Here is a 133503-nt window from a genome sequence, read left to right as displayed (position 1 = left end):
AGTGGTCAGCATGACTAGATAAGTACAGTCCAATAAACATTACAAACATAATGAACAACATAACCCCACCTTTACCCATCGAATCCCCCAGACCAAAAAACCCACACATGACATACAGTGCCAGTCAAAAGTTTGGACACACTTTCTTATTAAATCTAATGGGAAAGTGTATCCATACGTTTGACTGGTAGTGTATACACACGGACAAGCATAATCACATGCATGGACATAAAATGATGTCTCTAAAAGCGCTGTCCTAAACCTCACCAACCACACTGGGGACACTGAGACTCTATAAGATGTTGAACTAAAATAAAAAGAATAAAAACAGAACACTATGAAATAAAAGATACAGTAAATAAAATAAAATAAAACACTCATTATAGCCAAGAAAGATGTTCAACTAAAAGCTTTACTAAAAAGATAAGTCTTAAGCTTCCTTTTAAAAATATCAACCCAGCTGCCCTCAGGGCATCTGGAAGACTGCTCAACATGCAAGGACCATGAAAACTAAAGCAGGCTTCTCTAAATGTTTTAGTCTTTACCTTAGGAATAAATACGACACCAGCTTCAGATGACCTGAGGGGTCTAGGATGGTCATAAACTAAAAGCAAGTCTGATAAATACTTAATACTAAAACCTTTTAGAGCTTTAAAAAGTAATAAAAGTATTTTAAAATCAATGTGGAAGCACACAGAAAGCCAATGCAGAGATTTTAAAACTGGAGTAATATGAGCTCACTTTTCGGTCTACATCAGCAGACAAGCAGCTGTGTTTTGTAAAAACTGTATTGAATTTAAAATCTTTTTAGGAAGACCAGAAAGAAGAGCATTATAACACTAATCTATCCTACAGGTGATAAAAGCATGGATCAGTGTCTCTGAATTTAGCCTGAGAGTGGAACAGTCACACTCTAGAAATATTCCTGAGATGAAAGGACCCCATCTTTGTTATATTTTCAATGTGAGATATAAAATTTAAACTTGAATTAAAAATAACTCCAAGTAAAGAAAGTGATTTTAGTTTTAAAAACAGTTCTTCTCTGTGTGCTTTAGTACCAATGAATCCATGTCTTAATATACAACACAGATGCAGTTAAAAAGGTCATCCATAGGGCATACAGACTGGAGATAGCGTGAACACGGACTTTATATCCTTCTTTGTTCCAAAGTCAGCTCGCTCTCTGATTGGCTACATTTCGTTCCATGTCAAAATCCATGAAGTCACAACTCAGGATTTGTCTGCTTTCTTCACACACAAAGATTTTTGGTCGTAAATTTTGAACATGTTTAATACTTGCAATTGTCGACCACGACCATTTCGGAGCCTGTTGTTGTGACAAAATTGCTCTTGACACACCTCAGACCACATGATAATCCTATAGGATAATCTTAGAAGATTTAAGATAATCTGGCGTTTGCCGTCCTTGGTTGGGAAGAGTGAAAAGCGGGACAAAAACAACCCAATAATCTTTATGTGTGTGCCTAAATTAAGATAAGACCTGAACTAGTTCAAAACAGCACCAGAGGTCAGCTCTGTTCTGAAATCTGATTAAAAGCCCCCAAAGCCACACAAGCTTGTATTCGATGGTTCACAAGCACTGGGCAGCATCAATTTGCTAACACTCTGCTCTTGCTCTGCTCTCCTTCAGTTTTTTTCCTGGAAGTAGCCCTCTCCAAAACACTTTTTTCCCAAAACTCAGTATAGGCACCTTTTCTGCCATAATCTCACTTACGTTTAAATGTGTACCGAATTTTGATGTGGTAAGCTAGCTAAGCTCTGGCTGTCGCTTCTTTGCCTCTAGAAGTACTCCAAGCCTTTGAGTGCAGACATATAACCAACCAATCTTTTAGAACGGGCTGGTTGAAATGATTGGATGGTGTTGTTTCAGTCCTGTCCATTCCACAGGTGCCTTTTTTCTTTCTTTCTTATTTATTTTTTATTTATTTATTTTAAAGAGCTGTGTTTCTCAGTCCTGGTCCTCAGGGTCCACTGCCCTGCATGTTTTAAAGGTAACTCTACTTTAACACACCTAAATGAAATTAATGGCTCGTTAACAGGCTACAAAGAACTTGAGTAGGAAGTTCATTAAGCTGAATCAGGCGTGTTGGAGTAGGATCACATCTAAGACATGCAGGGTAGTGGGTCTTCAGGACCTAGATTGAGAAACACTGTTTTAGAGCATTACATGAATTGGCTGCAATTGGGGTGTGAAGGGGATTTTAAGCAATGTAGTAACAATGCTCCTGTATAACATCTGTGGCCTACCTTTAATGTTGATATTGTCCTCTTGTAACCACTTACTGGTTAACTTGGTAAGTTACCATGAACACACTGTAAAAAACAGTGATATTTTGTATCACTGGTTGATCAGAACATCAAATGTTGCAGACATAAGGTTCATCTTTGTGACTGACAACCAATGACAACTCAACTTTACCAGGACAGATTAATGAAAGCTTGTTTAGTCTTTGCAAAAAACCTTCAAGAACAAGAAGTTAAAGTTTTGTTAATTAATGTTGTGTTCAGATGAGACACAAACTAAGTTTCATTTGGAAAAAAAAAAAACAAAATCCTCATGGTCAAGCATGGTGATGTGATGCTGTGGGATTTTTTTTTATTTTTTTTATTAACCATTATCCCCTTCTATTAGGCCAGCAGCCTTAGTCAGTAGCAAGAAAAACAGAACAGGTGGAACATAGTAATTTTTTAGAATATATCATGAATAAAATTATGCCAATCATTTTGGGATTGTTAGCATTATATTAATATTCATATACAATATATAGATGTATTTGATATAATAGTTTGGTTACAAGTGCAGGGTGTATTAATAACTACGCCAAATGGACCGCTGCCACATGAGCTTCAGACATCCTTTTTTTTAAACTGCAAAAGACATTTTAAAGTGAACAAGTATAAAGTGCACATAAAAATAAGTCACAAGCGCAATGAAAGTATGAAAAATAATTTGTATGAATAACTTGATAGTATTAAAACGACGTGTAAATGTCCAATGCACACTTCTGCCTGATTCAATCTTTGCTGCCATTATTTGTTTTGCCTCAGCGTGGCGCACGTTGACGGGCGTATGCAGGATGAGGTAAATAGGGAGGAGGTCTCACTCCACACCACATTCCTAGTACCAGAAATGAATTCGAGATGACCAAACAAAAAAGTCTTTAATAAAAGAGCTTATATGGTCATATTAAGACCAGTAATAAAAGCTTATCTTGTGCAGCAATTTCAGTGATATTTACATTTTAATACACAGTCAGTTGAATGAAAGGGGCGTGGCGGAAAGCACGAGAAGGCACGCACACTGGCTCAACTCTCGGCTGGCCGCTGATGCTGCGGTGTTATAACAGTCAAGTTTGTGTGACTCGGTCTTACCGCTGTAGCAGCATTACTGTCTCTCTGACTGTGTTTGACAGGTGAAGCAGTAACTCTAAAAACACATCACTGACACCGCACACAGCGGGCGGTTTGTACAGATAACTGTCTGGTGTGCTCTCAACCTGCGGAAACCGGAGTTTAAGATGCGAATGTAGCCGCTAGCGAGCGAGCCAGGCCGCTCAGAGCTGGCTGGCCGTATCCTTCACCAGAACAGGGGCATAAATGTTGACCACAGACCTCTCAGTCCACTTGGTTGACGACGTTGGAAAAGATGCGCAAGGACGTGAGGATATTACTGGTGGGAGAACGTAAGTAAAGCTTTATGTGTTTAAGCTGAAATGTGCTGCTTATCTGTGCGGTCAGCCTTTGGTGTTCACTTTGAATTGCACAGATGCTACCAGCTGGGCACGTGATGCTGAGCAAGTGTCCTCATGATGATAGTGTCTGCGTTTCTTTCAGGGCTCTCTGACGTTGTTGGACTTCTGAAACAGTTTTTGTTCATTTTATTTCGTTTTAAATGGTTTTTAACTGTTAGCATAATCGGCGGATTGTTATTCAGCTAATCTCAGTTGGTTTTATGTATGCTAGGTTGGTAGTTTTGTCTTTGGTTTTAAGAATTATGTTTACAATACTTTCTCAGACATGGTATGGCCATTTCTAATGCTCCTAAAGTGAACTGTGTGTCCCAATGACATGGCCTGAGTATATTTTCTTGTTGTCATGTCAAATCAATAACATATGTCCTTGATCCACAGTTAATGCACCCACATGAATTGTAAAGCTAATATTAATCAGGTTACGCTGAACTTTAAGACAACATTTTCCACTAAACTGCATCTTCCTCCCTCCACAGCCAAGGTGGGGAAGACGTCTCTTATCATGTCCCTGGTCAGCGAGGAGTTCCCAGATGTGGTATGAACCCATTTTAATTTTGAGTCTTTCACACCATCATTTTGAGGCCTTGCAGCAAATGGTATAAACACACCTTGTGTCTGTCCTAGGTTCCCTATCGAGCTGAGGAGATCACAATACCTGCGGATGTCACGCCAGAGAGAGTCCCCACACACATTGTGGACTATTCAGGTACATTAAAAACACGACTGATAGTTATCTTAATAAGCTTCCTTGTTTTTACTTCCCTACACTTGTGTTCCCTCCACAGAGGCAGAGCAGACAGATGAGCAGTTGTTTCAGGAGATTTCTAAGGTCAGTGAGTTATGCTTTACTCAGCATTTTGAGCTCAGGTAAGAACTTAATGGCTCTCTGTGTTCATTTCTCACACAGGCAAATGTGATTTGCATCGTCTACTCTGTCAACAACAGAAAGTCCATAGAGAAAGTGAGTTAGCGTTGTCAGCATTCCCATCATTTCTTTGCATATCAGTTACAGGCTGTAACATTATGACTTCATGGTGCTCAGAAATGTGGAGTTGTCTCTCATAATGGTGAAAATCCTGAAAATATCTGCCTTCACAGGTGACCAGTCACTGGATCCCACTCATTACAGAGAACACAGACAAAGACAGCCGGTGTGTACATATACACAAACAATATTTTGTCAGCTCAGCATTTTACTACTTCACTGTTGAAGAGTGGTGGCCTGTAGCCACTTCCTTATAAAAGACAAAATATAAGAATACACAGAAAGAGGAGCACTTATATTTTGTATGTTTATGTGGTGTGGTTGGTGTGTGCAGGGTTCCTCTGATCTTGGTGGGGAATAAGTCTGACCTGGTGGAACACAGCAGCATGGAGACCATATTGCCCATTATGAACCAGTACAGTGAGATAGAGACGTGTGTTGAGGTGAGAGGTTCTTCTCATGAAAGCTAAAAAGTTATCATTTAAACTGATTTGATAAATGCTTGTAATTTGAGTTTAATGAAATTGTTATAATAGGGATTCAGAGAGCGTACAAACACACATGTGATGCCCAGGAAACATGAGATCAAAAGGGCGTAAACTCAAATCGAAATCAATATCTTCTATCTTTTTATTACCTTAATAGATGGTAAAGAGACAAACACACACAACAGTAGTGCAAAAATATGTTTTTGAGGAATCCATCTTTGCTAGATGACCACTACTCAATGATCCCTAAACGAAAACAAGGGACCTAATTTCATCAAAATATTGGTGCAGGACCAAAGAGAAGAATCTGTATAAAACCTTTAACATGATGTTTCCTACACACACTGCTTTGCTTCTGTTTGTGCTAAATTCACTGTGTTGAAGTCTTTGTGTAGCACTTTTTAGCTATTAACTGTCTCCTAGCAGAGCATCACCTGTGTGTGTGTGTGTGTGTGTGTGTGTGTGTGTGTGTGTGTGTGTGTGTGTGTGTGTGTGTGTGTGTGTGTGTGAGTGTGTGTGTGTGTGAGATCTAGTCTGAGCAAGTGTTGCTCAGACAGATCCTGTGTCTTAAATCTCTGTCTGGCAGCTACTTAAAACAGCTCTCAAGCAGCTCTAGCTTGTCACACTGTCACAAATGGACTCAGCTTTTGAATGTGAAATGTTACAGAACTGTGTGGTAATATTAGCAGAAACTTTTAAACGTAAGTTTATGTTTTCCTTTTTATTTAAAGTGTTCAGCAAAGAATCTGAAGAACATCTCAGAGTTGTTTTACTACGCCCAAAAGGCAGTCCTCCACCCCACAGGTCCCCTCTACTGTCCAGAGAAAAAAGACGTAAGAGCAAAAGTAAAACGTTCTGTTTCATCCAGTTTCTCCAGCTTGTTTTGCATCCTGTATTGAAACAGCTTTTGAGTTCACTGTAAAGCACAACATTTGAGCAGTATGGGATTTTTCAGATGAAGCCGCTTTGTGTGAAAGCTCTGACTCGGATCTTCAAAGTTTCGGACCTGGATAACGATGGAATCCTCAATGATAATGAGCTCAATTTCTTCCAGGTAAAACAGTCTTTGCTTGTCGTCGATAATCAGAGATAAGCTGAATTTTTTGGTGCTAATCCATTTCCTTATTAGTTCAGACTACAGTAATGGTTTCTTGTGGCTGCTCACAGCGGACGTGCTTTAACACCCCTCTAGAGCCTCAGGCTTTAGAGGACGTGAAAAATGTGGTGAGGAAGAATATGATGGATGGGGTGTGTGATAATGGCCTCACTCTGAAAGGTAGGAGGAGCACCCTGACTTCTTTTCATGTATGGGCTGATCTTTGTCGAGTTATTCCTGACTTTATTTGTTTTGGTAACTCTGTCCAGGCTTCCTGTTTCTCCACACATTGTTCATTCAGCGGGGTCGGCATGAAACCACCTGGACAGTGCTGAGGAGGTTTGGATATGATGACGACCTGGAGTTAAACCAGGACTATCTCTTCCCTCCGTGGGTTTCACTCAGACATCTCATCAACCACCAACTTCTTCCTAAATATATTTTCAATTAGACGTGATGCCATGTGAGCCTTTCCCTCTCACTTTTCTACATTCTTTAGGTTGAAAATGCCTCCGGACTGCACTACTGAGCTCAATCACAATGCCTACCTCTTCCTCCAGAGCGTCTTTGACAAACATGATAAGGTACGGCCCCGCGTCTGCTTCTATGTTTATTTTAGCCTCTGCCCTGACGAGACACCTACAGGAAGCTGCTCAGCGACCAGAATAGAAACAAAATACACTTCCACTGCCAACGCTGCCCCCCTACTGAGGTGCGATTTAACCTGTTGGCACTGAGGTGAGACTTACAGGAAAATAAGCCGCTGGATTAGAAGGAAAGTCAAAGAGTGAAAGTGACAGCTCGCATCGAGATCTGTCTGTTATAGTGATTAGGCTCCAACTGTGTGTGTGTGTGTGTGTACTTCTGTTTGTTATGCTTGCTTTCATTGGCAGAAATGGTGATAACTGAAACCTTTTTTTCTAAAATGAAACATTGACTTATTCGGCTAACAGGACCGTGACTGTGCCTTGTCGCCTGAGGAGCTGAGGGACTTGTTTGATGTTTTTCCCTACATGCCCTGGGGCCCAGACGTCAATAGTACAGTTTCCACCAATGACCAGGGCTGGATCACCTACCAGGGGTATCTCTCACAGTGGACGTAAGTAGACATAACAATAAAGCTGATATGTGTAGAACTAAATGATCTCTGGCCTCTGGAGCCCTTTGGTACCATCACAGAAGATGCTGTGTGCGATGGCACTGAATTAGTGTGTATTGTCGCTGTTGAGCAGAAACCTTGTATGTTCCAGAAACAACATTAAGGGAAATGTGTAGAAAACGTGCTTTTTAAAGCAGATGACCACAACATTGTCAAAGTTAACATTTTATCTCTGTATTAGGTAGTTGAATGTATGATATTTGTAACATGCTGCTCAAAAAATGAAGTTGTAGAGTTTTGGACTTAACCATGTTCAACATTGGTTGGTCTTTACCAGTGCATATACGGCAGTCAGTGGATAGCATCACTTTATCATTTAGTTACCATGTTTGCAGACTCACACAGATTTTATTTATTTATATGTATATATATAATTTTTTTTTTTTTTTTAGAGAGAGAAAAATATTGTTTATTTGTGTAAGAAGGTTTTGCAGCTCTTGCAGGGTAAGTTGTTTAATGGTGCTGCTGGATTCTTTTTTGACAGCTAAATGAAGTAGCTGTCTTTGACAGACTTTGGCTCTGTACTGCTTCTTTCTGGTGGGGGCAAAAAGAAATGCAAATAAATTAAACACTATTAAAGAAATGCTAGTTAAGTTCATTAAGTAGTTCCAGGATGGAGGCTTGGTGGAAATATAAATTTTTTCAGATATCCAGTGGAGTAATCGGATTTTTTAACAATCTGTTTTTATTTATTTTTTTTATTGACCTGTTACCTTCAGAGCCAGAGACAGATGCAAACAGTGTAAACAGGGATCAACAGAAGTAATTTATGCAAATGGATAGATGGATTAAATTAAATAAACATAATGAAATGATAAAAGGCCCCAAATACAGCATTGTTATGGTTCAGTACGAATTCAGTGCAATCCAAAATATGTCACACAAAATATGAAATATTTAAAGATTTTTTTAATTCATTTTCTTGTATTTTTGCTTTTGTTAATTTCATTAAGTGCAAACTAGAAATTTAAACAAGAAAAATAACTTCCATTAACTTCTTATTGACTAGAGTCCCCTGTACAAGGAGCAGCAAGAGATACTGTACATGCAGTACAGAAGATCTTTGCACATGCTAGGAAGTCCCAATCCTAACATGCAGCATACCAGAATGACTGACTGGGAGACCTTTATCTAAAAGACTCTACCAATTATTACCACACAAATGAAACACAATTCAAACCCAAACAATTATAAGAGAATGTAACAAAAACATAAGAACTGTCCACTTTTGAGCTTCTGCTAATTTCTCCACATCAAGCAAATCACACAAACAAGGTGTCGTATGAAAGCAGATGTCTGTCCCATCACTTGGCGAGAAAAACCCGCCAAAGAGTAGCAAAAAATAAAAGCTGCATCATAAATCATGTCTTACTTTTGCTGTTTTGTGGTGAAAATTTTTATTCCAGCTCTAAAAAACTGCTAATGTGTTCTCCTATGACTCTGAAATGAATCACAAAGGTCCTGGTAGTTTCCATGGAGATGAAGGAGGTTTTATAGTGAAGTATTCAGTCTTCCCATGATACACTATCTTGGGGTTTACTTCCTTTTGCACCCTTATGGTGCTTCTAAGGTGAATTTGGGGGCTATACCTCGATTCTCCTGACTCTGATGATAGATTGAGGTGTTGGTCATCGAAATAAGCCGGTGGGTTCCTGAGATATTTACCTGCGTAATTCCTCAATTAAAACACATGCTAACCTGCTTAGGTTCACTTTTTTAGCTTCACTGGGCTGCTGTCCTCTGGTTTTCACTGAAAGTAATGTGGTTTTCTTTTAGGAGGAGATAACCATTTACATTTTCTGCTGTGTTCCATGTAAACTTGATTCAGACTGTTCTGTAGTAACCTCACATGTCCCAGAGACCAAGATTATACATACAGCCCTTCTAGTTATGAAGATAAGCTGTTTTATTTTGGGTTTCTCATTTTGAACAGGAAAAAACAGGCCTCATAAACGAGAGGTTAATTAATCCCTCTCAGCCACAGAAGTTAGAGAGAGGCAGTGATGCAGTAGTTTTAGGCTGCAGCATTTTGAACAGAAGGTGTGTTTTCAACCAATAACAGCTTGTGGTTGTGGGGGGGAAACAACAGTGTTCACTTGAAATGACTACACACATGCAAACATGCTTCACCTGTTTAAAGTGGATTTATCATAAAATCAGCTGATGAAGTAGATGTGTGTGGATGTGGGCACCTCTATGTTTTTAGAAAGCAACCGCTGTAAAACAATCACATCATGTCAGCTCGACATAGATGGGGAGGAAATGGTGAGCTGGATGGCGGGTGAAGACTGGGGGCTCTGTGTGCACTGTATATACCTTCTAGGTTGGGAGCACCTTTGGGTCTCCTGGGGGGGGGAGAAAATAAATAGATGAATGGAACGGATGGATGTTAAACAAGCGATAGATTGTATTTATTTATTTGATGTCAAGATCTGTCTCACTACCACTTTTTAAGTTGCCAGATGTCACATTCAGGGACAACACGGAAATGTGAGTTTTCTCAGATTTTCCTCAGTCAGCTTACACAATGTTTATCTCAGAAAAGGGACGTCAGTGTGACTTTACATTTTCAAGGTACATTGAATTTAGTTGGCTCGTATGGTTTATTGCTTATTTTATTGTTATTTTGACTTCTTTTTGTTTTATCAGGTTAACAACTTATCTGGATGTTCAGCGATGTTTGGAGTATTTGGGCTACCTTGGTTACTCCATAATTGCTGAGCAGGAGTCCCAAGCAGCAGGAATAACAGGCACGTTTATCAATTTGTTGGATCAAGATATAAATCTTTGTAGCCTTTGATTGTAATCACAATAATGCGACTTGTTATGTGTTTGGGGATAGTTTTTTGTACAGGTTTTATTTGACTTCCATGCAGTCGGTTAAAAGAGTCGTAGCAAAGCCAGTTCAGCCTGAATGTTGGTGGTCACTGACTGCAGGCATGTTTATGTACAGCGACAGTCTAAGCTAATCCTCTGATACCTGTGTGTGTGTGCGCCCCCTGCAGTGACCAGAGATAAGAAGATTGACCTGCAGAAGAAGCAGACCCAGCGTAGCGTCTTCCGTTGTAACGTCTTTGGTGAAATTGGCAGTGGAAAGAGCGGCTTCCTCCAAGCATTCCTGGGTAGGAACCTCATGGTAAGCAGTAAGAATTAAAAGCATGAGCATCAACTTATATCGAAAAAGGTGTTAAACAAATGCTAAAAAAGGAAAACAGTGATCAGCCACAACATTAAAACCACTGACAGCTAAAGCGATTAACTCTCCTAATCTCATTACAATGGCACCGGTCAAGACGTGTGCTATGTTAAGCGACAGTCAATTGATAAACTGGAGTTGTAAGCTGGAAAAGCTGGCAAGTGAACGGATCTGGGATCTACGGTCTTTGACAAGGGCCAAATTGTGATGGCTGGATGACTGGGTCAGAGTGACAGGGTCATGGGCTTGATAGTGTTTTCATGTGCATTAAAGGCTGATTTTTTTTTTTTTTATGTCTTAACCAGACAAAGAGCTACTATAGCAACACAAATAGCTGGAAACTTTCAAACTGGCTAAAGGTACTTTTGAACCACCAGGAGTTTTTCATTTGTCTCATTAATAGCGATTTCTTGATCTGATCTCAAGTATTGGTTTGAGGCCCTGATAGAGCTTTTTTTATTTTTATATTTATTATTATCAGGGTCTCTTAACTACAGATTAAATTTGTTGTTTTGAATTTGTTCTTTCCTAAAGACTTGTGGCAGCACCTGCTTACATGTCTGCTACATGGAAATATTTAAAAGTGGAAATCAGTTCAAGCAGTCTAACAGCCACTTGTAATTTCTTTAATTCAAGCACTTTGTGCAGCAGAAGTGTCAGCGCTTTATTAAAGGGACGTTGTGTAATATTTTCTGTTGTTTACTGGCTGAAATCGATGTCTGCATGTGTATATGTGTAGTCATTGGTGTATTATGACCTCCCCTAATGATCTGACACATTCTCGTAAACGAACAATTTTAGATTTGTTTATACATATGACGGGTTAGCCAGTAGGGCAGCGCCATGACAGTCTGCCATCTTGAAACTACAGCCATCGGCAAGGGACAAATAGCACCAACACTGAATCTCTGCGAGCCAGCACACCATGATTAAGACACGGGAGGAGAAGATAAATGAGAGAGGCTTACTACCCCGGCAAGTTGGAAAATCTGTTAAATTGTTATTCACAAAAATGCAGGACCATGCATATGCAGCAGCAGCATGGGAGCCATTTTTACCATCGCCAAAGAGTAAAAAAGGGACACTTAAAAGGCAGCATGACCAGACGATACAAAAATGGAGGATCAACATCGGGCTAGCCTACCCCAGGTGGAAGGAGGTCAAGAAGGAGAAAGTTTTTAAAAGGGATGCTGAAGTTGCCAGCTTTCTCCTCATAAGTCAACGGTGCTGCCTAAATGAGAGAAAAAGCTATTTTCTTTCATTCAGTTTTGTTAGACAGTGTTGCTCGTTACCATGTGCAGCATAACAGTAGATTTTGATAAAATACACCTGCCTCGATGGTACAGAAGTGTATGTTTACGTGGTTTCAGTCGCTTCCAGTAAAGCTGGACTAAAAGCCGGTGAGAAAGCTTTATAAGCTGCCTTTCACTGTGACAAAAATAAAATGGTGTCGTGTCGAAGCCAGTTTCCTCGTCGAGATCCGTTCCCCTGTGAGAACCACTCATCCTTCTAAACACAGCGGAATGATATTTTACAGTTTCATGGGATACAGTTTGAAATATTTATGAAATCACAAACATCTTCACATGAGTGAACAGTCCGTGAACGATCAGATGACATGCTTTCCTCGGTGTTGTCGAGGCTTTTTGACACACTGCAGCTACCGCCGTTGCAATACGTGTTTGAGAAAGTGAGGCGCTTGAATGCACTATACGTCAGAATGTGAGTCACGATTCCAATGTTAGACGAAAGTAATTCTTACACAATGTCCCTTTAAATGAGCAGTTTAGTTAAACACACAAAGTTTAAATATTTGGCTGAGTACAACCATTTGTTCAGCTAATTCGAGCTATAAGGGTCTGTTGCAGTAGAAAGTTAAAGTTTTAGAGGGCTGTGTGAGGCCTTGATGCCTCAGTGATTGTAAAACATTAGATTTACAAATTTCCAAGATCTTGCAATGATTTTCTGAGAGAAATCATGACTGACATACCTCTACATTTGCATCTTAGAAGATATGAAATGCTGTGATGATGCACGTGTTCCCCTTCAAGCTGATACAGTGGCAAAGAAATATATTTAGGGGAGAGTCTGAGTTTTTTTTTTGTTCCCCATAATGGCTCATAAGAGAGTGCAGATCATCACAAAAAGCCTCAGATTAGTTGCATGTCAATAAAATACATGAAATAGAAGAAGCATAAGATGCTGCCAGATTTTACATAAACTCCTGTTCTTTATCCTCAGCGGCAACAGATGATTAAGGAGGAACACCGATCCTACTACGCCATCAGTACAACCTATGTTTACGGCCAGGAGAAATACCTACTTGTAAGTACCTTAATGAAACTTATAATAATTAGTTGTTTATCAAGTGTATGATATAATCATGTATTCTGAGGATTATGATTAAAAAGCTTTCCTGCACAATTAATGCAGCATTTAAATCTCACACATCTTTCTGAAATCTAATACTTATTAAAATGAATGAGCTGAAGTGCAGAGCCTGAAGAGTAAAAACATACCTTTCTAAAACTAGTAGTGTGTACTGTGTCAGCTGTGAAGTGAGGACCAGCCCACCTTGACATGCTTAACTTGGCCAGTTATATAAGCTTCTTATCACGTTCACTTAAAGCTTTTGTCAAGCAAGCCCTTCCTGTTTGGAAAAAGTATTAGCATTGTACTGCTTACTTTTAAAAGTAGGCTGTGGGTGTGAAAGGGCTGACCATTTTGAGTTTTGTCATGACGAATATTTACATTCAGCAGTGTAGTATTTCATTGTTGATCTTGAGTTTAATAATGTTTAACTGAAGAGGTCAGCTGTTTCTGTGGTGGCACTGTTTAAATCTAAAAATGTCAGGTAGTGACAGGATGGTTGCACACTTCTCAACATTAAATCTTTTTGTTCTTTCCTGAAAGGTCTCAACATCTTCACAATTTATATCTCTGTTATAAACTGTGCAACACCTCATAATGTGTCGTATTTAGTCAAAGAAATCTAAATAGGAATGCTCCCAGAGGAGGAGAAAAACGACCCAACCATTCTCTTCCTGCAGTCCATCTTTTAAAACACAGTATATCAGCTGATGACTGAAGAGAACAAAGCTCTTCCAGAGAGCTAAAGAAAGCAGTAAGAACTATTGTAAACATCAAGGATATACCACACCCATAAACAATACAGGGAATTAGTTATGACATTCTGCTTTCTCCCCATCTTAGTACATTCATTTTTGGTCCTTTAAAGTTCACACTAAGAAAAAAGCAATACTTATAAAAATGGTTGAGATAAAAGTTAATATAGTATAAACTGCAAAACTTGAAACAGTAATGGGTTAACAAACACTTACTTTTGGTATTACATACCCAAACCAAGTGGTAGGGATGGCTCAGGCAGGTTTATCTCCACAAATAATTTGAAAAAATTCATTATAGTCACTAAAATTTTTGCTCTACCAAACACTAGAGCTGGCATTTAAAGGGTTAAATGAAGTGTTGTCTATTTGTGACTAATAAGACCTTCTTTTTTTTCTCCAGCTCCATGAAGTATTCCCCGACTTTGACTACCTATCTGATGCGGATCTGGCCTGCGACATTGTCTGCCTGGTCTATGATGTCAGCAACCCTTACTCCTTTGAATACTGCGCCAAAGTCTTTAAGGTAGAACTCTGTTCATTGCTGACATGGCATCGAAAGACTAATATTAGCAAACTTTAAAAAATGATTTAATTAGCCTTTCTTCCTTAGCAATATTTCATGGACAGCAAGACTCCGTGTATGATGATCGCAGCGAAGTCAGACCTGCCAGAGGTCAAACAGATGTACGGCTGCAGTCCTCTGGAGTTCTGCAGGAGGCACAAGATGCCTCCTCCTCAGTCCTTCACCTGCAACACAGCAGCAGAACCAGACAGAGAAATTTACACCAAACTTACCACTATGGCCATGTACCCGTATGTATACATAAACAACCTTTATCTAAAAGTGTTGCGACTGTACTTTGCATATTTTATTGATGTGGTTGTTTTGGTTTCCTAATAGAAGCCAGATACTTGTTTCATCTCTGAAATTTATAATGTAAGGATGTGACTGGTATAAACTGTCCTACAAGAGGAAAATCATTTATCTGGGACTACATTTCTTCTCTTGAGTCCATTGGAAATTGAACAGGCTGAGAAGTCCCTGAAGGAACTGCTGCTGAAATTATTTTATTCCAAGTGTCTCTATTTGACAGCGTGCACTTCACATGCAATAATGCACTGACCTTTGAACATGTTGCTTTTACTCAGACGCCACAGTGTTTTGCGCTGTGGGTAGACGGGATCCCTGCTGAGTTGTAATGTTAATCTCTCCCAGCGGCTCACACTCACACTGAGGCTGCACTTCAGATGTAACCTCCCACCACCTTCCATGCACATCCCTCAGTCTCTACAGAGACACTATCTAGAACCAGAGGAAAATAAATCTGTATGTTTTAAAGGTTTTTTGTCATGTGTTGCAAAGTTGAAATGAGGTTTATTCTCTTTCTGTATGCAGCTCACAGAGGAAACACCTCAGCTCTTCTTAGACTTTGTGGTAGCCTCCTTCAACCCTAATCTTTTTCTTTTGTGTGTGTGTGTGTGTGTCCTGTTAAACCCTGCGTGTCTGTCAATGCCACTGTGTGGTGGTGTGTTTGTGTCCTCCCTGTATCTCTCCTCAGCCACGCCCGGCTGCGCTGCATGTGCACTTGTAACCGGTGCACTTTCTGCTTGTGTCAGAACTTCCTCAACTCTGAGCTACTGCAGACCGTCAGGGCCAAAGTCTACGCTGTCGTGCTCCGAAGGTCTCTTTAAAAACTTCTTTTTACCCCCTTTGTAATGTGTCGCTGTCAACAATGCATGCTGCTTTTGCTCATTTCATCTTTTTCACTCTGTGTTGTTTTAATCTGTTCTCTGGCATTGCTTGTTGTAATAACACATCACAGCAGACAGAATTCAACACATGGAAATTATTCTAAATCGCCTCGTGTGACAATTTCACTACTTTCATTGGACAAGTATAGCACAAGTTTTCAGTTTTACCGTAGAGAAAAAAGTCCAAATATACAGTCCTGTGCAAATGTATTAAGCCACTCTTCATCTTTATATATTGACAGATGTAGCAGTCTTATGAATAATGTGCTATTATAAATGGAAATCCAGTAAATGAGGCAAAAATAGAGTTTTTACTATTCTAATTAACTTGGAAAGTAATATTTGGTATCAGCACTTTTACTCTTCAACACAGTCTGAACCCTCTTAGACAAACTTTCTCATCATTTCTTTAAAAGATCTTCAGAAAAAAATCCCAAGGTTTCTTGAGGGACATTAGAAAGCTGCTCTTTGGATATGGTCTTCTTCTTGCTCCATTGTTTAAGTTGACCTAACACTGCTTCAGTAATGTTGATGTGAGGGCACTGAAGAGGATTCAACACTTAGTAAGACCTGTTGCCACTGATTTTCAGCCCAGTTCTTGTGCCATTTTGCAAACCTCAGCCTTTTCTCCCAGTATCCCTTCCTTAAGAATGACTTGTTGAAAGCCCCCCTTAAGTAGAGACCATTTCTGAAGATGCTTCAATGAACAGTAGATGGAGCAACTGAAGGACCAGATGCACCTCTCGGGTCTTGTATCACGTTTTTGCTGTTTTTTTTGTTTTGTTTTGGTTTTTTTTCCCTTAAGGACATTATTTTCAGATGCTGTTCATCTGCTGTAGGTAGACTTTTAAGCCTGCCGCTTGTTTTGTCCTCTAGTTATCCAATTAATTATTTTTATTAAAGGGGCAAAAAGCGAAATTGTTCCCCTTGTGATGGGCCGAGCAGTGAAGGACACAAAGTTAGGCACAGTTTTAAAGTTCAAAAGAGGGTTTTTATTATAACCCTCCCCCCTCAAAAAAATTCCAAAGAATTTACAAAATAAATGAGTAACCCCATAAAAGAGATCAACATAACAGAACTCTACTTCAAAAACTAGTGTAACTAGTATAACTCAAACAAACCATGCAAACAAATGGAACAAACTGACCTAACAAATGAGACACATGGATAAACTTAAATAGTGGCTGATCAGACCAAACAAAATCACACAACGGGGTGACACTTAAAAAGCCCAACTAAGCTAACAGCTGATTCAACTCAAAAGAAAAGAAAAAAATCATAACACCACAATATAAACCAAAATGTGCACCAGTTTTAAAATACATGTGATGTTATCGATTAAATTAAACTAATGTTGGTCTCTAAATTAAATCCTATATGAAAACAAAACAATATAAAGTAAGTGTATGTGTGTAGTACTGTTTATTGCAGGTTGCCACTTACATGTGGCTGTAAACGCAGCGGATGTGCACTTTTTTTTTTGAGGTCATGTCGGATCCTGGTCGTCTGCAGGTGAATGTTTCTATCCTTTCTCCACCATTTCACTTCGAAAATATGAGCTGCCATTGCTCACTTTGTAGCCTTTCATAGGGAGGGAGGGCTCGGAGAGGAGGAAGGAGGCGGCGATTCACATCAATGTACATGAACACACAGCCGGACCGGCTTGTGAACACGAGCTGGAGATCAACACAGAGGCTGTGTGACGTCACGCTTTACTCCAGATTAAATTACACCTGTAGTTCTTCTCATAGCCATTTTTAATTCCTTCAATCTAGCAATGACGAATTTCCGCTTATTGCCCCTTTAAGGCCTCAATGTACACCATTACAAAATATATATAAATTTAGCTAACAGCGCTTTGGCAGTTCTCAGGCATCAAGCGCCCAAAGATACAAGTAGAAATTGGTTAATATTTTTATGCTTGAATTTGTCATAGGTCAGTGGACTGGACAGGAAACTGGACTAAAAGTGAGCAAACAAACAAAAAAAAAAAAAAAGCAGGAAGAACTTTTGTTCAAGACCATTTTAAAAGATGGGATAAAAAAAAACTAAAGGACAGTTAAGAGACCAGTATCTTTTTAAAATCTTTTTTCCCATTAAGGAGCACTGTAGTGAAGTGTCTCTTTGTATTCTTTTTTTTCCTGATGTCCATTATTTGTCAGATTAATTTGACTTGCATACTTATTTCCTCTACAAGAAAAGATACTTCAATTATCCTACAGGAGACTTAGACACCTGCTCAATTTCCCTCCAAATGTTAAAGTTACAATAGATTAAAGTGTAAGGAAAGACTACACAGTGTCATTTTGAGCATTATTATTTAATCTGGTCTCTTTTTTTCTGACTTTTTTCATCTTAAAAATCTCTTAAGTTTCATGTAGGTGTTTTTTTTTAGCTCCACTGTATTTCACTTGGTATCAGCTTTCCTGCTGCGTCATCTTTTCCTATGTAGCTAAGCTGGTCTAATCTAACATAGATCTCATCATTCTTTTCTAGTTTTGCCAACTCATGTCATAACTAATCCCTCATATCACCCATCATTTTGACTGGCGTCAAAGCTTCCCTCTTGTTGTGTCATCTGCTTTCATTTTCTCATGTTCTTTCCTGCAAGTAATGTCCCTGCTGAGACCTCCATTTGTCACTTTGATTTAAAGCTTTGACAGACAGATAGGTAAAATGAAAAACTTAATCTTTTTATCAGATTTTGCACGATCTGTCAATTATTGTAAGTAATCTTTAAAGCAGGAAATCTTTCTCCTTTTCTCTGTCATTTCCGGCCATGTCGTCCTTCCACCCGCTTTTTTCCCTCAGTATTTATATCTCTTGGATGTGCTTCTCTGTTTAACAGACACATAAGCCAAGCAGACCTGAAGAGCTCGACCTTCTGGCTGAGAGCCAGCGTCGGGGCCACCGTGTTTGCCGTGCTGGGCTTTGCCATGTACAGAGTGCTGCTGAAAACACGGTAATCTTCGAGCACTCGGAGCCAACCCTCATTACCACGGTACATATTGGAGCCATTTTTGACCAATCTAAACATTAACTTTCCCTATTTGCATTTAGTATATGAACATTTTTTTGGGGGGGAAAGAAATCTGTTATGAATCTGTAGTATAGTTGGGCCCCATTTAAAAAGTGCATTTTGTTTTTTGGGGAAAAAATAATGTGCTCACTCATATGCAAACCATCTGTTTTGGCTGTTTTATTCCACTGTTTTCTTGAGAATAAAAGACAAATGTTTAATTTTTTACTAAATTACTTATTTGATTAATCTGTTATCTGCAAGTAAGTGAAGATAATATATTTATATTTATATGAAAGTATGGGTAAGCTGCTGCTGAGCTGTAGTGAGCTACATAAAGCTATTTTTGGTTGCTTGCTGGTTGATGTGAAGAACAACTTGATGTAATGCACAGTATAACAGGCTATATGCATTATGTAAATACTGTATATAACAGACTCTACTTTTGGTTGTTCTTATATTGCAATGGTTTTAGTTTAAAAGTCTGCTCATGTACTTCAATAAACATTAGTTTTGTTTTTCCACATGGACATAAAAGTAGCCAAATTCCTGGACACTTTATTTTTTTTAATGCCCACTCATTTAAAATGGTCATCAGTGAGTGTGAATGAAGAACAAAGACTTTGCTGCTCTCGTGTGTTCCCCACATTGGTCACTTTTCATGTTTCATATGTTTATGTGCTAAGCTATAAGACATGCATTTTGTGTGAGCACGCTGCCATATTTGACCACATTCCAGTGTTTAAAATTTAATGCAAATAAATCACAGGTACAGCTTCTCTCTCTTGCTTGCTAGGCCCATTTTAGCAAAGATTCAAGTCTAATGTCTTTTATTTTAGTGCTGAACAGAGGCTTGTTGGATCTTTCAGTCGTTGCTGTGACAGCTCTCTTTGTCATCAAAGATGCAATAATGTGACCACAAATGTTACATTTGATGCAATGAGAACATCTTGGCACTAAATTTAGTTCATGTATTCCCTCAGTCCTGCCTTTCCAAAAGTTTACAATAAATTCATGTCTATAACAAGTGGTCTAATAGAATCTGTTATTTTATATCTCTTAAGAAATGTTATCGCCTAATATCTTGTGACAATTGAAGCAGGGTTCTGTCTATTTATTGTACCTTTATGTTTGATATGCTGCCACATGTTCAACGTTCTGTCTGTTTTGGACACAAGGGGGCAGTATTGCTTTAAAGAAGACTGATGTACATATTTTTCATTCAAAGTGAGACACATACCCTGTTTGTTTAGATTAAAACAGCAGCCTCCATAATGAGCTGGTCTTAGTGGAGGGTCAAGATGAGAGCATGTTGAGTTGATCAGCATAAGGTCAGGCTGTTTAGCATGTAGGAATTAGCTAGCTTTAACTCTTCTCTGTCCAGATGAAAACCTTACATTAGGTCAATTTCATTTTACTTCACAAACTGTACTCATCTAGCTGATTTGTATCTGAATCTTTGGGTCATCACAGTTGGTTATTGTGTCATTTGGGGTTATTTCAAAACAATCCACTGAATCTGGTTAGGTTTAGGTCAAACATGAATAAAGCATTCTTGTAAACAAATAGTTAAAATAGTGATGTTTCCTTATATGTGAGCATGGAGGTGGTGACTGCATTTGCACATGTGAGACCAAGTTGTCTGCTGGATCTGCTTCGTCAGGACATCAGTAATGAATCCTGACGACGCAATACCTAAAACCCAGAATCAAGTGCTGCTTTCCTGTTTGCTGAGACTGATGGATTTGGTGCAGGTGTCCAACATCTGTGCAAAAAAAAAATAAAATAAATAAAAAGCTCCAGACTGTAATGCTGAAAAGCCATTTTTATAGTATTGAACGTTGGTGTTCTGAGGGCGCCTTAACATTTTAGATAATTTAATCAAGAAGCTAGCTCAGTTTTTTTCCTTTTTAGCTTTGAAATGCAGTGACTAATGGTCAATCTTGCCATTATGTTCTGGTCCTTGATAGCCACTGTCCTGCAGGTTTTAGACCATGGATCACTAACGCCTGACCTCTTGGGCTACTATCATGCTGGTTTTTAGATGTTTCCCTGCTGCAGCACACCTGACTCAAATTAATGGCTCATTAAGAGGTTTGTGCAGAACGTAACAAGCTCTTAGAGAACCATTTCATTTGAATTGGGTGTGTTGCAAAATGAAAACATCTAAAACCTGCAGGTCAATGCCCCCCCCAATGGCAGGAATTGAACATAGCTTCCTTAGATATTTGTCCACCATGAAAATCCAAAATACACCAGAAATTGACAAAATGATTGAGGGAAAAAACAAAACTAACAATAGTTACTGTGTTCATTATTATCAGTGAGTGAAACATTCAGTTTAAACTCAGTACAAATTGCTGCATTTGGAATTGGGAGGGTGTTAATTAAAAGTTCATCAGTGAATAGCTCCTGCAAACAGCTTGCAGCTACACTTCTCTGACAAGACAGCAGCACTCCTTAGCTGTTAATTTATACATGAGCTAATTTCTCCCACATAGCAGGTGTTTTTCTCGTTGTTCTCCCTTTGGTTCACAGCCTCTTCCCTACCACCTCTGCCTCTCCTGTTACAGCTCAAGGGTTGATGTTAGCTCATGACCTGTGAAAGCTTAGTTTTGTCCAATTAGCTGAAATGCTTGTGGTTTTACCTCACTTCTTGCTGACATGAAAGATGAAGTGTAATCTGGTCTGGCAAACTGTGATTGGTTTTAATAATTGGTTCATTTTCTTCTTTCCACAAATCTATAAACAGTTTTGCATACTGTTTACACTGTAAATCATTTTTGTTGTAGTTGTTTCCTCCTATCATAAAGAGTCCAGCTTTATTACTGCCATGCCGGAGTCAAGAAAACACCTTCAGGGGCAGAAACATATGACATAGTAGCCATATGGTGTCCATGGCAATGCAATTACAAAAGCCTGGAGGAGTTTCACTGGAAAGATACTGATCAACCTACACGTAGACCACACATGATGTCTCCCAATACATGACTTCCAACCATGTATTAAGTGTGTTTGATGTCTCTCAGGGTAATTGGTAGGTGTTTATCTTAAAAGGGACCCCACCATTTGGGTGATTGCAGTAGCAGACATTTAGAGGACAGTTTAAATCCCCTGAAATTATTAGGAGCTAATCCCACATCTTTGGGTACTCTCTGTTTTCTGATTTTAAGCAAAGCATTTATTTATTTTTTATGATGTCCTACGGAACTGAATCAGTTGTCGTTTATAACACGAGATCAGAGAACAAGCTGTAGTGCAGCAGCAAATATTAAATAATATGGTTTTTGACACCCAATGACACCCAGAGTTCCTCGAAACCCTCAGCAAGAATAGCTGGTGATCTCCCTTCACCGTCGGCCAAAAAAACCTGCTTCTCTCGCTCTCTCCCTCTCTGCCTCCCTCATTTCTCCTCCCCCACCCTCCCTCTCTCCATCTCCCTGCATGCCTCGGAGGACTGTAGGCGCACGGAGCGGAGTCGTTCCGTCTTCTAAAGCCGGACCAACCAGCAGACTCAGTCGGTGCCCCCCTACACACACCTTTCAGTAATTCCACTGAGGCTTTTGCCTATCCGTGTACGCCGCGGACAAACCAGACGAACGAGCTCGCTTTGCACCACCGGCAGGCAGAAAACAGCGCGTGCCAAGTGTCATGACGCACCAAAAAAATTGGCACATGCCCGAACTTCTCTCATCGAGTTTGCCATGTGCGCACGCTGTTTGAGACGACTTTCACCGGCTGCGGTGCAAGGAAAAGCCACATGAGACCAAGGTGCGTCAGCCGGAGCGGTTTGTCACCTCTGTCCTGTTGTCACGCTGAATGATGATGTAATTGTTTCTTTCGGATGGGTCTTCGCTCAGCTCCTCCTGCGTCGTGTCTTTCTAGGTTTTTTTTTTTTTTTTTAAAAAGAGTAATTCCAGCCTCCCAAACTTGGAACATTGCCCCATTTCGTGGCTCCGCGCCAGCTTCACAAACATCTGTCTCTCCTGTGCTGTTGTAAAGTCCGGATGACGCCATTTGGAGAGATACTAAATTATTACTCAGTTCCTGAAGTTCGTCAACTTTTTTTTCTGTGGATGAAGATTTCTTTGCTCTTGGAATTCCTGGAATACGCACACGTGTAACGATTTATTGCCCAAGCGAGATGGGAGTAAACTATACAGCATGTAGAGTTAGTCATAAAAGGATCTAGTCGCTGCTCTCCGTGGATGTATGGAGAAGAGCAGCCCGAGGATGACTGGCGGAACCCGGGAGGCACCGGTCAACATCTCTCCGGCGGTGGCGGCTAACGCGGAGGGCGAGGAGATCGAGGTTTTGGAAAGTACCGACGTCCTTCCAATTGCTCCAGAGGATGTAGTAAGTCAACACAGTTACGTATGGCGGTGTTTAATTTCATGACATATTATTTACAAGTAATTAGAAGAAATTAATCCAAAACAAGAGTCCTGGGTGCACGAATTAAATTTTAAACTCTTCTGTAACTTATTTATTCTCATATCAGAACTTTTTTTTTAATACTAAACACGCGCACACACACACGTGCCAATCATTATGCCAGGACCTACCTAACATAATGATCCACCCTAAATGATTGCATATAATTACAAGGTTGCATTTAAGACAGGAAATGGCCCTTTAGTGAAACAGGTCCCCTCTCTGGCACCTGTTTCTCAATTTATTTTTCTCCAACTCACTTCTTCACATGCTCTTTTCTTCTCTTTCCTTGTCTCAGCAATGGAAGTCACTATTTGACAAGGTATGTATGCCAAGCTTAAGTGGCTTTAATCTCTGTATTTGCATGCTTCACTCTTTAGCCCTTCTGTGTGTAAACTATGAATGGCCTTTGACTTAATGAGTTCAGACCAACACAGATATTATCAGCACAGAGGTCAGGAAGCAGGAAGAATATTTGTGGATTACAGTATTATTGTTAGAGAGAAATAATGTGATGTTTGGTGAATTTAATCTTGTAATTATAGCATTGTGCCAATGTCTCAAGGCGCTCCTAATTTTTTCAGAATTTGCTTCCGTGCAGCCAGACTTCCATAGAATCTTTAAAGTTGTCTGGAGCAATTGGTCTCCAGGGTTTTAAAGTTTTTTCCTCAGACGTTGGCTGCTTTTTCAGTCATTTTGAGTCCAGTCATGAGACTTTCATCTAGAAGTTGATCCATCCACTGTTCACTGAAGCCTCATCAGAAAAGGTCTCTGTCACAAAGCCATTCTTAAGGAAGAGAACAGAGAAAAAAGGCTGAAGTTTGCCAAATGACACAAGAACTGGACTGAAAATCAGTGGCAACAGATCTTCTTTTCTACAAGGAAGCCTGTTAAAGCTTGTGTTAAAGAATAGAAGTAGTCATAGTAAATATTGACTTGCATTCATGTTAGAGTGAAACAAATTATTTTTTTCCCTTCAGATCTCATATTTCCATTTATTATTTGATGAAGTTTCAATAAATTGCTTCATTTCTCATTTTTCTGCACTATGTAAAGAAGTTAGGGGTGACTGAAGACTATTGCTCTGTATTTTAAAAGGGACTTAGACCTGTACAAAGAAATACAGCACCCTAATTGACAGCTGAAGAAAGTACCTTAAAACAATGCTGAATAACTTTCTGAACTTAAAGCTTTGTGCTTCTGACTCATAGTACACTGACATTTATTATGCATATTCTCCAAGGCGGAGAGAGTGCGCTTCACAACTTTTTTCCAGCCTGAGGCATCATGTGACAGCTGTGTTTTCACTTTATGGCATTGCACCACACGACAGTAACTGGATATCAACACACTTGCCATTTTGAAAGTGTACTATAGCTGATTCAGCAAATAAATGCAAAGGACATTATTAGAAAAGAGAGAAAAACAAAGAGAGAAAATGGCAGAGCCAGAGATAAGAAAAGATTGGACTGACTTTTACTGGCTGGAGAGCACTCAGAGAACAGATAGGATGCAAGATGGATGCCTAATTAGCATTAGCTAGTTCAGTAGTAGTGCTTAAAACTGCACTATTGAACTTTGGCAAATTTTTTCAGTGACATGCTCCTTAAAGACGGCCAATTTGGAATCCATCTTGCATCTTACCTCTAAGTTTTTTTCTTTTTTTTGTGTCTTCCTCCATTATTGTCACTTTGCATTTCTTTGATGAATCCAGCATGGTGCACCTTGAAATAATGGCCAGTATGTTGATATCCAGTTGCTCACATGTGACGTGGTGCTGTAAAGCAAAATGCTGCTGTAAAGTGATGCAGCTTGTTTAAAAAAGTTGTAAAGTGCAGTTTCTTAGCCTTAGGACACTGCTGGGCAACAACTGTTCCAGGAATGTACATAATGTCACCATCAAAATGAATCAAAAACACATACTTTTAAAGTCAGAAAGTTAAATATAGTAAATTAAAGGTACTAAAATTTAACTCCTGAAATCTTGAGTTTATTCACTTTTTCCATGTTTGCCATTTCTGCTGATCTGTGCTGCTTAAAGCATCCTGGCTTGCACAATGCCCTTTATTGTTTGCATATCCTCATTAAAATGAATTGTTTTGTAGAAAGTCATTAGCTTAATTTGCTGAATTAACTGACTCAACTGTCCCATTCAACATTGTAAAAATAAAAAGCCCCAGATTGTCATTTTGCAGCTTTAAACCCTCACATGCTAAGTAACACTCATGACTTAATAACTAGTCCAGCATTTCTGTCAAAACAAACTCTTTTAGAGTCGAAAGCATCTGACTAGGAGGACGCTGGAGGCTGTGGGTGGGTCGCTCACTGATGGCAACCCAATAATGACATTAGAATGATATGTAATACTGGATGCATTGATCTATGAGTCAGACACACATATCAGTGTGCAGTCACACACATACACAAACAGCCAAGAAACCCCAGGAGAAGAGAAACAGAGACTGGCTAATCATGCAAGCAGTAGGCTGTACTGACAGACGGCAAACGAACCCCCTAACATCACATGCACATGCACTTATGCATGCGCAGCTATCGTTGTGTGGTACTGCTGCAGCACCTGCTTGGCCCAGGCCCCCCCTACTTTCTAATGTGGGTAATTGTATGCAGTTATGTGTGTGAATGTGTGTGTGTAGAGGTTAGCTGGGGTTTTATGGGTTAAGTCTGAGGCTCGTGTCAGGCTCACTCTTTCAGGGGGGAGACGGAGGTCCCACGGGATTATGTTGTGACTGTGAATGTGTATTTGTGATGGAGTATTTTCTATGGACAGGCATTAAGTGGGGCCTCTCAGGCTGCTGTTATTATGCGTGCTGCACAGCTTTGAGCTTCCTCAAGTGGGACTTGGTCAAAAAAAAAAGTGCATTTGTCCAAATAGGGAGGTTGCTGTCTGCTCAAGCAGCAACAAATATCCTTTCTTTTCTTTTACTCTCCGTTCCTCCTTCGCACTCTCAATGAGTTGCCCCATTTGTCAAGGGGCTGACCTTGAAGACCCCAAGCTTCTGTGAAGCGACAAGAGGACTGATTGGCCAGGAAAAGAAGGGTTTTAATCTATTCTGGCAACCTGTGTTAGTGAATGAGGGACAAAAGATAAATTCTGCCGGAAAAAAAAGAGCAAGATCTGGACTCTGATTTGTCCAAACATGCACACTGCAAAGTTTATCTTAGCTTTTAAGTCCAATGTCAGGTATACATCCTTGTTTATTTGAAGGCAGTCACAAAGTAACTAATATTTAAATAGCAATATTGCCATATATGACAATTGTTTGATTTGTTTCTATTTTCTTTTAATTTGATTGATGAAGGTCCAGACGGAGATATCAAACATGGGCTAACCCCCAATTTCCACTGGGTGCGTGCACACCACATTACGGCTGTGCCGCGGTTTTGTTCCGAACTCCGTGGCACATCAATCCACACTGGGTGCCTGTCAGGTGCGGAGTGCCCGCGGGTGCAGTCCACCTAGCTGGATCCACAAGATCACGAAATCACAGAGTTGGAGAATCTTGTGATTTTCCACTTCCAGGATAAACATCTCACTATCCATGATGGAAAAAAAAAAGAAAAAAAAAGAAAAAGAAAAAACACTGAGAAACCCTGGCAGATTTAAGGCTTAATGTTTACATAGTTTAGTGAGAACAAATCTGCACGGGGCTTTTATTTTGAAAATTACCAGAAGCGTTTACACTGCTCCCATGTCTGATTTCCTGTCTGACCCTATCTGAACTGTTGAGTTTGAGGCGTTCTGGGCGCGTGTTCTGTCAAAAATAAACTTGGCGTGTATTTAGTGGAGAGCGGCAACAAGGTGCTTCTCGGACGGTTCTGACACACCGCGGCGCGCCCAGTATGAGCCAAACCATTGACTAATATGGCTGCGAAAAGCTGTGGAAGCTGCATCGCAGCAGTAGCATGGCACACATGCACCTGGTGGAAATTGGGGGAACATGAGGAAATTTTTTTCTTTCAATTTGATGCCAAAAGTTTGATACTTTTTCATCCATACTGATAGTAGGTGCGTTTCCATTACCCCTAGAGTTGCGTAAAAGCTAAATATTGCAATAAAAAATGGTAATGGAAACACCTACATTTTGAAAATATCGCTAAAAAGTTTTTATGCTCTCATGACATGGTTTTTTCAGATGTGTCGATATAGAAGTATATCGCAAAAGTGTAATGGAAACACTTTTCACATATTTACACTTCACCGGACGTGACGTAGCGGGTCACGTGACCAGTTCATTTCAACTAGAGATGGCGCAGGAGGAGATGGAAATCTTTTGACAAATAATTAAAGAAAAAAATATATATAATCTTCATCCTTGTTGGCAAACAACGGCGAAATGCAAGAGTTTTACAAAGATTTAGAAATATCTATCTTCCTCAAAGCGGAGTCTCGCATGACGAAATTTTACGAGAATAATGGCTAGTGCGCTAAACACCATTCAATGGAAACACCTGCAAATCGCAATTGCCATCCATCCATCCATCCATTTTCTTCCGCTTATCTGGAGTCGGGTTGCGGGGGCAGCTGCCTAAGCAGGGAAACCCAGACTTCCCTCTCCCCGGCCACATTCACCAGCTCATCCGAAGGGATCCCGAGGTGTTCCCAGGTCAGCCGAGAGATGTAGTCTGTCCAACGTGTCCTGGGTCTGCCCCGGGGCCTCCTTCCGGTGGGACGTGCCTGGAACACCTCACCAGGGAGGCATCCAGGAGGCATCCTAACCAGATGCCCGAGCCACCTCATCTGGCTCCTCTCGATGTGGAGGAGCTTCGGCTCTACTCTGAGCCCCTCCCGGATCACCGAGCTTCTCACCCTATCTCTAAGGTAGAGCCCGGCCACCCTGCGGAGGAAACTCATTTCGGCCGCTTGTATTCGAGATCTCGATCTTTCGGTCATTACCCACAGCTCATGACCATAGGTGAGGGTAGGAACGTAGATCGACCGGTAAATCGAGAGCTTTGCCTTTTGGCTCAGCTCTCTCTTTACCACGACAGACCAATGCAGAGCCCGCATCACTGCGGACGCCACACCGATCCGCCTGTCGATCTCCCGCTCCATCCTTCCCTCACTCGTGAACAAGACCCCGAGATATGTAAACTCCTCCACTTGGGGCAGGACCCCATCGCAGACCCGGAGAGAGCACTCCACCCTTTTCCAGCTGAGGACCATGGTCTCGGACTTGGAGGTGCTGATTCTCATCCCAGCCGCTTCACACTTGGCTGCAAATCGCTCCAGTGAGAGCTGAAGATCACGTCCCGATGAAGCCAACAGAACCACGTCATCCGCAAAGAGCAGAGACCCAATCCTGAGGCCACCGAACCGAATCCCCTCCACAACTCGGCTGCGCCTAGAAATTCTGTCCATAAAAGTTATGAACAGAATTGGTGACAGAGAACAGCCTTGGTGGAGTCCAACCCGCACTGGAAACAATTCTGATTTACTGCCGGCAATGCGGACCAAGCTCTGACACCGGTCGTACAGGGACCGGACAGTTCTTACAAGCGAGTCCGGCACTCCATACTCCCAGAGTACCCCCCACAGGAGTCCCCGGGGAACACGGTCAAATGCTTTCTCCAAATCCACAAAACACATGTAGATTGGTTGGGCAAACTCCCATGCCCCCTCAAAGACCCCAAAGAGGTTGTAGAGCTGGTCCACTGTTCCATGACCGGGACGAAAACCACACTGCTCCTCCTCAATCCGAGGTTCGACTATCCGACGGACCCTCCTCTGCAGCACCCCTGAATAGACCTTACCGGGGAGGCTGAGGAGTGTGATCCCCCTGTAGTTGGATCACACCCTCCGGTCCCCTTTTTGAAGAGGGGGACCACCACCCCAGTCTGCCAGTCCAGGGGGACTGTCCCCGATGTCCACGCAATGCTGCAGAGGCGTGTCAACCAAGACAGCCCTACAGCATCCAGAGCCTTAAGGAACTCGGGGCGGACCTCATCCACCCCCGGGGCCTTGCCACCAAGGAGATTTTTAACCACCTCAGCGACCTCAGCCCCAGAGATAGGCGAGCCAGCACCAGCTACCCCAGACTCTGCTTCCTCATCAGAAGACGTGTTGGTGGGATTGAGGAGGTCTTCGAAGTATTCCCTCCACCGCCTCACAACGTCTCGAGTCGAGGTCAGCAGCCCCCCATCCCCACTGTACACAGCGTTGACGGAGCACTGCTTTCCCCTCCTGAGCCGCCGGATGGTGGACCAGAATCTCCTTGAAGCCGTCCGGAAGTCATTCTCCATGGCCTCTCCAAACTCCTCCCACGCCCGAGCTTTTGCCTTAGCGACTGCCGAAGCATCACGCCGCTTAGCCCGCCGATACCCATGAGCTGCCTCTGGAATCCCACAGGCCAAAAAGGCCCGATAGGACTCCTTCTTCAGCTTGACGGCATCCCTTACTGCCGGTGTCCACCAACGAGTTCGGGGGTTACCGCCACGACAGGCACCGACGACCATACGGCCACAGCTGCGGCTGGCCGCCTCGACAATAGAGGCACGGAACACATTCAGACTCAATGTCCCCCGCCTCACCCGGGACATGGTTGAAGCTCTGCCGGAGATGGGAGTTGAAACTCGTTCTGACATGGGACTCTGCCTGACGTTCCCAGCAGACCCTTACAACACGTTTGGGCCTGCCAGGCCTGACCGGCATCCTCCCCCACCATCTGAGCCAACTCGCCACCAGGTGGTGATCAGTTGACAGCTCCGCCCCTCTCTTCACCTGAGTGTCCAGGACATGCGGCCGCAAGTCCGGTGACACGACTACAAAGTCGATCATCGAACTGCGGCCTAGAGTGTCCTGGTGCCAAGTGCACATGTGGACACTCTTATGTCTGAACAAGGTGTTCGTTATGGACAATCCATGACAAGCACAGAAGTCCAACAACAAAACACCACTCGGATTCAGATCAGGGGGGCCGTTCCTCCCAATCATGCCACTCCAGGTCTCGCTGTCATTGCCCACGTGAGCATTGAAGTCCCCCAGCAGAACGAGGGAGTCCCCAGAAGGAGTGCTCTCCAACACCACCCCCAAGGACTCCAAAAAGGGTGGGTACTCTGAACTGCTATTTGGTGCATAGGCACAAACAACAGTCAGGACCCGTCCCCCCACCCGAAGGCGGAGGGAGGCTACCCTTTCGTCCACCGGGGTAAACCACAACGTACAGGCGCCGAGTTGGGGGGCAATGAGCAGGCCTACACCTGCTCGGCGCCTCTCACCGGGAGCAACTTCAGAATGGAAGAGGGTCCAGCCCCTCTCGAGGGCAGTTGTTCCAGAGCCCAAGCCATGAGTGGAGGGGAGTCCAACTATATCTAGCCGGAACCGCTCAACCTCGCGCACCAGCTCAGGCTCCTTTCCCGCCAGAGAGGTGACATTCCACATCCCTAGAGCTAGCTTTCGCAGCCGAGGATCAGACCGCCAGGGTCCCCGCCTCTGGCAGCCGCCCAGCTCACAATGCACCCGACCCCCATGGCCCCTCCCGTAGGTGGTGAGCCCACGGGAGGAGAGGCCCATGTCTCCCTTTCGGGCTGAGCCCGACCGGGCCCCATGGGCAAAGGCCCGGCCACCAGGCGCTCGCCTCCGTGCCCCACCTCCAGGCCTGGCTCCAGAGGGGGGCCCCGGTGACCCACGTCCGGACAAGGGAAACCTTGGTCCTTGTTTTTTTATCATCATAAGGGTTGTGTGAGCCGCGCTTCGTCTGGTCCCTCCCCTAGACACCTGTTTGCCATGGGTGACCCTACCAGGGGCATGCGCCCCCGACAACATAGCTGCTAGGATCATCAGGACACACAAACTCCTCCACCACGATAAGGTGGCGGCTCATGGAGGAGCAAATCCAAATCATAACTGATTTAATGAGCCTTTCGCAGTTTCACTGTACCGGCCATGTGTACTTAGACTTGCATGGCTTAATCTTTGAGACAAGCATAAGCAAATCACAATTGCACTTTATGAAAATGTTAGAAATATCACTTTTATTTAGCGAAATACTGTAATGGAAACACAGCTACTGATACCAATAACAGTACCAGTACAAATACCAATACCAGTACTCTTTGCCCTTTAAGTGAAAAGCGCAGAATTAGACATTGTGCATTAATATCATTATTGCAAGGGCAATATATAACATGAATAAAACTCATGAACATAAATAGTTCACACTGCAAAGTTCAGCTTAGCATGTAGAATTATTTCCCTTTAATTTGATTATTAAAAGTCTTGACAGAAATAAGATATATAGATACATCTAAAACAATTTGAATATCATGAAAAAGGTCAATATTTTTTGTCAGTCATTTCAGAAAGTGAAACATATATATTATATAGATTCATGAGTGGAATATTTCAAGCGTTTATTTCTTGGAATTGTAATGATAATGGCTCACAGAACATTAAAATCCAAATCCCAAAAAATCAGTGTCTCAGAAAATTTAAACATTACATAAGATTAATAAAAATGAACATTTTAATCGTAAATGTCAGGCTTCTAAAAATGTTTATTCATATGCACTCAGTACTTTGCCTCTTTTTGCTTGAGTTACTGCATCGATGCAGCGTGGCATGGAAGCAATCAGCCTGTGGCACTGCTCAGGTGGAATGGAAGCCCAGGTTGCTTTGATAAAACCCTTCAGGTCATTTGCATTGTTGGGTCTGGTGTCTCTCCTCTTCTTCTTGACAATACCCCATAGATATTCTCTACAGGGTTCAGGTCAGGTAAGTGTGCTGCCAATCAAGCACAGTAACACCATGGTCATTGAACCAGCTTCTGGTATTTTTGGCAGTGTGGGCAGGTGCCAAATCCTGCTGGAAAATTAAATCAGCAATAAAGGCAGAACTCACTCGTACAGTTATTGGAAGATTATTCCACTTCATGAAACCCCTAACAGAAATAGTGTTTTGTCCTGTAGCCGTTTGTCTAAATGGCACCTCACAGTCCCCTGTAGAAGCAGATCTGGTCCTAAGGTTACTGTCCTTAAATTTGTCCAGGGAGAAGGGGCCAGTCCATGAAGAGATTTATAGATGAGGCAAGCATATTTAAAAATTTTAAATTGTCAAAACTTAAAAGATGGTATTTCTGTAAAATTTCACAGTGGTGGGTTGAATTAGGCTTTTTTTGTCTGATGATCCTCTCAAGGCTGCGGTCATCCCTATTGTTGGTGCACCTTTTTCTGCCTCACTTTTTCCTTCCACTCAACTTTCTATGAATATGCTTGGATACAGCACTCTGTGAACAATCAATTTCTTTAGCAATGAACTTTTATGGCTTACCCTCCTTGTGGAGTGTGTCAGTAACTGTTTTCTGGACATCTGTGAACTCAGGAGTCTTTCTTCTTTCTTTGATTGTTTAACCTACTGACTGAGACTGAGAGACCATTTAAAGGCTCAGGAAACCTCTGCAGGTGTAGGTTGTGACCCCATAACTTTCCAGTATTGAACTTTTTCACAATATTATAATTTTTTGAGACGCCGAATTTTGAGTTTTCATGATCTGTTCATCACAGTTTCAGAAAATAAAGTCCTGAAATATTTCACTCTGTGTCATGAATCTATATAAGATATAGGTTTCACTTTTTGAAATAAGTGACAAAAAGTATTTTTCATGATATCATAATTTTTGAGATGTACCTATAGGCTTTCAGTGTGAAACCACTGGTATGTGGTACCATTCTAGACAGAAACCAATGCCAATATTGACACCGCTGTTGATACTTTTTGCCCCTTAAAAGAAAATTACACAATTGGATAAAAATCTTGTGCATTAGGATCTTAATTGCAAGGACAATAATACAATCAATAAAATCAATAAAACTCAGATTCTTGAAAGAAATGTTCACACTATAAAGTTATTTGAAGTTATAATAAAATATATGAGTAAATTAAATAAAAAGATGAAAATAAATATTTTAAAAATGATAATAATTAGACTACAAATTCATATAAAATTAGGTACATTTCTAAAATTTAAATAAGAGTGCTCAAAAACCTGGTTTCAAACTAGTAAAATATAATAACACAACATCATTGTCACAAACACTGTCATCATCATCATCATGACATATGATTGGCCACAATAATCATGTGACACGGTTTACATCAGGCTACGTTTTGACATGTAAAACTCAGAAGTGAAAACCAATGGCCTATTTTCTATCAACACTGGTATTTTGATTTTTTAAAAAATATTGAATCCAATATTTTGACAGGGAAATATCAAAGTATTGATTCCAGAGTATGGATACGCTCATAGGGACAACTAACATTATACATCTCCTTACACCTCAGTCCTCTCTATGAAGATGGGCTCCAGCTACATAAAGCATTCTGATCATCTGTCAGAATGCTATTTGTGGCCTGAGACAGAGGTATCCTAGACTTATTCTTTCAAGCGTACCTCTATTTACCTTCCCACACATCCCATAAGCAACAATCAGACCTTAAAGTGAATATAATATAATAATTAGTACTAAATAACCTAGCTGAATAAAGTATAAACCAAGATGTGTACAGATGAAGAGAGCACTTCATATTTTGTGTTATACAGACATCTCCATCTGGTCAAATGCAGAGCACATTCTGTTCTGTCCATCACATCAAAGATGTTAACACAACTGAGTAAGGAGAGGATAATCCCCTCCTCACTCATGCTTTGGCTTAAAGTTCTGTATGCATATCATTTTTACCAGCTCCCATGTGACTCTGCACAATTGTATCGGAGTTTCAGATCATCAGGGGCTGGAATCAAAGTGCTGTGTCGCTCTGTTCACATTCCCCTTCTCTCTTCTCTCCTGTCCCTGGAGAGGATTTTGTTGCTGTATAAGTACTGCCCTCCTCTGTGTACAGGAAGTTAGAGAGCAAACCTCAGAATGCTTTGATTCATGTTCTCCATCATCTGAAACAAACAAGTAGATGGAGCACAGACACTGGTTTGCAGCTGAACTGATGCTCTTTTTCCACTTAATGCATCCCAGCCTCTGTTTGTCATTTACACACACGCATGCATGTGTACACACAAATCTGGAAAGGCTGCTGTCATTGTAGCCTGATCCCACAAATTTTCTGCATCATCCCAGAAAAGAAGCCGTGTCTTTTTTTAGACTGTTTTTCTGAGCTGACTGAAAAGCACACTTGCAAAAGTGCCCCTTCATGTTGTGTTTTTTCAGGATTTCTGGGGATTTGAGGATGGACCACAGTTTATGTGTCGGATTTATCTGATAACACAGATTAAGGATGTTTACATCACACCCTAAAATGTGCAAACACATTTGTTTTGTGCTCCTCGTGAAGACACATCTGATGAATTTTCTTGCATGACTGCGGCCAAGAGTGTGAAAAACGTTTACGGTATTTTTACGTATCTAAGCTGAGTAAAAACAAATCCTGGCTCTTTTGGCTCCCACCTGTTATCTTTTCTTTCCACCAAAGCATATTCAGAGCTGGTTTGGAACCAGAGTCTCTGAACCAGTTTTTATCTGTTTTATTTGGCAAAGCCCCCCCAAAAAACTGGTACTACACTAGTACCAACTCTTCACTACACCAGAGCAAAGAAATGCTTACATTAGGCTTACATTTTAGGGACTGGGGGTGGGATAATGGAGACCAACCAGAACAAATGACCACCATATTTAATACTCCAGAGCCAGTATGGCATTTAATCTGCTTAAAGGTACAGTGTGTAAGACTTACTGACATCTATTGGTAAAGATGGGCACAGAAATTACTTAAAATGCCAAGCCCACTTATGAATGGATGGTGGCTGTCAGTGGTCAAAATTCTTCCTGACATAAACATGTTTTCATCTGCCAGCTGATCCAGTTTCTGCACTACAGGTACTTCAACTCTGTACAAGTGTACCGTCTTCTTCTATGAGCCTTTTAAGGTGTTAGGGCTGGGATATAGTTACTGCTAGCAATGTGTCCATGCATGTATCATGGCTGCCACACGTTCCTGCCGTTCATTTAGCACGAAGTCTGCTTTCTTGATGCGAAGTAACGTGGTGTGTGTGCAAGTTGCATATTGACTTGAATGCTAAAGATGCTCACGCGAACAAGAGCATGAACACGACAGTTCCGAGGTAAACACAATGGTGGATAGTTTTGAAGACCATCTACTACTGCCACCTCTATGATTTTTCCTACCTGTACAGTGATATACACTTGTGGCTTAACAGTTGGCAACACATTGCCCCTGACTGCAACCTCCACTATTAAACGTTTTTGCTGTGTCATGCTTCCATCGTTTGCAGCAAGTACATACACAAACGTAGTGAAACGTTGATGTGTACGCTTGTGTTCACAGCAAGTATATCCCAGCTCTTACTCATCCCAAATGGTGCTCTAACACCTTTCAAAAACAGCCTGTACTTGAGTTTTAAAGCTCACTTCACACACAGAAATGTTTGTCTGTTCAGAGACACCGTAGAAAAATGGTGACACAAATATGGTAGCTGCCATGTAGGTATAAATGGCTCATTCTAAGAAAATAAAAACATTAGTTATGTAAAGTGATTATATTCCAATAGAAATGCAGCTTTTTGAGGATATATTACATTTTGACATTTGATTTTGTTACATGCTGCACCTTTTAATTTGAAAAACAATAACTCTATTTGAATAAGGATGCAAAGTTGAAACAAGGGAGGAAGGACAGTGTTTCTCTTACTTTACTCCTGTTTAAGGCTGTGATGTATAGTAGATATTTGTGTTAATGAATGCTGGGTAATAACTTGCATAAAACAGTATCCCCAGTCACCATTTACAAGTGAGTCCTTGCATAAAAATAAAACCCTCAAAGGTGCTGCTTTTGTTGTATTAGTGAGTACTGATTTTTACAATTTAAGCCTTATAAAGACAAGTTTTGAACCTCTGTGGCGATCTTGTACCCTAATGTAATAATAGTGAATTTATAAGGTGCTCTAATATGAAGAGTGCAAAACCTTCCTATAACAGTTAGGGATCACTCCTGAGAGCACAATGACAAGAATCAGGAGTTTTCAATCCTAGATGAACCATAACACACGCCCGCATTCAGCCAGGTTAGTTTCTGGCTATAAGTGCTGATTTAGTGAGAACAGATAGTGATGTTTTCCCTGCACTTTGGGTCCCAACAGAAACTCAGAATACATGTTTGAACTTCATAGTGACATGATGACGTAGCTCTGCATAACTTAATAACTGGGAAATCAAAGTACTTCTCAGCTTATGTTCTTTGATGAAATTATAACTTGTTTTAGCACCATCACTAAATCAGCACTGGTCAAAAAGTTATTCAAAGGTTAATTTGTGCCTTTTTTGTTTTGTTAATGAAGAGCTGCAGCAACAGTAAAGACACGTTATTTGACGGGGAAAGAAATTTCCCAGTGTTATCAAAGTCTTGGATTGGAGGTCCTGAGCTGTACAGATAGGAAACCTGGCTCAAATCAAAGTAGACAAAGAACTTATATAGAAATAAGTATATACAAACTACTGAATGTCTTAGAAATAAACTTTTTCCTTTAAACTATCAGTGACCATGTCTTTGGTTGTGGGCTGAATTCCCATCTGTGTGTCTGTGCATGTGTGTGTTCCCATCTTCCTCTGTGTTAACAGCCTGCTCCCACTGTCAAGTTGAAATCCCACAGGCATGCACCTACAAGAGCTTAGTGATTAAACACTTTCACATAACTGCATATTTTCCATGCAAGTGTTTCCCTTTTCATTTCTTGGTTGTTGGCACACGAAAGACGTAGTTGGTAACACTATCCCACAGCAACCCTCTGCAAACAGCACAGCTAGATGTGTTGTAAGTGTTCTAGGAATGTTGTACAATTGTGAGGAAAACAAACTGCGATAGATCAAGACACCGTCCATGATCACAATTACATTTTTCTGTACTTTAATAGAATTAGGGAGTGTTTTTTTTCTCTCTCAGGCAGCATCTTCTCACACAGCTGCCACAATGTCACTTTTTTGGTCCGCCACCCAGGTTACTTAATGGGTAAGCCAACTGGGAAACCTCAGCTGTGTTTACTGGTGCGTGCAGGGTTAGGATGTCTTCCCACGCCCTGTCAGTTCTACCCACTTAACAAGGGGGAATGGAAAGTGAGATCATAGAGACTGCAGCTGATGGTACTTTGATGGTGTTTTTGGTAGGGTTATCTCTTTACTGAGGTTAGAAAGTCTCATGTGCATTGTTTTGAAAGAATCACACATGCCATAATGGATAGAATTTCAGGAGGTGTTTTGGAAAATGACAGGAAACGATGGTTACGGAAGCGTGGTGCCCAAAAAAAAAAAAAAAAACTGGGACATTATGTTTCATGTTTTTACAATAAAACTATCACGTTATATTGTAATAAGGTCCCTTTTTTTATTTGGGTAACAGATCCACGCTTCCGTAGATGGTTGTATCTTTCATTTATAATATAAGAATTCAATATGCATCTAAATACACGGGGGTAAGATACACTTCAGGGATGATATTTAACCCAAAAATTAGATATTTGATTGCTCTTGTTTCACTATATTCATTACTTTGATTATAAAAGTGTGGCATACACATTTACTTTTTCAGGTCCACCTGTTCAACTGGTTGTTTACACAAATGGCTAATCAGCCAATCACATGGCAGCAATTCCATACATTTAGTCATGTAGACATGGTGAAGACAACTTGCTGAAGTTCAAACTGAGCACCAGAATGAGGAAGAAAGGAGATTTAAGTGAGTTTGAACGTGGCGTGGTTGTTAGTGCCAGACATGCTAAATATTTCAGAAACTGCTGATCTTCGGAGATTTTCACGCACAACTATTTCAAGGGTTTGCAGAGAATGGTCTGAAAAAGAGCAAATATCCAGTGAGCAGCAATTGTTTACCTTGTTGATGTCAGAGGTCAGAGGGGAATGGAAATGAGAAAGAGGGAATGGGAACTCCAGTAACCACTTGTTCCACCCGAGGTATGCAGAATACCATCTCTAAAAGTACAGCACATCCAACCTTGAAGCAGATGACTGATGGACTTTTTACGGAGACCTGTAAGGACAGCGTTACAGCAGTCTAGCCTCCTAAAGATAAATGCATGGACACATTTTCTTAAATCCTTTAGTCCTTTAATTGATATGGTTTTTAAGTAATAAAAAGCTGACCTCACAACTGCCTTAATGTAACTGCTAAAAGTCCAGACCTGATGTAACATGTAAAGGTGTTGCTGTCATCTCCTCTTTAAGATCACAAATCTTTAGTAATAAATGAGCCAACAGACGATGTAATTATTTTGACCTTGCTGAGCTAATCTCTATCCATGTTTTCATCTTGTGTTGCTGTTGCTTGTTCCTACTGTATTAGCATCCAGGGATTTACCTTTGTTTGAAGCTGTCATGCCAATACTGTAGTTAATCAGTGCTCTATACAGTTATGTCCCATGTTTTTTTTTCTTTCTTCTAAATTTCAAATAAGTTTTAGTAATTAGACTTGATGGAGCTTTGAAAACCACATCACTGTTGGTGGTCAGACATGTTTTACACCTTCCCTCCCAGCAATGATTGTGTATATGCTGCCTTCAGATCTGAGCAGGGCTTCCAGCGTTGATTCTTGTTACTAACTTTGGCATTGCTTTGATTCTGTGAAGGAAATACAACAAAATCACATGGATTTTCATGATGGAATTGGGCCATCAATGAGATTATGACGCATTTTATTTGATCCACTGATATGCATAGAGATTTTTCGCTCTTGTGCATATTGGTTAACATTTACAGCCTTGAATTCAACCCACTTTAGCACTCATGACTGAATTATTTCCTGTTTTTATACTTATTTGTACATTTTAAATCCACAAATTAAGGTATATTTATGCATTAGATGGCCTTTGGTTGCTTGGATTTTGTTTATGTGTGGACTCCACACACTCTCTTTTATCCACGATATTTATAGTTTACCGATGTGCTTCTCAGCTTAATTACCACTGACGCATGCACAGATGGTGGGGTCACAGTTTGCTGACCTGCTCATCCAACACTGCACCAGTGATTGACACCAGCTGAGTCTTGGGGATGACTCAACAACAAACACTGTGTGGGGATACTGAGCTGGTGTTGTCTTAATTTAGGATGATAAAAGTAGTTAAGAGCCTCAAATTACACTCATGCTGTTAAAAAATGCCTGGGCGGTGTGGTGATAAAATAACAGACAGTCTCAAACATTTTCATTGAAAGATTTAATCAGTACTCATCTTTCCCTGCCCCTCTGCCTCTCCCCTGCTCAGCTCTAAATAGATTTTCTTAATGAAAGGCGCAGTTCCAGTTGGCGGAGTGTGAAAACAGTCTCTGCTTTTATGCAGAGGTAAAAATAGCTGCTGTATCTGTCGATCTGTTAATGGCAAAAGGAAGATGCACCAGTTTATCTGTAATTGCTTGTAGTGTGCAAAGCTCATACAGCAGCTTTACCATGAAATCAAAGTGTCTTTTTTCATGGTTGAACAGCTCAGTAATGGGGCAGCAGCTATATGCTGTGTGTGTGTATAGATGTAGTATGTTTGTATAAGTGCCAGAGCTGAACTTGTAAATCCATAAGGAAAGTGGGGGCTGTGGTGGAAGCTGGATATGCCTGCTTCCTTTTAGATCAGTGTCTCTTTGAGGTTTTTCCTCTGTCACATATGAAGGCCTTTTCCCCATCAGAGTTAAGTAAATGACGTAAAACTTAAAACTGTGCTGATAACAAGTTGGATGGTCCTACTCCTCCTTACATTCTGTCCATAGTTCCCAAACAGTGCTCCAGAGCCCATACAAGGATTTCCAGTAGAGAATCATGTTTTTAATGCAGTGCTGCCTGAGGGCCCAAAGATCAGTTGTCCCCAGGGCACAGAGATTCCACTTAATTTTCTGACTTTTTTGTTTATAGTATAAACTGTATATGGTGGGATCTTCAAAGTCTTTGCAATGTTACAATGAGGAATGTTTTTCTGAAATTGCTTCACAATTTTTAGGTGAAGTTTGTTGCAGATTGGTGAAGCTCTGTTCAAATTAATATCTGAAAGTCTCTGCCTCTCTGAAACTTTTTATATCCAATCATGTTACTGAACTGTTGCCAATTAGCCTGATTAATTGTGAAATGCTTCTTTTTTTTTTACTTTTCCATTCTGTTATAGCCCCTGATTAATTTTTTAGATGTGTTGCTTCTATCAAATTCAAAATGAGCTAATATTTTCCAAGAAATGGTAAAACTAAATTTCAGCATCTAATGTGTTGTTTATGTTCTATTGGGAATGAAATATGGGTTTATGAGGTTAGTAAATCATTGGATTCTGTTTTTATTTACATTTTTACAGCATCCTAGCTGCTTTTGGAATTGGGGTTATACATCACTGCTGATTATAACCTACTTTGTCAGATGGATTATATCTCAGTCACTTTAAACAGGCAGATGCCTGATTTCTCTTAAGCTATGTCCACACTATACCAGCTCAACCTGTATCCACTGTTTATATACAAACACATTTATGTGGAAAGCAACAAAGTAGTGCCTGCTATTGTGAAGAGGCCAAACACAGCTGCATGTGTGTAAGCTGTCTAAATTTTCCTCTTGTTCAGTCCTCTACAGTCACAGTTGTGATTTTCTCAAGATGCTTTTTTTCTGCTCAAATACTGAATAGTGATTTTTACCAGCTGATCTATGACACATTAATTCCTGCCTCCATATAGTCTGAGTTCTGTTATGTTCGGCCAGGTCATTGAGAAGTGGCCATTCATATGTGATAGACATGTGATTTGTGACATCAGAATGTAAAAATCTGAGATTTGATGGCAATGTCAAAAGTTCATTAGCCCTTAAGGTAATAGCAGTAATGAAGCAACATGTAATTGCAGTTATTTTGTAGCTGAACTCGATCTTCCCCATTTCTTTGTCTTGTTTAGTTGTACTAGTGAACTGGAAAACAACATTAATACCACACATATTTCCATCCAATTGTCAAGCAGATGAAAAGCTAATTTTGAGTTGTCCCATGGGCTATGATAACTGGAAACAAAACCTTAAAAAAGAAAAGCAAAACTAATCACCTTGGACCTGTTTGAGGATGCTTTTTATTCATTATTCATTCATTTATTCATATTATTGTGACTTTTGTATAATGTCAGTGAGTATTTTCTCCAGTCTTAATCTGATGTGTTTACAAAAGATATCTACCTATGGTATCTATGGAATGGTTATTAATATTTAGCTGTGTCCTATTATTATTATTATTATTATTATTATTATTATTATTATTATTATTATTATTATTATTATTATTATACTATTAACAAAGATTCTAAGAATTTCCAAAGCTGTAGCAGTCAGCAACATTAAAATGACATTCATTGGAGGCTGTGTGCATATGTATGTTTATTAGTAAGTTACAGACTTGAAAGCCTGTACTGTTTTGTTTTTATTAATGGTTTGGTGGTTTAAGGGACTAGTGTGGGACATGAAATAGACAAAATCTCCCTTTTGTCCCATAGATATCATTTGAATGTTCATAGGTCCCAGGACACATTCCTTTTGGTCATAGGTCATACAGGTCTGGAGTGAAGCCTCACAGGTGCAGCGTTGACACAGTTACAATAACCCTGTGTTAGCTGTGTACACCTGCATATGTGTGTGTGTGTGTCTGTTGATTTCTGCTTCTTCACTCAGCCTCTTCCTATTAAGGACTTTCCACACTAATATGCTCATCACTGTGTCACTGTAGAGAAAAAACATGCTGCATGCATTTAATGGCCACCTATCGGGTATACCTTATTAATGTTAGCAGTTTTAAATGGTATGGCATCCAGTAATTTATCTAACCTGCTCCATTTTTATAGTCTCAAAAGATAGCTGAGATCATCCAACCGTAGTTCAACCATGGTCACATTTAAAATAAGAGAGGGGATTGGGCTTTTGGGTGGCAGTCCCTAGACCAGGGATGGGCAGTCTTGTTTTGGATGTGTCCTGTCCACAACTGAATCAAATTGATGGTTCAAAAAACAAATAAAAAAATAAAAGTTCAGCTCAGTTCAGTTTATTTGCCATTTGCAGAAAAGAAACCACATTGGAAAACAGTTGCAAGGAACTCAAAGTGCACTGTCAACATTTAACAGACAAAACATACAAAACACAAGCCTAAAAATACAACACATGGACACAACCTAAAATACATAACATTGAAACATTAATTATAAATAAATCACAGTAAAAGAAGTAACTAAAACAGTAAAGTGCATGTCAGAGGTATTTCAAAGTGCGTTGTTCATAGTCATGACAGCTTGTGGAAAAAAAACTTTTAGTATGAAGAGATGTAGTGCATTTATTAGCGCGATATTGTTTCTCTGAGGGCAGGACATTGAATAACTCTGTAGCAGGGTGGCCAGAGGGATCATTAAAAGAAGAAAAGATTAATGGGTGAAAATGCTCGGGATAAACTTGACAACAAGCTGTTGTGGAGAGCCATGTTGGAGCAGGGAGACATCTAAAACCTGCAGGACTGCAATCCTCGAGAACCGAAGTTGTCTTAGACTCTGGAATAATCTGCCGCTCACTGTTTGCACTGCAGAGTCTTTACAGACATTCAAATCTTGTCTGAAAACTCTTTTTTTTTTACCTTGGCTTTAGGGCCAATAGGTTATGTTGTTATAGTGTCTCTTGTTTTGTTTTGTTTCTGTAGTTTGATTGTATTTGTTTGCTTTTGTTTAAATTTATTGGGCCTTGTCTTTTTACATGAACTTGTAAATTACTTTGGTCAACTTTATTTTGTTTAATTGTGCTATTGAAATACATTTGAGATTGACATACCGGGTTGGGCTCCTTTTGCCTTCAGAGCTGTCTTAATTGTTCATGGCATGGATTCAACAAGTTGTTGAAAGCATTCCTCAGAGGTTTTGCTCCAGACTGACATGACAGCATCACACAGTTGCTGCAGGTTTGTTAGTTGCACATCCATGATGGGAATCTCCTGTTCCACCACATCCCAAAGATGCTCTATTGGATCGAGATCTGGAGACTGGAGGCCATTGCAGTCCAGTGAACTCATTGTCATGTTCAAGAAAGCAGTTGGAGATGATTTGAGCTTTGTGACATGGTTCATTATCCTGCTAGAAGTAGCTAATAGAGGACTGATGACTGCACTGTGGTCATAAAGGGATGGGAGGGATTGTTAGCAGCAATCCTCAGATTGGTTGCGGTATTTAAACCATGCTCAGTTGGTACTAGGGGTTTAAAGTGTGAAAAGAAAATATTCCCTACACCATTACATCACCACCAGCAGCCTGAACCATTGAGGCAGGATGGATCCATGCTTTTGTGTAGTTTCCACCAAATTCTGACCCTATTATCTGAATGTTGCAGCTGAAATGGAGACTCATCAGACCAGACAACATTTCTCCATCTTCTATTGTCCAGTGTTGGTGAGTCTGTGTAAACTGTAGCCTCGGTTTCCTGTTCTTAGCTGACAGGAGGCACCCGGTGTTGTCTTCTGGTGCTGTAGCCAATCTGCTTCAAGGTTGGAAGTGTTCCTTGTATTTAAAGGTGGTTAACTGGGTAGCTATTTGTGTTAACCAGCAATTGAACAGGTGTAACTAATAAAGTAAAAAAAAAAAAAAATTCCAATATAAATGTGGACACTATCATTTTTTTCCCTAATAGACAGTGTAGGTTTTATTAAGACAGGTGGTGCTTTGACAGCGACCACACAGATGTATATACCCTATAAGCTGGATATATAATGGCAGCTACTTTTTCTTGGTTTTTACTTTAAATTACTTGCTGGGTTTCAGATCACTTTGTCTTGCTGTGTGCTCAGCTGTCTGTGAACCACTGATATAACAAATTGCTTCACCAGCATCTTCTTGTTTATTCTTCTTTCTCCTGTCTCCCTGGAGAATTTGTAGTTATGGCAGACTGTTGTCTAATCAAGAGACTGCAACACATGCATAATTCAAAAGTTACACGTTTTTTTTTTTTTTTTGCTACCAACGGGCCCTCGCTGAACCTGGACTGTAGGTGTTGCGGTCAGAAAGAAGTTGTAGATATTCAGTAACTCTCATATGTCCTGACTAGCACTCTTTGTTGTCATGGTAACCTTTCCCATCCCAGCCTGGCCGGCTCAGCAGATGTCCAAGGTGAGTGGCAGTGCTTAGCTTTCACACAGATCCGCGTTCCTGTCCTGTCCCCTCTGTGTCGTCTTACAGGGACACGGCAGCCAAGGCCTGCCTGCCGGGCCAAAGTGCTGAAGCGGCTAACTGTGACAAGGTCAAAACCACATCACACTACACCACAACTAAACCAGACAGAATTAATTCCATTTTGGATCCTTCACTTCCAACTGTGATGTTTAGCATCTTTTGTCTTGCAGCTGTGTTCTTGCTGAGCCCTGGTGTGTTTTTGTGAAGGCATAAATTCAGTATGCTTCAGACCACATGCTGTGTATTTTAAACTAAGCCAGATGTCATGCATATGAGTCTTTGACAAAGTAGAGGTACAAAATTAGATCTTAGATTGAGATGGTCTCTTGATCATGTAACTTGGCTGTTTTGAAAATGGGGTTAATGTTGCAAAAGATTCCCCCCTTTTTATGGTCTAATGTGTAAGTGTTTTACACTAATAAGGAAAGATCAACCTATACAGACGGGAAATCCAAATCATTTAAACTGGAAATATTATTGAAACGTATTTTTATATTTTCAAAGATATGTCAGACAGTGCTGAGATTAGTTAATTGATGAGGTAATAAATCACCATATAGAACGCCTTAATAGGTTTTACCCATAGACTGTATATGAAAGATGGACCGAGCCTCCGTGACGTCACCCATAGATTTCAGAAGAGCAAAACTGAAGCTCGTTGGGTGGTTCCTACCATCGCCATCTTGGCAGCGTCACGCCTGCCATCGCTCCCAGAAAATACAAAAATGGGCAAAGTGGCGGAGCTGAGAGGGGGGCTGTGAGCGTGGGGGTGGATGATTGACATCCATCAAACTGAATGCTGAATTTCAAGATGAAATAACATTCAAATGGATGAGTTATAAAAAATTTACCCTATGTCACCCTATGACATTTTCACCATTTGTATTTAATGTGAAACTGAGACCAGGGATGAATGCTGCATTAGATATTGAGAAATTATGAGTGGATTAACTATTATCTGGATCAGCATTTATAAAATGAAAATTTTCAGTTGATTTTTAAAAAAGTTTTTTATTTTCTTTGTGTCTTCACAGCTCAACTAGGGAAGTATTTGGGCAGCTTCTTGGAAAACATGTTTTGTGGTGGCATTGCTTATTACCATACAGTCAGAGGCTGAGATAACAAGAAGCATTTCAAGATCACTGAACTATTACAAAATGTTCATTGTTATCGGTTCAGCTGAACTTATCCATTAAATAAACACTACGTGTAGATATCTTCTTATTTCTTATGCTGAAGCATTTCAAAATGATAAAACGGAGATCTTTAAAGATTGAGTTTGCAAATGTGATGCATATTTTCTCTGCTTTGATATTAAGTTAATTAAAATAAACTTTATTTGGATCTTTTTCATTAATCTTGAGAAAAGAGTTCTTAAATATTCCTGTCAGTGTTGAATAACTCTGTATAGCTCCTTGGAGATATACTTTTCTTATTTTGTACTGTAGGACCCGTAAAATCCTTATTTATTGCACCAATTTGGGGGTTTCTGAACAAACAGTAGGATGACTTGTAGGGCAGGGCAAGTAGTGCTACAGTAAAAGATGTTATGATAAAGAGGATTCCTTTTACAGGCTTGAATAGAAAATTCTCAGTCTGTAAATCTATCCTAAATCCTTTTCTAGCCTAGCAGGAAATTTATGTTTTCATTTTCTCTTGGCATGTCCATATTAAGGATTGGAGGTTGAATTTGAAGCCTGTTATTTACAAGATTTATAGCCATGTTTGCATAGATCCCAAAAAGAAAAAAAAAAACAAAACAAAACAAAACAGCAAACTTTTGAGCACCACATCCAGTGTACCTTTAGGTATATTAGATAACATGCTAACTGAGGCCTGTGGAATCTGAGATGTAGAGTACCAGTCAAACGTTTGGACACACTTTCTCATTAAATCGAAACGGAAAGTTTGTCCTACCTTTTGTCTGGTAGTTAGGGCACACTTTCTCATTGAATCTAATGGGAAAGTGTGTCTTATTTTTTTTTCTGGTAGTTAGCTCTTAAAGTTTTTTTAAATTTCTCTAATCTGTCTGGACAGTCTGGATTTGGGGTAAACATGCTAAGAAGATTGGCAACTGATTTCAGCAATGTCTATTCATAATTATTTTTCTCGCTGTAGGATTATCAACTTTTAAAGTCTTTGCTGATGTCTTTCCTCCTTGGCATTGTGTTAATACATACTTGATTGCTCCAGAGCAGCAAACTGCAAACTTTCGTAGAGATTATGATCATTTCATTATGGTAGCAATTGATTAGCAGCACCTATGCTACTTACTCCTTTTATTCTTCTGAAAGCAGTAGTTTTTAACACTCTTTGTGTTTTGGATTAGTTTTTGTTAACCAAATAATGTGTCATGTGCTGTTGTTTATCTGAGATTGTTTACTCAATTTTAGAACTGGACATCTGGTTTTCAATGACCTTCTGGTACATGATAACTTTACATATTAATATATCTGTTGCTTTTTGTCTTTTGTTCTGCTGTAATGCAGTATGAAAGAACTCCCTTCTTCCCTCACTATTAAAGGAAAGGGGAACTGGTCATGGAGAGCGAGGATTGTTTCTTGCTTTCTGCCCTCTGAGGATTATGGGAATAGGATTATGAAGTAAAGGGCGCCTTAGTTGGATGTTTCTCTGCTGCCAAGGCTCAGGAAACAGCTGACTGGCTGACCGCCTGATCGTAGCTAATTAATAAAATCTCCTGATTTGCTAAGTTGCCCCAAAAGAGCACAGGAAGTGAAATATCAGTAGTCTATAGTGTGAACCTCTTTCGTAGGCGAGGGCTTATGGAAGATGGCTTGAAAGGTCCCACCCGGCCCAGATGGCAACCTTGAAAATGTTTCTGAGAGGCTGATAAGCCCCCACCTCACCCCTAGCCTTTTGCAGCTCCCCCTTTCTTTCCCTTTTCTTTTAGAGATTTGAAGTCTGGAGCCTCCCCCTAAGGCAGCCCAACCACTGGTCCATTTGCCAGCTATTAGTGATCATAAATCTCAACGGTGAATGGAACTGCTGCCATCAGTGGTGCAGGGATTTGATGGTGTTGTCGGGGGAGTTGACCTGAGGGCAGGCCTCAGGCAGGAGAAGAGACTGAATGGGAGGGAAAAATACAGCCAGGGGATGGCTCATTAAACAAATGTTTCTCTCTGCTTTTTGTTCCCTGTCTTTCTCCATGAAGAGCGGCTGAATGTGCAGAGCAGTGAAGGGGTGTTTGATGGAGGGTTTGGCCCATTGTTAATGAGGGGTTTCTCACCTCGATGTAAAGGGGTGGTTTGGGAGAAAAGGTCACAGTCTCCATCTTTGTCTCTGATCTGACATGCTGATGCCCTGCCATGAGTTTTCTAAGCATCATAAGTGAGACAAGGATTTTGACTTCTGTACATCCTTTGGAAAATGAGCATGGGGTTGTGTGTTTGTGATCATTATAACTGCTGTGGCATGAGCTTTCCTGACCCTGCTGTTATATTGTGTTTCAGATCTGAGTCTTGCTTGTGGTTTGTTGTGTGTTTATGTTTGTGTGCTTGATTGTATTTCCATACATCCAGTGTGAATGCTTTCACCAGCTTCGACAGGGGGTAAAGTGTTTATTTGAACACATGCTAGAGAGCCTGCTGAGGGGCATTCAAGTGACTGTTGCAAACCCTTCTGCTCTTTGAGACACCCTGGGGACAGTACAGCTCCCGGTTTCTTATTAACTCTGTCTCCTGCCCCCTCACAAACAATCAACTAGTGTGTCCTTCTCCAGATTACGCTCTGTCCGACACAATCAAATTAACACAGATGAGCTCTTTCTTATATTCATTCTAAAATATTGAGATCAGAGTTCATTAAATCTTTCTAAAATCAGCCATGATGCTTCAGGAAAAGTCCCTTTGGTAATTCTAATGACATATTTAAATTACATTCAACTTTAAATACATGATGAAAAAAATTATGTATTTGCAGCACCTATATCCTACCTCTTGGTGAAGATACTCACATCGCTCTAGGTCCTATAGGAGTTACACCTAATATATACTCACAAGGAGCGGTGTTGGTTAGAACAGTTAGCACTTTAATGCTCTTCACAGTAACAAAAAAATATATGTTTTCTTTACAGCTCTGTTAAACTTTGAAATAAACAAAATAAGGCGCCACAGGTGAAAGAAAAATAATTAAATCAGTCCCTTGAATTTGAGCTCAATTTGCTGATAGTTTCAGTTCTGTGTGTATACCTGTGTACACGACCTTTACCAATGTCCACTATAGTTGCTACCCGGGTAGATAAATAGTGTATGCTTCTTTTCTGGACTCAATTGAATGTTGAGACGATCCAAGATCTTCTGGGCAGGTCACACGGCTGGCCACACCGCATCTCCGACTGCCCTCAGAATCGCTGGGCTGGGCTCGCCATCCATATCATCTAATCACTCTGACAGTTCAGACCATCCGAAGCAAATAAAAAAAACAACCTACACAGGAATTGCAGGACTAAGATTATCTGGTTCTGTCACAAATTCTACACGAGATCTCATTAACTTCTCTCTTAGTCTCAGCATGAAATGTATAACCAAATATGGTAATACATACAATGAAATTAATCATTATTTATCATAACAATTTTTAAGGGTCCCATATTATGCAAAATTCACTTTTTAATGGTTTTGGAACAGTCATACTGGTCCCCCCGCATGTGTAGGAGACCCGTAAGTGTGAAACTCTTTCAGGCGCTCTCTCTCCCCCCTGCTCCACCTCTAGGGAAGTAAGCGCTGAAATGAGCTTGTTTGAAAGCGTGTACGTTATGACGTCATAAGGGACAATAACCACTCCCCACAGAGCGATGGACCCGTCTACCGGCTCTCAAAGCCCGCCCTCTAAAAATCACCTAGCGCCCAGTGTTTTTCCCTCTTCGGCAACCCTCGTTAGCGGACATGGCTAAGCGACAGAAGCACTGTTCTGTTTGTGGCTGCATAAATGAACACGAAAACGTTTTTTTACTTCCATCCACTGAACCCACGAGGACTGAGTGGATTAATTTTATTTTTGGAGGAAATGTACCCGGAAAACTTCCAAAGGTTTTGCATGTCTGTGGCCAGCATTTCAAAGAGGACTGTTTCCACAACATGGGGGCATGGAAAGCAGGCTTCGCCAACCGTTTGAAGCTGAAGCCAGGTTCAATACCAACTGTCCGTGACACAGCTGGAGAGGTAAGAGCTGGCAGTTATTTTATTGTTTCGGCCTTATTAGTCTGATAGCTTGAAAATATATTAACCTGTCAATCACCTCATGACGGGCGATGCGATGGGCGGAGCCAACAGCTGAGCTGCTCCACCAGGGTTCCGCCCACCATAAACGGCACATTTCTGAAGCTGCTAAAAAGAGGGAGGTGAAGAGAAGCCGCTGCACTCAAACTGAGGGTCGATTTGTCCATACCATGGCGGAAATATTTCATTTAGATATTAATGAATGGTCTCAGATTGGGAATAAAGTGTATAATATGGGACCTTTAACTCACTGGAGTTTCCAACGACAACATAACAAGGGGAATAATTCTCAGCTCACGGCCTGACGTTATCCACCCTGTCTCTTGTCCACCACGATTAGTCTTTTGTCTGTCTGTAATCTGCCACTGTCCTTTCTCTGTTTTGCCACAGCCAAATTATGTCTGTGACTCCAACCTCGTGTCCGTCTCAATTAGTCTTGTCTTGCAGTTTTCCGATCTTTTCATGACAGGAAGTGATGTCACTCAGGCACGGACCTCTATCAAACTACATAAATGGGTCTAGTAGCCTGTTTTTCTATGCAGGTTACATATTAAACAAAACGGAGGTCATATCATGTTGGCTTACTAACATCAAACTGGGATCACTGATTCAGCCAAGAGACAGTGGAGCTCTTGCCAATTCTGATGTATATCAGTGGCCAATCAACAGTGCCACCCCTCATAATTTTGGCCATGTAGTTCAACACATGCAACAAAATCTGAAAAAAGTGCATCAGTCTTTTCTTGAACTAATGTTGTGAAAAGGGCTCTGTATGATTTTTAGAATAATTTACTTTTTTGTTTTATTTCTATTCTGTTTATCTAGTATGTGTTTATTTTAAGCTGATATTTATGAGGTGCCATATAGGAAGGAATTAATTATTAACTTTCACACACATCTATGAAATAATGCATATACTACTATAATAATTTAATCATACTCATATAATAAACTCTCATATAATGGCAAATTGTGTCCAAACATTTGACTGGTAGTGTACATACGACTAAAACCCCACATGCATAAAAGACACCCTATACCTATCAGTGATTACAGTACTATACGTGAGGGGTTATATATGTGTATGTGTGAGCTGATCATATTGTAAATGAGATGCTGACACTAGTTTGAATGAGAACTTGTAGTATGTGTGTAAGAAATAATTTTGTCATGGAGGAGGCGGTGCTACAAACTAGAGCGCAGAGAGCTCATGCGTGTATTCTAAATCAGGCTTAATAATAAAATGTGTAACGTAATGCAATTAGTCACAATGACTGAGTAAAGACTGCATCTGGTAATGTTAAAATATTATTTAAATATTATTGACTACTGCCACTTGACTGAATATTACTTTATTTACATTGTTAGCCATTTCCTTTCTTTTTTAGTTGTCTTATTGTTCTTGGCAAACCACTGGATTACTTCCATGTACTGGATTTTCCGTTACACATTTTACTATCGAGCCTGATTTAAATTGTTAGTATAGTAGTATTTTGAAGTAGAAGAAACTGAGATGTATGTATGTAATATTTAATAGACTGCCACTGTCTACTGCGCTGCCTCATTTTATGTCTCTTGCTGAGAATGTACATCATCATGATCTCATTCACGTGGGGTTCAGTGCCTGCCCAAGGACACTTCAGCGTAGGGTCAGGGGAAACCTGGAATTGATCCATCAACTTTACAGTTGGTGGATGTCTGCTCTTCCTCCTGAGCTACAGCTGCTTCAGTGGATGTATGGCCAACAACCATGTCAGTGTAAAGGATGTGTGGCAATGTCTGACATCCAAATCAAATCAAATCAAATCAAATCAAATCAAATCAAATCAAACTTTAATTATAAAGCGCTTTTCATGCTGAAGGCAACACAAACTGCTTTACATGATAAAAAGCAATTCATGCATATTAAAATAAAACAAGCCTATACACACATCAAAGTAGATTACATAATAATTAATTAAAAAAACACTCATTAAAGTCTTTTACACAGTCACACACACACACATGTATACGCACACATACAAAGCAGTTTTACACAGCAACGTAAAGCTGTGTATCATCAGCATAGCTGTAAAAATCAATGCCATGTCTCCTGATGACATCTCCATGTACAAATTAAAAAATATTGGGCCTATAATCAATCCTTGGGAAACCCCACATTTGACTTCATGGATTCTTGAGGAGCACGTTTCCATACTTACAAAAAATTGTCGATCTGTGAGATAGGAATAAAACCATTTAAGAACAGTACCTGAGAGGCCCACCAGACTTCTGAGTCTGTCTAATAAAATCTAGTGATGAACTGTATCAAAGGCGGCACTAAGATCCAGGAGAACCAGGACAGAAAGTTTCTGTAAATCTAAGTTGAGTCTAAGGTCATTAACAATCTTGAAAAGGGCTGTCTCGATACCGTGGTTTGTCCTAAAGCCAGACTGATATTTTTCTAAAATCTTGTGTTTATTCAAAAACTCATGCAATTTAATAAAAACAGTTTTTTCTGTCATTTTACTTAAAAACAGTAGGTTGGATACAGGTCTGTAATTATCAAGAATGTTTGGATCTAAATTACTCTTCTTCAGAAGAGGCCTTACCACTGCCATTTTAAAGGTGGCAAGGAAAAACGCCCGTCTCAAGAGAGTAATTTACTATGTTTAAAAGCTCAGACTCAAAGAAACCATAAGATGGTTTTAAACGTGATGTGGGAAATTGGTCTAAAGGCAGGTTGTCAGCAGCAAGCATTTGACAAGCATTTGACAACATTCGACACGGATGTCCCTACTTACTTACATAAAGGGAAGATGAATGAGGCTTAAGCATCCAGGCTAGTTATTGACCCAAGAGATGGGCCACTGAATATCATAACTGTTCATATTGTACCAGTCCACTTTATTTATGTAGAACATTATAAAACAACATGTGTTTACCAATGTGCTGTAAATCCATTCATCTATCCATTTTCTTCTGCTTATCCGGGGTCGGGTCGTGGGGCACCTGCCTAAGAAGGGAAGCCCAGACTTTCCTCTCCCCGGCTACATTCACCAGCTTGTCCAGGGGGTTCCTGAGGCATTCCCAGGCCAGCCAAGAGATGTAGTCCATCCAGTGTGTCCGGGATCTTCCCCGGGGTCTCCTCCTAGTGAAGCATGCCTGGAACACCTCACTAGGGAGGCGTTCATGAGGCATCCTAACCAGCTGGCAGAGCCACCTCATCTGGCTCCTCTCAATGCGAAAGAGCAGCAACCAAGGTTCTCACCCTGTCTCTAAGGGAGAGCCCAGCCACCCTGCAGAGAAAACTCATTTCAGCTGCTTGTATTCGCAGTCTCGTTCTTTTGGTCACTACCCACAGCTTATGACCATAGGTCAGGGTAGTAATGTAGTTTGATTTAAATTGAGAGCGTTGCCTTTTGGCTCAGCTCCTGCACATCACACATGAGCACCCCATGCGCAAAGGCCTATTCACCAGGCACTTGCCTCCATGCCCCACCTCCAGGCCTGGCTCCAGAGGGGGGCCCCGGTGAACCACTTCCGGGCAAGGGAAACTAGGATCCATTGTTTTCATTCATCAAAGGGGCCTGTTGAGCCATGCTTTGTCTGGTCCCTCCCCTAGAAACCTGTTTGCCATGGGTGACCCTACCAGGGGCATAAAGCCCACGACAACATGGCTCCTAAGATCTTCAGGATGTGCAAACTCCTCCTCGGTATGGTAGCAGCTCAGGGAGGAGGTGCTCCACATATATGACGTAAATGGTCTACGTATAGATACACAAAGACACACACACACAGCCAGAAATTCTGCACTCCAAAAGACTTGGAAAAACAAAAATATATTAAAAAGACTAAAATATATCTAAAAGACACTCAAATAATTAAAAGACTAAGATAAAATAAGATAAATTATAAAGGTAAAATACAGTAAAAGACAAATGTAGACCACACAATTCTCAAGCTGTGGTAAAAGCCAAGAAGTAAAAATGTGTTTTAAGGCTTGATTTAAAAGTTTCCAGAGTGAGGGGACTGTTCAAAATGAGTTCGGGTGCCAGTGCTTAGACTTAAATTCACAGTTCTCTGCATTACAGGAATGGATTTATTCATTGATTCTTAAAGGTCCAGTATACAATACAGTACAGTATACTGTGCCATTTAATGATAGAAATGGCAAATGCAACCAAACAAATTAACTAACTTCCCCCATTCTTCCAAGATTGTAGGGAAAAACTACAAAAGAAGCCCATCTTTTTAGGCTTTTAAATGAAAAATTGCACATGGTAGATTTGGATAAATGGCACAATTATCTCATGTAAACACAATTAAACAATCATAAAATATTTGCAAAAGGTCGGTCTCATTTATCTGGGGATATAGGATGACAGAATGTGACATGAGATTGTGCTTTTATGTATCACTGTTTTGGTCTTTGTTATGTTACATAACCGCTAAAGTAACTGTCAAAAGTTTAGAAGTGTTCTGCTTTGCTCAGCATTTTGTCTAAAAGATGAGCCAAGTCAGAACTGCTTGGAGAGCATGTGTTGATGCATTTACAAGTTAACTGTAGCAGTAAATTTTAGCAGACAACTAACCCTTCAGGACTTTGGAGGTAATAATGTCTGGGTCCTGGACCGTATGTCATCCTATGCTTGATACTGCAGTGCCTGCCAAAGCAAAACCCTCATGACGTCTGCGTCTCATCTCCTGGAGAACTAAGTCTCTGCGTCTCACATAGCATTAAACCTAGAAGGGAATGTAGTTTTAAACTTACAGACAAAGCTTTTGGAGAAGAAATTGAGGTGTGTATGAGTGTGTGCCGAATGTATCAGACACACAGAGTGGGTGTGCTATCCTCTTGTGTGGTGTTGGGTAATAGATCTCAGCTGTCTGCAAGGCGAGCTGCTGTGATGTGGTGGGAATTAGTAAAGATGTCGATGGGAGAGAGACAGAACATGCTGCCACCTTATCAATTGATACTGCATTGCCTACATATCTTTAATTTGGATTAAGCCGACTCTAGGCACTTTGTGGTTGTATGGAGGTGAGTTTTCTAATTAAGATTATTTGCCAAGGCAGAGTGCCGATGAATATCAATCTGTTGGCGAGACCAGCATGACAAAGAGGATAGCAGTATTATTTACAGTAGTGGGTAGTATGGTTGCACAGAAAACCATTGGTTCTGCATTTTTACTTTCTCAGTAGAAACTACATTTACATCAGATTTGCTAAAACCAGATTTGCACAGGTTACTGAGCATATCAGCTGTAGATCCAAGTTTCCAGCACATACAGTCAAATAACTACTGAGATTATTGTCATTATTAGGCTGCACACATGCACAGACATTATTTAGACTGACAGCCAATTTTCTTATATTTGAAGTAAATTTATTCATCTTTGAAGGATATGCTTCCTTAGATAAACATGGTCACTTAAGATTTCTTCTTCAGTTTAAAATCCATGAAGAAGCAGTAAGGAATCAGACGTGTAGGGATTTTAAGTAATAACTCAGAATCTGACACTTGTCCACAAATCTGACCCCACCTGCATGTCCATGTGTGTATATGTGCATGTAGCCACTGAACACATGTTCACACCGACAACCGTTGCCTGGTTACAGGCCAGTTGGCAAGGAAACAGAGGTGGTCTGTGCTAATTTGTGTGTTGTGTGTTTCTGGGGGGCCTCACAACTGTGGGTGTGTGTGTGTATAAGATGAATGAAGACTTCAAATCTGTCAAGTAACACAGGTGACCTGGGGCTGCTGATGAGCTGCAGGCACCATGAAACACACACACAGTTCAGGACTGTATCAAATTCATGCTGGATATATGAGCTGAATGAACTGACATAGATTTATTTATTTATTCTAAATATTGATCATTGTTCCTGATTAGGTTGACATGTTGTGTGTAACTCTTGATTCGCATCGGTTCATGTATATTTGCTGCGTGTTGTCAGATTTCTTTGTCTGGCATAGTCTCCAGGATCACGCCTGAAAATCAATATTGAATGCCATTTATCATCAGGTCCTCAGGTGGCACTGCAAATAAAAACATGGATGAATCTGTCGTGGAAATTGCAGCATGTGCCCTGGAAACTCCCAAAAATAAAAGTCTGTGAAAACAGTTAATTGTGCCATTAACACATGAAATGGCACAGCAAAGTGGTTAAAACAGGTTAAAGGTGGATTTTGTAACCACAAGAGGTCAGAATTTTACCAAATTAAAGTGTATGGTTACATTTCTATTTCAGATTAATTTATTAATATACAAGTTCTCTCTCTCTTTTTTTTTAATCCAACCTACCAGGTAACAACATTTGGTTCTTGCACTATGCACACAAAAGACAATCTTTTTAACCCTGTCTCTCTCTGGTCCTTAACTCATACAAAACAAAGGTGGCACCACACTGCAATATGTAATACCACTCCAACTCCAATTTTCTGTTGGCTCTAACAATTATGATGAAAATGACCAGCTTTAAAGGTCTATCATATCTATCATATAGAAGAAGCCATATGTGAACATGCCCAGAAATGCTGACTGATTAGTGGTCAGAGAAATGGAAATTTGAAAAACCTTTTCCAAATCACAGATACTTCATCCTTTAAAGAGAAATCTGTCCATTCAACTTGTTATCAACAAGTTTACCATTTACCAACAAGTTCAAAATACCATTTCAGATAGTTATGGGGATGTTTAAGTGTCTGTTTAACTGGCAAATTGCACTTCTGGAAGGCACCATCAATGGTGAAAGATATTTTCAGGTTTTAGAGCAGTTTTATATTCCTCTCCCAAAGGTCTGTAAACTGATGTTCATGGTTCCCAGATTTTTACAGACTCTTCTTAAATGAACAAGATCTGTTTTCCAACTATTTTGAGACATGTTGCTACCATTAAATTAGAAAAAGAGCTGAAATTTAACATTATTCAATAGTAAAAGGAATTACTTTTAACATTTGATATGTTTTCTTTGTTGTACTGAGAATAAAATTGTGGTTTAAATTATTTTTAGTTTCATTTATGTGACTTTTTCTGTTTTGTTGCAAGACTGCATTGAGGATAAATTGGTTGGCTTGAGGAAGGGAGCAGAGAATACATAGATGTGAGAAGAAGCAATTACCTGTGGAATAAAATGAGCATGTCCCATCACAGACAACAGGTGAGAACAGTGTTGAGGATGAGAGGAGAAAAGGGGACATAAAAGAATGAAAAGCAAAAATGGAAAAAGGCTAAAAGAGGAAATGAGGCGAGAGAAGATACTCTGACCAACAGAGACTGCTGAGCAAACTGCACCTGAAATTTCCAGTTTTTGAGGCTGATAATGAGACTTTGTATCACCAGCAGGAGGGTTTGGTGTTTCCAGGTAGGAACAGCAGATCTGCTGAGAACTTCAGCTCCAGTGCAGGATGGAGGTGATCTCATTTCACAGATTCTTTTCTGTAACCTAACACACTCATGCAACTTTCTTTAGTTCTTGCAACATATTTTACATATTACAAAATATACATTTTTAAGAATAATTATTTTATGTGTTATAGTTTGAATCAGTCCATAGACTATTAATCAGCCCAAGGAGACATTGGAGACAACAAGGACACTTCAACATGTCGTCTGGGATTGAGCCTCCAACCTTCTGATTATCAGACAACTGCTCCTTCTCCTTCTGAGCTATCCCACCAATAAAGATAGCCAACTACCTTAAAAGGGCAATAATCAGAAATTCATCATTTCTAGATTGAATGAATTAAAAAATTGCTTTGTGAGGAACTACAGGTGTAATTTCATCTGGAGTATAGCATGATGTCTGTCACCATCTCTCTGTGTTGACATACAGCCTCGTGTTTACCAGCCGGTCCGGCCTCACTTTCATGTATGCTCATGTATATTCATGTAAATCGCTGCCTCCTTTCTCCTCTCGGAACCCTCAGCCCTCCCTTCGTACAAAAGACAATAGCAAGCGAACAATGGCAGCACATATTTTCGAAGCAAAATGGTGGAGAACGGAACGTTCATCTACAGACGACCAGGATCCGACATTACATCCTAAAAAAACTACGGTCATCGGCGAAGAAGTTGTCGGATAAAGAAAGTGACATAACCCAGATTATGCTTGTATTTCCAAAGTGGAGAGCACTGTGAGAGCCTTAGGCGCTACAATTTGACTTTGAGCTAGCTCTTCTCCTGGATGTAACAACCTAAACATTATAAATTACTTCAACATGTTCCATAAAATGGTGATATTGTTTTGTTTAATGTGTTTGCACTTTGCATATTTGTTAGCAGACAAGCCGAGTTGGGGGTTGTGGGAAGAAGTAGAGGAAAGCGTGGCTCATGACAAACTTTGTTTTGGTCGACAGGCAGTACACAACAGCAAACATTGCTGTGAAATGATTTAGGTTTTTGCTATTTTACAAAATTGCTTCATTTACTTCATTTATTAAGCTTTGTGGGCATTGGTTATGCACAGCTCTCCTGAAGTTCTGCAACAGCATTTCAGCCAAGTTGATGTCTGGACTTTGACTGAACCATTGCAACACCTTGATTCTTGTCTTTTTCAGCCATTCTGTTGTAGATCTGCTGCTGTTCATGGGATCATTGACCTGCATGACACATGTTGGGCAGATGGTCTCAAATTTGACTCTTAAATATTTCTTGTATATGTTGGAATTCAGGGTCAATTCCCTGACAACAAGGTGTCCAAGTTCTGTCAGAAAAATAAGCCCAAATCATCAGCTTCCACCACTGTGCATAACAGTTATGAGGTGTTTGTGTTGATATGCTGTGCTTAGTTTTCACAAAGCATGTTGCTGTGTATTATGACATTAGTGTTGGGTTTAAAAAATAAATTGAATCCATTCAAATTGAATTAATCTGACATCAGTTTGCAAAACTTGGAGATAATTATTTTTTTTATTATTTATTTTAAATATCCTCTTTACTCTTGCGTGACTTAACAAGCCTTGGTGAGATTTTAGCATATACAGTACCAAAAAGTCAAAAGTTTGGACACACTTTCTCATTAAATCTAATGGGAAAGTGTGTCCAAGCTTTTGACTGGTAGTGTATACACAACTTGTTGTTGCTTCCATCAAAAACCTTCTCTTATCAAAATAATGCCAAATTCAGGTTTTTAATTCACCAGTGTGGATTACATTCACCTTGAAAGTATTTAGCAGGTGATTTCTGTCAGTGGACAGAGAGCATGTGTCAGAAAACAGGTCAACCAGCTGAAAATCAGACAAAGAAATGAGTTTTTTTATTATTCATTTTTTATTCTCTCAGGGATGTGTAGATGGTAGTATTCTTGCTCCAGTGAGGAGCAGCTGGAGTATTTCTCCTGCTCCGGTGTTACGCTGATAGCACCATGGCCATCACAGCATGCACAACTGAACAAGATGAATCTACCATGATTGTAGTAATTTCTGAGTCCTATTATGCTTTAAAATGGATCCAATATTGTTTCCAAGTTCTATTAACATCAACACAATATCTGAGATCTGAACTTTAAGAATATTTATATCGACTGAAAGAAACGCTCTGCAAAGTTGAACTTTGTCTCCTCGGTGGTTTTTTTCATCACAGCATTTCTGACTGTGAATCGGGAGAAAAACGGTTTGCATTATTGTGAAATTTCAGAAATGCATGTAGAGGTGTCAGATCAGATTATTACACTTATCAGAATACTCCCACATAACTGATTTTGAGAGTCATGTAAATGAGCTCAGTCGTTTATAAAAAATTTGTCATCTCAGAATGTCTTTAATAATCAAGAAAAATAGGTGTTGTCACACAATAAGCTGTAAATGAATTGATATCGAATCAGATTTAAATAAAATCTCATCGAAATATGCTGATGTGAATCAAATCAATTCAGGAAATTAATGATTGTAACCCAGCCCTATCTCCACTTTGGCCTCATCTATCGAAAGGACATTCTTCCAGAAGTCATGTGGTTCTTTAAGTTTAAGTTCTTTATAGAAATCAGAGTATTTCTTGCAGACAAACTTCAAAACAAACCATATTTGTTCAGTCCTTTTCTTATTGTACTTTCATGATTTTTAACATTTCTAACTGACGAATACTGAACTGTTTGAAAATTGCCTTATAACCCTTCAGACAGATAAGTACTTTATTAATCCCATGAGGGATTTTTTTCTGTTACAGCCATCAGATTAAAATAAAGAACAGATATATAAGAAAAAATGTAAACATATAGAAAATAAGTTCAAATATATACGAGAAGCCCATAAAACACAAATAAATAAAATGGCTATACACACAGACTATATACAAATATGATTATGGATTGTTGGTTATGTATGGGTAAAATGCAGAGATGATGATCACCTCTCACACATGGAGGAGTTATTATGAAAGGAAGAAAAGATTTCCTGAACCTCTCTTAATGACAGCGAGCTGCAGCAGTCTGTTTGAGTTAGAGCTCCGCTGTCCCTCAAATAAACTCCCTGGAATCCCTGGAGCTGATGCTTCTCCTCCAGCCCACCACATCATCCATACATTAGTAATGATACCCATACATGAACTTCACAAATTAACGATCCCATATTATGCTAAATTCACTTTCTAAAGGTTTTCTAACAGTCGTATGTGTCGTCATAGCCTGTGTATGAGGCCCTAAAATGAGAACATTCTGTCACCTTTCTCACATGCTTGCTTCACTTATTAGTGAATGCGTGCTCAAATGCACAAGTCTGAGATCTTTCCCTTTGTGACCTCACAATGGGAAATAATCACTCCTCCCAGCAATAAATACTGCCACTGACCTAGTCCCCCCCAGCTAGCTGAGCCCTCTAAAATCACTGAGCAGGCGCCAGCAAAAACCGGACCCTCTCCCAGAAAGGGGTGTGGAGTAGGCATGGACAGCCCGTTCCCAATAGAGCTCACTAGAGCTGCCTTTGGAATGGCTAAAATTAAGGACCAAGGTTGAATTTGGGGTAATACATTTTAAAAACAATGTTTTTGGACCTCTGAAACCCACATGAAATTGTTGAAATTTTTTTAATATGGGGCCTTTAATGCTCAGCCATAGTTGCTTCTCTAATGATGTCTTTCCTCCTCGGCATTGTGTCAACATCCCAGAATTCCTGAAACCAGCAAACAGCCAGAATTTCTGTTTTCATGGAGTTGCTCAAATATGCTGAAGATAATTTAATCAAGTATATGATTAGCAGCGCATGACTTAAAAAAAAAAAACTATAGAGATTTAATTTTCATACATTGTTTCTGCATTTTAGCTCAGATCTTCTTAAACAAATATTGACAGTGTCATATGCTGTAAGTTGTTGGTCATTTCAGGTTGTATTGACCTACTTTTAAAATTTCCTCCTACATCAACCTACTGTACTTCACATGAAAGTACATGTGCTGTAGTAGTCAGATACATAAAACTACCTTAAAAACTCTTTTATGAGGTGAATAATGCTGTTTTTTTGTGAGAATGTGTCAGTGTTAGCTTTTATAATTTGTTTTCTTATGACTACTGCCTACAACATAATCAAATATTCACAAGTCCTAAAAGCAGTGGAAGAAAACCTGATTAAACACATAACACAAAACATCAGGCTAATGTATTTATTGAAGGAAACATCGCTGTGTAAGAAATGAGCGTGTGTGAAGCTCTATCTGATTTTGCTCCCCATGAGCCAATAACCCACACTTCCTTGTGTTAAGTCTCCATCTCTTTTTTTTTATTTCTGTGTATTTTACTTTCAGAGAAAAGGTAGCTTGGGTGTCCTCTCCTATAGTGTCCTATAGTAACCCTTGGTTTCGCACACACAAAACCAAAAAGCAGGAAAATAAAGAATTAACTTATTTTTTGTCTGGGTGGCATTTGTGCAGCATTTGGCCACTCGGTCTTTCACCAGTTTCCCAGGAAATAAAAAAGCTTGTACTCAAACATGATTAACAAGGGAAGAAAGCAGAGAGGTGGTGATGTTTAATGAAAATGGGTCACAATAGAGAGCAGTCCTCTTTTAGCTTGTTGATCTGGCCATCTCATACTATTACTTCAATGACTTTATGCCCAGTCAATGGCTTCACCAAAAGTTTTTTTTTAACCCTGATGCTTGTGCTGTTTGTTTCATAACAAGTAAATTGTGGATATTTTTTTTAGAATTCAGTAACATTGTTCTTTACAATGCCATACACAGGTATAATGTTGTCTGGTGTAATCCCACTCTTTCACCCTGTCTTTTTTAAAAAATTTGCTTCTTATTATTGATGTTTTTAATTAATTAATGTGCTTGTGTTTTGATTTACACCGACATCTTTTGGACTTTACATTTGCACAAAAATTCCAGGTGTGAAAAATCTCTATAACCACGATTTGAACCAAACAGCTGAAAAGACATTGTCTCATTCTGGGTCAAAGTGATCCATAGTTTGGTTCATTTCTGGCATGAAACATTTTAGGATGGTTTTGACTTTGGGACCATTCACTGGATTGTTTTATCTTCTGAAACAGACTGCTAGTCACCTCAGCAGTCATTTCCTGAAATGTTTCTGAGGCCTGTAGGAGTGCTGGCGGTCTTCATCTCCTTGTTTGTTGGTAATAGGACAGGTTTCACATGATGATGAGGACAAACAAAAACTAGCCATGAAACCAAATCAAGCTGGATCAAACAAAATATGAATCTTGAGGTGGACTTTCAGGTGTGAAAACAGCCCAAGTTTCCTCTCTTGCTTTCTTCTCTTTGTTTTTAACTCCATCTCTCTTCATACTGGATCTTCTCCCTAGTCCCCCTCCCTTAGTCTTTGGTTCTAGGTGTTGTTTATAGCTGCATTAATGGACACTGCTGTGACATTTTGGGGGCTATTAGAAGTATTGTCGAGGCATTAGTCATGTCTCTGAAGTGTGACGACGTGGGCAGAACACTGGCTGGGCCGGCGGGGGCAGTGACATGCATGGTGAGCTAGTCTTTATGCGAGCCAGACGTCTGACCTTTTCTAGTGGAATCCTCCATGACAGCCAGGTAGTGTCTGAGTAATTAATGGTCTGAATCCATGATGGTTCACCACATAAATTCCTACCTGCGACCTGCCTCACTCTGCTGTTGTCACTCAGCTGTCAAGTGACACCAGATCTCACCGGGATGGGACAGAGAATGATTGGATGAGCCTATCTGTGTTTATCTGTGGTGGGAATGTTTTTCCGGTTGAATGCTTTGGTGATAAGGAAATGGAGAAGAAGAAGAACGTCTCAGTTACCGCAAAACTGAAGAAAATCACTCTGCCTCAGTGTCATCACAGCTGATGTAAATTGATTGTTTTTCATCAGTGCAGACAAAAGGGTTGTATGCTAAGGTGCATACACAAGCAGAGCATCATCAGGTCACATTTCCCCTGAATTAGTACTTTATGTTTCTGTCGCGTTCCTTTCATCTTCTCCATCTTTTGCACTTAATAGTTCTCTGAAAAACTTAAGTCCACTATATTACCAAAAATATATTGTGATGTCTGCCTTACACACACACATTAACTTTAATTACATCCCATTTTTTATCCATAGTATTGATCTTTAGTTGGCCCACGCTTTGCAGCTATAACAGCTTTACCTGTTCTACAAAGGCATTAACTAAGTGTTAGGAGTATGTTTGTGAAATATTTTACCATTTTTCCAGAAGAAAATGGGAGGCACTGATGTTGAATAACAAGTCCTGGAGCTGTAAGTCACCCCAAAGGGTTGAGGTCAGGACTCTGTACAGGCCAGTCAAGTTTCTTCAAAGCAAACTCACTCTTCCAGGTCTTCATGGACTGTGATTAGAGCACCTGAATTCAGTGAGTTGGAGGGTTGTCTCAATACTTTTAGCAATATAATATATTTGTTTCTCTGGGATAAATGAAACAACCAACCGACTGGTCCCATTTGAGCTGGAAGCTGTCAGCTCAGCTCCTGGTTGTGGTAGAAATTGAACCTGTTCACCTCAGACTGACTGTGAACTAGGCATTTCTTTTCTTACAGTGTGGTCTTATGTGTGCTTTTGACTGTCAACGAGGCTTTATATGCTTTACATACCACATGTTAATTCTCTTAATAAATAATATGTTGATAGATGTTCATTAAAGGGTGAAAAGGATAACATATAAAGGCTAATTAAATGAGATGCATGTAGCCACTTTAATATCACCCACTAGTTTATGAAGCAGTCATGTAAAGATCTTTAGGTTTTTCTCACCACCACCCAGTGGTTGCTGTTTAATAAAGCTGGTGCAGATCATTCACATCCACAGTGGCATTTTGAAGTGGATTTCTTTCTTAGAATCTTAGCAGGTGAGCTGTACAGTGATGTGATGGTTAATCTCACAGCAAGTACGTTCCTGGTTCAAGGGATTCCATCTTTCTTTCACAGTCAAAAATCATTCATGATTGGTTAATCACAAATTCCAAATTCACCCTAGGGCTGAGTGTGCTTGATTGTTCTCCAGCTGTGGTGGAATAGCAATCTGTCCAGGCTCAGAGGCTCTACCTCTTGCCTGATAGCAGCTGGGGCAGGCTCCAGACCCTGAGACCCTGAATTGGATTAAACATATCTAAAAAAACAGATTGATGGGTTGATCTTAGCTGGTTAAAGCTTCCCTGAATGTTAATTTATGTTTTAATTTATCAGAATTTACAATGGTGAAGCTGGCTAGTTTTTTGGTGAAGCTGAACCACCACTACCACCACTGTCTTCTCGAAGCTCTTTTTCAAGGAAAATAGTTTGATTGCCTTTTTCAGAATTCTACCAGCATTTCCTTTGAAAACTTTTCCCACTCTGTCAAACTAACTTGCTTTTTCTTTATGAACTGAGAAAACATCTTTAAACTTTTTACTATCTTTGTTTAGCCCTCTCCTGCCTTGAGGGACTGAGTCGTTTTAATGAGTGCTCAGCAGCTGCTTAGAGGAGCAGACAGCTGCTGATTGTTGGGAGGAGGTTTGAGGAGTATTTGCAGTTTTGCATCTCCTGTTTTCCCTTTCAAGTGATTGACAACAGTCCGTAGCTCTAAAAGCTAATTAAGATCTGTGTGTTTATTTAGCTTGAGTGGTACAAACTGAAAATAATTCACTAACTAGAAGCACTCAGAAAGCGCAGACCTCTGCCAAGCCATTTTATTTTTTTATTATTATTATTTTTAACAAGGATTGTGTGCATTAGTTTTTGAGTTAGAGACTCTGATGGCCAATCATCCCTATCGGGCAGGTGCAAACCTATGTCACAAGCTGGTGGTCATGTGACCATTAGCAGATTGCCAAGGAAACCAAACCCTGCATCATACCAGTGTCCAAGTTGAAGTGTGCAACTTGTTCTTATAGTTTTAAGTTTTCTCCACCAGTTTTTGATAGAAAATTACCAAAAACTTATTAATTTTGTACAGTTATATAAGTTTGATGGATGTAATGATCCTTGGACTGTTGAGAAGAATATTTCATTTTTAACTTCAGTCTTTTATAGGTCCATTTATCTTCTATTTCTTTAATGATTCACATTAAAAAGTATTTATTTATTTATATTTATTTAACTAAACTTTTGCATGGCCATGAAGAAATTGCAACATCAAAGTTTCTTCATCGTATTATTGTTCAAAGCAAAAAGATGCAGCTTTAGATAGTTTGGTTTTAATTGACCTTGCTTGACCTTGAGCAGGAAGAAACAACATATTCAGCTTGGCACATGCTGGTACTTGGTCAAGAGCTCTTTGCATCGTTTTTAATGTGCAGGATACCTTTTACCATTTCTTCTTTTATGGTGGGCGATGTACTGGTTGCAGCAACAGGAAACAGCAATAGGAAAATGTCCTGCAGTGGTGTATTATAAACAAAAAAAATCTATTCCATAAAGAGGTTGGAGAGGTGGAGGGGTAGAGATACTCGACTCCAAAGTATGAGACTTGTGTTGGAGTCCAGTCGCGGGACAGCCATTTTCCCATTTTGTTTTTAGTCTTTATTTTAATACCTTAGCACAGATAGCGCTTGGTTAAGCTTAAGCAATAAAATTAATTTTCATTTAGCAAAGAAAATATCATACACACTTTTTATTTTATATTTCCAAACCAGGAATCTTTGTAGAGCCAAAAGTGACACATTTGGAGGTAGCTCAAAGCTAAAAAAAAAAAAAAAACAAAACAAACAACAACAAAAAAACAGACCCAGAATTAAACTTAGACCACTGCATCTTTCTTATACTCTTTCTTCAGTTACACATTTATTAAAATCTCACAGATTTAACAGTTACGTTGAAACAAGGCTCAGAACAATCAGGCAAAACTACAAACATATTAAAAACCAACAGATCGATGTGCTTCATGCTTTCATCAGCGATAAACAGATAGAAGAAGATCTTCTTTAAATATAAAAAGAAAAGTTCAACAGTCTTCCTGTTCAACAAGTGTGAGTAGTTGAATTTTGTTGTTCACCTGAAAAATTCTAAAATCAGAATCAGATTTATTTTATTAATCCCAGACTGGCAATTTTCCCAACATTTCATTTGTTGTGTTTCAGAGCTTGGCTTTGAGATTTTACAAGAATTGTTCATAAACAGTAGTTAGAGTTTGCATTTCAAACAAGCAATGAGAAATGTAAGCAATGATGAACCTTATTGTTTATTTCCTGTAAGCAGTGAGAAATAAAGTTACTCTTGCATCTTTCAGGGACGCAGCATGGGAACGTTTAATAGCTGTTTATCTAGTTTGTTGCAGTTAGGAGGGAGAATAGCACTTTGAATTTATTTTCTCTTTGCATAAATAAAACTAACAACATCAAGATTTCCATCCGTTTCTATTATTTCTCTGTTTTGTCTTTGCTCTTTGGAATTATGTCAGCTGTTGGTCTGTATTTGGCTCTGCAGCTTATGATTGCTGCCCCGCCCCTCCCATTCAAACTGTCATCTTCACTCAACCTGAACTCGTTTTTAAATGATGCCAATTCTGGGCTCTGGCAGTGGGGTCGGTGATAGGTCCCAATTCCACAGAGCGCCTTCCAGTTTGCAGCGGCCAGTGGCAGCGATAATGTACTTTTTCCTCTGTGAGAAAAGAATGTGCATCTACATGAGCGAAAAAAAGGAGACAGCCATGGAGACAAGAATGATATCACATAAGGAACTCCCTCTCTGGTGTCAAGGACACATGAAAAGCCTGATTAACATGACAAGCTGCATGTGTGTGCATGAGTGTTTTTTTTTCATTATAGCCTGTGTGAGTGATGGACAGTAAATTAGGGGCCCCTGGTTTTGCTCGTCCTCCCTGGTGCTTCAGTGTAATTAGCAGGGAGACTAATGAGCTTTAACAAGGTTGGCTTTTTATCAGAACTCCACGCCAAAACAGTACTGTAGAAGCAAAGGGAAGTGGACCGTATGGCTTCTTTTATATGTGTGAACATATTCTAATGAGCTGTAACATCAATATCACCTGCCTAATGTTGTCCAGGGCCTCCTTGTGCCATTAAAAACTGCTTGGACCCACTGATCCTTGTGGGATTTTGCAAAGGATCAAGCTTGTTCTTTGTACATCCTGCATTTGCTCCTTTTTGTTGGGATCTATAGAGATTTTTTTAAAGCCAGGTCAAGCTGTTTCTGGACAGTTTTTGAAGTGTAATGAGGTAGCCCATTGCCATTTGAGGAGTCTCGTTCCCATGGAGATGTGTGCTTGGCCTGCAGAAATCTTTAAGTGAGAGTATGTGTCAGAGTAACAACCAGATAAATAACCAAACCAAAATTGCTTTGACTGATATTTTTATTTATTTTTCTCAGGAGCAGGTTAGGTTTCTAGCAGTGGTAGCCAAGATGGTACATCCTGTTAAGACGTGATGCAGGAAATTCAGAACTGAACCTAAAATTACATGCCTAAGCGTTTAAACCTGCTTGAACTGAATTAAGAGGGTGTTTTGTGTTGTTTGTTTGTTTGTTTGTTTTTTGTTGTTGTTTTTTTGTTTTTGCATAATTGTTTATGTTCACACAGATAAGCATGCAACATATTTATGTTTGGTTTCTTTTTCATGCACATGTAGGCACCTCTCTTACCTAAACTGAAGGTGCAACCTCAAAAATTGCCCTTCTCTATCCTGTGAGTGTTCACTGATTACACTTTGAGGAGTAATTGTGAGTTGACTCCAATTTTCAGCTAGCACCAAGTTGGAGCTGATTTCTCATTCTTTTTTTAAAAAATACTCTTGCTTCATAGCCAAAGGATAAACACAAGGACAGTGCAAGGGGAGAATAAAAGATGCTGCTTGGCTGCACTGATGGGCTGTGTGAATTTTAATGACAGATACTATTTTCATAGGAAGCTGCATTTTGTTTGCATTTCTCATGCAAATGCTGCAGCTTCTACAACCTGCACAAATTCCAATATGCCTGTCTAAAAGTAAGTAAAAAAAAATCTGCCATGATTGCCCTTACACCTTTTTATTAGTTTTAATACAAGCTTAGCTCCATAGAAACTGAATATTGTAGAAGCCTGAATTTGCCAAAAGAGAATAAAGTTTAGTTACAAACACGTGTGTGTTTGCCTGGCCCTCAAAAACCCTGAATAATCTGTGCTGACTGATTAACTGGTCATCGCACATGCTCCTAATTGCCTGCCACTGTTTCCCTTCACAGCTATAAACAAGCCACCATACATGCACCTCTCTATTAGAGACTGGATGGCTTTAATTTTTCATGTGCTAATCAGAGATTTTGATCCCTTCTTCTGGACCTCATAGATGTACATTTTTTATTAATTAAATCAGTAACAGAGTAAACAACCTGCAAATTTATTAATTGAGCTGCAACGTCAGCTTCTGTCAGTTTCTCTCTTTTGTAGTTTGCTTTCACGTCATATAGGAAATTATATGTGTAATGAAACCAACAATCACATTTAAATTACTCATACAACCCTGGTTTAAAAATTACTCATCTGTGAATACAAACAAGATGGTGTTATGGAAAGTATCCAGAGTCACAATCCTTCATCTTTATGTGTGATGCTATGCTGGCTTCCTGTTTAAAGTTTTAATCAGCATGTCTTTGCATAATCATAGATATTGTTGAGTGTTCTGCAGAGATGTAATGAAACACATATCCTCGACCAGAATGTGTTTCTTTGCTGATTCATAGCCTTCTCTAGGACCAAAACCTGAAGGATAGTATTATTAAACGTGGCACCATTCTCTCTGACTTCTTAAATTAAGCCATTTTTGTATGCATTCAGGTTTTTTTGTTATTTCTTGTCTTTTGTTGACATCATGTAACTTGTAGAGTTCTTCACAACTTCAGTAACATTTTTTCTAACAGTGTAACAGCTAAAAGAGAGGAGCTTTAACAGTAGGTTAAAGCCCCTGAGTGCTGGTGCATCCCCATGAGACGAGTCACACAGAATGAATACTTCATGCTTGTTACTGAATGAACCTGCGAGATGGAATTATTTTCTAGTGTGAAATTAGATGACCCTATAGGGATAAAACTTCAATTTCCTGCCCTGTCAATTTGTTTCATAGTATGCTTGCTTTATTAAATACGAGACAGAGTTCTGCCTGTCATATTCATATCACATTCTCCACATAAACTGATTCTTGTTTGATAACTAGAGTACAAAAACCACAAAACAATTTTGTAAAACAATTAATTAAATGTTTAAATAAAAAAGCAAATGTGAAATCCCAAAATTGTATATGAAAATAAATAAAAAACTTGAATATTGAATGTCCATTGAAATCTAATCAGCATTTTATTGCATAATAAATAACTTATGTCTGGATCCTTGTTTCTGGTAGTATTGTAGAGTGTGCAGCATCCTTGCCCTAACTGGTTTTATGTACTGGCAGCTCCATATTAAACAATAGAGTCTGAGAGCTAATTGGTGACTGACTCCTATGTTGCTGCCTTGACACTAAGTAATCTTGTACAAAAGCTTGAATGTGCATTAATTGCATCAGTTCTCTCCTGCAGGGTGTGAGTCTGTGGTGCAGTCAAACGCCATGAATGAAGACTTGAGTGTGCAGCAACAGTTGTATACTTTGCGGGAGGCTAAATCCTGCCATTTCAGGTGTATTAACAATGACTGCATTCCTCTAATACAGTTGCACATACTGGTCAGCTGTGAAACAAAAAGAAAAGCAGAGCTTCCTCTAAGTATAATGCAGCCTCAATGAATCTATTGGTACCAAATGTCCCATTGGCGGGACTTTAAAAATAAATGTGTTTTACTCAGTCAACCTTCCAATTACCTACAAATGTTACACACCGTTGGAAAGCTAAGATTCTTGAGATTTGAATGATTTATACCATTACAGGCTACAATAATAACTATAGATTCAGTAAGAACTTATTTTAGAAGAGCTGAAAATGCAGTTTATCTTTGAAGCCATATTGTACTACAGTACAGTCCTGTTCATCAGCAAGAATCCATAAAGGTTGTCCAGTAAAATTGTTGGTCCACACCAAGTCTTTTATCCATAAAAAACAGTTTTAGGCAAAAAAAAGTGCAGGATTTTAAGGGGGTTAATTTACTTGTGCTTGTCTGGAAGTAGCAAATAAAAAGGCAACTATTCATTTAACTGAGGTTGGTAACTTATCCGAGATGACTGAGCTTCTCACCCAATCTCTATGGGAGAGCCCACACACCCTGCGGAGGAAACTTATTTCTGATGTTTGTATCTGAAATCTGGTTCTTTCGTCCAATAACAACATCTTGTGACCATAGATGAGGGTAGGAACATTAGATGGACCAGTAAATCGAGAGCTTTGCCTTTCGGTTCAACTCCTCATCACCACAACAGACGGATGCAGAGTTTGCCTCACTGCTGATGCTGCACCAATACACTTGAGGCAGGATCTCATCCCTGACCTGAAAGAGGCCTTCCACCATATTTTCAAGCTTCTTTTTCTTTCTTTTGGTTTTAAGAGATGTAATGGGTTAATGTAATCAGCATTCTGCAGTGACACTCTGAATCATAGAGGAGAGAGCTACTGCTTTGTTGGTTGGTTGGCTCAGCCACTTGATATGAGGCTACATTTCATCATCTATAAGTTGTGTTGAGCAGATTTTCCACTGTTTGCCTGGGCTGCTTCATGTCTCCAGGCTCTCTATGTAAATGTGAACTCTCAGAAAAACTCACTGACCCTCACAAGCTGCATACCCTGCTCTTTCTTAATATTCAGCTTTATGAAAGTGAGGCTGAAGACAAAAAGCCTTGCATTGTGCCTAATCTGGACCCCCTCGCTACACCACCCCCTCCCACCACCACCACCACCACCACCAATTCTTTACTCTCCACTCCCCTCCCGTTTTCTCCTTCACACTGAAAGGCTGCTAGGAAGCAACTAATATCACTGATTGTGAATATTTTTTTGGCATTATGTCTGCACCAGGATTCATCTGTGTGTGCATGTGAATGTGTGCTTATTTCAAGCTGACGGATTTGAATCACACCCCCTTTGCTGTTTGCATAACAGGCTTTATGGAGCAAAAACAACAACACAGTCATGAGTGGAGCTGTAAGTTAATCCAAAATTTGCATTAGAAAATATTTCATGATCCAGTAAATTCATTCAAATGTGGATAAAAATGTGAAGAAAAGCTAATGTAACAAAGTCAATGCTAATGAGCAGAGTTTAATCAGTGGTTTTAAACATATCTGTGTAACTGAACTTCTTGTGGCCATTTCTTGAAGATTTCTGACCATTTCATAAGAAGAATGATTTATTTTACCTCTAAAATAAGAGCTGATTTTGGTATTCCTCTTGTAGTTAATATTTAATGTACCAATCTTACTTTTAAGATTGGGTGGAGAATTGTTTTTTATCTTACAGTGTCCTTGTAGGAGTGGACCTGCATCGGAAGGAAATGATCACTTATTGGAGTGAAGCGACTAGCTAAATGCAGCATGAAATTACCATCAGAGACCCATTGTTGAGTATGTGTGACCCTCTGCATCTCCTCCCCAGCAGCCAGACTGTTGACTTCAGAGCATGTTCACTCAGCTATGAAGCTGGTGGTGCTGCAAGGTGGAGCGAGGGAAGTGTTTGCATGTACGGGGTCCACTTATGTATAGCTGTCTGCATCTGTGGATTGCGTGAAACGCGATAACAGTCACATTTAATGATCTCTTTTCCTAATGAGAAAGCTTGCATGTTTACTTTGCAGAGAAAAAGCAAAAGGAGAAAGTGAGGGATGAATGTAGGGCGAGGGGGTGTTGTGTTGTGGGGTGGAGCAAGGAGGGTGACAGGAGGGCTATTTGAGGGGTATTTTGGAAGAGGGTGAGAGTGAAAGATGGGGGAGGTGTATGGTGAGGGTCTTGGATTGGACTGTAATCCTTTAGTCCTGGTTTTAAATAAGGTTGTGCAGTCTGGGATAAACAATCTGGCAGGGAGGCACGCTGACTGTGTGAGTAAGGGAACACACTCAGTGGCAAGACTTTGGCTTATGTGACTTCATCATGACAAAATGTCCTCGACAGAAACTAGTTGATCTCCTGCAAAAAAAGGTTGGTTCTTTTTTTTCCATTTATTTATTTTGAGTGCATTAGAAACTTTCTTCGTGCTTTATGAAATGCATTTGTGATTTAAATTACTTTTGTTTGTGAATCCTTAAGTTTTGCTTACTGTTGAGCTGAATGTGATGGGCTAGAGCTGAACTAAAGACTTGCTTTCCAAACGTCTGTCTACAAATTGTGTTTGTTTACATTCAGGCGCAGTCTAAGAGGAAAGTGTTGGCTGCTTTTGGTTCTGTTGGTGCTGATGCTGGCTAGCTTTGCCTTATACTGTGGAGATGCAGATGGATACCTACAAATATACAGTAAAATATGCCCCAAAGTAAAACTTAAAAAATCTACAATCTGTTCAGTTGTGTAGCATGAATATATTTTGCATTAACGCAGCTGGACATGCTCTGGTGAGAATGAAAATGCACAGATTGAAAGACTAGAGAGGGATTTCATCTTCCTGATTTGCACGATGGTTAGCAAACACTGAGTTGTCACCCTAAGCTGAAATAGAGGGAATTTTAAGTATACCTTTGTTAACAGCACAGTAACAGTGTTAGTGAGATTCTCTTAACTGGTTATTAACACATAAACTTTAAGAACTCTATTATGGACATAAATGCAGATCAAATTTCTGTCATGCTCCATCTTCTTTATGAGGCCCCCCTCTCATTCTCTAATGCTGCCAAGCTGCTATTTACTATGAAAAGTTAAAACAACTTTGAAACAGTTTCTGTAATCCGAAGGCGCCTCATGGAGAACTTTGCATATCTGACAAGTCATCCCACGCCAGTGTTTCTTTGAAACTATTAATATACTTAATGGAGCAATGAGATTCTTGCAACGCTGCACTATTTACTGCTGCTGTCCCTGCAAAACTCACCTCCTGCTAACCCTGCTGTGAGGCAAACACTCACAGAAACATAACAGAAGTATTTCTGGTCCAGGGGTGTTGGAATCTGGCAGGCAGCAAATACTGCCGGAATATCACATTTTTCTGCATGACTCTGCACACGCACACACACACACACACTATTGTAAATATACAGATTTAAAGAGACAGGGTTATGCATATATACACACTCACGTACAGGGAGGCAAACAGAATCACAAAGGTTGCATTGGTCTGTCTGCATCCACAGAGTTCAACAGCCAAACTACACAGAATAATTGTATTTTTTCTGCTTCACACTTAAGCCAACTTCAAGTCTCTTGTAAAAGTTCAGTCTCTCAGGGACGTAGTTAATGTTTGCCTGTGTTTATGTGGCGTCTTTACTATAAATCTGCACTTGAGATTTTAAGTACAGTGCTATTAAACACACACACACACAAACCAAAAAAAAAACTATGAGACATAGATCACTATTATGGAGAAAAATGAGCTCCTTCTCCCACTCTGTTGTCAGGTTTTCAGATGAATGTGATGTGTGATGTGTTTTTCCCTGGTAAGTTTGAATGCCTTTTTAAAGCAATCAAATTTCTTTTACAACATGCTCAAACTAAAGTTAAGCTTTTGTTGATGTGTTCTTGGCCTTGTAATGTTTGGCTTCACTGACTGCTCTTGAACTTCTGTTCATTTGTATTTGTTTCCTGCTGCATGTGCTTTATGTCTGTTAAGTACATTTTTGCTACATTTAATATGCCTCAAGAAAATACCCATGCATGTTATGTTTACAGTGTTGTTTAAAGATTATTATCTGTGTGTTTGTTTACAGTACGATCCAGAGAATTCAGGCTTCATCAGCACAGAGAGGTTCAGGGACTTGCTGGCCACCCACGGCTCTGAGCTCGACCCCCACAAACTAGAAGTACTTCTGGCTCTCGCTGATGGCAATGCTGATGGAAAGATCTGCTACCAGGACTTTGTTAACCTGGTGAGATATTTTTTGTTGCTTTCAAAGCAGTTTATCGGGACTTTTTTCACCACTCTTTGTTTTAACTTATGTTCTTGCATGCTCTGAAATGCAGTATTAACTTGTTTTTATTAATATTATTAACTTGGTTGTATGCAAAATGCACATACTGTAATGCTGTGAACTTCTCTACAGCAGTAGTTCTTTAACTGGGGGTCATGAGATAATTTAAGGGATTCAACAGATAAATTTAAAAAAATATATGTCTTGCATTTATCAAATCAATTTGGGATTTTTACCAGGGCTTTCAAAATTAAACCATTAATGAAGAGATAAATCTTTTAAATTTGCACCTTATTTTTTAACATAACACATAAACAACAAAGTCAGTGCACATGCCAAATTAAAAATCTTAATTTGACATTAACACTGCGAAAGAAGCTGGTTTGGGGTATGTAGGTGCCTTTTCACAGCGGAGAGCCACCAAAACCCACTTTATCCTCCTTATTTATGAAGATTCTGACAGTTTTCCAGCCTTACATTTAGAAGATGGCTGCGAGATGACCCATCTGATACAACACACTATAAATCACTAAGTCGGCGCGTGGGGGTGGTGGTGGGGGTCACGAACTCCAACATATGTTATCTTGGGGGTTGTGGCTCAAAAAATTTGAGAACCATTGCTCTACAGTAACTTTGGGGATTGGACATGATTCGGTCATTGATGCTGGACTTCAGAGAGGTAAGGCTCATTAAAGCTCATAAAACAATTTCAGCATCTCTCAGGTGAGACACCTGACTGTCTTCATCATCTTTGTATTTGTTTTATTTTTCTTTTACACCCAGTCCATAAAGCCAGATTACAAGATCCCATCAGGGGAGTTTCCTCATGTCTCACCTTGCTCCACTTTCAGTTTCACCTTCAAACTGCTGCCTGCTGCCTACAGTCTTACTCAAGTCCCTCCATCTTTCTTAGCTGCCTCCTGGTCTTCTCAGTTTCTTTCATCCACTGTCTCAGTGCTGTTTCTCATGGGAAGCTGGAGCTGGGACAGTGTGGAGTGGATTTGGAGTAGGAGTCGCTCTGTGGTAAACAATAACTACTGGGTGGCTGAGGGAGTGGGTGGGCAGAGGGTGCATTTATGTCCAGACTGTAGGGAAAATATTGTGTGAGTATCCCTCTCTGCCCCCCCTCTCTCTTTTTGTTCAAAGCTGTCCATTGTCTGATACAGTGGGCAAAGAATGAGGCCTGGAGGAAGCTGGGGAAAAAATGTCAGAAAGACTTCTTGTGGCGTCTTTTCCAGTTCAAGTCACGTGAGCGCCAGTGGGTCATGGTGTGCTTCTGGAAGTGGGACAGAGAGGGATGGGTGTGGGCATCATGGTGTACATAATCATATTTTTTTTTTCTAAGTCCCTATTGTGTTCGCACTCAGTGTTTAATGTATTCATAGAGGCAGCAACAAAAGATTAGGACAGAGGAAAAGAGGACTGTTCATGGTTTAAACTGATTTTAATGTTATAAAGTTAAAATGCAAATTATTTGATCCTTACGACCTCTTTAGTATGAAGACTTGCTGCTTTTCTGTCTTCTGAACACTTAAGATTTTGTAGCTCAGGAAATAGCAGGGTCATCCTTCTCAAATCTACATTGTTGAAGTGTTCTCTGGCAAGATACTGGATTCCACTATAAGCTGGGATGGAAATCTTAATTTAAATCATGTTTCAATGAGGTTTGATGTGTTTATGAAGCTATCATTGAAGCATCTTTATGCTTTTTTTTCTATACAGGATTTCTTTTTAAAATTATAAAAAAACTACAGAAAAAGAAAAGTGCGCCCATACCAGCACGCTTGTGGTCAATAAAATGGGATGGGACATTGTATTTCTACTCCAAAGTGTGCAAAAGCCCTGGTTTTAACAGTGAATACATACAGAACCAGTCAAAAGTTTGGACACACTATCCCATTAAATGTAACTTTTGACTGGTACTGTATATTTACTGTGACAGACTTGGGATGAAGCTCTGACTAGTGTGATGGTCCTCTGGTTTGCAGCAGCCAGGTGTTTCTATATTTCCTCAAATAGCGACATGTAATGTAGTTTCTTATACTAGTCATTTTTCCAAAATATCCTAGTTCAACTTCATAGCAACCAGAGTGCTTTTATCTGATGCATCTTAAAGCAGATCTACTGAACTTTGGCAGATTTTTATACTTTGGTACCCCCTAATGAAGTTTGATACCCAGTTGCTGGTGTGTGACACCATGCTGTAAAGCAAAATGCAGCTATCACGTGATGCTCCTGGCTGGAACACTAAGTTGTGAAGTGCGGTTTCTCATCCCTGAGATGCTGCAGGGTAACGATGGCTCCAGGGATGCATCAAAGTCAGAAGCACAGAGTTTTAAGGTTGGAAACCTATGTAGTGTTGCTTTAATGTAGAGGTTGCCAGATGGATCTCTCGTGCATATTGTAGTCTCTTTGAGCACTTTATTACCACCGCCAAGGTGGAGGTTTGTTTTGGGTGGTGTTGGTCTGTCTGTCTGTCTTTCCGTTAGCATTATAACTCAAAAAGGTATGCATGGATTTAGATGGAACTTTCAAAAATTGGAATAAGGAATAGATTTTGGGGGTGATCCTGATCACCGTCTGGATACAGGAATTTTTTTAATGAGTTTGTTACTAAGGGGAGATAGAGATAATTTTGCCATTAGAGTTTGTAATTCAAAATTAATGCCCACAATCATTGGCAAAAAAGAAATGACAATGGCTTGGCAGAGGTCTGCACTCTGAGTGCTTCTAGTCCTATCAGTTAACATAAAGAAAATAGACTTTTGACACTGTGAATCAGTTCAAAATTCACATCTCGATGACTCTAAGATTTGATCATTTGCCCCATTCCTTCCTACTAAAGAGTTCCACACATATGTTGCATTGGATAAAAGCATCTGCTGATAAATCCAACATAATGTAATGCCAGTCAGACAAAACAAGCAGTGCTTTGAACATTTTTAAATCAATTTTGGGAAATTTTTATGGAGTATCAATAAATTATTTTAAAGCCTGAATATTTGTTAAATTAATTTCTGATAACTATTAATCATCTGTCTTGTCTAAACTTTAACAATCAAGAACACGATAAGCCGATCACAATGGTTATCAACTCCCAAAACTAACTCAGGTTTTCTGATGCTTATGAGCACATTTACATAAAACATGCAACTGGCACCTGCTATCCAGTTATGGTGGATCTGTAGCCACATTTTTCTCATAGAAAACTGAACTCAAAGAATTTCTACTCTATTAATCCTAATATGAGTTTAATTTGTGATGAAAAGTGAAAAATTCTGTTTTATGTCAGTAATCTATCCTGCAAAGCTGATGTGTAAGCTGCTATATGAAAAATGAAATATGGTTGTTTTTTTTTTTAAATTGAAATCCATCCCTCAACGAATTCAAGCCGTCATAAAAAACAGGAGGTGAAAAAACGTCATAGTAATGTTTTTTTTTTTTTTTTTTTTTTTTGTATTCCACTATGGCTATTTCATCAAAAAAAAAAAAAAAAAAAAAAAAACTCCATCAGTTTGACGGTAGATTCCAGACAGAATTTACACCAGCCGGTTTCTATCTGGATAAATAACCCAGATTACAAGTGAATATGTATGTATTTAATCATACACATGTCATTAAATTGTTTTAATTAACTTTTTTTCATGAAAATGTCAACCAATAGCAATGTTTGCTCTTGGCATTTTTGAAATTATCTACTTAAAACTTCAGCTTAGTAGATTTAATTAAGGCTGTACACACTGTCAGGCCCTTCACGTTAAATTATAATGTGAACAACCATGTAAAAGATTTTTGTTTTTCGTTCTTCACGTCACATACTTCATTTAAATTTTGCTAAGCATGCAGCTAGTGGGTGTTTAATACTTTAGGAATGATGTTCATGGGGAACGTGGTGACAGCTTCATTCATCACCTGCCAAACTGACCAGTAAGTTTTTATTTAAACCCTCCAAAATGAATTTGAACCTGCATTTGGTGGGTGTTGATTGGTGGCTTGATTGATGCTGTATAACAGAGAGTGTTGTTATTTTGTGTTGTTATAGGAAGATGTGATGCAACACAGTAAGAATCATGAAAAAAGCTTTGTAGCACATTAAAACAAATTCAAAGATATGTATTTTTTTTTTAAAGGTTTCTCAGTTTCACTATTGATTTGATGTTTTGTTCCACCATCAGTTAATTATTGGCTTTGTTAACTTCTTTTCAACTTTTAAATGCTGTTCTTGGACACAGAAGTCCCACAACAAGCCAGGAGAACCAGCCTTATTTAAGTATCATGTCAGCGTGATGTTAACATATTTTCTATTAACATAAATGACTGAAATATAATTGTGGGAAAGGGAATATGATCAGGTGTGTGTTTTTGAACTTTGATGTTTTATATTGAGTGTGTGAAGGATTTATTTATATTCTAAATTTGTTTTTACAATGTAAAGCACTTTGTGCTTCTTTTGTGCTTCTATGTAAAGTGTTTTATAAATAAAGTTTGATTTGATTTGGAATGCTATCAGAGTTGAAGATGATTATGCCAAAGCCAAAATGGGAACTTGAAAAAGCCAAGATAACCAGCAGCGACTGGTTTCTGTTGGGACATTTTTATCACTCCAAAGATAAAGATGGTAGATAGGCCAGAAGGGGGAGAGAAGGAGGGAAGAATAACAGAAGGAGAGGCAGGGGCCAGAACAGACAGAGACAAACAGCAAGGGGTTTATTTGGCGCGGCATCTCTCCTTTGCTCTGCAGCTCTTCCATCAGTGTGATTGTCAGTAATTGCCTTCTCGCTGCTGCGTCACTGTTGGCATTTATATCACTGTTCGCTCTCCCTCATCTCCATCCTCTCAGACTCTTTACCTTTGCCACTATATTTCACTCTTTAAGCTTTTTTTCACCTGTTTCTTTCTTATCTGAATGCTTTGTATTGTAGGGTTTTTTCATTATATCTATAAATCATCCTTTATTGTCTCATTTTTCACTGTGAGGGGTTGCCTTTCTTATGATTGGCCAGGGCAGAAACTGGCCCGTAATAGCAACATATTTCCCAAAGTATCTACAGAAACTTTCATGATACTCACTTTTTTTTCTCTCGAGCAGGGGATAAATCACATGATGTCTTTATGATGCTTGTCTCCTCGCTTTCACAGCTGGAAAATCTATCATATCCTACTTCATATCATGATATGATGGTATTTGTTAAGTGTTTGCTGATTTTGGTTGAGCACTGTGCAGTGATATTAGCACCAGTAAACTTCTTTGCCATCTATTGGTCAGTATCAACATTTCAGTAAACTAAGCACCCATTTGATGAAAGACAAAAATAAATACATGAACAAGCTTTGTGTTAATGCAACACAGGGAGCTGCATTGTTTGGATCATTGTTTGGATGTGTTTAACACAGAGTGAAATACAGTTCAAGGAGTGAAATTATGTTTTCAATGTGGAACATCTGCTACCATTTCATGTCTGTTTTTGCTGTATTATGCTGTGAATCAATCAGTGTTACTGTGCGAGCCAAGTCTGACAGGATCTGTTGGCAAGAAAATTACATACTAATACAAGAACAGTGTTGATGTAATTATGCCTTATTGTCATGGCAATGAGTCGAGCAAACAATACAGACGGCGCACTGATACCAGAGTATGGCACCAAAATATTGTGAGTCAGCTGTCGAAAGAAATGGTCTCAGTTGACTTTGTCTTCAGCTTTAAACACAAGCTTTATTACCTCAGAGTTTATGTAACTTGATTTAAGGAAATCTTCTGCTATCCAAAGTGTAATGACAAACTTGATATTTTGTGACAGCCAGTCAAATACATTGTAGCATTTCTGAACCAGACACTGAACAAGAGTGTTTCCTCAGTCATGAAGGATCTGGTCCACCACTGTTTTGTACAGAGGAGTTTGTTTACTAGTGTATATCTGGTAATGTTGTCATGTTACCACATGCAATTGATTTACATGTGAGTATCATCATGAGCCATGGATGAGATGGTGAGGAGGAAGGACCCAAACCCAGGACATAGGAACTAAGATTTATTTAAAAGGAACTGAAGGTATTGTAATGGCAAGTTTAGGAAGTACATGATCTGAACCAGGGCCACTGTTAGCCATTTGGGTACTCTAAGCACAACTGCTTTGAACATGTTGGAAGCATCAACATATCCATCAATGCACTCAACTATGACATGTCTCATTTAAGGTTTGGCAGAAAGTAAAGGGGAGCTGTTCTATTCATGTTTTTTCCTTTGTGTTTGCTCCAGTCAAATGTTTGGGCACTTTCGTATTGGATTTAATAGGAAAAATTATTTTAAATATGTCATGATTATGAGCATAGTGAGTTTTTATTAGCCTGTTTTTTGTGGTACCCTTAAAAGGTACCAAAAGGTAGGTTAGAAATGAAAGTGCTTTAATCTTTTATCATACCCTAAAATCATCATATTTAGAATAAGCAATCATTTAGTTAAGTTATATAGAGTGTGCTGATCTTAGTCAGATTATGTAGACATGTATACTCTTTAATAACACCATTTCCCTCATCCCAGAATTTTCATGACATCTTGCTGCAGACTGCTTCCAGAATTTGCTTTCGGATCCAGTTGTCTGGTCAGCTTATCATGAGGGATTTTGTTTGTTTTAAGAAAATTTTGGGCTTTTTTTCTTGCAAGATGTGGCAAACACAGGCTTCACAAGAGGTGAGTGTAGAGCAGGAAGGCTGCAGTGCTCCATGTTTTCAGGGAAAAAGCTAGACAGTAATTAAGACTTAAGACTTTGACTGGACACATACAGTATGTTACAACTGCTTTGCTGGGCACAACATGGTTATGAAACATTAAGTGGGACATCCTTTTACACATCATAGTGGGGAGCATTATCTTATTTGAAGCTGCGTCAATGTTTATATGTATGTTGTAGTGAATAAGCAGTTTAGAGTTTTGGTTGGAGGTTTGGTTAATTCAGAGCATTAACTTTTCAATGCTGGAAGATGATATTGTTTTTAATCTTTCACTGACTAAATTCCACTCATATAGAAATTTGTTTCTTGCTCTTTTTGTTGTTTTAAAAAGGTGACCCTTCGAACTGGAAAATTCATCTGACCATGTCAGGCTTCTTAAATGAGCCTCTTTTGAGCTTTGACACAGCTGATCAGTACTGTTGGATGGATTAGAGATTATCTATGTGGCAGATCTCAGTTCATGCAAACAGAAGGTGTCACATGTAATTACTGCATCATTACAAAGTACCAATAGCCAGTCCTTGGATTGTTTCTACTCATTTCAACAATCACAACTGAAGTCCATGTGGTGCCAATTTCCATTTTGATACTAATTATACAGTGATGTAATCCTTGACACATAATCAGACTCTTGCTTGGCTACGGCAACCAGCGTTCGATTTATGGGGGAGCTAAGGGGAGCTTGGCTCCCCTGAAAGGCAGAGGAGTTCCCCTAAAGAGATTCAGCTGATACTTCAGGGTTAGTCCTAAAAATCTTCCAAACAATGCAGATGATCCGTTCTGTTTCCTTCAGCATGTGCACAGCAGCATTGTTTGTCTGTTGTGTGCTGTGAGGGTCCACACAACCACCTGATGTGCTTCTTTTTGTGGTTAAAGAAGTCTCCGTCGCTGTTTCTGATTAAACAAGATGCATTCAGTAGTTTTTTTTAATAGTAACCATATTTTTGACTGCACTACGTGCACTAATATAAATGCACGTGCGCATGGCGTGTGAAGTCGTGGTGCACGTGCGAAAAGAAGGCTCTCCTGAAAGCCCCAGTGCAATTCGAGCCCTGACAGCAACCAATAACGGGTGACACCCTGGACAGATTGCCAGTCCATAACAAGGCTGAGCAGTGATTAAGGCATCAGCAGCATCTCATTCTTTTGATTAAGTTAATAAAAATCTGCTGCTCTTGCTCTTTTGCTGTCATCTCTGTGGTTTTTACTGCTTTCTCCTTTTTCTGTTTCTCTCTCTGTCTGTCTTCTGAGTTTGTCTTTCTTCTTTCGTTGTCTTTTCTATTGATCAAATGGTGAAATTGTCCCTTGGTGACCGAACACCCATTTGTCTGCTTCGCCTTTTCTCTCTCTGCCTTTCCCTTCTCATCTTGGCAGTGGGTCAACAAACAGAATGCCATTCTTTCTTTTGTGTCGTACAGACGAGAGGAATTGCAGTCACTTTACTAGAAGAATTGACTGTCTTTATAGAGCAGGGCTGTCAGGGGGAGGTCTGTGTGTGCTCTTGCCTTGTTGTGCAGTCAAGAAGTGACCATGGTAACCTGTGATCATTTTCCCACAGTTTTCCGGGCCTGATATTAAAGCTTTTTTCTTAAGTTTTATCTTTGACTAGTGGCCCTCCAGAAACAGCCATTAAAGAGCTATTATTCAGCTTTATTGAGCTTCTGATTTTACATGACTCCCATCTTATTTTATTTTATTTTAAAATTAGATGTGAAAGGATCCCTATTGTTGTGCAAGATATTCAAAGCTTTATTACACTTAAATTTATTAAGGGGATTTCAGTTTGTAGGTTTTCAGTTTCTCTCCTTTTTGTGTTATACATTTAACACAAATACTCAGCCATTATGTCTAAAAGTAATGTCTTTTTAACAAACTTTAGATATAATATGCAAACTGAAACATCTGAGCTTTTTGCAGTTGCAGAGACACAATCATGGGAGAAGATAAAGACTGTGCAAAGACTGATTTAATATGAATAAGCATAACCTCATGCTCCTGATCATAAAAATAACCTGACTCCCACACAAACAACTAAAACATCTACTTGTAATTCTCACTTTTCCAATCTACTTGTGGTATCGTGACTCCCCCTCGAAGAAAAAACAGATTTCCTCCAGTCTCATAACAAACCTTAAATGTGTGTGGGTCCATCAAAAATATGAAGCAGTTTCACCATAAAGCCTCAAAAGCTTCTACATTTTGTTTCTGCAGTTTTCTGATTTTATGTGATTTTCTTACATGTGTGTTCATAAAGGGATGATGTTGACAGTTGAGGTTTTTAACTGGGACAAAACAATGCCTCATTAGCAGTGCTCTAAATTAATGGATGGGTGGTATCAGGACTTCCTCTACCTGCAGACTTTAGAACACACAACTTCCTGGTGTGGAGTTTATAAAGGTGTGAGATACACTTTCAGGGTTTCAGTAACATTACAATTATAGATGATCATTTTCATACCATCATAATTGTTATAATCATCCTTGTTCACTTATACAAAAACAGCTGGAGGACACAAAATGAAAAATATTTCCACATTATTTCCCAACATTTCAAATTGGACTGTTTTATGGAGAATGTGTCCATTTTATATCCCCTCGTTGACCCCGGCCTCTGCTGAGGACACGACACGTTTGCCGTTTATAGTTTTCATTAAGAAAGTCTAAACAGCAAAAACGTCTTCTTTTTTTTTCAATTTATGATTTTATTTATTTCAAATATATTCCTTATAATATATACAGTATAAGGGTTGTAGGATTCTTTCAAATTAATTGTCTTATACTAAACTGGCAGAAAAAAAAACTTTATTGGCATAAAACATAGTGGAGAAAGACAATAAAATAGTTTTATAAGCTATGTAATTATGACCTAGGATTTCATAATAGTGACATATTTCAATACTGTTTTATGAAATAACTGGTCTTTAAGTGATTGCCTTCTACTTTTTTTTGTTTTAATGATAGAAATATAAAACATTTAAAAATAAAAAAAAACTGTGAAGTTATTTTTTTATACAACATAGTCAGAAAACTGACTCTTAATGAATATATATTCTGATAATACACATGTTATTAGGTCGAATTTCTATTAGCAGGAACACTTTGACCAGAATTTAGCAGAACTGGTGGAGTTTTTTTATTTCCTGACCCACTTTTAGAGCACGGTCTATATCATGTTGATAAGTTTGTTGTCCACATTGGGAAAGCCTCCCCAAAAACCTAAGTTTGGCCTCTTTCATCTATTCAACAAGTTTTGTGTATTTGGAAAATCCAACGATTTCTAAATTTCAGCTGTCTTGCCTGATGGTTGATGCTGGAGAACTCAGAAGTAGTACTCCTTCATTCATCCAGCCACCTTGTGGAATTTACTTGTTGAAATGAATGTAAAACATCCCATTGTTCTTGGGGCTAAATGCCACAGGTCCTCCTCTGACAAATAACATCCATTTCTTTAAAATGAGGTCTTTTAAGTCATTTAGTCAGATTTCTTATTGATTAGTTCTGAATGTAAATCTGTAAAGTTGCTGCCCATCAAAAGTGGTGGTACAGTATCCATGTCAGGGGATTAACTTGATTTCAGAGGCACATGTATAAAAAGTATGTTGGTTGCTGGGTGATGATACAGGCATTTCATTGCCACGGTGAGGAGAGTATTGTGTGTTAATCTCTTCTTAGAAGATGTGAGTGTGTGTGGTCTATATTCAAAGCGTATGACTGAATTCTAGGAGTTGTCAATATCTATATGCTAGAAAATAAGGTAAAGAGAGGGCTAGCAGGATGTTATACTGAAGCTCTAATATCCAACACGGTCTTAATCCCTCTTCCCTTCCCTCTCTTCCTTCTTGCCTCTCATTCTCCAGATGAGCAACAAACGCTCCAATAGTTTCCGGAGGGCCATCCTGCAGGGCAGCAGGCAGCTAAAAGGCTGCAGTCTCAGAGACGAGGTCAACTTGGGACTGTCCCAGCGGTTTGTCCGCCATGTTGCCTATGAGACACTGCCCCGGGAGGTTGACCGCAAGTGGTACTTTGACAGTTACACATACTGCCCCCCTCCCTGGTTCATCCTGGCTATCACCATAGCTGAGGTAAATTGTTTAAAAGCATGAGAGCAGTTTGTTTTATAGCATTTTTCTTCTAAAGATTTTTGCGTTTTTGAATATTAGTGGTGCTATAGAGCAAGTCTAAGTAAAACATAGCAGTAAAGCTAAACAGGAATGAAAATACAAATGTATGCACTGAAAACAATGTATTTTTTAAAGTTTTGACAAGGACACAAATACTTCATTACTTTGTAAACATGAATAAAATGAGTCTTTTGTGAGTAATAACACTAAGAAAAGTTGGAGAATTCTATAAAATATAGTAAAAATTTTAAACCTGTAATTTGTTGATTTGTTAAGGCCTTCACATAAAAGAAACATGTTCACATTAATGATTTTAGTTTGTTTACTGTGCAACTTTATTATAAGAAATACAGCTGACACAGAAAAGAGTGAAAGAGTTTATACAGTTAAAATTAACACTGTTCCAGAAGATTCTAAACATAAGTAAAACTAAATAAATAATAGCTGATTATTTCAATGCATTAGATAAATTTAAGTTATAGTCGGCCGTTATACAAAGTTTTTTTTGGACTGATTGGATCCCATCTCAGCATTTAAATGACTTTTTACTTACATTCAACAAATATTACCTTCCATTAGAATAATTGACAGTAATTTATTGATAATAGTGTTGTTTTCACAGTTTAAGTAACTTGACCATTAACAAAAGTTTAATTTAAAGCTCATGTTCAGCTTCTTTCTCATTACAAAAGTCATACATTTGTATTTTGGTGCATTTATTTATATGTACAGCAAACCATCGCTCCTTCAAGTCACTGGTTGTTCGTTCTGTGCTCTGTCAGGTAGCAGTGTTCATGTATTATGGATTCCAACTGGATCGCTTGGTACTGCAGGTTTCCAGCCCATCCTTTCTAAAGAGCCCCTTACCTTATCACCCCCAACTACGAGCCCAGGCCTGGAGGTACTTCAGCTACATTTTCATGCATACTGGGTAAGTTCAAATGTAGCTGTTGGATTTATTTAGGTGTGTTGTGCCATGCTGCAGTTACCTTAGGGACCCCATCAATTTATAGACTTTTGGACCCTGCAATGGGCTGACACATATTAAATGATCAGTTTTATGTGTGTTGAAAATTAAGCAAATCACAGCTGCTAATTTGTGTTGTTGTCAAAGGTTAATCATCTCTTACTTGTTCAAAATGAATGGGTTGATATATTGAACATCTTCCTGGTATTGTATCTACAGCACTTAGACTAGTTTAGGTTTATGTCTTTTTAAAAAACTTTAATGAATTTGAGCTTAACACATAAGAATTTCATCAATTTTCTGCAATAGAAATTGAACAACAATAGAAATTGAACAAGAATTATCTTTTTTTTTACAATTGGATTTAGGTGAATAATAGATTGTGGTCTAGGGTGCAGCTAATAGTCTTTGGGGATACCTGCAGTATCATGTTCTCCAAGAAGTGATTAGTTTTGGATTATTGGTGTAATGTGTATATACAGTAATAGTGCTGCCAGGATAATTTAAAGCCTTTAATATAATTTATAATTTAATGGATGACACGATAACGTCTGCTGTACATCTTACCACTTTCCTGTGAGAAGAGAGTGTGTTATTATGAGTTCAACCTGGGTCATCCAGGTTTAATTGGCCCCATGGGAAATATAGAGCCATGCAAAAGAAAAGAGAAATAATAAAATGGCTGCTTAGGTTAACCTGGAGCTGAAATACCTTGGGAAAAGGGAACTCTGGTCATGTAAAGCTATGTGAAATGCATCAGATACATTTATTTTATTTTGTCTTTTATATTAATCAACAAAAACAGTTATTCAGATTTATTTTTATACTACATATGTTCTCCAAGTCATTTTTAGGATGGTTTATCCCTTTGATTTCTAGTTCTCACTGGAGTAGGGGTAATGGCACAAAAAAAATTTATTAGTAAAATCACCCTTGGTCTAATATTCAGTCGTCTTCCCCCAAAAGTTGGAATGGTATAAAACATTTATTAAATCTAAATTAAATTCAAAATACAAAAACAGTAATGTTGTAATGCTGAAACTTTTCCTTTAATTCATTAAAGATTCAGTGATTCTGTATAAATTTCTGCCTAAATGAACCAATGGGAGGATTCATTTTAATGGGACCATGAGTTTTATTTGTTTGTTTGGCAAGTTATGTCAGCTAAAGTGTGTTGCTCCTCCCCAACACTACCCGTGTCAACACTGCAGCTCAACCTGCCTATACGGATGATAAACTAAGGAAACAGGATCCTGCCATGTTAATTCCATTAAACTCCAACTGGTCAACGCAGATGGCCACCCTTCGTGAGCCTAGTTCTGCTTGAGGTTTTTCTTCCAGCTAAGAGTTTTTTTTTTATTCAGGATGCAATACTATAAAATGGCTTAATTGGACACAGTTATTATAATTTGGACTAATGTGGATCATAAAATAGATTTGTTTTAATTTGATTTACTTGGATTTAATTCAGTTTAATTGGCACAACAGGGAAATGGGCAAAGCCTAATTTCCGAATTGGGATAAAATAAAAGTCCTTTTTCTTCTTCTACTCTTTTTTTTATTTTCTTCTTCTTCTTATATTATTATTATTATTATTATTATTATTGCCTAGATTTAATTGGACTGTGTCTGTACAAGTGCCTTGCGATGATTGTGTTATGAATTGGTGCTAAATATATACAAAGCTGAACTGGTTTGAGCTGACGTCTCCACTCCATGAACAATGTGGAGGTGCTTATCTGCTCCATTCGCCTAAAGTCTGTTGATGTTGCAAATTTTATTATTATTATTATTATTGTTGTTGTTGTTGTTGTTATTGTTATTGCATTCGCTCCACCACCGCAGCTTCACTAAGGTGGCTGTTTGAGGTATAAATGTCTCATTTTTGTTTTGTTTACAGAGAATATCATTGCTGATCCTTTATCATATCTTCTCTAACATTAAATCTAAATACTGTTCCAGAGGCTTGGACATCTTCCTTGGTACTACTGCTCTTGAAAGGGGGACTCCTCAAGCCTTAATAACTATCATCCCATTTCAAAGTTCCCTGTTCAATCCAAAATTTTGGAAAAATTCCTGTGTGGTCTGCTTAAGGAGTTTTTATACCCCAATGATGTTTTGAGTGAGTTTCAGTCTGGCTTTCATGAGAAGCATAGCACTACTACTACAACTGCAAGGCGTTCGACACAGTGGAACATAATATCTTGTTACAGAGGTTGTTTGATGTGGGAATCTCAACCAAAACTGTTGGCTGATTCAAAGACTACTTGACAAATAGATGACAATGTGTATAGGTCGATGGTTTAACTTCTAATAAGCTACCTTTATGTATTGGAATTCCACAGGGTTCTATCCCACGTCCTCTTCTGTCCACTATTTACATAAATGAATGAATGTCAAAGTATTCTGAATGTAATGTCATACAGGAGGTCAGCAGCACCCAAGAGCAGACAAGCAGCCTTGAAGTAACAAACAGTTTATTAAGAATGGCAGTTAGTGGCGATGGCAGGGCAGTTTGGCAGGCTGGCAAAAACAGCTGAGTCACTGGAACAGCGGGTCGGCAGGAGAACTTCTGGACAGAGCAGAGCAAAAGAGTTAAATTCCCACAGAACACCTTATAAGACTAAGAATGCTGCAGAGACCAAACGTTACCACATAAGTGCAAGCAACGATCCGGCAGAGGCTTGTGATCAAACCAGAGTAGATATGCTGTAGCAGTAATGAGATGATCGTCATCAGCTGTGCGTGAAACCTGCTGCCGGAAACAGAAGCTCCACCTGCAAGGAAAAGACACGCCCACACACACGCACACAGACTATTGCCAGGATCAGTAGACCCATGACATGCAAAGGCACACTTATACGCAGATGACACAATTTTTGTATAACTCTGCCCCCTCTTTAGACAATACTTTCAGCCAACTACAGCCTGCCTTCAACATCATTCAGGAAAACCTTTATAAGTTGAAATTGGTCCTTAACACAGAGAAAACTGTATTATTGATATTTGCCTGATCACTTAAATCACACTCTGCCTCAGATTGTCACCCTGCAAAGTAAGCCAATTGAATTACTGTCTTGGGTTTATGCTTGATGAGTCATTTTCTTTCAAGTCCCTCACTGAACAGCTCACAAAGGAGCTGAAGATGGTTTTCTTTTTTTTTTCAGAAACAAAGCCTGCTTCTCATTCCAGGCTTGGAGAAACCTTGTTTCAGCCACTTTTTTGTCACTGCTAGATTATGGGCAATATTTTTTATATGTATGTTCCAAATTCCTGCCTGTATACATTAAACACACTATACCACGGAGCCCTTGGGTGCATTACTGACTCAAGGTCCCTCACACATCTTTGTACTCTGTACCAGTTAGTAGGCTGGATGCCGCTTACAGCAAGGAGACTAATTCACTTTTATATCTAGGTCAACTTCCATCTTACCTTGATACCTTATTAACCTTAAAAAATCAAAGCCACTACATCCTGCAATTACAAAAATTCCATTCTGTTTGATATTCCACACATGAAGACAGAATATGGTAAAAGGGCTTTTAGTCACTCTGCCTCGGCCTCTTGGAACACTCTGCAAAAAGACCTGAAGCTGACTCAGTTCATACCCAGCAGCTCCTTCAAAACCCCGATTTCAGAGTTGTTGCCATCTTCATGTATATGTTTCTAGTTGGCACTGTACACTGTTTTTGAAGGTGAAAGCTCTGTGATATGTCTCATCTCTTTCATTTGTGATGTATGTTTTAATCTGTCTAACTATTTGCTGTTTTTTTGGGCCAGGGCTCCCCTCAACAGAGATGTAAATCTTAGTGTAACTTTTTCCTGGTTAAATAAAGGTCAATAAATAAATACAAACAGTAACATTTGTTGCTGTTCAATTTTAATTTGACAGTTTTTCAAGCTGTTGTGGATATTGGATCTGGGATAATTTAAGACAGAAAGGTGGAAATAAAACCCTGAAATTTCTCCCTTCAAGTGGCTCCTTAAAAATAATTGGAGAGGCCTAAGGAAGAGACACTTTAAAAGATCCTCGTACATGGAAAAGCTTCCTGTTGTTGAAAGGCAACATTTTGTCAAATCATGGACCCCACATTCTCTGAAAAGGGACTGCAGCTTGTTATCATCATCTGTAGCTTCCACATTATTCATACTAAATGCTACATAGTATGTAGGTTTTTCTAGTTTTTATTTTTTATTTACTATAATTATACGATAATTTAAAGTTTACACTAAGAGGACGCAAGTCCAAAAGTCATGTACTGTGCGCTCCCTGATCCACTTATCCATCAGGACTTGGAGTACTCTGCTGCATATTGCTCACATCAGAAGTGCCTCTAATACCATTGTTTTCATATTTTACTTTTGCCTACTCGCTCACATGTTCTCTCCATCTCACACGGATCCACAAACCATGTAATCCCATCAACAGCTCAGCTGCACTGATCTTTCAAATTCTCTACTAAAACCATTTTTATTTTACCCACAAACATCTCCCATCAGAGAATCATACAGACTCGTTTTCTTCTTAACTCCTGAACATTTTGGAGTTTGGATGAATTTTAGAGAATTAGTTGCATTTTTCCTGCTTTTATCCAGGTTGCTTATCCAGTATAGACATTTTCCACAATGAGAAAAAGCATAACTGATCTTAAAATGTAACGATATTAATAACTTGTTATTTTTCAAATGCCTACAAGAGCAGCTGCACTCATTTGTGTGCTTGAATTGCAAACCAGTAAGCTGAAGTAACTGTAAAGTTAAGAATAAACGGTACTTTTGTTGAGTGCCTGAAAGACCGTGGTCATCTGAACACAATAGGACCTCTCATGGGCATCCACAGTTCTGCCTGACAGTGCGACCCATTCCTTGCAGCCTCATTAGCAGTATAGAAATAGATAGTCAGTGTTGTCAAGAGTGGAGCCATCCTTGTGCAGTTGGACAGGCTTCTCCCAGCTAATCAATATGTCCCATTGTCCCTCTGATCACTGTAACCATCCTTTGTGCCAGCATTGTAGAAGAGGTAGCTGGGTTGTATCAAACTAAATTTGTTTTTGTTTGTTTTATTATGTCTCTGCTGGAGGAACTGTTTCTGTTTATGTCTGGGATGTTTGTTCAGGACACACTGTCAGGAAAACACTTGCATTTACCAGCTGATTGTGTCAGACAGTAGAATGGTGGGAGGATTAGTGGTGGGGGGACTGAAAGAGTCTCTCTGTTTGTTTTTTGATGTCCCCTTTTATATTTACTGAAACAGAGGTGACAGAATAATTCAGGCACTGAAAACAGAGAGCAGTTAAAGCGACTGAGAGAGGGTGATGAAGCTAGAGCGGGAAGGAGATTAGCTTGCTGCTTTCCTTGTTTCTGCTGTGACACACAGATGTGTCAGAGCTGCTGACTGGACTTGGGCTGGGAGGACTTTCTGGCCATGAAGGACACAGGGAGAGAGTGCGTTTGTGTTTTTTATGTAAGTTTCAACATCTTTTGCTTACAGTATTGCAGCAGCTATATATTTTCTTTTTTTTATCCATTTATTTTTGTGTGCACATGTTGGTGACACATTAATATTAATATTTCATGTGCTGGGATATTCCGCCCCGAGTTCCTTAAGGTTCTGGATGCTGTAGGGCTGTCTTGGTTGACACGCCTCCGCAGCATCGCTTGGACATCGGGGACAGTTGCCCTGGAGTGGCAGACTGGGGTGGTGGTCACCCTCTTCAAAAAGGGGGACCGGAGGGTGTGCTCCAACTACAGGGTGATCACACTCCTCAGCCTCCCCGGTAAGGTCTATTCAGGGGTGCTGGAGAGGAGGGTCCGTCGGATAGTCGAACCTCGGATTGGGGAGGAGCAGTGTGGTTTTCGTCCCGGTCGTGGGACAGTGGACCAGCTCTACACCCTCTTCAGGGTCTTTGAGGGGAGTTTGATGGGAGTTTGCCAACCAATTTACATGTGCTTTGTGGACTTGGAGAAGGCATTCGAACCATGTCCCCCGGGGGCTCCTGTGGGGGGTACTCCGGGAGTATGGAGTGCCAGACCCGCTTGTACGAGCTGTCCGGTCCCTGTACGAGCTGTCCGGTCCCTATACGACCGGTGTCAGAGCTTGGTCCGCATTGCCGGCAGTAAATCAGAATCGTTTCCAGTGCGGGTTGGACTCCGCCAAGGCTGCCCTTTGTCACCGATTCTGTTCATAACTTTTATGGACAGAATTTCTAGGCGCAGCGGAGGTGTTGAGGGGATCCGGTTCGGTGGCTGCAGATGATGTGGTTCTGTTGGCTTCGTCGGATTGTGATCTTCAGCTCTCACTGGAGCGATTCGCAGCCAAGTGTGGGATGAGAATCAGCAACTCCAAGTCCGAGACTATGGTCCTCAGCCGGAAAAGGGTGGAGTGCTCTGTCCGGGTCTGCAATAGGGTCCTGCCCCAAGTGGAGGAGTTCACGTATCTCAGGGTCTTGTTCACGAGTGAGGGAAGGATGGAGTGAGATCGACAAGCGGATCGGTGCAGCGTCTGCAGTGATGCAGACTCTGCATCGGTCTGTCGTGGTGAAGAAGGAGCTGAGCCAAAAGGCAAAGCTCTCGATTTACCGGTCGATCTACGTTCCTACCCTCACCCATGGTCATGAGCTGTGGGTAGTGACCGAAAAAACAAGATCGTGAATACAAGCGGCCGAAATGAGTTTTCTCCGCAGGGTGGCCGGGCTCTCCCTTAGAAATAGGGTGAGAAGCTCGGTGATCCAGGAGGGGTTCAGAGTAGAGCCGCTGCTCCTCCACATCGAGAGGAGCCAGATGAGGTGGCTCGGGCATCTGGTTAGGATGCCTCCTGGATGCCTCCCTGGTGAGGTGTTCCGGGCACGTCCCACTGGAAAGAGGCTCCGGGGAAGACCCAGGACACGCTGGACGGACTACATCTCTCGGCTGGCCTGGAAACGCCTCGGGATCCCTCCAGATGAGCTGGTGACTATGGCCAGGGAGAGAGAAGTCTAGGTTTCCCTGCTTAGGCAACTGCCCCCGCGACCCGACTCTAGATAAGCTGAAGAAAATGGACGGATAGATGGATGGGATATTCAATTCAATTAATAACAAAGCAAAACTTTATTTTTTCCTGAGGGGCAGTTTACGGCACAGTGTAGTCATTAAATTTCAGAGTAAAGGTGGGTGCACAAATAAAGATTATCGGGCTGTTTTTGTCCAGATTTTCCCCTCTATGACCAAGGACAGCAAACGCCTGATTATCTTAAGTCTTCTAAGATTATCCTATAAGATTATCCTGTGGTCTGAGGTGTGTTAAGATCAAATTTGTGCCAACAATCAGCTCCAAAATGGGTTGTGCCGAAGTATTAAACATGTTCGAAATTTACAATCAAAAATCTTCACGTCTGTGTGGAAAGCCAACAACTCCTGAATTGTGACTGTGTGTATTGTGAGGTGGAATGAAATGTAGCCAATCGGAGAGCGAGCTGACTGGAGCGCAAGGAAGGATATAAAGTCTGTGTTCACGCTGTCTCCAATTAAATACATCAATTAGTTACAGCCGTTAACACATTTTTTTTGACAGCCTTAAACATAATATAATATAATATAATATAATATAATATAATATAATATAATATAAAGCAATATGCCATATATGATGTTGGAGTGCTCTGGAGTGTGTTGAGGATATGTTACAGAAAACAGGCATGCAAATAAATATAACAGAAAAAAGAACACTCACTCTGTTCTGACCTATTCGTATCAACTTTTAAAGTAAGTGATATTGTCAACCTGGCTTTTTCCAATAGACTTACAGTACCAGTCAAAGTTTGGACACATTTTAATGGGAAAATGTGTCCTAATGTTTGACTTTTACTGTAACTGTACGCTTATATTGTCAAAAGAAATATAGTGTTTCTTTTTATTTATCTATATAAGTTACCCCTTTCCTTTATTGTTGGTACTGTGTTCTGCAAAAGTCTTATGTTTAACATCTTGCCTTACCCCTCCTATGAGAAGCTCACATTCCAAGTGCAGAAAACATCTTCCATCCACGGACTGACGTAAAAGCTGAACACACTGCAACTGTAAGGTCATCCTCTTCCTATCAGACGGAATTGCCACTCATCTCTGAACCTTTGCTCCACTTTCCACCCCTGCAGCTGAGCCAAAACCACACCTCACCACCACACTAGGCTCATGTTATTTTTCTTATTTTAACCTTTTTTTCAGCAATATTTTCATTGACATTTCAAGTCTTAAAATGCAACCAGAGGAAAAAGAACCTATAAGGGAGGATGCATCAGTGTGTCCTCTGCAGAAGTTGCTTTGGCAACCATTATGTCTGAAGCAGCATGGCATGCTAATCCTGAATATATTGAAATTTGAGTGTTATTAGTCCAGTATGGCAGTGAAAAATTGTAGATAACGATATCACTAAACTGATGCTAAATTCTTACTGTTGCCCATCAGCTGTTATATTTTTTACACAAAGTGTTAATTCTAACACAACACAAAAGCCATTTAATCCTGTCAACAGTTCAGCAGCTCAAATCAATAACTGAGTGTGAATATCAGCTCCTTTTATAAAACTCAGTAGAAACTTTTGCAAATTTAGTTTTTCTCACTCATTCTTTTAAATTTACAGAAGAAAGCGTTTTGTATATATATATATATATATATATATATATATATATATCCATCCATCCATCCATTATCTTGACCGCTTATGCCATGTCGGGTCGCGGGTGAGCTGGAGCCTATCCCAGCATTTTAACAGGTGAAAGGCAGGGTACACCCTGGACAGGTCACCAGTCTGTCGCAGATATATATATATATATATATATATATAAAAAGATGTATATATTTCTATTTCTATGAAGTAATAAAGAGAGTTGATCAGCAATCGTTTAACAAATTAGTTTTATTTGGCTACTAAAATAAAACGGAAATTATTTGCTACTTTAACCCTCTCAAATGTGACACTTTTTTCCTTCTCTGTTATTGGATTTTACTTATTTTGTTTTAGAGTGTTGATTGAAAAATGATTATTTCGATAAAATCACTTCAAACTCTGATTCTGATGATTTTTTCACAATTTTAACATCTTTAATCTTCATTTTCTGGGTTGGTATCTTTGAAATGTCTCTGTCTTCAAAACAATGGTAGTTAGTCTAATCTTATTTGTTTATTAATTTGGCTTGCAACACTTAAAGCAACACTAAATACGTTTTTGACTTTAAAACTCTGTGCTGCTGATTTGTTTTGATGGCACACTGGCATTCATTATGCATTTTCCTGGACAGCGTTCCAAGGTTGAAAAACTGTGCTTCACAACTTTTTTATTTATTTTTTGCTATTTATGTTTTATTAACTTATTTATTTCATTAAATTAATTATTTTTTTCTTTGCAAGGGCAACCTGAAATATGAATAAAACTCATCAATAACTGCTTATGAAATTATTATAAGATTTATCAATAATTAAATAAAAGTTTTATTAAAAAAATTTTTAAATGATAATAAAAATAATTAGACTACACATTAAATTAAATACATTTCTAAGTTTTTATAGAATATAATGCTCAATAAGCTACGTTAAACTGTTAAAATAATAAAATAACATAATTATCACTAACATTAGCATCATCATCGTGACATCTGAAAGGCTACCATAATCATGTAGCACAGAAGACATGAAACCCACTGACGCTAGTATTTGCAGATAGTTATTTTTTTGTTACAGTAAAAGAAATAGCTTTTTTTTATTAGCACGATTATACTGCAATATTTAAACTGTACTGAAACTAATTTTTTGACTGTCAGATAATAAAGTACTTATTCCAGAGTATCAATACACCCATCACTAAAGTAATATGAAGTAAGGCTATTCAGACACATAATAATATTTTTTTTTTTGTTTGTTTGTTTGTTTTTGTTTTTTGTTTTTTTTTTTTTGTGCAAAATTATGTCTTTATTTGTGTGAAGCTAATTGAACTATTATCACCTTCGTTCACTTTCTTAAAAACCCTAAAGCATACCGTCACTTTCATTAAGCATCTAAATCTAATCTAAACAGTGGTGCTAACATTATTTGTGTGTTTGTGTGTTACAGGATTGAACATTTGAGCCTGAACATGGCCATGCAGCTGCTGGTGGGAGTCCCTTTAGAAATGGTCCATGGTGCCCTGAGGATAGGACTGGTCTACGTGTGTGGTGTGCTGGCAGGTGGGCATGTGGTCTCCCTCTGTTCCTTCATTCCAGTGAGACAAAAAGCAAACACACACGATGGAGTTTTGCCTCTGCCGTTGTTCCATCTGCTTGTGTGTTTTTATGCATTTAACAGCCTATCAGGAGCCATCCAGAGTTACTGTTGATATCAGTCAATAGGAAATGTGTGCATAAGTGTGTGTGTGTGGTGATTTGAGGACAGATGGCTTTGTGTCTCTGTCTTCCCACCAGACGTGATAGGATGGAGGGGGTTGTCAGTGCTCCATCAAAGCCTCCGCATCCCCCCATATTAATTTACAATAGGTCAGAGCAAAGTGAGTCAAATGGAGTTCAAAGAAACACACACTCAGTGATAATGAAATAGGAAGTGGAGTGCATAAGGCAGAGGGAGGTAGACACAGACACACATTTGTAAGAGGAGAGCCAGAGGATGAGAGAAATGGAATATTGGGTGAGAACTTGGAGAAACAGAGCCAAGAGCTACAAAAGAAAAAGTGAAAGCAGAAGCAGTTTTTAACTAAATGTCACCGCTCCTCTCTAACTTCCAGACCGACAAACCTCAGGCACTGGGGCAATTTCAGTATTCAGCCTGTTCAGCTGTAACACTGTCAGTGTGTGTGATCTGTACAGGGTCAGTAATACTAATAAAGTAATCAACTCCCACATTGGTTTTCTTTTAAAAACTCGTCAACCGCCTGAGGATAACAACAGGCTGCTTTATGGCAGGTGTGTTGCAGAGAGCAGGAGAAAACCAGAGAGAATGGTGTGATAATTGGAGACGGTTGAGATTTTAATATTCATGGATATTTCTCTGTTTCTCTTCTTCTCTTCTTCTCTGTGCCTGTGTGTATGTGTATGTGTGTGTGTGTGTGTGTGTGTGTGTGTGTGTGAGGCGGGGGACGGGGGGGATTTGCAATGGGGCACTAACAAATACCCCTGGGATACCAGCCATGGTGACCGATAGCTTTAACCTCACTGTGAAATGACAAGGAAACAGACCATAAATCACACACACTTATGTATGCAGACACACACACACACACACACCCCCACACACACACACACACACACACGCACACACATGGTCTGTTGTTTTAATTAGATATCGACCACCAGAAGAAGACAGGATGCATGCTCTGGTTGTGTTGGCCGATGTGTTTGGCTTTGGGAGTGACTGGGCTTTTTGTTGTGTTCTTTTTAATAATAGGCAGTAAAAAGACTAACAGTTCTTTCTGAATTTGCACCATTTAACATTAAACAGACATTTTCTTATATCTGTGGTGGATTTAGCCCTGTAACATTAATGGCTACATCAATCTGTCAAAGCACTGGCATTTAGTCACAAATTGGTCAACTTTTACATAAATGTTCCTCTGACATCTGTGAAAATGACAGAAAGAGCCACAAGGAATCTGTGGTATTTGTGAGTCACACAAGATTGGACAGGGTCTAACATGGTAATGGTGCTATATTATAACAGTCCTTCACACTTTTCTGATAACATGACATATTGCCATAACATTTGCATCAGTGTCAAGCAAGCCCACTGTTTCTTTAAACAATAAAAGCTTTAAATATTTTTCCAATGTCTAAACTTTTTGAAAAATCAGTGTTATACTTGTTAGTATGCATTGGAGTCACACCGTTATGGCTGGCTGTTATCACCTCAAGGACAATCTGGTGTTTACCTCTCCTGAGAAGACACTGTCGCTGAGGATTGTAAAAAGATAGATGTAAGGATATAGAGTTCAGAAATAAATACAGGTGTAATTTCAGAAATTAAGTTGGCCATTAATTTCTGTGTGGGTGTCATTTTATGAAACAGGTGCCATTTAAGTCCACAACATTTATTGAGAATATAAATCCATAAAAATGGATCCAGTTGTATTTCTGAAGTTTCAAGCTGTTAAGATATGTGTTCTTAATCACATAATATGAGACAATGCTATTTTAAAAGAAAAATATGGATATCATTGATACTATAAACTATATTGAAGAAAATAAATATTATTTTTAGAGAAAAAAAATTACAGTTTGAGTGTGTTTTCTTAGTTTGACTTATCACACTTACTTTTTTTGTCTATAGAAAATATACTCTTATTTTACATGGCATCACAAACAGGAAATGACATCAGGCTCTGTAAGAGATTTTAAAAAAATTAAATAGTCAAATATTATACTTATTTTCATCATAATAAACACACAATTATCTTTTTGTTCATGAGTTTATTCATTGGAAACTTAATATGCTTTCTTTAGTATATAATTTTCAAATATTACACCCAAATACCCATATAGGGATTGTGCATTGTTTTTTTGTTTTGTTGTGGGGTTTTTATCTTTATATATAGATTTTCGTATAGGTCAGGCTTTATTGTGTATTTGTAGGATCTCTGTTTTAATTTATGTACAGATCTACTGTCACGACTTTGCTAAAAAGTGTTGGTTTTTGTATCAAAACTTAGCATTTATTGTATAATGACCATTATTGTTTGTCTGTTTGAAATTGGGCTAAGAAAAAATTATTTTAAAGAGAAAAAGTCTGTATTTGCTTTGCTCTGGTCTCTGACCATTATGCATTTTTACTCTGAAATCAAAGAGAACTGTTAATCCTGACACACTTTTGAATGAAAAAGACTGAGCTGATGCCTACAGAGGTCGAGGTAAAGTTCAGAGACCAAGTAATGACTAAGTAAAAGGTCTCTGACCCTCTACACCCAGCACACACCCCAACACCATATAAAATTCAATGGACTGCACATGAAAACACAACATACTCTGTCCCAGACAGCAGACACGAGTACAATGAAATTGCAGTCTGTGTGTTCAAAGGGCAGTACACAAACAACTACTGCAGGCCAATGAGGGGGAGGGTGGCTCACAAAAGACACATATAACATCACTGTAGTGGCTCAATACATAGCCCCACTGTTGACTTTCCTCTTTATGAGCAGTTAAATATGATCATTAAAATTTTCCCTCATGTCCTTGAATCTTTTCCTGCAGTTTGAAGGAGAAGCCAACCGAATTAGCTGCTCCTGCGAGGGTCTGCTGAGGGATATTGAGACTTTATCCATGTCTATGTGTGTGTTTTAGTCTGCACACTCAATCACAGTCCTTAAAAAATGTTATTAAAGTCAAGTAATGACGGGGTCCCTCCTGAAGCACACTTCCCAAATTACCCTGTATCCTGAACCAGATGTTTAAGTGAAGAGTGTGTAGAGAGGAAAAAGAAATGCCAAAGTTGGCATCTCTTTTTTACGTTTGTGTTTTAGGATCTCTTGGGAATTGTGGAATTACTTTTTGCATCAGTATGCAATGATGCGAGTTAAAGCACAACACTGAACATGTCTGTGCGTGCACCTATGGGGTGATACCCAGCTGCTGAGATTACAGTGCAATATTAATGACCTGCTGAGTCTCATACTATTATTTAACTATCTATGCGTGCTGTTATAATGTTTGACGCATCTGAGAAGGCCAGAAATTAGTCAAAGAGGAACTGTGTTACATGCAAGTGTTTGAGATGTCCTTTAATTTCACACTCAGCCACAGAGCCTTGAATCCACAGGACTGGAAGCCAGAAACTCACTGATGATCCATTACAATGTCGTATCCCATCTTCAAAACATCCGTGATATATCAGAAGCATGTGACTAAAATAACCTTTCATACTGGGTGCAGTGTTAGCATTTTATGTAGTTTTTTTTGTGCCCTCCATGTTAAAATTCCTCTGTCCTGAGCTTTCTTAAGTTGTGTTGCATTCGTTTTATTAAGCTCCTTAAGATTCAGGAATACAGATTCATAAAGTTTTTCTGACTTATTACAACATGTTGAATAATTCTACATTACCATACAACTGTCATTCCGGATAACATGCTCAAAGGGAGTGGGAAGAAGCTTAAGCTAATTTAGTCCCACTCCTTCAGCACAAGCAGTTAACCACTCAACCAACTCAATCATATAAATACATTCATGTTTACAAAACTCACAGATATATTCTCAGACACAGTGAGGTTCATTTACGTGCAAATAAGAAAAAATAAATAAAATAAGTTAAACGTTTATTGTTCAATTTAAGAAGAGAACTAATATTTGGAGATTTCTTTAATTTTCTGGTACAAAGTGATAATGTCGTCGGCTCATGCACTGATTTTGATCAACTATCATACAACTGCTAGTACCAGGTTAGACCCCTTTTGCCTTCAGAACTTTCAGAGATCTTCTTGGCGTCATAGATTCAACAAGGTGTTGGAAACATTCCTAAGAGATTTTGCTCCATATTGACATGACAGCATCACACAGTTACTGCAGGTTTGTCGGCTGCATCCATGATGAGAATCTCCCGTTCCACCACATCCCAAAGCTGCTCTGTTGGATTGAGATCTGGTGACTGTGGAGGTCATTGGAGTACAGTGAATTTATTGCCATGTTTAAGAAAGTTGGTGGAGATGATCTGAACTTTGCGATGTGGTGCATTGTCCTGCTGGAAGTAGCCATGAGAAGATGCTACTCTGTGGTCATAAAGGAATGGACATGGTCAGCAACAATACTAAGGTAGGCTGTGGTAGTTAAACCATGCAGTGTTGGTACTAAGGGGCTCAACATGTTCCAAGAAAATAATCCCCACACCATTACACCAGCAGCAGTCTGAACCATTGATACAAGGAAGGAGGGATCCATGCTTTCATGTTGTTTCCATCAAGTTCTGAGCCTACCATCTGAATGTTGCAGCTGAAATGGAGACTCGTCAAACCAGGCAACATTTTTCTATCTTCAATTGTCCAGTGTTGGTGAGTCTGTGTGAATTGTAGCCTCAGTTTCCTGTTCTTAGCTGACAGGAAGCACCCGGTGTGGTCTTCTGCTGCTGTAGCCCATCTGCTTCAAGGCTGGACGTGTTGTACTTTTTAATATGGTATTCTGCAAAACTTGGTTGGAATCAGTGGTTATTTAAGTTCCTGTTGCTTTTCTATAATCTCCAACCAGTCTGCCCATTCTCCTCTGACCTCTGACATCAACAAGACATCTTGGTCCAGACAACTGCTGCTCACTGGATATTTTCTGGGTTGTGTGTGAAAATCCCAGTAGATCAGCAGTTTCTGAAATACTCAGACCAACAACCATGCCCCGTTCAAAGTCACTTAAATCCCCTTTCCTCCTTATTCTGATGCTGAATTTGAATTTCAGCAAGTCGTCTTGCCCATGTCTACATGACTACATACATTAAGTTACTCCCATCCCTTAGCAAGAAGTAGTTTACTTAAAGTTTATTTCATTAAGTATACTTGAGTATAAGTATAGCGAGTATATTACAGACCATGTACTTATAGTGTACTAGAAAGTATACTAACTTAATACTTCTTCAGACTAAATTGGAACCTTTTAAGTAAAAAAATCTACTGTAAGTATACTTTATAAGGTCATTTTATGTTTACAAAAGTACACTTCCAAGTATATACACTCATCTATATACTACTAGTGTACTAGGTAAATACTTCTAGTTCCAATTTAGTTTATGGAAGTATACTTTAAGTATGTTTCTATGACCTTAGAATTACTAAAACTAAACTTGTAGGAACATAAAGATGATGCAATTGAGCACACGTAGTATTTACTGTAAATATTTAAACTCAAGCGCTTCATGATCTTGAACATGTAAGTTGTGTGTAGTGAAAAACATTTTTCTGCTAAATTAAATGTAAGCATGAGTCAATGACTTGACTTTATTCTCTACTTTGATCAAGATATACTAAGTACTAGTACTTTGTGGTAGAAGGAAGTAAAAATTATACTTAAGTATAAGTAAAAGCATTAGTATGAAAGTATAAGTTGTGGTATTAATGTACTTAGTCTCAGACTTTTCTTTATACTTTTCAATATAAGCTAAGTATACTTCACTATACTATTCTTAAGTATATAAAATATAGTATTTAAAAACTAAACTTTCAGTATACTGTCACAGTTATAAAATAAGGATACTCGTAGTACACTTGAATAAACTACGTTTTGCTTACGGATGTGATTGGCTATTTGTTGTACCTGATAAAGTGGCTGGTGAGAGTAGATGCAGGTTTAAAATACTTGTTTGAGATCAGCCTATTTGTTTAAATACGACCAACACACAGCACAAAAATGGTCTTTAACTTGTGTTTACAACTACATTGCTTGTAGCTCGGACATATTAGAGTTAAATTAGGCTAACATGGCTCAAGTGAGGCAGAAACATTAGTTGCTTATCCAGTATTTAAAATGGCAGATGTGTTTTATGTGGTTGCAGTGCTTTTGTCACCATGACACCCTAAAGGGCTGCAAACATGTATCATATTCAAAGACTGCCGTTCTCAAGCTCTGTTGAAAGTGGGGATTGTTTTTTTTCTCATATTTAATGCGTATGCAGACACACTTGGGACATCCTTTTAAAAACAAGTTTATTCTGTTTATTTCATCCCCTTTTAAAATGTCTAATTAGGGTTTAGTGCTCAGTGGGGCTTTTAATTTTTGGTTTTTTAAAGTTGAGAGAATATTACATATTCTCACTCAACAGTCTGTTCAAGGACTGGCGATTGACAAGTATAGAAAAAACCGAAGTTGTGACACCTGAGGTGTCAGCAATACTTAGCGTACCAAGTGCACATTGCTGTTTCTCAACGTTTGTCATGGCCCTTAGGGGTCTTTCTGAAATGGAACGTGGGACTTTTTTAGGTTTAAATGAGCAGCTCTTACCCTTTATAATCTGTCATTAACGTTGAATTCCTATTTGACTTGTCTGTGAATAACAGTCAAGGATGGAGACAGCACTGTGAACTTCACAGAGCCAAAAACTTCAAAATCCTTCAGGGTTTTCTCACCTTGAATTTACAAGAATCATGTCTCCTACTGCACTGAGAAAACAAAGCTCTGCACCTGCATCCTCTGAAGTTATTCAGATATAACCAATATTAAACATGGATATTGCTTGCACAATAACATAACCCACTCTAACAGTTGGGCCACAAAGCTAAATTCAGCCATCTTGTCCACAATCTCCCCCTTTCCCCTACCACCACCGCCCTTCCAATGACTGAATGAAAGCCTTACCAGACTCTCTTTATGTTAAGAAGAAAATAAATAAAGAAAATAAATGAGAAGAGTTTGTTTTTGGGTAATTTTATAACCAAACATATAGCAGATGTCCTTCCTCCTTTTCTTATGACGTTGAGTGTCGTGCACAGAGACAGCAGAGGAAGAACAAATGTGCAACTCTGCTGCTGAATGTCCATGTATTTAAACTTTTCATTGCTTGTTTGGAGCTTTTCTGCATGAGATGAATAAGTACCAAAGGGCCAAAGAGAGCAACATCCTGTTTGCAGCACACACTGTGATTTCAACACAAATCAGTGTGTTCTTGTAAAGTATGAGCAAGCATCTATTCATGGAGGTCAGGTTATAATACACCCACATTAAATTATGAGAAGCAAAGCTGCATTTGTACTGTTCAAAATAGATGTTTTCATTTTGAATTTCATAATGGTCACAGCGTTTCTGATTAGCCAACTGTGTAGCTGCAGTGGGATATTATATGGCACAGTAATTTTCTAAATTATACTTCTTTGATAGTATTTGATGTTATTTATTTTTCATAACCAGGTGTCAACCATTGCCCATATCCTCTCTCCACATTACGTAGCAGAACTCTCTTTGGCTGTATGGATTGTGATAGCTTTGGTAATCTCGATACACTGGTTGCTTTTTTTGTTGTAAGCTAAACACTGTGACATCTGACTTGAGCTTCCTTTTTTCAGGTTTACCAGAGGATGTTGAGTTTGCTGATCATATATCCATACATCACTGAGGGCAGTAGCGGTTGCTCAGCCATTCCTTGCAGCATGAAAACATGCCCTCTTGAAATGGTCGTGGTGTATGTCATGCATACTGTAGCTATCATGGATGTGCGCTGCCTGCAGAATATGACTATAACATGATAGTGACCATGTTTGCTGGAAAACGTCTGAGACTACTGGATAAGACCAATTCTTTTTGCATAACATAGTATAACATGTGCATACTACTTTTTTTTTAGCTTTGTGTTATATTTTTAAAGGAATACCATGTTGTTTTAAAACTACAGATTAGCCAGACAACACAGAAAAACCAGCTGTGGGCTCTTCAAGTTATCTCAAAGATCTCCATCTCACTGTCTATTTGCAGTGTTTTAACACTTTTTGAACAGAACAGGTTAATGTTCACCTTCAAATTGATAAAAAAAAAACTGTCTTGACACTCAAGCAAGTCAGACTTTTTTCACACTTTTATGGGAATCAAAATTCTGTTGTTTGGCTTTTTGACAGCTACAGATACCACCATACTAACAACCTTGTTGGGGTAGATGAACAGCAAATTGTATAACTTTATTCAATTTATACAACTATTTATCAGTAAATAGCAAATGCACTTAGGAGCTAAAGAATCAGACATCTACTACTACTTAATGTAAACTAGCATGATATGAAAACAATTATAATAGATTGAGTTGAATTGGATTTTAATTATATATTATAGTATGTTTAATGTAACTTGTTCACTTTCTTTATAAAATAACCTGTCAAGACTTAAATGGTGTGAAATGGCAGATGTACTGTATAAGTAAATTTAACTAAACAGAATTGTATTAAAAACTGATAGATGATAGAACTGATTACAAAGCAGAAACTTTATCAATCCTAAGGAGAAAAATTCAGCAGTCTCTTCTTATTTTATAGCTACTGCTTCCACATGTACTAAAGAACCTCTAACTTGATAAACAAGGAACACATGAGACATATTCCACACAAAAGACATTCAACATGCTGCATTCTGCTCATTTTTTGGCTATACGCTGGACTTTTAGTGTATAACTTGATGATTTCATATATATGAAATTATTTTAAAACTAATTTGACGTCAAGAATCTGATTATAACAGGATGTCCTTATTTGTTTATTATATTTTGACCAACCTGCATTCTCTGTCATCGCTTCAGGGTCACTGGCAGTGTCTGTCACCGATATGACGGCTCCTGTGGTGGGATCATCTGGGGGAGTGTACGCCCTGGTGTCAGCACACTTGGCGAATGTTGTCATGGTGAGTTCCTGTGTTTCCTTGTGTGTGTGTAGATGCCACATCATCAAAGCAGTGCATTTGGGGCCCCAGCAGGTGCTTCTCTGTCTCCAGATGCCACGCATTCTTACCCTTCAGTGTTTCCTCGTCCTTTGCACATGCATATATGACAAAGTGTGAAAAAAAAGCCGTAGCCTGTCAATGTGTTCTGCTGTCCTTTGACATATATCCATCTGTTTGGTGTACTGCCCCACCCCTCCTGTTCTGGTCATCAAACACACTTTAATTGTCAGTCAAGGTGAGCTTCTGTTCTATGTATCGTAGTACTTATTATGTTCTTAGGAGAAACCCCCCTACCACATCCTAGGTTTGGATGGAGGGGTTTGTCTTCCATCTCTCAGCTGAAATCTCATTATCTAACAGAGCAGTACCAGATTGGGGTCAGCGTGCCTCTGGGGTTTTCAGAATTGACCTGAATTGAGACAGAGGGCACAATCTCATGTCATTTCATGTCAGCATGTGTGTGGGTGTCTGGGTGTGTTTTTGAGGACTATAGCACAGTCTGTGTTTTCTTCTGGTTTATTGGTCTTCTCTTTCTGTTTTTGTAGAACTGGTCGGGAATGAAGTGTCAGTTTAAGTTATTCCGAATGGCCATGGCTCTGGTTTGCAGTAAGTTCAGTTAAAATGTTCACACTCATCTTTGATTATCAGTTTTGACACAGTTTTAATTTCATTCTTCTGCAAATGTTCCTGATCAGAAAAATCTAGATCATCAGGAAAAAGTTTTTCTGTGATGAGATACAATAATAAGTTTTCTTCACTGCAGCAATAAACAAGGGTTCTTAGTCATCATTTTTAACACTTTAAAGCCTGACCCCAGAAAAAATAGTCAGAAAATGCTTTTTTTTTTATCTGATTTTTTTTTTTATGTGACTCCTCAACAAAGAAAAAATAAATAAATAAATTTGTTTGTGTTTGTGTACCATGTACCATGATTTCAAAATTATTGTAGTGCAAAAAATATCCAGCAGGGGGCAGAAGACAAAAATTCAGATTGCATGCAGCAAGGATTTTAGCAACGTTTTGAAAGTAACTAAATAGGTCTCAAAAGCAACATTAATCAGATATGACACAAAAGACTTTAAACAGGATCCACCAACTCTGGACCTCTTGGGGCAGAGTCCTACAGGTTTTAGATGTTTTCCTGCTGCAACACCTGACTCAAATTAATGGGTCATTAAGAGGCTTGGGCAGAACTTTTTCAGAACCATTTCATTTTAGTGAGGTTCGTTGCATAAAGGAAACATCTAAAACCTGCAGGACACTGACCCAAGAGATCCGGAGTTGGTGAGCCCTTTAAAGGGCTAAACGATTTAATAAATTCTTAGATTTGTTCTGTATAAAATCAGGTGTCTTCTAAAAGAAAATTATAGAAGATTTATGAGGTATTCTTAATCTCCACAACTGTTGGTACTTGGATGAACACCATGTCCTTGAAAATCTTGAGCTGTTGCTAAATAGCATAAGCAAACCCCCAATTTTCCCTCCATTTCCACTAAAATGATGTTAAGCTGTATGTACAACATGAAATTTAAACTTAAAATCAGTATTAATTGCTGTAGAAGTCTGATCATAGACACGAAAGGGGCAGAACACACATCTCTTCCTTGTGGTGGTAGAGAACAATGTTCTCAAAGGTGTATGATTACCCCTGAAAACAAAAGCATCCTAGAAGATTGCCAGATTGTTAAACAAAAACTAGACCTTGTGTTACTGATTCTCGATCTCAGGGACATTTGTTGTGACACAGGAACCCATTTGATTTACTTAATCCAGGTTACTGAAGCCTCTTACTAATTTTAAATAGCACATATAAGGTATTCCTAGTATCACTTCCATTGGGAGCATGCTTGGAAGTCATCTGCCAGATCCTGGATAAAAAACAGGAATGATTGCAACAATCAAGTGTGTGATTGAGTTTTTTTCTTTACATGGGCTCATTTACTTACAGCAACTGCCATTCATTTGTATTTAAAAGCTAACATTGTGTTTTTTCCCTCTTTCACTCACAGTGAGTGTTGAGTTCGGCCGAGCAGTGTGGCTGCGGTTCTACCCCCCGGCTTTCCCACCGTGCCCCAACCCCAGCTTTGTAGCTCACCTGGGGGGAGTGGTGGTCGGCCTGACACTGGGCGTGGTGGTCCTGCAGAACTACGAGCAGCGACTCCAGGAGCAGTCTCTGTTTTGGATATTTTTCTGTGTCTACACCTTGTTTGTGCTCTGCGCTGTGTTCTGGAACATTTTTGCCTACAGCCTGCTTGATGTGCGAATTCCCCCTGCACCATGAGCTGCTCTTTAGAGGCAGACAAAACACCATAACCCCGCCACCGCCCACCATTCCTTCATTGACTGACAGATGTCCGACTGCCTGGCTTGATGCGTTGCCTCAGCCCTGACATTCTGAGCCTCACCTTTTGGTCATTGACTTGACTGACATCCCCCTTCCTCCTATTTTTGTTTTAAAGCATTACAAGCTAACATTCAGGCTTTTTGTTTCCACCCCAGCTGTATGTTTGTGGGACTGCTGTTGAAAACATGACATCGGCAAAAAGGAAGCCTAAAATCGGACAAAAAGCATCATTGCTTAATCTCGTCTGCCTATTTTTCCTCAATCCAACGGTGCCTTCTCATGAAGACATCAGCCTCCTGAAAGTTTTTCTGCACACTTGCCTCTTGTGTAGGGTGACAGCTCTAAACCCCTACAGTGTAATACCAGTTTAAGATAATAGTTCCTTAAAATCTTCTCATCTCTCAATTAAAAGTGTTGATTTGAGGGGTTTAGGCTTCAGGTAGTGGGTATTTTATCAATACAAGCAGCTTTTGAGTACAAGTTTGAATAAAACAGGCAGCAGGATAGTGAATGTTTCACTATACAGAGAGATCAGAGATTTTATAAGCTACATCCCTCCTTCAGAAGTAATTAGGAATTTATATTATGATGGAAAGTGTGGGCTACTGTTCAGTGTTGCCTTCAGGATCAGGATTAATGAGTTCACCACTATCTGAACCTCAGTCTTGTGTCATTTGTGTGCCTGCACGGAGTACCACAAATGTGTCATTTTGTGTGCAGATGAAAAATCAAGAAGCAGAAGTGGCATTTAAAATTGAAACTTTCAGAAATTATGCCAAAACATAACTTAAAGCACCAGGGAGAGAAGTACAGCACCCTAATAGGCGTAACATTAATGTAAGCAAAAGAGTGGGTCGAATGTATCAACGAACTTTCTCCAAAAAAAAAGAAAAGAAAAAGAAAAATCTCACCGACATCAAATAATGCTGTCAGAGATTTGTTGTTGTTATCACTGCTAGGTTTTGCAGTGATTGTAGCAAAGGTAAAGAAAAATTACAAAGAAGAAAAATAAATGTATTAATTGATGGTGAGGTCTAAGTGGAGTTAGACTACTGAGAACATTCTCAAGTGGAGTTTTCTAGTTAGAAGCACACATACCTGAGTTCAACTACATCTGGGCTGGGGTTGTGTCCCCTCTCATTTCAGGAGGTGATTGGGCAATGATACAAATCAGTTAGCTGTCATTAGTTCCGGTCACAACTTGATTTGTTAATTCATTAAACCAAGATTTAAAAAAAAAAGGAAAAAAAAAATCAATGCCAGCCCAGAGCTATAGGTCTCAAACTGTACTGTATTTAACCTCATGTCACACTGTTAACTGCTTTGCACAAACATAATATTGATAAAAATATAGATTAATATTTTAACATGCATTTGCTGTTAATTTTGTACGTGGTGACATTGGTATGTTGTGTCAGTTGTCTAATCGGTCTGCATTGTGATATGTTGACTATATCCTGTATGTATCCTATTTAATTAATGGTTATTGCTGGCCTGGGATTGCAGGTATTAAGGGCTATGACACCAAACCGAGTGAGGGGTAAATCACTGATAGTATTTTAACATTGTGCATATTTTGTAGATTTGATATGTACATAAAAGGGGTTCATTAAACAATTTTAAACAGAAACAAAGTGTGATGAAATTGGATTTATTCCCTCTCCTTTGTCTTTTATGTTGCCATTTTTTTCTTTCTTTCTCTTTCTTTTTCTTGATTCAAATAATCCTGTCATAGTTTCTTAAGAAGAAATACTTCTAGGACCTGAAAGTATGAAGTTATCATTTTCCCTGTCAATGTATTAACATGTGCATGTATTAAAACTCTTGTGAGTTTGGTGAAAACTGGAAGAAACTGTAATGAAAGATTGGGAGGCCTGATGTGAATAGAAAATAAAGTCTGAACAAGGAGACGGGAGGTTGCAGGACACATTTGCACAGTGCAGTGTCAGTATATTTCAGAAAGCTCTTCTCACATTAAGAAGCATAAGTTATAAATATGTATTGGTTGTTATTAATGTTTTTCTGTCCAGTCAGGCCACTGTGTTTATACTCCTGCAGCCTGGCACCTCTTATCTGAAGAGGTCTATCTTTACAGAGCCACTGATGATAGAATAAGGTCAGCCTGACAAATCACAGAACACTAATTTCTGCCCACCAGCACAGGTCAGTCAAAACTGTGATGAGGTGATTTGTATGATATTGAGCCAAAACTGATGGGGTGATTTGTTAGTTGTAAAGTAAGTTGAGAATTTAAAGATGAGAAAAACCATAAACATAAAGTCCTTAAATGGATTAAATTAACACAGCTAAAAGCAAAAAAAAAAAAAAAAAAAAAAAAAAAGGAAAAACCATGATACTACCACCGCCATGTTTAACTGGTAGTGTAAGGTTGGTATGTTGAAAGCTTTCCTTTTTAATGAAAACCAATAAAAAGTGTTGTCTATCCATGAAACATGTTCCAAACTTGACCACTTAAACTGAGGCAATCTGCAGATGGATGGCAGTCTTCTCTTTGGAGAACATAAGCTTTTTCCTTGCACTGCACGGGACTATTTTCTTAATTCTGAATGGATTTCTGACCAATACCAGCAGCTGTACATTCAGACTATTGAACACATTATTTTTTTATTTTGTGGACTCTCTTATCTTACATTTAATTTTTTATGGTTGGCAGAAATTGTCAAAATTTAAGATTTACCTAATTGGCTTCACATTTGTACTATTTGCACCCTATCATTAGGGTTAAAGCCATGTTAAAGACAGAAATTGATGCAGATCAACCAGGCATTTATTCCCCAACAACCAACCATTAACATCTTAACACAAAGATTCATTTACCACCAGTAGTGTGACCTCACCCCAGCTCTAACAAACAATGGGGTCATCTGATTTCCCACCAAAACTCCTAAGAACTATAAATTGAATAATGTACATCAAAATATTTTAACAAACATATTTAATACAAAATTGCAACTACCAGAAATATTCCACATTTTAATGTGATATCTCAGAAAACCTAATTCAGACATGGTTTCTTCCAGAACCTTTAAATTGTGTTTAGGGACCACAGGGACCCTTTTAGCCTGAACACCCTGGAAAAGGAGACACCAGAAGAGGTTAAAAAAAAAAAAAAAAAAAAAATTACACAAACATAGATTTTTTTTGTGTGCTTCTTTCATAGGACAGCTTCAGTGCCAGCTGGGATACCACTATCCACTGCATCAATAACAAACATTAACAATGAATTACCTTCAGCCTCTGTGTTTGTGCAGTCATTTTTAAGTGCAAATAGACATCTGTGATGTGCAACCCATAAGAGCTATGTACTGGGGCTGTGATTTATTTTATAACCACCTGTCTCCCCATAGTTTAATACCCACTCTGGTGTGAGGTGCGTCCTAACAGACTGCTCTAGTTCACTGATGTTGGACTCAGGAACCTTAAAAAGAGCCAATCAAAAAGACCCTTTTAGTTTTTTCTAAATTATCCGGGGTTCCTGTGTGACCTTGCAGGCAGTACCTTTGAATTTTATTTGTTTATAGTGTCTCTGATTATAAGTCAGTAAGTAAACTAGAGATAATTTTGTTTCCTCCTCATTCCTATTGATCATTAACAACTCCTGTGTTTGGATTATATACTGTACTTTCACAAACATACTGTAAAGATCCTTTGAGAAATCCATTTCTAGAAGTTAAACAACCCCCACACACCTAAACGTCAGACTGAATTTAGCTGCTAATCAGAGATGCTCATATTTTTACACTATTTCTCTCTCTTTTACTGATCATAATTTAAGCAGGTTATACAGAAATATTGTAAGGTTCACCAACTTTTAAGTACCAATATACAAGTATTTGGAGAGGAGAGCAACTTTACAATTATTCTTAAAATTCAAACCCATAAATCTCTGGGTCCTGAGGTGGAGAGCCATGGTAAGAGCCTTTGTTAGGGGAGCAGACATCAGACTGATCAATGAAAAGTGTGAGCTTACGAGGATCAGCTATAATATATTCAGAGAAGAGATCCCGTAAGCTGTCCCTTCATGTCCTGTCTGTCTATTGCTACCACCATATGGAGAGCGGTGGTTTTAAAGGCAACAATGAAAAATTCATGACGTGACTACTAAAGGCCACGTTGCTGGTCTTTCCCCATCCCAAATATCTACGTTCAGAGGTTCTCATTCACCACAGTGACAAAGAGGAATTATAAAAAGGAGAAATGTTTCTGAAAATCTTAGGTTTTCTACGTTTATAATGTTATGGCGAGAAGCACTAATGATGTAAATAGCGGAATATCACATCACATATATATGTAACAGTTTAGCTTGTGAGACTGGTTAATCAAAAATACCACAGGGTATTAAATTTAATCTAATTTAAGTGTTTTTTTTCTTACCTAAATGTATTTATGTATAAATTTAGGGGTTTTTACTAACTGAAGCTGTCTGGGCTCCAACGGGATGTTGAGTCAGTAGTTCCAAGTATCAAGATGGTAAAGCAGCAATTATGTCACTCAAAAGTAACCATATTTATTTCTTTCTTTTTTAACATCCCATTCTCAAACCACTGACATAATGATGCAGCTGCTACAGTCTCCAATCTCCTGGGAAGGGTTACTTTACAAGGTCCACAGCCAGATTCATCTCAGAGAAAACCAGTCTTTTTTGTGATAATGTCTCCATCAAGTGGATGAAATCACACATTGACTCTCCATCTCAACAGATTTGCAACTTTGCAGACTTTTCTCATCAAGTAAAATATTCTGTGAGCCACCGAAGCAGTTTATCAGGCCTATTATGTCGTTGAATTTTTTTTCGCTCTCTCCTTTAACATCTCTTTGGCCTTCATACCCAGTATCCAAAACTCCCTACCAGGTGCTTTTTGTACACATGGATTTTCTTCAGGAGATTTCAGCTCTTTATTTGACTTATGCTGTGACATAATAAGGGCAAAGTCCACACCTCAATATTAATAATAATAATAATAATAATAATAATAATAATAATAATAACAATAATAATAATAATAATAATAATAATAATTAGTATAAAGTATAAATACAGTATAAATCTAACTGCTAATTTGATCCATGTATATTATTATTATTATTATTATTATTATTAGTAGTAGTAGTAGTAGTAGTAGTAATAGTAGTAGTAGTAGTTGTTGTTGTAGCTGCAGTAGGAGTAGAAAAAAATCCATCTTTCCGGTTTCTTGTTCGTGAAACGTAAGGTACGTCACTGACGTGAATGCATATTGCTTGCGCGAGACTGCGCCTGTGCCCACAACTTCCTACCGTGGAAGCGCCATTTTTATCGTTGTTTCGGGACTACAGCATGTCGTTGTCAAGCAGATAATTAGACTACTCTCTAGCCCTGTGTGACATCGTTTTCAGCATTTCTACATAATGGGACGAAAGAAGAAGAAGCAGATGAAGCCATGGTGTTGGTATCCTTTTCTGGCTGGGCCGTCATATGCCGCTGCCGGAAGGCCAGAGGCTACATGTTAGCTTAACAAAGGAAGGCCTCAACTAGCTTATCCGTGTCTTTGACATCGCAAGTTAGCAAGCTTAACCAGTAGATCTGAATAACATTGTTAATTTAATTTATCTTGACGGATTTATTTTTAAGTAAATATATAAGTAATAAATTTGATTTTTACATCACAGTAGGCGGGTTTGGAGTTGTAGCGATGCTAATAGGAAATGAACGTTTCCTCTAGCATTAGCTAATCTGTTACCCAAAAGCTAGATTTAAGCTGCTTAATGATAGCTTACGGACTGGGATCGTATCTCTTTAAATTCGACAGTGACTTTGTAATTTGTTAAGAATTGCGTGATGTGTTAAACTCTGCGTTAATCTATGATGCACACCATTCTTTAACCACTTATTGAAGGTACTGTAATCGAGACTTTGATGATGAAAAAATCCTCATTCAGCATCAGAAGGCAAAGCATTTTAAGTGCCATATATGCCACAAGAAGCTGTACACTGGTCCTGGCTTGGCTATTCACTGCATGCAGGTATGGGGCCTGTCCTTGTGGTTATTCAGATTTATATATTAAATTGAAAGTGGTAAGAAGTTGTACCAGAACGCGCTTGGTTACTTTTCATGTGTTTCAGGTGCACAAAGAGACAATTGATAGTGTACCAAACGCAATTCCTGGAAGAACAGACATTGAACTGGAGATTTATGGCATGGAGGGAATTCCAGAGAAGGACATGCAGGAAAGGAGACGAACATTAGAACAAAAATCACAAGGTTAGCTCACTTTCATTTTCATTTTTTGTTAATAACAGGATGAAACAAAGATTTTCGAAGATTTAAGATGGTGTAAAGGGAATACTAAGGTTGAAGTAGACTTCTGGTTAGGTATCTATTTCAGGCTTCAAGATCAATGATGGAGGAACTTGGTGTTTTGGTGTAAAGTAAACCTCTGGGTTTCTCTTTAGTTATGATTTTTGAAGGCTGTGTAATTACAAAGTCAATGTTACTTAATATTTGTAGTAAGATTGGGTGATTTATTTTTTGTAGGCATCACTTTTACATTTCTTCTTTTTTTCTTTCTTTTTAAAGAGAGTCAAAAGAAGAAGTCAAACAATCAAGATGACTCTGATGATGACGACGATGATGATGAAGCGGGACCATCGACTCAGCAGGTTGCTGCAGTCCAGCCCCAAGCAGGCTATGCTACTCCAATGGCCCAGCCTGGGATGCCTCATGTGGCTGGCGCACCCGGGATTCCTCCTGCGGGATATCAAGGCAAGGATTAATGACAGAAGCTGGAAATCAGCTCTAACTGTTAAGATATACAGCGGTCCCTCGTTTATTGCAGGGGTTACGTTCTGAAAACACCCTGCGATAAATGAAATCTGCAAAATGACAACCTTATTAATTTTTCACAATTCAGATGCATGTTAAGGCCTAATTATGCCTCCTTGGAGTGTTTATAGACCTTTTCCAAACTATAATGAATATTTTCAAAATTCTCACACACTTTATACACTCTCAAAAACCTACATATATTTAACAATGTGAATTTCTTAATAAATACTCACCCTGTAAAATATATTCTCTGCTGCCAATCAAGACACAAAACACAGCGCACAGCTGACCCAGTCAAGAAACAAAGCTCAGCTGGCTGATTCCTACAGTAAAATTTGGAAATAGAATGGTTGAAATATGATTTGCATATACTTAAATATGCAGTGCTGCATACAAAAAAAATCTGCGAAACGACGAGACCGCAGAAGATTAACTAAAATACAGCAAGGGACCACTGTATTTCTTAGTTATGTGTAGTAGATGACACACTGAGATAAGTTGCATTCATCGTTTTTAAATAAGTATATTAGGGAGGCTGGGCAATGAAACATTTTTATCATGTAATTCAAAATTGCAGTTTTTATAGCTATTAATGTATATGAAAATCTTAATTTTTTTCCCCCTTTTTATTCGCACCACAAATGCTCTTCTTGGGCTTTCGTAAATAGCAGTGGGTTCACCCCTCCTTGTGTGTGTCTCCTAGGGATTTTCCCAGTTTTCACTTCTCCCTACGGAGGGCAAATTCTGCATCCATCTTGCATCCTACCTTTATTGGGAACTCTCTCCAACCAGAAAAGACTTACCTTGACAGTTGTCTTATCTCTTTCTCTCTCTCTTTTTTCTTCCTTCCCGTGGTAATGTCTTCTTGTGTTTCTTCGCTGAATCACCCTTGTTGCGCATTTAAAACAGCCAGTGTGTTTATACCTGCTTGCTAGTGTGTGATATAGTGCTTAAAGTAACACTCGGCTACAATGTCACACATCGTACTGGATAAAAAAATTGTTGTGTAGTGTGATTTCTCAGCCTCGAGACGATGCTGGGAAACAACAGCTTCAGAAATGCACAATAGATGTCACTGCACTATCAAATGAGTCCGGAACGTGGAGTTTTATGGTCTGAAAGTTGCATAATGTGTCTTTAAAGGCTTTTTATACCAAAGAAAGCAGAACAACCAACTTATTTCAGCACCTCCATATATATATAAAATTCACTCAGTAGTCTGACTAGGGTTGGATGATATTGGTTAAAAGCATATAGATTTAAAATGAAATAATAAAGTTTAAAAAAATCTTATTGATTAATATTGATACTTAATAATTATTAAAAAGAATAAAAGCAATATTAAATGCAGCCCTGGTCATTTTATGCTATTGCTTAATGACCTGCTTTAATAAAGAACACGCAAACCATGAATTCATATTCAACCCTTAATTCAACCACCTTTTTACTCATTACTGACTTTAAAAAAAAACCAAGAGTCCTGAGTGGCATCAGCAAATCCTGACAAAGACTAAAGTGACATGAAAATCTGATAAATACTTAAGTAACCGTTTGATTAAAAAAAACAATAGTTAAACTAGTGTAAACACGGGCCAGTTTGCCAGAAAGCACAAAGGTTCTGAGACTCCAGCACCAAAGTGGCGTCTGTCTGAAAGCCCTAGCACAGGGGTGTCCATAGTCGGTCCTCGAGGGCCGCTGTCCTGCAGGTTTTCAGTGTTTCCTGCTTCATTACACCTGACTCAAATGCAATGGATCCAACAGCCAATTAAGTTTTGCACAATTACTCATTAATTTGAGTCACGTGGTTTTGGAGCAGGGACACATCGAAAACCTGCAGGATTGTGGCCCTTGAGGACAAGAGCTAGACACCCCTGCACTAGCATATACAGTTAAGTGCGCATTGAACCGCAGTGAGAAGTGCTACTCTCTGCAAGATGTAGAAAACCGCTTCAACCCACAAACACCCAACATCAGGAGAATTATTTTCACAGTGGATCCTGTAGGATGAGAGATGATCCAGGTAGAAAGATTTCATGTGGGCACTTGCGTTGCATATCTGCTTACTGCACAGCTGCTTGTGAAAACGGCATTAGGTTTAAACACCAAAGTATTAAAAAATTAAAATAATAAAAAAAAGGGAATTTGGTGTTTCTCTATTGTTGCAGTGTGAGTCGTTTTGGGTCCTGATTACTCGATGAGCTGCTTCTTCTTTCCACTGCTTTTTTTTCTCTTCTTGTTCAGCTGTTGTTTCAGGGAATATATAAAATAATTAGCAGTTGTAACTGTGTGAAGTGCACTGTAAAAGCAAAGCAAACCAAAAGAAGGTGCAAACATTTCTCAACATCCCCCTCCCAACCCTGCATGTCTCTCAGCGATAACAAGCTTGAGTAAATTCAAATTTCTGTACATCCATAAACACAATGTAATATCAGAGTTACCTCAGAGGGATCACTGAAATTGAGAACAGCTTGAAGTTTTATTATACAGCACAAATGTCGCATGGTGTGTTGCAATGCATTTTTCTTAGTATCACGCATCTTGTTGAAATTATGTTGCGCAGCTCTGTCTCAAGATCTTGGTGTACCCTAGACCTGGTCCTGCAACAGGTTCTGGGCCACATATTGTGAGTGAAATTAAACAAATAAGCTGGTCTAGTCAGTAAATTGATTTATTTAAACCCTCAGAAATTGTGTCTCTGTTACAAAGTTTGTTCGTCAGGGAAACTGAACATTGACAGGTAGTTTTTTTATTGTGTAACCTGTTTCAAATACATAAGCCACTGTCGGTGTGTTCAGATGGCGAAGGTGTTTTAAGAAGCTGTTAAGAATGTGGTATTTTATACATGAGCTGCAGGTGTGTTAGAGCATGCATAGACTTACTTGGTGTGCTGAGTTATTAGTAAGCAGAACTTGTTCTCTTGTTCTAGGAATGCCTCCTATGATGCCCGGTGTTCCTCCCATGATGCACGGCATGCCTCCTGCAATGCATGGAATGCCACCAGCGTAAGAATCAATTCACTGACTTGGGATTTTCTTTTCAGTCTTTTATAAGTTATCTGTATGGATCAATTTTACAAGTTTCTGTCTTTTTTGGATTATGTTATTTTACTATGAATTGCAATCTGATCAGTTATTACTGTCCTTTTGCAGCATGATGCCAATGGGAGGGATGATGCCCCCTATGATGCCAGGGATGCCTGCTATACCTCCAGGTGAGTGGCACTTCTAGAGTTGCAACTTTTTTTTTTTTAGTAAACAAGAGCTTCAGTTTTTAAATAGTTTTTGGCATTTTGTTCATAGTAGTAGCTTAATGGTGTGATATTTGATAGCATGGTGATAAACCGAACATATCTGGGGTTGGAACAGAAGATATGAGAGCCGTTTAAGGTCGTAATACTGCATAAAATTTGGATTTCTAGCTGACATAGTAAGACTTGACCTTGATAAATGCTGTAAATGTAGCTATGTAGCAGAATTAAATGTGAAATAACATCAGCAGTCCTTTCTACTGTTGTAATCCTTCAGTACTGTTTGAGGATTAATTCCTGAATGTGTATGGGATATATAGGAATACCACCTCACATGGCTCCAAGGCCTGGGATTCCCCACATTGCCCCAGCTCCTGCAGCAGGACCGATACCCAGCCGACCAGCAGCACCAGTGGTCCAGCCTGCTGTTACCAAACCGCTCTTCCCCAGTGCAGCACAGGTTAGCATCATTTAACCCCATTCAACCACACCAACCTTTAAAGAGTTCCTCTTTGTTCTTCCTTATTTTACACCATTTATGCTACCATACTGTCTCTAGGTTTATTAACAGAAACGCAACACTCTGGTTGTTATATACAGGTTTTATTTACCCCATTTTCTTTCTAAAGTCTCAGTTCCTCTTTTTAACCCCATTATTTATTTTTATTAAAATCGGTACCACAGTGGATAGTTTCTATGGACGCGTTACATACCAATCCTGTCATCTCCTCCTTTCCACCATGCTGCAGATGGGCTCTGGTGTTCACAGCAGCACAGCAGCCGTTTCTTCTCCACCTGCAGACCTTCAGTCTGCCTCATCTCAGCCTCTCTTTCCTAACATACCACAAGTATGCTCACAGTACTTTGATGTGGAGGCAGCTGCATGTTGCATATTACCTTTTGCTTGTGATTAAAGTTTCAAACTAGGCTGTTTACTAACACTATTTGCCCTGTATGCCTAATTTAGCAAGACCTGTGAGCTTTATAGCTGCATGTGCTTTAGTTAACAGAGTGGGGCATAGATGGGGATTTAACATGGATCTTACATTCAGCATCACCCACCCCTCTTAACCTCTGCAGCATGAATTGTGCAATAACTACTTTGAAATAACTTTGTAAGTTGCAGCAATACAGAAAGCATTATTTCTCACGCTCTGAGCCCTGAACATCTTAAACGATATCAATGTTGTAATTACCGCTCATATGGGGAAGTTGACTCATGATTCAGCTGAGTAAATGCTGTAAATTGAGAAGTTTTGCTTTTTTTATATTGGGTAAAATGCAGTACTACTGTATTTAATCATTGAGTGAGTATAACTGTAAAAAGTTGTATGTGTTTGAACCCTATTTTAGACGGAAATCTGTTACATACTGGTTGATATGAAGGTATTTTTAGCAGTTGCTTACCTGTTTTGTGTCTTTGCACAGGCCCAACAGACCACTTCAGGAACTGCAGCTTCAAACTCACTCAGCACTGGAGCATCGTCCGACCCTCCCAAAGCGACATTCCCTGCTTATACCCAGCCCTCTGTCTCCTCTTCCTCTTCCATTTCTTCTTCTAATCCCTCTAGCAGCACTGTGGCCAAACCCCCTGCCACAGTGACCAGTAAGCCTGCCACCCTCACCACTACGAGTGCAACTAGTAAGTTGATCCACCCTGATGAGGATATCTCACTGGTAAGTTGCTTGAGCTTTCTGTTTTGCTCTTTTCACAGTAAGTAATGACTGATTTATGGTACACCTAGTGATATTTGATGGTAGGATGGAGCCATTTTTGACCAGTAGTCTGGTCCTGCTTTTAAGCTTCTTGATCAAAATGAGTTGGGTATCTGTCACACGTTGAACTTTTAGATTGTACATCCATGATACGACTGAGTAGTTTCTCCTTTGTGGTTATGCTGAAGGATGATTCTGAACTTGAATATCCTCAATCTGAAATCAGGGCACGCCAGCATTGGTACCCTTTTTGTAAACCTTTCTTTGTACTGAAAGGGGCAAAGGTGGGTTTCCATAGTCTGAATGTTTGCTCTGTGTGTTGTCTCTGCAACCAGGAGGAGATGAAAGCCCAGTTACCCCGTTACCAGCGTCTCATACCCAGACCTGGTCAGGCCCATGCAGCTGCTCCAGCAGTGGCAGCTGTGGGAAATATATTACCCCCACAGCAAGGCCTGCCACCACAGCAGCCTGGCATGAGGCATCCCATGCACGGTAAGGATTTGCTCATAAACCCTTTACTGAAGCATAAATCAGTGTTTTAATCAGTATATTGTACCATAGATTGTCTGTATCGCCCTTAAATATGAATTCTTTATGCAAGGACAGTAAAGGGAGTTTTTAATCTAATGGTTTAACTTAAGAAGTTGTCTGTCTTAATTTATAGAACAAGTACAATCTGTTTTAGTGTATGTAAAAACAGCTGACAGAGGTTTTTAGTGTAAGGCACGCTCCTCAAATCAATCCTGTTTTAACTGTGATGCTGAAACAGCTGCTCTCCATCTGTGCTCTCTGTAGGTCAATATGGTGCCCCTCCTCAGGGCATGCCAGGCTACATGCCTGGGGGGATGCCTCCATATGGGCAAGGTCCTCCTATGGTGCCCCCTTACCAGGGAGGCCCTCCCATGGGTATGAGGCCGCCTGTCATGTCTCCGGCTGGACGCTACTGAAGAAGAAAAGCAGCCACCACATTAGGTTTGAGGTTAACACCTTTCTCTCTCAACCTTGTGCTTTTTCAAACCTAGCTGCAAGCAAAGAGCAGTAAGGCCAGTGGTGGTGAAGACAAACTTATTTGTTAGAACACATGGACATTTGTTGTAACATGTTTATTGGAAAAGACGGCTAAACACCACATGAATACGTTAACGGCTGTTTGGGTGTTATTTGATCACACGTGAGGATATATTTTTTCCCATAGGTTTCTCTCAGGTTCATAGAGGTGAAGTGTGTAAAAATGATTCTTATTTCTTTTGAAGCTGCTGGAGTTACATGAACATACCAACCCCTTACAAAGGCAAGTTTCTCTTGTAAACATTTAATTTTTTATTTCTTTGGTAGGCTGATTGAGGCCCTCACAGCACGCTTAGGTGCTGTTGGACATTCGTCCCCAACCTTGGTTGGTGAGGGTCTCAGTAATTAAAGATGATTCCAACAAAGTAGTGTTACAAAACCATGACTCATCAGTCTCTAGCTTTATTCTACATTTTTTTTCAGGTTTGTTTTAATATTTCCTGGTCAAACGCTTACTTGTATGCATCCTTTGTAATGTTTTATCAATCTGTTGTAATAAAATCCATTTTTGAAATCCAATGCTGGTTTGTCCTGACGTAAATGGAGGTGAGTCATAAAGGTTTGTAATGTTGTTTTCTGCACATCGTAGGGCTCTGTTTAATTACCAGATGTCATCAGGTATTTAACAATCAAGTTTGCCATCATTTCCTCACCTTTCATTTCTTACAGCAGTTCAGATTAAAGATTTCTTAATGCTCAGAACATATATATACTGTATGTAAAACCCCAAACCAGGGTGCTGGCTATCTTGGTTCCAAATACCATGTGTAACCCTAAATGAGGGTTGTAATTGCAAATTTAATACAGGTAGTACACTTGCATCACATTGGAAAAAAGTACATCTAATTTCTGAGTCATTAACCTTTGTTCTGTGTTAGCATACACATGCTCAAACATGCATGAAAGCGACGTTGATGCAAAAAAAAAAACAAAAAAAACCCAGCAATACAGCGTTGTGCTATAAATACTATTTAGCCATGAAGCTACTTACCTTTCGTCCATGCTAGCAAACGTTTCCTTATGACTGCCGTTATTTCCTGCTAAAGCAGGTGTTTTAGCTAGCAATATCTAGCTAACTCTACATAGTTTTTCTTCCATGAATAACAGCCTGCATGGGCACAAACTGCATCAGTCTAACCTAAAAAAAAAGTAAAAATATAGAAAATACCAGGTAGAGGAAAACAAATGGCCCATTAGAAATATAACATTGGTCTTTGTTGCAGTGCCTGCCTGTATTGCTGGGTGGTTTTGTTCATCTTTATTAATCTACAAAGTCATTCATGATATCTGCTGTAATCCAGTGTTTTAGATTGTTTTACAAATGGCAAACTTAAGACAACAGGAGGACAATGTTAAGTTAGTAGTTCATATAAATACATGTAGATATTAAGTGTGGCACAAGTTTTTTCTCTGCCCGTATCACTTACCGCTTTGTATGTGTTTTTGTTGTCTGTAGCCCATCCATATGAGCTTTTCAGCCTTAAAACCCAGTCAGCTGCCATGACAGGTCAGTTAAACCCAGTAAGTACCTGATGTTCATTACAGTGTGGGTCTGTCCTGTACGACTGGATGCAAGGCAGTGTTTTAATTGTGTTCTCAAAGTATGTAATGTAATGGTAAGATGGCGATATCTGTACTTAATTTGATTTATCACAAGGTACAGAAAGTCAGATGTAAAGTTGAAAAAAGTACATCCTGACTGGACTTATATCAACTAACATGGTAAGTAATCAAGATGTCAGTTCAGCTCATTCTGAATTCTCGAGTGGCGTCTAAACATGGTGGTTCAGTCTTTTTGCCTTGTATAATCATAAGGTATTTAGTATATTTAGAGCATGCACGGATAACCGTATCATGAACTCCACATCCCCAGTTGGTGAAACGATCAAACATTTAGTTTTCAAACCTTTTCACATCAAAACAGTTTCTGATCCATTTTTGAATGAATACCTAATTGTTTTCACTCAAGTCAGACGGATAAAACCCTGATTCCCAGGAATGTTGGGACAAGGAAGATTTGAATTAAACTACAATGGTGTTGCAGTTCTCAATATTCATTACACAAAGCTAGTAATGAAAAATATTTTGTTCATTAGGAAAAGTGTTCATCTTTAATCTTAAGGGTCCCAGAAGCTGGGACATGTTTTTCTACTGTGTCATCCCCTGTTTCTATAGCAACAGTCAACATCGTGGAGTGAGAAGACAGTTATAGGACCTTAGGGAGAAATTCTCATCTGCAAGATTTGAACTGTTAAACAGTCTTGGGTCTTCCTTGTAGTTTCATGAACTAGATGTTTTAAGCTGGTTAAACTTCTGGTCTGCTCTCAGGTCAGTCCTGCAAAACTTTGCTTCAGTCCATTTTCAAGGAGGAGACAGCAGTGTCTCCTGATCATGTTCATATATGGTTGCTTCTTAGTCTGACAGAGCTGTAACCTGCATTTGTGGAGAACCTGGTGAACTGTGTTCTTAGATGATGCTTTCTGGAATTCTTCCCGACTCCATGCAGTAATTTCCAGTAGAAAATCATGTCTGATTTTAAACGCAGCCACCTTGTGGCCATAAAGATGACGGTCAAACAGTTTTTTTCCTCATTTTATCCATGCCCCCTGCATACATGGATATTAATCAATGCTATGAAATATTTGTTACATTTTGCTCTGTGAACGATGGGATATTCAGAGTTTACACAATTTCCCATTATTAGTTCTTTAACTGGAATGTATATGAATGTAGGGGCTGTATATGGTGATCTCAGAACTGAAAAATTACAACTCTGAAAAAGACTAGATGGGTTTTTATTTGGAAAGTAAGCAGAGAAGTAATTGTGAAACTGAGAATTTCAGAGCAGCACGCTCCATAACTACCTCATTTGTATGAAAACAAAACCAAACTTGAACACCACTAGAGAGAAGTGAAGAACTGCTTTTTGTTGTATTTTGGTGATTTTCCTCTTGAAATATCAGAGGTGTTGCTTTGTTGTAGATCGTTTTTATTTATTTGGTTTATATGATGGTTTACATTTTTGACCTAATACATTTTGTTTCTATTTGGTGTATGTTTCTTATGTGCTTTGTGTATAGTTTAAAAAGATTAAAATGGGTAAAAAGTGTCCTTTAAAGAGCAACTTATAGAAAACAAAGCTTTGACGTTTGAATAAAATGTGACATTTCCATGTTAAATTTAATAATGCATTAAAAATAAAGTGAGTTTTATCATTCTGTTGTTGCCTGACTTTCTTTTTACTTTCAGTTGCAGAATTAAAACTTGAGTTGATATTTCTGGGGTTCATATTGCTGCCAAGCTCGGTGTGTGTCGCTGTTATAAACCAGTGTACCACATAGTGGCATGTGGGGTTTTTGGGGCCCATAAAGAACCACATTCTCCCTCCTAAAAGTTCACATGACAGAGGAAGTGAAATAAAGGAGAGGAAAAAAATGAATGCAGCTGTGTCCGCTATGTGGCTAGTATGGGAAGCATATTAAATACCAAATGAGATTTCTAACCATTAGATGATAGTAAATATTTGTCTACAACATATTTTAAACAAGGGAGTAAGACTTTTTTTTGTTTGCTGTACATTTAGAGGAAACATTTATGCATTTTTAAAACCTGATTTTGTAACGGTGGGATACACGCTCCACTACATTGTTAGAATAGTTCAAGACTTGCATGAAAGGTTTTTGGGGGCATTTGTAAAAACATTTTGAAGCCACTCAGCAAAACTGCAATAACCCACCAGTCACTGTGACTCAAGTGCTTTTTGAAAAGTAGACAAGGAAGTTGCAGCTTTTCAAATGCTAACTTAAACAAAAGAAAGAAGCATCCAGTAAACGGTGTCTAAACCGCCAGTCACAAGTCTTAAAATGTGGTTTCCTGCTGTAACAGTGTCGCTCAACACTGGCTCCGCTTTTAAAGACTGAATTTCTGGCCACTAATGTGCTGCACTATTTGTCATTTTAATCATGTCTGAATGAAAAACTGAACAGAGTTGCCACGTTTTAGCTGAGCCGTGTTTTTCAGCTTCTTTTAATGCAAAAAATAATTCTGATTTCAACATAGAGACGTAAGTCAGAATGATGATTTTCAAGTTTCCTTTTTTTTTTTTTGCTTTTTTAACACAAACAGTCCTGAGGAATACAGCTGTGAAGGATGCACTTTTTATTTATCTTAGCTTTTATAAAGTAGGTAGGTTGAGTACTGCTTTGTTTCCAGCTGACAGACTGCTCACTGATGCAAGTTATTGCCAAAAGGTACATCCGGAAACGTCTGATTTCATACTCTAATAATCAGCATCATTTCCTCTGGAACACCAATTTTTTCCTTTCCTTTTTTTTTTTCCATAAACAGGTGAAACTCAGTTAATTGTTGAGAATAAAGTTACTTGAACTTAGAGTCAGGTCAGAATATCTAAAACGGAAAGGACCTACATGTTGCTACTCTTGGTTCTCCACTTTCTTATTTGTGGTATTAAATGATATTAATGAACATATTTTTTGCTGTGGTATGTGATCCAACATACGTGAGGTTGGTTAGCATGTGCTTCCTCTTGCTATGGCTTGAGGTTTAAGGTGGAGCTTCCTGGGGTTCCTCTTGGTTTCTTTTAGTAAGCTGTGACATTCAGTCTTGAGTGTCTGCATGTTGTCATGATTTACATCACTGACCGCTCTCAGAATCAACTTTAGTCGACTTTTGTTTCGGTAACGATGACTGGGATCCCGTACCTGGCTTGTTTGTGGACTCTGGTCATTGCACAAACAGGGTTTGGTGAGTTGGGTTCTGCTGTTCAGAGTGAATTCTGCTTACAGATGAAGACAAAATAGAATTAGTTTTTTCTTTTTTTGTTGTTTTTAGGGGAAGCAGTAGAAATCAGTTATTTAAAACAGGAGAGTAAATAAAAATGCACTTGGAAGTATAGTAAAATGAAGAAAAAAAGTTTGTGAAACTTTGTTAGATAATTTTATTGTCTAATGTTTTTTTTTTTCTTTAAAAATAGAAACACCTGTTAAGTAAAATTTGATTCTTGCTGTAGCAGGTAGGAAAAAAGTGTCCATTTTATTTTATTTAAACATTCTGATGATAGGAAACTTTTTCATTTCTAATATGATGTGTATTCTTAAAGCCTAAAGTCTTTAGATGGATTAATATGAATAATGAGCATTTAGTTTGTAACACTTTGTTTTTGCTCAGTTTCCAGTGACATTCAGTTCATTGAGCGACATGAGGGTGAATCTGTGGTTCTTCCCTGTGTTACCGAGCCGAGCAGCTTCCCAGCCATTGGCATCTACCTGAAACGCAGCTGGCTGAGTCCCAGTAAAGTACTCTTCAAGTACACCAAGATGGACTTCAGTTTGGCCAACCCTGCCGATAAAAACCGGATCAGTGTCAGTGGAGACCCGAGCAGTCACTCCCTCAACGTGACCATCTCTCAGCTGAGGGCTGCTGACACAGACCGCTACTTCTGTGAATTTGTTCTGGAAATTCCTTCCTCTGAAGATAAACTCGAACAAGGAAAGACCGAGTTCTTCCTCCTTGTTAACGCTGGTAAGTGTCATTTGTATTCGGTCATTTCATCCCAAACTAATCACCAGTCTGCTGCCAACAGGAAACTTTCCACAGCTGCTGCACATGAAAATGTCAGATTATGTTTTTCTAACTGAAGAATGTTTGGTGGCACATTTAATAACTCTTTACAGCATATAAACACTCGCTTTATTAATCATTTCTTCTTGAGATAGCATCTCATTTCCAATTGTGACAATCCCTGCATGGCTCTCTGTGTTCAGAAACGGTTCCACGGAGCTCGTATAGAGCAGCTGTGTTCATCAGAGCTACACATCTGAACCACATTCAGCCTGTTTGTCCTGCAATGATTGTCTGTTGTCAGATGCATCATCACATTCTGCATCTGAATCATCTAACCACACATTACCATCAGCCACACATGTAACTCTTTTTCAGTAGGCTGATTTAAAAGGTTGTATACAGTAAATAGGACTTCTGACCCAAGAACTGGACTGGGTCTAAAAAGTTTTAAAGCCTTTTAAAATTTCTACCTTCTGTGATGTTATTTATCTGAACAGGGATTCAAATTTACTTCATTTACTTTATTTACTTCACTTTACCAAAGCACCTTCAGTGGCATTGGCAACTGCCTCTGCTCAAATATTGCCACAATGAAATTTGGATATTTCTAAAACCTAAGGTCTGTTTGAAAAGCTTTGGGTATAGTCAAGAAAAAACGTGAGATTTGTTTGTGTATCAGTGTACGTGTTATAGATGAAGAATAAATGCACAGTACAAATGAAAAGATCCTTCATGCTTAAAAAAACACAAAAAGATGAATATGTCTTTGGAATGATGCGGCAGTGTCGCTAATCCTCTATCAACTCATAGAACAATATGTGAACATTATCTCTGCAAAGGTCAACTCTGATCAAGAGCAGAACAAAAGTGTTTTTAGTGCAGACAGTTTAAGTTAGGACTCCAAAATGGCCATTTTGGCTCCATTTGTTTTCAGTGTCCCCCAACTGAAGGTGCTCAGGTTTTAAAAGGTTAAAGCTTAGTTGTTTTTTTCTTTTGGAAGTTTCTTCCACTCATCATGGAAATACCCTGCAAGGTCAAATGCAGAGGACACAATGTTTTTCTGGTCTCTTTTTCTGGGTTCGGGTCTCTTGCAGGTTATAACTCTGTAGACTTCACAGCAGAATGATGCTGCTATTTTTGAAAGGCGAGTTGTTAGTAAACATGGACTGTAAGGTCTCTCTTTGGTTTTCAGCAGGGTTTAAATTATGGGGAGCCCTGAAAGGCAGAGGGGCTCCCCTAAAGACATTCAGCGGAAACTTTAAGAGGGAGCCCTAAAAATAGTTCACTCTCAGGTTATCTTTCATTTTTCAAGGAGGATTCTGGTATTTCCTAAAAAGAATAGCATTAATTTGTCAGCGTTGTGTTTGTTTATTTAATTTAATTAAATCTTCCAAACAACACAGGTGGACCGTCCTGTTTCCTTCAGCACTGTGGACAGTAGCATTGTTTGTTTGTTCTGTGCTGAGTGGTCATACAATGACCGCCAACTAGGCATGCTGCTTTTTGTGGTCCTTAAAAGAATTGTCTTTCCCTGTTTCTGATTAAAGAAGATGCATAAGCAGCAGAGGAGTTTTGATAGTAACCATATTTTTGAACGTGTTACCTGCACTAATATACATGTGCATGTGACTTGCAAAATCGCAGCACACCAAAAATTTACCACCTGAAGACAGTTACGTGCGTAACTGACGCAGGAGACGGAAAAACGTTCCGTTTGCATATTTTCTGCTTCAAGTGTAAATGGGCCGTGGCCCCCCGAAAGCCATGGTGTTATTTGAACCCTGGTTTTCAGTACTGTATGAAATGTTCATGTCCGTTCCCAGGTCTGTGCCTCAACACAGTTGGGTTTGTGAGTTTATGGACAGTGACTTGGGTTATGTGGAGTTGACTCACCTTCATTGTCAGGAGTGGGATGACCCAGAGCTTGACTGCTATAAGAAAGATTAAAATCGAAAATTTCAGTCTTTAGGTAAATCAACAAAAGAGTGTTTAATCATTTTGGATAACTGTGTGCAAACTGGCGAAGGTTAAAAAAAACTCTGTGATAACTTCCACACTCCAAATTACATCCCTTTTATTTCCTCTCCTCCCTGGAGACGTCCCGGGCTCCGTGGACACGGAGCTTGTAGAGACGTGTGCTGGGGGCTCAGCTGTGCTTCCCTGTCACTCCCCACGAGGGGAAGACTCCGTCGTGGAGGGTGTGAGTCTCAGGAGACAAAAGAGCCAGGCATCCGTGGAGGTGGTGTACCACTCAAAGCTGCACCACAGCAGCCAACATCCTCCCTCCGTCGCTCGGTTCCCCGCTGAGCGGGTCCAGTTGTCCTCTGCGCTCGGCCCGGGCGGCATCACCTACAACCTGACCCTGAAGCAGCTGCAGCCAGAAGACAGCGGCCTGTACAGCTGCCAGCTTCTCCTGCGCGGCAGGCCCGACAGCAGCACCAGTCTAGGCAGACGAGTGTTTTCTGTTTCCGTGCAAGGTGGGAGCTGACGTGATGTTTGTTTGGCTTTTGAAATGAAAACGCCATTAACATTTCGCTGCTGTTGCATTAAATGATCCTTTGTGTTGTGTTTATGTACATAACTAAACGTGTGGTTTTCTGGCTTCTTCTAACAAAACTGCTTCCAAACAGAAGTGCATCCACCGCCAAGGCTGCCGCCTCCTTGTAGCATCTTTTAAGATGTTCTCCGCATTTTCTTCACCGAATTTTATTAAATGCAAATCGTAAACTCATAACTAGCCCCATGTTTGAGGAAACACCTCGTGTTTTCTTCCATGTCTCCAGAAAATGTCTTTTTTTTTTTTTGTTATCACTTGCACAACAGCAGCAGCGTTTCCCTTTTTGTTTATTGGCTCATGTGCATGTGAGGGTGGGTACAACAGATAACACCAAACAGGAACAATAAGTTGCATTAAGTTGTGTAACTTCTATCTGAGATATGGCAGAAATTCAAGAGTTCACTCTCTTTTGAATTGTTTAATGAGAACATGATTAATCTCAATTTTGATGATAACGTATTCACAGCTTGTCAGAAATTTGACTAAAAAGGATTTAGAAATAATCTATCGGTTGGTTTGTGCAGAGCAGAAGATAAACATCTACCCCCTTCTGAGGCTGCTAGTTCCTGTTTGACGTTCGTGCACCTTCTTGTCCGTAAATGGTTAAAATTCTCCATCTTCACATTTCATTGAAGCCTTATCTTCCCACCATCTGCTGTCCCCGAAAATAACAATATATTAAATGTACAGCGTAACACGAAGAAGGAAGTTTGTTCTTGTGGTTTCTGTTATTTCTCGGAGCCCCACACAAAGCCTGTCACTCTGCTCCTGTTTTCGTGTTTTTACTTCACAGTATTTTGGCTTCAGCGTTTCTGTGTGTGCGCATGTCTTTGCAGGCGGTCAGTGTGGCTGCTCCAACAGCTCCAGCAGCAACCAACATACCACCGTCCTGTATGCTCTGTCATCAGCTGTGGGCATCCTCCTCCTGATCCTCGTGGGAATTCTTCTTGCTAATGTGAGTTTTTAATCTGCTGATTTGACAAAACATTGCAACAAGAGCAAAATTTAACTGATGTATTTCTACAAACTGCACCTGCTTTTCGCCAAAAGCGTGTCAGAGAGTTCCTCTGCAGCCCACCACAAAAACCACACTGGTTTCACAATTTTTTTGCTGCAAGTAGGCAGCATAAACTTTATTTTCTTGTACATTTTAGTGAGGGCAGTAATGTAACCGTTACACTTTGTTTTTGTTAGCTAATTTGAGCCCTGAATGAGGTTGCGTCTGCATTGCGTTGTCACGCTTGTTTGATCAGTTTCTTGTGAAAAAGATTGTGTCTGAGTAGAAAATGGCTGGCTTTGATTTTAACACAGGAAATCGAGAGTGTGTGTAAAGTTTGCTTGTTTCCTTCCCTGATTTGTTTTCATCCTTTCTCGATGGTTGTCAGTGCAAAGCGCGCCGCAGCGTCAAATCAAGCCCCCAGGCCCCCATCTACGAGGAGATGGTCGGGTCTCCCAGTCAAAAACTGGCCCCTCTTCATCTGGAGGATGCGGATTCCGAGTACAGAAACTGCTCGGTGAAGAAGTCCTGCCCTGAAAACCATTATGAAAGCCCCAGCGGATCCCTCTTCCCCAGGAGAGCCTCAGCAATCAAATCTTAGACCTTCTTTTCTTCAACCTCATCAAACAGCTGCCTCAATTTTATGGATTTATTCTTATTCCTTATTTGCTTTGTAGAACTTTGTAGTTTTAATTTGTGAGAGGAGCGTGTATTACTGATGTTTTTTTTTTTTTTAAAAAACGTAAAAAAAAAAGAAAAAAAAATTATTCTTGTTAGCTAAAGTTAGTTCTCACTTTGAAAAACATGGGCAAAAGTAAACTTTGTCCACCCCCCCTCTCTCTTTTGGGGCAAGTGTATTGTACAGCAAGCTTTAAATAAATAAGTAAAGATCCAGTGGACTTTTTTTCATTCTTAAAAATACCACCAAAAAACACAGAATTGAAACTGTAACTCAAAGACGTCTACTTGTCAATTTTTAAAGGTAATTTCCTTTGGATTTCCACAGTTCCACAACCTGCTTTCATGCATTTTTTATTTGTTGTCCTGTTTTGGGGAAAAACCCCAAGGGTTAAATGGCTCTACATAATAATTCCATCTTTGACTCAAACTTCAGGAGAAAACATCCAGGTTTATTTTATCTATTACAGAAGTCTCTCAGTTTACAGTGATCAAAAAATCTGTGACACTGATGCTGCAGCAGCTTTATGATCCTCACAACCAGTGTCCTGATACAACAGACAGTTTGGTGCCTTCTCCCAGTTTAAAGTAAATAACACTTTCCACTAACTGGTGTTAATATAAAATTATTTCAGCTGGTGTTACTTGAATCTGCTGTGGCTTATATGTGACCAAGAATGTTTTTATGGCATTTTGATTTTTAGAAAACTTAAACTCACTACAGTTCAACAGGTACATCTCAATAGTACTGGGATGGACCCTGTTTTTCTTCAGAAAATGCCTCAAATTTATGGTGGCACAGATTTAACCAAGGTGTTGGAAACATTCCTTAGATATTTTGCTCCATATTGACATGATAGCATCACACAGTTGTTGCAGGTTTGTCGCCTGTACATCCATGATGAGATCCATTCCTCTATTAGATTAAGATCTGGTGACTGTGGAGGCCTTTGGACTACAATGAACTCATTGTATATTATTATTATTTGAGTTTTTTGACATGGTGCTTTATCCTTCTGGAAGTAGCCATCAGTAGATGCCCATATTGTGGTCATAAAGAAATGAAGATGGTCAGCAAAGGGAGGCTGTGGTGTTACAAAACCACCTCCTTGCACCAACGACACAAGGAAGTTTGGATACATGCTTTCATCATCCTACCAGCTGAATGTTGCAGCTGAAATGGAGACTCATCACACCAAGCAACATTTTTCCAGTCCAGTTTTGGTGAGTCTGTGTGAATTGTAGCCTAGGTTTCCAGTTCTTAAAATGAATGTAAAATGAATGTATCTATTCAGGAGCTATAGTTGAGACACCTGCTGAAACAGACTGGGTTTCACCTGATGGGACCTTTTTTGAGTTAGTCCTGAGAATTTTTGGATGTGGTCATGAAGCATATGATACAGTACTTTCAGCCTCAGATTCTAATATACTATCCCTCAAGTTGATTTGGAAAAGTGACATAGAGCAGTCGTTCACAAAAGCAATCTGGGACAGAATAATAAGAAATAGGAAAAAAAATGTTAAGAGAACTTCGAACTGGATTGATTCAATTCCAAATTTTAACAGTTTTTTGGACTCTTGACTGAACAGATCTAGACCATCTAACATCAAACCTACAGACTGCAAGATAAAGTGGAGTACAACTTAAAAAGGTGTCAATAGCACTCTCGCATGACCTTATTTACATTTCCGACTTACAGAAGCTTCTGAGAATGAGAGACAAACGGGCCTGACATCACTTTCCCCTTTTAGTCATGTTTTTTTATCTTGTGTGTATTTAAGTGTAGGTGGTTGGTTGTTCTTTTGCACTGTGATGTTATGGTTTCCTCACTCTGCTAAGCTCAGTCTAAATCTGTTACCATGTCAAAGTACAGTGTATATTATGGGCTACTGACTGATCATCATTCTGTAATAAATGAATGCTATTGATTTTCTTATCTATTTTAATTTTTATTAATATTTATATATTAAAAAAAATACAATACAATGAAACTCATCTTTACCATAGGAACACTTTTAATAAAAAAAAAAGGTAAAAGAAAAACAAGACAACCAGTAACAGCCAAGAAAATTTGTAATTTATTAATATAGTTCGGAAAAAAGCTCCATAATGCATGGAAACTTTTTTGATGCATGTTTTTTTAACAATCACATTCTATGAGGAGGAAAAAAAAAAGAACAACATTAAAAGCCACAACTTTGCATTTCAGTTACAGACATTTTTCCTTAATGCTTTTTTTTTTTTTTTTTTTTTAAAGTAAAGAAAAAAAAAGGCAAAGGCAATGTACTCCCACTTCCTGCCCCACCCACCCACCTCCCCTTAAAAAACAGACAGCCCTAAAAGTGATGGGCTTTTTTTTCCCCAGTAAAACCCACAGTGCTTTAGCAGAAGGATAAGCGCTCATTGGTTAAGGATTACACAGCATGATGACGCAATGTAAAGTTTTGCTAAAACATTAAATGATGTTGGGGGCAGGGTGAGGGGAATGAAAAGACAACAAATCCCGAAACCAAAACAACCCAACATAAAACCCTGAACCCCAGAGTCTTGAGTCAACCAACACCTGCAGTACAGCAGCAGGGTTTGGACTCGTCCCTCCCACTTATGCATAGATCAAGATCCTTTAAAAACCAGCTTTATTCCTCCATTTCAACCTGCTCCTAAAACCACCTGTTACCCTCTAAGAAACCTCTCGACTACTGAATACCTGTCACAGGAACAGACATGTTCAAACACAGAGGAGACGATTCGAACAAAAAATAAAATAAAAAGTTCTTGCACAATACTCCTGTACTAATACATGGAAACTTAAAGAGGTCAAAATGTACAAATTCATTGTTTTTGACAATCAAACCCACTGATCGTTGTTTCATTGTAAAGCAATTTCAACTTCGATTTGACACGTAAAGCGCTCCACTTTCTCAAAATTGATTCTCAGTCTTATTTGGTAAATATGTAACTTGCTATTAACAATTTTTATTGTTTTAAAGAGACAATGGTACTCTATATTCTGGTAACCCATAAACTTCAGTGCTTTCTTGGAGTTGAATAGTTTTTTTATTTTCTTCCCCAACACAAACATTAAACCTACAGATGATGGAGTTGGTATCTGGAACTCTGGACTTCCTGAGACATTATCCACATCTTTTATGAGTGTGCAAGATCATGAGCAAACGGTGCTGCAGTATTACAGGAAAAACAAACATCAAATCACAACTTAATACAGTCACACAAAGAGAAATAAAATCTTTAAATATGACAACACTGATCAATCCCAGAGTTCTGAAAGTAGCATAAATCTTCATTTTGCAAGATTTTCATGTCCATAGTTGATGGAAGATGAAATTTGTCCTTTAACAACATTCCTGTTATATAAAGTCCTATTTCTGTGAACTTCAGACGAATGAAATGCTTGTAAACGACAGGTGGCTTTTGCAAAACAAAGACAGAAAAGATAGGCACCTCTGAAATGAGTCTTGTAACAAACTCACCTCTCACACTTCTTCATCCCTTTCCACTTCTCTA

At 39.2% G+C, this 133503-nt stretch overlaps 4 protein-coding genes and 2 long non-coding RNA genes across 10 annotated transcripts; 5 read left to right on the top strand and 1 right to left on the bottom strand.

Moving 5' to 3' along the window:
• The first annotated feature begins 3328 nt into the window (after positions 1-3328).
• Positions 3329-19614, top strand: rhot1b (ras homolog family member T1). 2 transcript variants are annotated; one of them, XM_041982994.1, is made up of 20 exons: positions 3330-3704; positions 4250-4308; positions 4398-4479; positions 4559-4602; positions 4681-4734; positions 4872-4924; positions 5093-5201; positions 5978-6079; positions 6202-6300; positions 6414-6522; positions 6612-6732; positions 6842-6926; positions 7296-7441; positions 10151-10251; positions 10507-10637; positions 12939-13022; positions 14226-14348; positions 14436-14638; positions 15385-15507; positions 18426-19614. In XM_041982994.1, the coding sequence occupies exons 1-20, from the start codon at positions 3668-3670 to the stop codon at positions 18541-18543; spliced, it is 1983 nt and encodes a 660-aa protein (XP_041838928.1). In that variant the 5' UTR covers positions 3330-3667; the 3' UTR covers positions 18544-19614. The 2 variants fall into 2 exon arrangements, with proteins under 2 accessions (XP_041838929.1, XP_041838928.1); XM_041982995.1 differs by lacking the exon at positions 15385-15507 and having other exon boundaries at positions 3329-3704.
• Positions 7451-8225, top strand: LOC121638295. Its single transcript, XR_006010005.1, has 2 exons — positions 7451-7863; positions 7898-8225. It is a non-coding gene; the product is annotated as an uncharacterized LOC121638295 (long non-coding RNA).
• A 2446-nt stretch (positions 19615-22060) lies between the features above and the next one.
• On the top strand, positions 22061-108649 carry rhbdl3 (rhomboid, veinlet-like 3 (Drosophila)). Of its 3 annotated transcripts, none has more exons than XM_041982997.1 (9): positions 22061-22952; positions 23329-23352; positions 73609-73767; positions 84396-84620; positions 85493-85590; positions 95710-95822; positions 104824-104924; positions 105509-105569; positions 106973-108649. In XM_041982997.1, the coding sequence occupies exons 1-9, from the start codon at positions 22809-22811 to the stop codon at positions 107242-107244; spliced, it is 1197 nt and encodes a 398-aa protein (XP_041838931.1). In that variant the 5' UTR covers positions 22061-22808; the 3' UTR covers positions 107245-108649. The 3 variants fall into 3 exon arrangements, with proteins under 3 accessions (XP_041838931.1, XP_041838930.1, XP_041838933.1); XM_041982996.1 differs by having other exon boundaries at positions 85442-85590; XM_041982999.1 differs by lacking the exons at positions 22061-22952; positions 23329-23352 and adding an exon at positions 71771-71896 and having other exon boundaries at positions 85442-85590.
• LOC121638294 lies at positions 60003-72392 on the bottom strand. Its single transcript, XR_006010004.1, has 3 exons — positions 72381-72392; positions 63380-63389; positions 60003-60134 (listed from the first exon to the last, which is right to left on the bottom strand). It is a non-coding gene; the product is annotated as an uncharacterized LOC121638294 (long non-coding RNA).
• Positions 108650-112565: 3916 nt separating the features above from the next.
• LOC121638218 (BUB3-interacting and GLEBS motif-containing protein ZNF207-like) lies at positions 112566-120681 on the top strand. 2 transcript variants are annotated; one of them, XM_041982848.1, is made up of 11 exons: positions 112566-112754; positions 113202-113328; positions 113429-113567; positions 113883-114068; positions 117058-117133; positions 117281-117342; positions 117699-117838; positions 118128-118226; positions 118807-119055; positions 119430-119586; positions 119890-120681. In XM_041982848.1, exons 1-11 carry the CDS (start codon positions 112714-112716, stop codon positions 120039-120041), a joined length of 1428 nt encoding a protein of 475 aa, XP_041838782.1. In that variant the 5' UTR covers positions 112566-112713; the 3' UTR covers positions 120042-120681. The 2 variants fall into 2 exon arrangements, with proteins under 2 accessions (XP_041838782.1, XP_041838783.1); XM_041982849.1 differs by lacking the exon at positions 118128-118226 and having other exon boundaries at positions 112567-112754.
• A 3972-nt stretch (positions 120682-124653) lies between these two features.
• LOC121637957 lies at positions 124654-130193 on the top strand. Its single transcript, XM_041982333.1, has 5 exons — positions 124654-124926; positions 125350-125703; positions 127842-128222; positions 129139-129257; positions 129688-130193. The coding sequence occupies exons 1-5, from the start codon at positions 124866-124868 to the stop codon at positions 129898-129900; spliced, it is 1128 nt and encodes a 375-aa protein (XP_041838267.1). The 5' UTR covers positions 124654-124865; the 3' UTR covers positions 129901-130193.
• Positions 130194-133503: the final 3310 nt, after the last annotated feature.

The sequence above is a fragment of the Melanotaenia boesemani genome, chromosome 4 (assembly GCF_017639745.1).
Source record: "Melanotaenia boesemani isolate fMelBoe1 chromosome 4, fMelBoe1.pri, whole genome shotgun sequence".
NCBI lineage: Eukaryota > Metazoa > Chordata > Actinopteri > Atheriniformes > Melanotaeniidae > Melanotaenia > Melanotaenia boesemani.
The sequence above is the reverse complement of the archived record's forward strand: the minus strand, read 5'-3'. Positions and strand labels throughout refer to the sequence as shown.

Excerpts from the sequence above, each read along its gene's own strand:
- rhot1b (XM_041982994.1), top strand. The coding sequence starts at position 3,668 with ATGCGCAAGGACGTGAGGATATTACTGGTGGGAGAAC. Across the intron at positions 7,442-10,150 it reads GGGTATCTCTCACAGTGGAC|GTTAACAACTTATCTGGATG; the intron begins GTAAGTAGACAT and ends TTGTTTTATCAG. Across the intron at positions 10,638-12,938 it reads TCCTGGGTAGGAACCTCATG|CGGCAACAGATGATTAAGGA; the intron begins GTAAGCAGTAAG and ends CTTTATCCTCAG.
- rhbdl3 (XM_041982996.1), top strand. The coding sequence starts at position 22,809 with ATGGAGAAGAGCAGCCCGAGGATGACTGGCGGAACCCGGGAGGCACCG. Across the intron at positions 23,353-73,608 it reads GGAAGTCACTATTTGACAAG|TACGATCCAGAGAATTCAGG; the intron begins GTATGTATGCCA and ends GTTTGTTTACAG. Across the intron at positions 84,621-85,441 it reads TGGCTATCACCATAGCTGAG|GTAGCAGTGTTCATGTATTA; the intron begins GTAAATTGTTTA and ends GTGCTCTGTCAG.
- LOC121638218 (XM_041982848.1), top strand. The coding sequence starts at position 112,714 with ATGGGACGAAAGAAGAAGAAGCAGATGAAGCCATGGTGTTG. Across the intron at positions 113,568-113,882 it reads ATTAGAACAAAAATCACAAG|AGAGTCAAAAGAAGAAGTCA; the intron begins GTTAGCTCACTT and ends TTCTTTTTAAAG. Across the intron at positions 119,587-119,889 it reads CATGAGGCATCCCATGCACG|GTCAATATGGTGCCCCTCCT; the intron begins GTAAGGATTTGC and ends TGCTCTCTGTAG.
- LOC121637957 (XM_041982333.1), top strand. The coding sequence starts at position 124,866 with ATGACTGGGATCCCGTACCTGGCTTGTTTGTGGACTCTGGTCATTGCA. Across the intron at positions 125,704-127,841 it reads CTTCCTCCTTGTTAACGCTG|ACGTCCCGGGCTCCGTGGAC; the intron begins GTAAGTGTCATT and ends TCCTCCCTGGAG. Across the intron at positions 129,258-129,687 it reads TGGGAATTCTTCTTGCTAAT|TGCAAAGCGCGCCGCAGCGT; the intron begins GTGAGTTTTTAA and ends GATGGTTGTCAG.